This window comes from Raphanus sativus, chromosome 1 (genome assembly GCF_000801105.2).
Source record: "Raphanus sativus cultivar WK10039 chromosome 1, ASM80110v3, whole genome shotgun sequence".
Lineage (NCBI taxonomy): Eukaryota > Viridiplantae > Streptophyta > Magnoliopsida > Brassicales > Brassicaceae > Raphanus > Raphanus sativus.
In genome coordinates, this window is record NC_079511.1 from 22,661,252 (window position 1) to 22,774,688 (window position 113,437).

General features: G+C 34.4%; 11 protein-coding genes, 3 long non-coding RNA genes and 1 pseudogene across 39 annotated transcripts; 10 read left to right on the plus strand and 5 right to left on the minus strand.

Annotated features, from left to right (window-relative positions):
- Window positions 1-4,649: 4,649 nt before the first annotated feature.
- LOC108848708 (agamous-like MADS-box protein AGL97) lies at window positions 4,650-5,717 on the minus strand. The gene has a single exon (XM_018622141.2). The coding sequence runs from the start codon at window positions 5,628-5,630 to the stop codon at window positions 4,749-4,751; it is 882 nt and encodes a 293-aa protein (XP_018477643.2). The 5' UTR covers window positions 5,631-5,717; the 3' UTR covers window positions 4,650-4,748.
- A 187-nt stretch (window positions 5,718-5,904) lies between these two features.
- Window positions 5,905-7,638, plus strand: LOC108861752 (zinc finger protein ZOP1). Of its 4 annotated transcripts, none has more exons than XR_008945565.1 (6): window positions 5,905-6,065; window positions 6,256-6,456; window positions 6,538-6,622; window positions 6,793-6,867; window positions 6,957-7,052; window positions 7,138-7,180. XR_008945565.1 is itself a non-coding variant. In XM_018635703.2 (5 exons), exons 1-5 carry the CDS (start codon window positions 6,057-6,059, stop codon window positions 7,482-7,484), a joined length of 738 nt encoding a protein of 245 aa, XP_018491205.1. In that variant the 5' UTR covers window positions 5,905-6,056; the 3' UTR covers window positions 7,485-7,638. The 4 variants fall into 4 exon arrangements, 1 of the variants encoding a protein (XP_018491205.1); XR_008945582.1 differs by having other exon boundaries at window positions 6,799-6,867; XR_008945578.1 differs by having other exon boundaries at window positions 6,816-6,867.
- Window positions 7,639-11,060: 3,422 nt separating this feature from the next.
- Window positions 11,061-11,536, plus strand: LOC130496152 (uncharacterized). Its single transcript, XR_008935209.1, has 2 exons — window positions 11,061-11,203; window positions 11,281-11,536. It is a non-coding gene; the product is annotated as an uncharacterized LOC130496152 (long non-coding RNA).
- Window positions 11,537-12,919: 1,383 nt separating this feature from the next.
- Window positions 12,920-14,425, plus strand: LOC108850966 (probable carboxylesterase 4, mitochondrial). The gene is given in 7 exon segments (XM_018624409.2): window positions 12,920-13,597; window positions 13,599-13,806; window positions 13,809-13,933; window positions 13,935-14,085; window positions 14,088-14,153; window positions 14,156-14,194; window positions 14,197-14,425. Coding segments are annotated over 7 exon segments (1,116 nt in total). The 5' UTR covers window positions 12,920-13,180; the 3' UTR covers window positions 14,307-14,425.
- A 2,150-nt stretch (window positions 14,426-16,575) lies between these two features.
- On the plus strand, window positions 16,576-21,877 carry LOC130497659 (probable carboxylesterase 3; annotated as a pseudogene).
- Window positions 21,878-22,714: 837 nt separating this feature from the next.
- LOC108813837 (presequence protease 2, chloroplastic/mitochondrial) lies at window positions 22,715-28,883 on the plus strand. Its single transcript, XM_018586511.2, has 19 exons — window positions 22,715-23,039; window positions 23,191-23,359; window positions 23,467-23,641; window positions 23,716-23,848; window positions 23,919-23,989; window positions 24,319-24,402; window positions 24,481-24,571; window positions 24,671-25,191; window positions 25,258-25,422; window positions 25,502-25,720; window positions 25,803-25,930; window positions 26,487-26,676; window positions 27,061-27,144; window positions 27,224-27,321; window positions 27,415-27,679; window positions 27,757-27,919; window positions 28,012-28,192; window positions 28,282-28,353; window positions 28,428-28,883. The coding sequence occupies exons 1-19, from the start codon at window positions 22,784-22,786 to the stop codon at window positions 28,567-28,569; spliced, it is 3,207 nt and encodes a 1,068-aa protein (XP_018442013.2). The 5' UTR covers window positions 22,715-22,783; the 3' UTR covers window positions 28,570-28,883.
- A 6,190-nt stretch (window positions 28,884-35,073) lies between these two features.
- On the plus strand, window positions 35,074-36,159 carry LOC108851941 (cyclin-dependent kinase inhibitor 7). The gene is made up of 4 exons (XM_018625422.2): window positions 35,074-35,355; window positions 35,471-35,532; window positions 35,608-35,775; window positions 35,861-36,159. The coding sequence occupies exons 1-4, from the start codon at window positions 35,134-35,136 to the stop codon at window positions 35,928-35,930; spliced, it is 522 nt and encodes a 173-aa protein (XP_018480924.2). The 5' UTR covers window positions 35,074-35,133; the 3' UTR covers window positions 35,931-36,159.
- A 9,027-nt stretch (window positions 36,160-45,186) lies between these two features.
- On the minus strand, window positions 45,187-65,054 carry LOC108862380 (EMBRYO SURROUNDING FACTOR 1-like protein 8). 17 transcript variants are annotated; one of them, XR_008935216.1, is made up of 9 exons: window positions 64,913-65,050; window positions 64,685-64,812; window positions 64,104-64,591; window positions 63,668-63,818; window positions 63,496-63,594; window positions 61,652-61,768; window positions 61,349-61,544; window positions 60,810-61,131; window positions 59,947-60,741 (listed from the first exon to the last, which is right to left on the minus strand). XR_008935216.1 is itself a non-coding variant. In XM_056987999.1 (5 exons), exons 4-5 carry the CDS (start codon window positions 45,731-45,733, stop codon window positions 45,380-45,382), a joined length of 231 nt encoding a protein of 76 aa, XP_056843979.1. In that variant the 5' UTR covers window positions 45,734-48,436; window positions 48,496-48,841; window positions 48,957-49,033; window positions 49,103-57,572; the 3' UTR covers window positions 45,187-45,379. The 17 variants fall into 17 exon arrangements, 1 of the variants encoding a protein (XP_056843979.1); XR_008935215.1 differs by having other exon boundaries at window positions 59,947-61,131; window positions 64,929-65,054; XR_008935217.1 differs by having other exon boundaries at window positions 59,947-61,131; window positions 63,668-63,800.
- A 23-nt stretch (window positions 65,055-65,077) lies between these two features.
- On the plus strand, window positions 65,078-68,192 carry LOC108806620 (polyadenylate-binding protein RBP47A). The gene is made up of 6 exons (XM_018578782.2): window positions 65,078-65,627; window positions 66,187-66,670; window positions 66,742-66,809; window positions 66,885-67,015; window positions 67,093-67,186; window positions 67,773-68,192. Exons 1-6 carry the CDS (start codon window positions 65,220-65,222, stop codon window positions 67,899-67,901), a joined length of 1,314 nt encoding a protein of 437 aa, XP_018434284.2. The 5' UTR covers window positions 65,078-65,219; the 3' UTR covers window positions 67,902-68,192.
- Window positions 68,193-68,583: 391 nt separating this feature from the next.
- LOC108854109 (zinc finger protein ZOP1) lies at window positions 68,584-70,567 on the minus strand. 2 transcript variants are annotated; one of them, XR_008935211.1, is made up of 6 exons: window positions 70,411-70,567; window positions 70,042-70,242; window positions 69,882-69,966; window positions 69,449-69,501; window positions 69,264-69,359; window positions 69,144-69,186 (listed from the first exon to the last, which is right to left on the minus strand). XR_008935211.1 is itself a non-coding variant. In XM_018627619.2 (5 exons), the coding sequence occupies exons 1-5, from the start codon at window positions 70,417-70,419 to the stop codon at window positions 68,843-68,845; spliced, it is 735 nt and encodes a 244-aa protein (XP_018483121.1). In that variant the 5' UTR covers window positions 70,420-70,567; the 3' UTR covers window positions 68,584-68,842. The 2 variants fall into 2 exon arrangements, 1 of the variants encoding a protein (XP_018483121.1); XM_018627619.2 differs by lacking the exon at window positions 69,449-69,501 and having other exon boundaries at window positions 68,584-69,186.
- A 194-nt stretch (window positions 70,568-70,761) lies between these two features.
- On the plus strand, window positions 70,762-71,751 carry LOC108858590 (agamous-like MADS-box protein AGL97). The gene has a single exon (XM_018632499.2). The coding sequence runs from the start codon at window positions 70,834-70,836 to the stop codon at window positions 71,734-71,736; it is 903 nt and encodes a 300-aa protein (XP_018488001.1). The 5' UTR covers window positions 70,762-70,833; the 3' UTR covers window positions 71,737-71,751.
- Window positions 71,752-72,067: 316 nt separating this feature from the next.
- Window positions 72,068-73,769, minus strand: LOC108855125 (uncharacterized). Of its 3 annotated transcripts, none has more exons than XR_001949990.2 (2): window positions 73,347-73,769; window positions 72,068-72,699 (listed from the first exon to the last, which is right to left on the minus strand). It is a non-coding gene; the product is annotated as an uncharacterized LOC108855125 (long non-coding RNA). The 3 variants fall into 3 exon arrangements; XR_008935244.1 differs by having other exon boundaries at window positions 73,215-73,769; XR_008935240.1 differs by having other exon boundaries at window positions 72,936-73,769.
- Window positions 73,770-80,249: 6,480 nt separating this feature from the next.
- On the plus strand, window positions 80,250-81,790 carry LOC108852072 (E3 ubiquitin-protein ligase SINA-like 7). The gene is made up of 2 exons (XM_018625562.2): window positions 80,250-80,573; window positions 80,848-81,790. The coding sequence occupies exons 1-2, from the start codon at window positions 80,382-80,384 to the stop codon at window positions 81,529-81,531; spliced, it is 876 nt and encodes a 291-aa protein (XP_018481064.2). The 5' UTR covers window positions 80,250-80,381; the 3' UTR covers window positions 81,532-81,790.
- Window positions 81,791-83,175: 1,385 nt separating this feature from the next.
- LOC108854809 (uncharacterized) lies at window positions 83,176-90,823 on the plus strand. Of its 2 annotated transcripts, XR_008935246.1 has the most exons (21): window positions 83,176-83,391; window positions 83,480-83,557; window positions 83,638-83,784; window positions 83,861-83,911; window positions 83,993-84,118; window positions 84,198-84,320; window positions 84,499-84,576; window positions 84,650-84,742; window positions 85,163-85,285; window positions 85,464-85,547; window positions 85,640-85,741; window positions 85,818-85,997; window positions 86,082-86,157; window positions 86,305-86,408; window positions 86,491-86,750; window positions 86,846-86,932; window positions 87,026-87,256; window positions 87,373-87,451; window positions 87,555-87,618; window positions 87,704-87,989; window positions 90,803-90,823. XR_008935246.1 is itself a non-coding variant. In XM_056988030.1 (20 exons), exons 1-20 carry the CDS (start codon window positions 83,227-83,229, stop codon window positions 87,817-87,819), a joined length of 2,367 nt encoding a protein of 788 aa, XP_056844010.1. In that variant the 5' UTR covers window positions 83,176-83,226; the 3' UTR covers window positions 87,820-88,041. The 2 variants fall into 2 exon arrangements, 1 of the variants encoding a protein (XP_056844010.1); XM_056988030.1 differs by lacking the exon at window positions 90,803-90,823 and having other exon boundaries at window positions 87,704-88,041.
- An 8,576-nt stretch (window positions 90,824-99,399) lies between these two features.
- LOC130496186 (uncharacterized) lies at window positions 99,400-106,084 on the minus strand. Of its 3 annotated transcripts, XR_008935256.1 has the most exons (4): window positions 105,751-106,084; window positions 105,485-105,537; window positions 104,936-105,035; window positions 99,400-99,817 (listed from the first exon to the last, which is right to left on the minus strand). It is a non-coding gene; the product is annotated as an uncharacterized LOC130496186 (long non-coding RNA). The 3 variants fall into 3 exon arrangements; XR_008935254.1 differs by having other exon boundaries at window positions 104,936-105,537; XR_008935253.1 differs by lacking the exon at window positions 99,400-99,817 and having other exon boundaries at window positions 104,840-105,035.
- Between the last annotated feature and the right edge of the window lie 7,353 nt (window positions 106,085-113,437).

Below are 113,437 nucleotides of genomic sequence, written 5' to 3' on the forward strand. Positions count from 1 at the left end.
ACGAGAGACATTTATAGTTTAAATACATTTATATATATATATATATATATATATATTCTTATAATTAATATATTTTATATATTAGATAAATCTAGATTGTTTTCATTTTAAAATTCTGCAACTGAAATGTCCGGAAAAAAAAATATATATATATATAGTATTGTAATAATTAAATTAGAAGAGTCCATTTCTTATATATAACTGGATTAGATTTATTGATCTCAAAATTCAAACAGTTGATGATTAAATTTTTTTAAAAATTATTAATATGATAATTTTATTTTCAATAAACCAATAAATTAACCTAATAATTTAATCAATCTCCCAATTTTTCTTTTACTTGCAAAGATCAATTTTAGTTTTTAGATTCTTTTTTGTAAATAGAAGATTGCAGTCCTTTAAAACTACTGTGTTTTAGTTCAGTAGCATGCATATATAATTATCGAGGAAAACTTAGGGTTGATTTCTATTTGTACTCCCTTTTTAATATATTAGATTACAAAGAACTAAAATATGTTCACACAAGAAAAAACACAATGTATTATTGCCTTGTTAAAAATTAAAACAATTTTAAAAGTCATTAGCATTTTTAATACCCAAATATAACTAGCGCAGATTTAATCCCAAACTCTTTGTTGACTATGCAAAATTAGACTAAAAAAAGTTAAACGTTAATTTATAGTTAGTGGCGTTAACTCTAATTCAGAAAAAGACGTCTTTGGTCTTTGAAAACTTAGAAATCCCTAAAATCACTCTGAGAGTGATTTGAATGAACTGAAGGTGATTCTAGGCGAGTAAACGCTATTTCCGACGAATATAGTTACGAAATAACACATGTATATTTGGACAGAAACTAAGAATGAAGAACATGATTCTCTGCTTGTGCTTTGTGTCTTTGATCTGTTGGAATTGTTTAAGTATGTAAGGATAATCTGAAGGAGCAAACCAGAGACCCATTAGGACGTCAAGTGTAGATACAGCAAAAAAACTGATGAAACTGGTGTTAATGGATACACGTTCCAGCACATCCCAATACCCAAGAACAATATCAAGTTTTTTTCAGTCAAAAACAAGACATGAAGACAGGTTACTAGAGTTTTTTTTTTAACTGTGTTTTACAAGTTTCCGTTTCCAAAGAAGGTCTTCACCATCCTCCTTGCCAGAGATAACTTGATTGACACCAGAAATCACTTTCTCACGTAGGAGTCGTTCCAAAATTTACTCTAGGGTTTCTGTGTTTTCAAAGACCAGACATAATCCCTTTTTAATTAGAGTTAACGTTTTTAACAGAGAGTTAACGTTTGATATTTCTAAATCTAATTTTGCATAGAAAATTAATACTCCCTCCGTTTCAATTTATTTGTCGTTCTAGACTTCCGCACACAGATTAATAAAACATTTAATTTTGTATATTTACTAGATAAAAACATCATTACCAATACACCTAATTAGATTTCAACCAATAGAAAAATAGATTAGATTAAAAAGTCAATAAATTTTGCATTGAAATCATAAAACGACACTTATTTTGAAACGAAAATTTTGCTCCAAAACGACATATAATTTGAAACGGAGGGAGTAGTTCAGGATTAAATATGCTCAATTTGTACTTGGGTATTAAAAGTGCTAATTGCAAATACTTTGGGAATTAAAGATCTATTTTCCCGAGGTATCTGTGTATATAGATTGCATGCACATATAATATATTTCTATGTTAACTATAAATAATGTCATATTAAGATTAACCGATTTCTTTTCCAAGTAATACAAATTCTTCGTAAAACTTAGGGGTAAGTACTATTTGTATTTCAGTTTTAATAGATTAAATATGAAGTTCAGTATAAAACACGAGATATTAATTCTAGTTTCTTGTTTTACACGAAACTTTGTATTCAAATAAATAAGACTTGGACCATGCAGACACAGTAAAAAAAAAAAAAACTAATAAGCAAAGCAGAGTAATTGTGAAGAAACAGAGTAATGGTGAAACAAAACATGATAATTAGCTAATAATCATGCAAAGTAGATAGATGTTTGAAGGGGGAAAAACTCTGAAAAGTTCAAACTGAAAGGAAAGCAAGAGTTAATAATTAAAAGGAAAAACAAAGACATAAACTACTTCTTAGGATCGGGTTCAGTTCGATTTTTTGGATCCGAATTTTTTGCCCAGCTCTATGTGTGTATATGCAATGAGACGCAAAGAATGTTCCTTTCTTGGAAATTTGGAAGTAACGGCTATTTGTTTTTTTTCTTTAACTTACCTACTCGAGAGATGGCGTTGCTGAGGAATTGCGGCCATGGATTACATCAATGGAGGTTGGAACGATCAAACGCGACAGTGAGATGTTCGGAGTTTTGCGAAGAACAACATCAATGGAGGTTTCAAGAGACGTTTCAACAGAATCGGCACAGCCCGGAGCATTCGTAGAGATTCCTATCATCAGAGGAGAGGCTGGGTCTTGGTGCAACAATCGTGGCGTCCTTTTCAGAATTGGAAAGACCTCAAAGGATGCAATGTTCCTACGGTATGGGAAACCATGACGATCCAGAGAGAATTGTTTTTTTTTTTTTTTGCTTGGAGTTGGAAAGAAAGTGGCAGGAAACAGAGATGTTGAAGCCATCACCATGGTTCGTGGTGACAACGATCTGTAAAAAGGAGACGATTAATGAGTCACAATCGTTGGAGAAAGAAGTTGTTGTGGAGAATCAGTAAACCAAAACAGAGTCTCTGTTTCATTGGAACAGATTTGATCAAATTTCACAACCTAGATCATGACAAAATCAACTTGAGGTATCAGATTTTCAGAAATGTAATAGAATGCTCTTGAGAAGGAAAGCACTACATCACAGGAAGAAGAGAAGTTTGGCTCCAAAGTCTTTGGATGTTTAAAATCAAGGTCCAGCTAGAGAAGAAAAGGCGATTAGAACGTCAACGTGGGTTAGCATATTTGCATAGCACTGGTAGTACTAGACTAAGAAAGAGGCATTTGCAACAGTCTGGGATGTTTAAGAACAGAACTGTTAACAAGTGGGGTGGCGTATCTACAAAAGAATGAATCCTTATATAACAAGAGATTGGTGGCAAGCACACTCCAACAGTACCACAACGGGTTGATAGAGCAGAAGAGGATATTTTTAAGATTAGTTGACATATCTCTAACTGAAGCCAAGAGTGACTCTGATTGTCTGTTGTTGCAGCAATAGTAAAGTCTACAGAAACAATGGGATTACAACAAGATCGTTCAGGAACAATTTTGTTGTTGTTTACTGGAGAATAAAAGCAGAGATGATGCACAACTTGCAGTACAAGTTATGTCTGAGTTGGTTCACCAAAGGAACAATAACAGAGATGCACTTCTGAGGAAACAGTTTTTGATTCAGGCTGAAAAATTCCACGTGAAGCACACACAGGTGGATAAGTAATATACCTCTGAATTTTTGAAGAAGAAAATACAGCAGCATGATCTTTGTGAAAGTGTAACAGTAATTATGCTTCCTCATTCTATTCAAAGACAAGGAAAATTTACTGCTGGCTTGTTGTTTGAGCGAAGCAAGGTAAGGAGCAACATCATCATGAGAAGGGAGACTTTTATACAATGGGATTGTGGCTGTTCAAGTTTAAACAGAGGTTATTGGTACAAGTGAGACACAAAATCCTCTCTGGTTGTACTTGGACAGTGTGGCAACAAGTGTCTACTTTTCTGTGTGGCATTGTTGGAAGTACAAGACATTGCAGCATGTTTGTCACGGCTTATACAGTTGGTGGATCTGGTCACTGAAAAGTGATATGAGGCCATTACAAGTGCTAAATCAAGTGGAGAGAAGTCTGTCTATATAGTACTGACAGATCAAGACAATGACCAGATTAGAGAGTTGCTCATTGAAAGAGTTGTCATATAGCAGGAAAACATTGGATGCTTAACAGAGAGTATATATTCTGGTTGTTTTGAAACAGATATCTCAGAGCGTTTTTGGCTGCTGCAGTTTGGGAAATGGTCGTATTGGGAAAAAAAAATTACAATTGGTGCTACAACACATGAATCCACCAAATCTGGATCATTTTTTTTAATTTGCTTGGTAAAAAAAGACGTTATCGTCATTCTGGTCAAGAAAAATCTGCTTCGTGTTCCAGTAAAACGACAACAGAGGCTGCAATAATTTTACAAGTCTCGCATGAGAAATCAATTCCAGTCGCTTGACTATTCCATGTGTATCAGAATGTTTCTCAGTGAGCCAAGAGATGAAGATAAGATTTGCAGAGCTTGAGGACAAGCTCTATTTGAACCAGGGGGTAATGATAGATACTGAATGCTAGTGTTGCATGGTTGTGGGGTGCTTAGCTGGCAAGAAGAAAGGAGATGACAGTTAGAGATCAGAAGATGAGTGAAAGAATATAAATAGAAGCTTTACCTTTCTTGTAGTTGTTTATGGATTGTTTGAGATCAGATCATTAATTAGGCTGATAAAAGTGCGAAACGTTTGGAAAGGATATGATAAACTAGTCAATTAGTTCAAACTTCTCACTGATAAAAGTGCGAAACGTTTGGAAAGGATCTGTTCTGACAAATTACCAAAAACATAACAAGAAGAAGCAAACAAAACTCAAAGTTTTACCTGAACAAACATTTTTTATTACATTAGATTTAAGACATTGGGATACAAACGAAACTGTTTTCTCCTCAAATTACATGAAAATAGTCTGTAAACAAGATTTACTTGGGTTATTAATCAACTGATCGAGCTTCTTTCTATACATACATCTTATACTCATCACTAAGAAGCTCCTCATCGGATGCAAAAATAGTATCCCAATCAATATTCATTGCCTCTTCTTCCAAGATTCCAGCAACAGGTAATGATACAAAGTTGTTGTTGTTGTTGCAGGTTTCCTCAGATACATTATGATGCTCTGGTACATGATCACAATCTTCCAGAAGTTGATTAAGAACCATCTCGCTCCATTCATCTAATTCAGGTAATGATACAAAGTTGTTGTTGTTGTTGCAGGTTTGCTCAGATACATTGTGATCCTCTTCAGTGTTGCTAACAACATCATGTAGTGGTGGTACATCATCACAATCACAATCACAATCTTGGAGGAGTTTATGAAGATCCATCTCGCTCCATTCATCCGACTCAGGTGAAATCTCAACCATGTCCTCGTCGTCGATCCTTGTTGTTGTTGTTAGGGTTTGATCTTCCAATTCCTTGAGACGGTTGTATAGTACTTTCATAGATTCCATCGCTTCCATAAGCTCTTCCGGATCATTCGATTTGACGAGCTTGTCATCGTCCCACCAAAACCCTAACCCTAGGTCCTTGCGAGCCATACAGATACCTAGGTCTTCTCGCGTCGCTTTGGTATTATCACACGTTGAAACAGGAGCAAGTCTCTGTCCGGAGGAGACCATGGACTCAACGGAGGAGTGACCAAACGAGAAGAAAGGAACGTTGGAGTTTGAAGAAGATGGTGTCGCTAAGATTGCGATTTGAGCGTCGGTGATTACACAAAGCTGAGCCGCTTTGCTGTAGAGACCGTCTCTGCGTTTGGTGAAAGTAGTAGCACGCGAAGCTTTGTCAGTGATCTTCGTCATCACAGGCTTTCTCTTCGTACCTCCCTTCTTCACCATTCTGTATTTTCACCAAGTAAACGAAACCCTAGCTTTTTCAAATCGCCAACGAAAGTAAGTAAACAGAGAAAAAAAAAAGAAAGCAAAGTGAGGACGCTTACTTAGGTCAAGTGAGGTATATATAGGCTCCGTTGTGGCGTAATTAATTAAATCGTAAGTCCAATATTTCGCTTTTGTATAACAACACTAAACCGAGACCGGTTCGATTAAACCAAATTCATTTATTCGTATCAATGTTCGGTTCGAGGGAGAGGAATAAATGAAAAAACCCAAACTGTTTTTTCTTTTATTTCCCTCAAACTTATTGCCTTCTCTCTCTCTCTCTGTCTAGGTTTCGATTAGGGAATTAGGGTTTCTAATCTCTCTCTCTCTCAATTGGAATCTTGAACTCGGATTCGTTCTTCATCTCCGTCCCCATCGACAACCATGACTGAGGTAATTCAAAACCCTAAAAGATTTTGCATCTTTTCTTGATTGATTTCGTTTTACGAATCTATTCGAATTACGAAACCTTTTGATTACAAATCGATCGTGGATCTTTTTGGTTGTTGTCTCCTCGATGCTTGTCTTGTGTTTTCAAATCAAAATTTGATCTAAGTCTGTGTTTTTCCTTTTTATTTTGTAGTATTGGGTAAGCCAAGGGAAGAAGTGGTGCGAGTTCTGTAAGATATGGACTCAGAACAACGCGACAAGTATCAGAAACCATGAGCTTGGTAAACACCACCGTGAATGTGTCGAGAAGAAGCTCACTGATATGCGTGAGAAGAGCGCTGCCAAGGACAAAGAGCTCAAGAAGAACGAGAAACTCCTCCAACAGATCGAAGCTGTGAGTTATTTTAATCATCTTTTTGTGTTTCTTTGTCTATCAAATAGTTATTGATTTGATTCGATTGTATTTTGATTTCAGAAAGCAACTCGTAGCTATCAGAAAGACATAGCAACTGCTCATGAAGTTGCCAAAGCAAACGGTGCACCCGAGGATGGTACACACGGTAAGCATCATCCCTCTTATCATTGCTTAGCAAGTTTTGTTGTTAAGTTCACCGGTTGTGTCTTTGGCTTTTGGATCGCTGTTTGTTTATATTTACATAATGAAATTGAATCTGTGAATTGGTTTAACGTACCAAGGGCAACCTCTGATTCTTCCGTTGACTTATTTAAGTTTTAGTGCCTATATCTTTATAGAGAATCATCACCAGTGAGCGAAAATGGTTGCCTCTTTTGAGTCACTCTTCAGGTTCTTTCACCTTTTTGTTTGCTACTTTTCTTAGCTCATAAATATATATTTTTCGTCTCATGTGGTAATCATTTTTTTTTTAACGGCAGATTGGGTTCTTGACGCTGCTTCGGGCTATTATTACAACCAGATCAATGGTCTCCACTATGATTCAAAGTCTGGATTCTATTACAGTGACTCAATAGGTATGTTGTAATCGCAAGCTTTCTTTCACTTACGCTCAGGCGTACAGTTTGTTTGTGTAGAGACTTACACTGGTAATGATAACAGGACGTTGGGTGACACAAGAGGAGGCTTACGCTGCGTTTAAAACTTCATCAGATAAAGACACTAAAATGCCTCTCGTTAAAAAGCCCGTGCCTTCCTCAGAAGCTGGACCAAGTGTGGCGAAACTACCTGGGAGGGTTGTCTCGGCTACTTTAAACCCGAAAAGAAATGTGAAAGGAGCTGCCTCATCTGTTGAGATTGGCAATAACAACAAGAGAAAGAGAATAGATGAGAGACCCAAGAAAGTATCTGCAGAAGAGAAAGCTGCGTTGAGGGCGAGAGAAGCTGCTAGGAAACGAGTTGAAGACCGAGAAAAATCATTGCTTGGCCTTTACAACAGACCTTTTTGAAACCATTGATTGATCCTGAGGACAGCAATGTTTTAATTTCGATTATTCCTTCAAAACGTTCAATCCTAAACTTTGTGGTATTCTCGGAAGTTTCATGGTTTTGCGAATATTGTAGTTCCTTTTTTTAATAAAATGAACCAAACACAACTCTAAATAGGGAATATTTCATTAAGAAAAACTTCAAACTGTCATCTACTAAAATATGAAACCTTCAAAACATTTTAGTTAACATTTTTAATTTTTAAATTGGTATTCGTATATCATAAAAGAAAAACCTTCAATCCACATAACCTCTTCATAAAGTGAAAAATTGACATAATGTATATGTAAAAATAATAGTGTCAGTTTATTTATAAAAACAATTGTTTAAATAATAAAATAAACAAAATTAAATAAAAATATAGAAAAGTAAATAAAAATCAGAAAATAAACAAAAGTTCAGAAAATAAACAAAAGTTCAGAAAATAAATAATAAATTAAAAAAATTCATATACTAAATAAAAAGTCATAAAATTAAATAAAAATCAGAAAATAAACTAAATTAATATACATAAATTTAAACAAAATTTAGTTAAAATTCATAAAATTCACAAAATTAGAAAATTCAAAATAATTTTTTTAAAAATTACAAGATTGTTTTTTAAACTTACATATCACCGTTGATAATAAAAAAATCAACCATATTACTGTTGACGGTGATGGTTTCTCACATAACAATTAACAATGATGATTTTTAACATATCTTAATATCATTGTTGAAAATGACATTAGATGTCAAAAAAATTCATTGTCAATGGTTATGTGAAAAACCATCGTCGTCTGATATGTTTGAGACTTTTATGTTCAATGATGATATTTCAATTTTTTTAAAAATAATCTTGTAATTTTTTTGAAATATTTTTAGTTTTCTAGAAAAGATATTTGAATTTGTGAATTTTCTGAATTTTATTTAATTTTCTGATTTTATGTAATTTTAAGGTTTTTTAGTTTTCTGATTTTTATTTAATTTTCTAATTTTTATTTATTTTATTTATTTTATTAATTAAATAATTATTTTTGGAAAAAACTGACACCTCGCTATTTTATCTGTACAATAGATTAACTTTTTATTAGACGAACAAGTAAAATATGTTGAAATTTTTTTATGATACAAATGTTATTTTGAATGTTTAAAGTGTTAATAGGTGACGTGTTTGAATTTTTTAATGGGATTTTTCTACTCTAAGTATAATCAAAGAACTGCACAAAAAAAAAGTAATTGATCCAAACGATTTGGTAAATTTCTCATAGTGGACCATGCTCTTGATTTTGATAATGTCATATTAGACATAAAATAAAAGAAGAAATTTAATTGAATTATCTAAAACAGAGAAATAATTAGCTATGCATGGAGAACATTGTCATGTTTGGCCTAATAGAGAAATGTGAAATTACCATAATGTACATAATATGATATGTGGAACTGACAATGTAGTCAGAAACTACTAACTCTATATGTAGGCAAATCAGAATGCGAGAAATTGTATCAGAAGGAGATATCTTGTAGATTTAGGATAGTTTTCATCCCACTGGGTATATTTAAACTAAACTGAGTAACAAGTGTTACTAGTATGAGGTCCCTAGATATATTTTCATTATATTACATGATTTACATATAAGACATTCATAGTGTGAGGTTTCTCTTAAGAATATAAATAAGTCAGCAACATATTGATATATAAGGTATCAACAAATATATATCATTTAGTAAAAAAACAAAACAAATATATATCATGTTTATCCGGTTATTTGTGCTACCAGATATATTTTATGATAATGTGTAAAATCAAACTAAATCAGATAACAAATATTACAATCAAAGAGGAAAATAGTAAAATAGAACGTCTTCATTGTCCGTGAAGACTAAACTATCTTTGTTGAATCCGGAAGATTTCAGAAATTTGGAAAAGATAACATCAAAAAAATATATTTGAGATTTTAATGGAAATTCATTTTTATAATTAAAAACATGTTATAAATATAAGAGAAAATGTAATATATATATCAATATATTTCCTTTTTAAAAGTACATTCTTTTGATATATAAAATAATTAATTTTTCTTAAATTATATTTTAGATAAATTTGTATACTAAATATATTAAATATTTATACTATATTCCTTTCGATTTATATAAAAATTGTTTTGAACAAATTAAATGATTTATATAAAAAACTCATATTGATATATCTATATTATTAAACTAAAATACTTTTGGAATTTATTTGGAAACATGGATAATATAAGAAAGTATAATGTTATTTGGAAATATGGATAACAATATATTAAGAAAAAATAGGTTTAAGTTATTAAGAAAAATTGAAAGTCCATTATATTATGAGAAACTATTTATCTTTATCAGATTTAAAATATATATAAAAATGGTATAATCTAATTACCTTAAAATATTTTTTGTCTAAAATAATCATAAAAAATTAAAATTTATATACATATTTCAAATTTAAATAATAATTAAAATTATTTATATCAAAATTTATTCAAAATATACATATATTCAAAAACTGATTTTTACTAAAATATTTTTCAATAACCGTTATAAAAAATGTTTGCAATATATATATAACAAAAATACAACACAAAGGTCAATTTCAAACACCAACTTAAATTGTGGTTTTCACATTTCACATTAAGTTTTACAAATATAATATATGTAATTATTTATATGATTATACATATAAAATAATATTATGATGGTACATATAAAAGCATAAAATACTATAAATCCAAAATAACATGAAACAAAACCAAAATAAATAATGAAAACTATTTATATGGGTTATCTTTAAAATATACGAAAATGGTCCAGTCTAATTACCTAACAAATAATGAGCTTAAAAAGTATACTCTAGACCATTTTGTTGTGATCACATAAATAGTAAGCACAGACCCATATTTAGTACTAATATAAACTTTAATTCCAAATATGGTGAATTTTTTTAATCCAAAATTTAGTTAAAATCAAATATCAGACCTTACAAAATTAGGAAATTTACTTTATTCTGAAGATTTTAAGAAATTTAGTAATTTAATAAACTATCTAACATATTTAGGAACTGATAGGTGTAATTGTATCGATTGCGGTTGCGAGTAGTTACAGTTTTAATTGTTATTAAGAAACTTGTATGACTGATACAACGGTTATAAGTTAGTGCATTTGCGGAATACTTATAACTAGTTAACTACAAAATACATCAGTTGTTAAATGATAAATTAACAATATTTCTGTTTTATATAATTATAAAAACATTTAAAACTATATTATTATAATAAATATAAAATTTACTATAGGGCTGATACTATAAGTAGGATAAATGCCTTAAAAGCAAAACGAGAACGCTTGCTCGTGTCAGGTGATATATTTATAGGCTCAACTAAATTAAAATCGATTAAAAAGCCCATATTTCGCTTTTGTAAAATAATACCAAACCGAGACCGGTTCGATAAACCAAATTCATTTATTCGTGTCGAGACCGGTTCGATTGATTGAAATAAATAGTAATACCCAAACTGATTAATTTCTTTCCCCCAAATCTCCTCATTGTCTTCTCTCTCTAGGTTTCGATTAGGAATTAGGGTTTCTAATCTCTCTCTCTCAATTGGATTCTTGAACTCGGATTCGTTCTTCATCTCCCCACCCACCATCGGCAACCATGACTGAGGTAATTCAAAACCCTATATGCTTATCTAGTGTTTCCAAATCGAATTTGATCTGAGTTTGTGTTTTCTTTTTAAATAGTATTGGGTAAGCCAGGGGAAGAAGTGGTGCGAGTTCTGTAAGATATGGACTCAGAACAACGTGACAAGTATCAGAAACCATGAGCTTGGTAAACACCACCGTGAATGTGTCGAGAAACTTGTATGACTGATACAACGGTTATAAGTTAGTGCATTTGCGGAATACTTATAACTAGTTAACTACAAAATACATCAGTTGTTAAATGATAAATTAACAATATTTCTGTTTTATATAATTATAAAAACATTTAAAACTATATTATTATAATAAATATAAAATTTACTATAGGGCTGATACTATAAGTAGGATAAATGCCTTAAAAGCAAAACAATTTCAACCGATTTCTTGTCCACCGATCGTACATTTCCTTCACCTCTGTTTGAAACCGCACTTACTTGGTTTGCCTTCAGTTGTATTTAATAGAATCTGCCTTTAACCATATCTAAGAGATGCGAGTAGAGGAAGCTTCAAAAAGCGAAGGCCGAGCTGTAGGTCACGTGACCTGCACCGAGTTAGTGGCTGACTGGGCTTTTTCTTTGATCAAAGCAGATCAAATCACCTTCTTTCTTGTTATCCGAAATTAAAGTCGGTCGAATAGTTTTTTCCCTGCCCAGGAACGTCGAATGAAATGGGGGCCCAGGTTCTCTTTCTACAACGTTTTGATACGATAGTCCGGGCTACCTTTCTCCTATCCCTTATGATTAGGGGGCTTTTAAACCCAAGAACGACCAGTCTTGTGGTGGTACGGAAGGAACGGACTCCGCGAACGTCCTGCACCCCGAAAAGAAAGTCTCAACCAGAACTACATTCTTTTGCATGTGGATGTAGCTAAGTGTCTGACTCTATTGGAGGGGTGGGCAAAAAACCCAAACCGAACCGAACCGAACCAACCAAATCGAAGTTAAACCGAACCAAACTAAACCGTGCTCTTTATGTAACCCAATTGGTTCATGTTTTACTTAACCCGAACGGTTTGGTTTGGTTTGGATTTAAACCGAACCAAACCGAACCAAACCGATAATCCAAATATATATATATATATAGTAAATATATATATATATATATGATATATATATATATATATGATATATATATATATATATATATATATGTATTAACATATTGTAAATTTTAGTTAAAGTTTCCTTTTTCATTTTTCCATAACTTCTATATCTTTAAAAAAAATTATAAATACGATTCAAATAATACTATTATATATAAAATCATGTAGCATAAGTTTTTTTATTCTCACTCTATCGTTTATGAGTTGATTATTTTTTAATAAAATTATAAAACTGATGCCTTCATATTTTATAACCAACTCAAACTACGCCGAACCAAACTAGACCATAATAATGTAAACCGAACTAAATCTAAACCAAACCGAACTAAACCGAACCTAATTAAACCCAAACCGAACCCAAACCAAAGCTACTTTGGTTTTAATTGGTTTGAGTTTATAAAAACCCAAATTACCCAAACCAAACTGAACCCAAACCGAACCCGAAACTAAACCGAAATGCCGACCTTATTGGTCATAGTTTTCTGCTGTTGCGGCTATATTTATAATTTTATATTTTTATTTTTTTAAAAACAATTATAGTAAATATTTTTTAAGTTGAATATGATAAATTAAAATATAAATATATTTTGGTATTTCTATTATGTCAACTTAAATTTTAGTTGAGTATCTTTATTTTATATTATTTTTTTGAAATTTTTTTTTAAAATTTTTGCAACCGCAAACAACGATAAAACCAACATTTGAATTTTAGAAATTTAAAGTTGTTTGTAACAATTTATAGTGTTATTTTTTTTTTGGTACAAAACACCAGAAACCACTACAAACCACAGAAATCTACTTTTGTCGGTTGTAGTGGGAAACTAGTTTTGCCCTAACATGCTCCGAAGAATCACCTCGTCCTCCTCGCTCTGTTCGCCCCCTCTCTTCTTCCGCTTACTTCGCCAGTTCCCTCGCTCTAACTTCTCGCAGTCATCTTCACGGACCACCATCAGCATCTCCAACCACCACCACGTGTGCCGGCTAACACTTCGTAGTATTTGTTCACACTCTTCATCTGATCTCGTCTCCGAGCATCCTCCGTTCGTCAAGATTTACAAAGACGGTCGCGTCGAGCGTCTCTCCGGCACCCAAACCCTCCCAGCGTCTCTAACACCACAAAACGGTGTCGTTTCCAAGGACGTCGTGTACTCACCAAAGCATAACCTCTCCGCTCGCCTCTTTCTTCCTCATAAAGCCAAAGAACTCGCCGGCTGTAACAAACTCCCGATACTTATCTACATCCACGGCGGAGCCATGGATCGTCGAGTCCCCCTTCTCTCCCATCTACCACAATTTCTTGACAGAGGTTGTGAAAGCCGCGAATTGCTTGGCGGTGTCGGTTCAGTACCGCCGTGCGCCGGAGCATCCGATTCCGGCGGCGTACGAGGATTCGTGGTCTGCGATCCAGTGGGTGTTCTCACACTCAGATGGGTCTGGTCCTGTTGATTGGATCAACGAATACGCAGATTCGACAGAGTTTTTCTCGCCGGAGATAGCGCCGGAGCCAATATGTGTCACCACATGGCCATGAGAGCCGGCGAGGAGAAGCTTCACCCTAGAATCAAAGGGGTTGCGATTGTTCATCCAGCTTTTTTGGAGTAAGGATCCGGTCGACGAGCACGATGTGCAAGACGTGGAGACGAGAAGAGGAGTCGCGGAGGTTTGGGAGAAGATCGCGAGTCCGAACAGCGTGAACGGGACGGATGATCCGCTGTTTAACGTGGTTGGATCCGACTCGGATTTTCCGGGTTGGGATGTGAGAAAGTTTTGGTTGCTGTGGCTGGGAAAGATTTGTTTTTGCGGCAAGGTTTGGTTATGCGGAGAAGCTGAAGAAGAGTGGGTGGAAAGGAGATGGGAGGTGGTTGCGGAGGGAGATGAAGATCATTGCTTTCATCTCTTAAACCCTGATTCTGAAAATGCTCCTAAATTCATGAAAAAGTTCGTCGAGTTTATTACCAGTTGAAGGAATATCTTAAACTCTGTTCTTGACTTTAGAGTAATGATACGAATAAATTTGATGCTTTGGTGTTTTTAAGATCGATAATGTCAAATCCATTCCTTACGCAATGTATTCACTAACTCTATACATAAAGATTGGTTGATAGAGTCGCACATGTTTCAACCTTTCTTCTTGGGAACTTTGCAAAGCCAAATCTACAGCCTCTATTATTTGCAGAAAGTTAAGTCATTTACGTAATGAAAGAAGAAGAAAAATAAAGCTACTCACCTAATTAACGAAAAATGAATCAACTATGGTTAATTAGTAGTGCCTATCACATGAGTAGTCACAGAAATTGCACCTATCAAAGCAACTAAAAGAATTATTGAAATGAGTTCAAATAGTAATTTGCACTGTATCCTTTTAAACGTGGTTAAACGTTGTCGGATCCAGGTCGGATATGCTTTGGTGAGTACACGACAACGTAACCACGGATTCATTTTTTAAAATGTGCTTAGAAACATGTGCTCACAATACATTTGCACTGTATCCTTTTCCTTTTTGGTAACTTTCTTTAAGAAAAGAAATGGTCTTGATTTCTAAAAGGTATATAGATCAAGACCCTAATTTTCAAATTTACATTTATAAAACTACAATCTAAAACATTTTTTTAATCTCAGTTCAAGGCTCATAATACTTGACTCGGGTCTACCATGGATGGGAAGATGCAACATGATTATTTGCGGGTAGGTTTCTATACATTGTTTGCAGAAAAATGTGCAGCTATAATCCCGAGATGAGACAAAGCATAACACTACCCGCCCTCAAATCCAATGGGTTTTTGCTCAAGAAGAATATTTTAAGTTTGCATTTATTTTTTGAAACACGATCATGTTCTTGATCAATGCATAGTAGTCTCCACTGTTTTTATATGTTCATATGAGAAACTTAGAGGCATTGGGTCTTAGTACTACGAGCAGGAGGTTCGTGGCGAAGAATCAAGTTTGAACAGCCTCACGTGCCTACAAGAATAAGACTTTGCATCAATGAGGTTATATATTATTTTGCTTCCACATGGTAAATCTTAAAACTTGTTTAAGAGAAAATGTAATCTTAAAATATTATTTTCTTAAAAAAAAGATTTAGTAAGATACTTACCAACTTGTCAAACTTGTTTGAAGAGAAAATCTTGAAAGATTTTTTTTTTCTAAAAATACAAGATTTAAAAACAACTTTACTAATAAGGTAAGATATTATTTAGTACTTTAAACAAAAATATATTCAACACACTATTGCTTTTATGACTCCACTCGTGATCATTCAGAATAAAAATGAAAACACTTCATACTTTTTATATTCGTAACCACTACATATTTTAGGGCACACGAAACTTGCATTAAAAATCGTGTTATACTTCGTAACGAACTTGGTTCTGATAGACTTCTCAAGTTGCAATGTTATTCCAAAGACAATGACTTAGGGCTTGATTGGTACAGCATTAGCATTAGCATTATGCTCTTTATCATCCAATCAACATTGATAACAAAATCATTTAGAAAAGTATTTAGATGATGCTAATGCTCTCCAAATGCTCTTTGCTCAATGCTCTTATATGAAGCTTTTGGAAGAGCATTTGCATTTAGAATATATATAAATTCAAAAATAATTTTATATAATTAATTTATATATGTTTAATAATATAAAAGTTATGTTTATAAAAAAAAAATTATATTTTCAAAAAAACTAAAGTTGTGATTAATTATTTTTTTTTTTAAATAACAATATTTCACATTTAAAATATAATAAAATTTATATAATTACACATATCATTCATTATTTTAAATAAAAAAATAACATAATATATATTTATATATTATAAAATAAAAACGTTTATATTATTTTTAAATAAATAAATTATATGTCATAGATTATTTTTATGATAATATTATATATGGATCATTTATTGGTCAACCAATAAATAAATAATGATGATTTTTATAAATTATTTTTAATTTATTTATTTATTTAATTATATCAAATTATTTTATATCCAAAAATAAATTTTATTTTTAAATAAATTTTATTTTTTTTAATAATATTATTTCACATTTAAAAATTAATTTAATTTATAAAATTAAATAAGATTCATTATTTTTAATAACAAATATACTATTAATATATATTATAATTTAATATATATTATTTTCAAATAAATATATTATATAATAACCTTTATGATAATTTTAAAATTGTATAATGCTACTGTTCTACCAATCACTTTATTAAAATTTTAATGAGAACATACAGCTTATACAGCATACTGCTTTTACAGCATTCTGCTATTTCTTCTTCATCTGTTGTACCAATCGAGGCCTTAGGTGTTAAGAACTTGAACTTCAATGCTACTTATGTCATCAACTTCAATGACAAGATACCTAAATGGAATTGTTTGCTAAGGCAAGGAGCTATCATGGAGTATTATTTTGAGGTCGAAGTATACAAAGCATGAACAAGGCTTGTTCCTCGATGTGTTCAGATACGTGGATGGAAGGCCAAACTTGAAGGGATATACTTTACACGAAGCCTTGATACATCATCCGTTTTACCACTATGTTGGAATAAAAATAATGTGTTTTCTATTTTCTAAATTATAAGAAGAAAATTTAAAAAAAAAAAAGAGAAAAAAAGACAGAGAAATAGAAATAGTTTTAAGATACTCGAAAAATAGAAATAGCTTTGAGATACTCGAAAAGTAGAAAACACTTATATCCTATATGTCACTCCTAATTGGTTTAATTTACATTTATATTTGTAATTCAAATATTTAAATTATTCATGTAAAGTACAATAATTATATTTATTGTATACTCATTTTGAGATACTAATGAATGATCATGCATTTTTAAATGGCCATTGGACCTTTTCAATATCAAAAGCATAAAAGTATCAATCTAACAAATGTAGATTACATAAGATAAAATATAAACATAAAAGTTAATTGATAATAACAAAACTAAAAATGTAAAATAGATATTGCAAATCTTAAAACTAGTTTAAGAGAGATATTGAAATATTATAAAAAAGATAAATAACAACTTGTCAAACTTGTTTTACAGAAATCTTGAAATATACGGTAAACATTGATATTTATTAAAAGAATCTGTACTAATAAATTTTGGTCAAAAAAAACTTTACTAATTAGCACTCCCTCCGTTTACTTTTATAAGTCGTTTTAGAAGAATTTTTTTGTTCCAAATTATATGACGTTTTCGGTTTTCTATGTAAAATTTATTAACAGTTAATGTTGTATGACCAATGATAATATGTCTTCTATTTTTTCATTGGTTGATTTGTGGTTATGTAAACAATTAATGATGTTTTTTCTAGAAAATATAAGAAATTTATGTTTTTCTTAATCTATGTGCAAGATTCTAAAACGACTTATAAAAGAAAACGGAGGGAGTATGATAGTATTTATTACTTTAAACGAAAGATGTTCCACACGAAAACAATTTTTTAAAACTATGAAATTATGCCTTTGTTACACCATTCGTGAGCATTTAGATCAAAAGGAAGAAAAAAAATGAAACACCTCATAATTTTTATCTTGGTTACCATTAGATACTTTAGTGGACAAGAAGCTTGTGTTAAAAACCGTGTTGTAATACAAAACGAACTCGGTCCTGGTAGGCTTCTCGAGTACCATTGTTATTCCAACAGGGATGATTTAAGCATAAAAAACATGGCATTCAATGCTACTCCATATGTCATAGCATTCCATGACGAGATCATTTATTTAACAACATGGAATTGTTTGTTAAGGCAAGGAACTAACAATGACAATAAGTTTTTTTATGACGTTCAAGTGTACAAAGAAGGACAAAGACTTATCCCTCGATGTGGTCAGATATGTATATGGACGGTGAGATTGGGGGGATATACTTTTCAAGACACCTTGATGTACCATCCGTTTTCGCACTACAATGGATTGAAAATAATGTATTTTCTGTCTCTTTTTTTCTTTAACTATAAGTATATCAGAATATCATAACAATGACATATGTGAGCTTATCTAATGTATGTGACGGTTAAGCGATACTCTGTTCTTATCATCAACCCTCTTTCCCTTCCCAACATAGCTTCAGCTGCTATCACAAATCAATAGCTTAGACAAAATAAATATATATTCTATTAATACAGCAACATGACTTATTGATATATGTGTGGTCCAACTATGTTAATACAATTATTAAAAATCTCTTATTAATAAATTAAAAATATTATACAAAGAAAAACATGACTAAAAACACAAATACAAAAACAAAATTTCTAAAAAAAAATGTAAAACAAAAAATATAGCCGCATTTTTTTTAAGGACGGTCAGAATTGACTACAGTTTATTAAGGATACAGTATCAGAAATGATTTTACAATTCTCTAAAACCCCACATGAGCAAAACTCACAAAGCTAACTGTAAATGCCTCTGCCACATTGTCTAAGGCTCTAAATGTGAGTGTTTACAGCGATCAAGTCAACAGATAACAGATCGATTCCGATTGAATCATGATTGGTCTACCTAAAATTTTCTCTCTTTCGAATCAGAAGAGAGAGAGAGAGAGAGAGAGAGAGAGAGAGAGAGAGAGAGAGAGAGAGAGAGAGAGAGAGAGAGAGAGAGAGAGAGAGAGAGAGAGAGGAGAGAGAGAGAGAGAAGAGAGAGAGAGAGAGAGAGAGAGGAGAGAGAGAGAGAGAGAGAGAGAGAGAGAGAGAGAGAGAGAGAGAGAGAGAGAGAGAGAGAGAGAGAGACGGTGGAACCCATTTGTTTCAAGATTTGGGCTTTGTTTTTCATGGGCTCGACCCGAGTTTGCTTTCAGGTACGGGTTGGATTATGTACTATTGATTCAACTGATTTACTTTGTTATTGGTAAGTTTTGTTTGGATTGGTTTAGTTTGATGTGGTGTGTAAATTAACTAGACAGATTGGTAGGCCGACTAGTACAATGATATTTTTTTCCTCTTTTTATTAACAGGAGTATACACGAGCCGAAATCCAACTTATCTCTAAGAAAAAACAATACTGGCTATAAGTTCGCCTGCAAATTTTCTAATGAAGCATAAAACATGCTTCATTTTCGTTTAGCCAAGTAACAACAACTTATATCTATCATCATGAATCAAATCCAATCTATGACGACAAGTCAACCATTCCCACTATACTACTCCTTAGTAAAATGACCACTTACCTTTTTACCCGTCCTTCATATTTTGTTTGGATTGGTTTAGTTTGATGTTGTTTGCTTTCAGGTACGGGTTGGATTCTGTACCATTGGTTCAACTGATTTACTTTTTATTGGTTCGGTTTTGTTCGGATTAGTTTAGTTTGATGTGATGTGTAAATTAATTAGACAAATTGGTACATAGTCCGACTAGTACAATTAGGCCTGCGGGTTCGGTTTATTCGGGTTGCTCGGGTCGGTTAGTTTGGCATTCAGTTAGTTCAGGTCGAGCAAAATGTCACCGAAGTGACCGAGAAAAGTTTGGTTCGGTTTGGTAATAGGTTAGTTAGGTTTTCAAAAAAAATTACCAAAGTTTTTTTGTTTTTCGGTAAGTTCGGTTAAATTTTCGATTTGAACTGAAAAAATAAAGAAAAAATTGGTTAGTTCGTTTATTTCGGTTCAGATTTTGGTTAGTTCGATTTGCTCGATTCGGTTAGTTCGGTTATTTCGGTTAGTTTGGTTATTTCTGTTTGGATTTTAGTTAGTTCGGTACTGAATTTCGGTTAATATTGGAACTGTTTGAATTTTTTTTTTTTTGAGAAAACCGAACTAACCGATTACCGAACCGAACCGAAAACCGATTTTTTTTATTTTTCTACCGAACTTCCAAACCGAACTAACCAAAAACCGAACTTAAAATTGTCGGTTTGGAAGTTCGGTAGAAAAATAAAAAAAATCGGTTTTTGGTTCAGTTTGGTAATGGTTAGTTCGGTTTTCTCATTCTGATGTGTTTGGTGAAGAAGTTTGGATCAACCAACTCGCCGACTTTGACTGAGTTTTTGTCGCAGGAGATAGCGCCGGCGCTAACATATCTCATCACATGGCGATAAGAGCAGGCAGAGAGAAGCTTAACCCTAGAATCAAAGGAGTTGCTATGGTGCATCCAGGTTTTGGGGGGGGGGGGGGGAGGAACCTGTCGACGAGATAGAAGACGAAAGAATTAGAAGCCAAGTCGCAGAAGTCTGGGAGCTAGCGAGTCCGAATAGCGTAGATGGCGTGGATGATCCGTGGTTAAACGTTGTCGGATCCGGACTGGGTTGTGAGAGGGTTTTGGTTGCGGTGGCTGGAAAAGATGTCTTTGGACGGCAAGGGTTGACTTACGTGGCGAAGCTGGAGAAGAGTGGGTGGAGAGGAGAGTTGGAAGTGGTGGAGGAAGAAGAGGAAGGGCCTTGTTTCCATCTCCCTATACTAACTCTGAAAATGCTTTGAAGTTGATGACGATATTTGTGGAGTTTATATCATCCTCTGTTTAAGAGTAGCAATTTTTGTTTCTTGTTGCTCAATTATGGAATTAAAAGATCATATAAAAATATTTGAAGCCTAGCTACTTTTGATCTAAGTTTAGGTCCAAGCATGTCCTGTTCTTGAAGAAACTCATTCGGAGTGGAACAGTTTATTCGCGGCCTATTCCTTTTTCATATCTAGGAATAGGAGGCGAGCTCTAATAGTCTCACAAAACCAGTGCGTTTTGTGTAAAAAAAAGTGAAAAGCTGTTGGTCCAGTTGAAGCCAGCTTTTTGGGTCATTAGTGGGTTCAGAAGGCACCGGCTCGTCATCCTTCCACCATCGAAAGCAGGAGGTGGACGCTGCTTTGTGAAACCAGCCTCACGCAGTCTCCTCCGCTCTAAGAGAGGCCGAACCACAAGCCTTCGCTCGAGTCCGATCCCTCAGCTTCCGACTTGGAATGGGCAGGCCAATAGAAAGCCATCCAAGAACCCGGCACAAAGAGGTCGGCCCAAAGTCCCAACATCTTATTGTCTCCACTCGGATCACAAGCCCGTGTTACCAAGCTCGACGTTCATTTGTTGTACGTTAATCTTATATATACAGTAGTGAAAAGCTTGTTTGGTCCGATGTGGGATCTTTTAACAGCTAAAAACAACATCTCACTTTCAACGAAGCCGGTTTCTGTTCTTCAATTCGCAGTCTACAATGGTTCAGTTTCGGGTTCGTTTCTTAGCTAAATCAAGGTAAGGTTTCTGATAAACTCGGTACTCTCTGAGACGATTCCCTGATATGTTAGAAGGTCTTGACTCTACGCACGGGCTCCACAGATAACAGCGACATTTGGGAAGAACAGTTGATATAGTTTTGGTTCTAAAAAAATTGAGGAGAATGGTGAATGTGATGTTGTTGCTGATTGATATGAATTTATTTCTGCAACTGGTGTCCATCCATGGTTTTGGGTTTTGTGAAGTTGATATATGTTATTTGATTGCTTGCATAAGGCCACTGAGTTTGCTATTAAAATTCTTCAACTACGAGGAAGAGTAACGATATGGTACGGAACAGTGGAGACAATAAGTTCTATGGGACTATAAAGAGAAAGAGGAGGACACACACAAATTTTGATGAGAACAATAGTTATAGGTACTTGCTACTATTCAGTTTTGTATCTATATTCACTTCCACTTTCATAATTGTGAGCTACTCTTGTCTTTTTAGGGGTAGCAAAAAACAGTAGACCTTGCAGCTCGTTTCCTTCCAAAATTTACATCTCGACTGGAAAAAGGTTGGAAGCTATATTAACCTGATGGCTGATGTTCTGGAAACTTGGCGGATAATACTCACATCCTGAAATCTTTCCGACCAAACTCCTGTGGTATTGGAGATCTATCCGACCAAACTTGAATGGTATACTTGTACAACCTATGGGTACTTAAAGTAAAAGAAGTGATTTATTTGTTACTGGAATTTCACAAAAGGTGAATTCTGCATTGTTTGAATTGGCCACAAACACATCGGCTCTCAATTGCTCCGTCAACTAGGTGTCTCCACCACTCGGGATTACAAGCTCAAGGCCAAGGGTATACTCTTAGAATTAAAGTAAAAGATGTGATCTAATATAATAATTGGAATTTCAAAAAAGTCCAAAGGATCGGCCAAACACATTGGCTTGAATTGTTCCATCATCTGGATGTCTCCACTAGGATTACAAAGCTCACGTTACTAAAGCTCGACGTGCAGAACACGTGACTAAAACTAATATATACAGCAAGTCAAAACTTGTTTCTTCCGATGTAGGACTCGTGGTAACCTTTTTTTTTTTTTGTTTTTGTGAAACGGACTCGTGGTAACTATTTAGTTAATATAATACATCGCAGTAAGTAAATGTATCAATTTTCATTTTATTTATTTATTAAGTTGCCCTCTTCTTAGGAATCAAAAAACCTTGAAGAACAAAACCTCTTCGCCGTCAGTCTTCACCGGAGAAAAGAAAGTAGTAGCCATGCTCCGAGCGTTAACTCGCTACTCTTCTTACAATGCTTCAACCTCTCTCTTCTTCCGTCTTTTCCCTCGCTCCTACTTCTCTCGCTCATCCCCAGCGGCCGCCCGCAACATTCGCCGGCTATCAGCTGCTGGAACTACTGGAAGAGAGCTCTTTCTACGCCGTGACCTAAGGCTGCTCCCCGCCGCCGCGAGTGGCTGTCTCAGTGGGCAGTTCTCTCGCGCCCTCTCTACACAAACCTCACCTTCTTATTCTGGTAACTGTGGTTTTTTTAATTACATCTTTTTGTGTGTTTCCTTTCCTCTGGCTTTTGTTTGAATTCAGAACATATCTTTCTTAGCTTCACGTTACTAAGAACCTTTCTTTAATCGCATCAAGCTATATGGTTTTGATGAAAATGTATATAGGTCAAGATGAGGCTGAGAAGCTTGGGTTTGAGAAATCTCGGGAAGAGTTCATCTCAGAGTGTAAATCCAAGGCTGTTCTCTTCCGACACAAGAAGACCGGTTGCGAGGTCATGTCTGTTTCTAACGATGATGAGAACAAGGTCTTTGGTGTCGTTTTCAGGACTCCTCCGTAAGTGTTTTTACTAGTAGTACAAATACATGAATCTCTCTCCTGCCTGCTGCTGCTTGTTAATCTTTAGTCACTTTTGAAAAGTTCTCTTCTTTATATTGATGCAGGAAGGATTCCACTGGCATCCCTCACATACTCGAACATAGCGTTTTATGCGGGTCAAGAAAGTACCCTCTTAAAGAGCCTTTTGTCGAGTTATTGAAGGGGAGCCTGCATACTTTCCTCAATGCATTCACCTATCCTGATAGGACTTGCTACCCTGTTGCTTCCACAAATACAAAGGTATATATGTTTGCTAGGATTTGTTCTAAGTTCATAACTTTTCAAGTATTTTCTCATCGCATTATGTTTGCTAGGATTTCTACAATCTTGTCGATGTATACTTGGACGCTGTGTTCTTCCCCAAGTGTGTAGACGACGTGCACACTTTTCAGCAGGAGGGTTGGCACTATGAGCTTAACCATCCTTCTGAAGACATTTCTTACAAAGGTTCTTTCTCTTACGATTTTTAGCTTTCGTTTTTTTGGCAGCTATTTTGTTAACTTGCTCTCCATATCAGGCGTTGTTTTCAATGAGATGAAAGGTGTCTACTCACAGCCTGATAACATACTAGGGCGGATTACTCAACAGGCAAGTTTTGATTCTAACAGTTTCTTCTACCAATCACTTTCTAAGAGTGAAATATGAATACTTTACATGACTAAATGTGTGTGTGTGTGTGTGTGTGTGTGTGTATATATCTTTGCATGTGAACATCTGTATTTGATATTTTGTTTGTTTCTTACACTGGTCATCACGTTGATGTGCAGTCAGAGTAATGATAATTGAATTTTCTCACAGAACATCACTTCAGTATCTGCTACTGAACTCTTTGTTATGTCATGTGCTTTCATTATTCTTTTGTTCGGTGATTCTTATGGAATTGTATACTTATTTTATCTTTTGTTCTCTTTTAATAGGCCTTATGCCCTGAAAATACATACGGTGTGGACAGTGGAGGTGATCCAAAAGATATCCCGAAGCTTACATTCGATAAATTTAAGGTTTGTTAAGCTATTCATGTGCTTTAGTTAAACAAAGAGTGGTATAATATATTGTTCTTCTTATTGTCAAAATTCCAGGAGTTCCACCGTCAGTATTATCACCCGAGCAATGCCAGAATATGGTTTTACGGAGATGATGATCCAGTTCACCGCCTCAAAGTCCTGAGTGGTAAAGAGCCGTATCTTTATACTATATTTTCAGTACGAGATTGTCCTTTTCTTGATTTACATTACAGTAAAATGATCTTTATTTTACTAATTTGTGCAGAATACTTGGACATGTTTGATGCAAGCCCAGCTCCAGATAGTTCAAAGGTTGAACCACAGAAGCTGTTCTCTGGTCCTCGCAGAATCGTTGAGAAATACCCTGCTGGTGGAGATGGTGACCTTAAGAAGAAGCACATGGTGTGCCTCAACTGGCTACTCTCTGAAAAGCCACTGGACTTGCAAACTCAGCTCGCACTTGGGTTTTTAGATCATCTAATGCTTGGGACTCCTGCTTCTCCATTGAGAAAAATCTTATTGGAAAGCGGTTTGGGAGAAGCTCTTGTCAATAGTGGGGTGGAAGATGAACTTCTCCAGCCCCAGTTCAGTGTTGGTTTGAAAGGTGTTTCTGATGATAAGGTCCAAAAGGTTGAAGAGCTGATCATGGATACTCTGAGAAAATTGGCAGATGAGGGGTTTGACACTGATGCTGTTGAGGCATCCATGAATACCATTGAGTTTTCTATGAGAGAAAACAATACAGGATCGTCCCCTCGTGGTTTATCACTTATGCTCCAATCAATTGTGAGTTTATCTGCCTTTTTCTTAAGTTTGTCTGTATCGTTTCTTATTTAGTGTTGTGTTGTTTAGGGGAAATGGATATACGACATGGATCCTTTTGAGCCACTTAAGTATGAGGAACCATTGAAGACCCTGAAAGCTAGAATAGCTGAGGAAGGATCCAAGGCTGTCTTTTCCCCGCTGATAGAGAAGTTTATTTTGAACAACCCTCACTGTGTTACCATCGAGATGCAGGTATTTTCCTTCTCCGAGTGTCTCAGTGGTTTCTGATGTTTATATAATTATTTGCCAAAAACACGTTTTTGTTTTGCAGCCTGACCCAGAAAAGGCTTCTCTAGAAGAAGTGGAGGAGAAAAATGCTCTGCAAAAAGTTAAAGCAAGTATGACAGATGAGGATCTTGCAGAACTAGCGCGTGCCACAGAGGAGTTGAGATTGAAGCAAGAGACTCCTGACTCTCCCGAAGCACTGAAATGCGTTCCAAGTTTAAATCTGAGTGACATTCCAAAGGAACCTAAATTTGTTCCCACTGAGGTGATCATTATAATACTAGCTCTCTGATGTTGTTGGATACTTAACATCTTTTTCAGCTTGATTCTGATATGATGCTTTATAGGTTGGTGATATAAATGGCGTGAAGGTGTTGCGGCATGATCTTTTTACAAATGATATACTATACACTGAAGTAGTCTTTGATATGGGCTCACTGAGGCAGGAGTTTCTTCCTCTAGTACCCCTCTTCTGGTAACTTGTTCACCTCTACCTCTTATAATTAAACCTTTTATACTGCTTTTCTGATTTTCACTTTTCCAGAATGGCTAATATGAAAATGTTTGGTGAAGTACTGCTAAAATAATTTCCAAGCATTCCCTGTCCTCCAGAGTTTATAAACAAAAAAATGTCTTCGACGTCTAATGTAGTTTTAAGCATTTAATAGGACATATTTGTTATCTCGTCCAAGAAATTGCTCCATGTGAGCTTTACTACTCTTGAGTTTTCTTGGATGCTTTAGAAATGCTTAGTTGAAGAAATTGCTCCATCTGAGCTTTACTACTCCATGTCAATTTCTGATAACTTATTTTTCTACTAACAATGGCACGAAACATTCGTTTGACTTTTGTCTTGTTCCACCCAATACCCAGACATTCGCATGCTATTCTCTTAATTTTCTGTTAGTTTGACCGATTATTTAAGATGCAGTTTATAACTATCTATATGGTTTTACAATAGTTTTTCGCCAGTCTGAATGAATGAGCAAGAGCAACCAAATTTGAAATCCTATGTAATTTCTGTCTGACAGTCAATCTTTACTGGAGATGGGCACTCAAGATTTGAGTTTTGTACAACTTAATCAGTTGATTGGAAGGAAAACCGGAGGGATATATGTTTATCCTTTTACATCCTCTGTGTGGGGCAGTGATGTTCCATGTAGCAAAATTATTGTTCGTGGGAAATCCATGGTTGGACGGGCTGAAGACCTTTTTAACCTGGTAATTGTTTTTAACATCTTTAATTGATCACATGTAGCTTGAGATTTTCCTTTGTTGAGACAGGCAATGTTCTTTTATTTGTGTCTATACCTATAGAACATCTCTTCTGTCTCCTTGTGCTCGTCCCATTTGCAGAGCAATTTTTGATGTTATTTATAGGATTTTAGCGCTGAATAGAATGTAGACACTGTAGCTAATCTCAACTTTAGCGCTGAACTTAGAAAATAATTCTTACTTTCGAGATTTTAAACGGTGAAACACTGTAGACAATAGAATGTAACCTTTGTTTGATACAAGAGCCATGGCGATTCTTGAAATCTAGATTATTTGGAATAAAAGTTGTACTTTGTTACTTAAGCTTCATTTCCTTTTGTCTTGCTGCAGATGAACTGTGTGCTGCAAGAGGTTCGATTTACAGATAAACAGCGGTTTAAACAATTTGTCTCTCAGAGTAGAGCAGGGATGGAGGTATGTAGACCTTTCTTCTTTTTGTCTTATAGATAGAGCACGGTGGTAGTAACATAACACCAACTCGTGTTCATTTAAGAACCGATTGAGAGGAAGTGGTCAAGGAATCGCTGCTGCGAGGATGGATGCAATGTTGAATGCTGCTGGATGGATGTCTGAACAGATGAATGGTCTCAGGTTGAAACATGATAACTCTTTTCTTAAAATGCGAGTTTCAATTTGCTCCTGAAAGTAGTATAGCCTAACAGATTTTTACTCTTCCTTTTCAAGTTACCTTGAATTTCTACATACTCTGGAACAGAAGGTGGATCAAGACTGGGAAGGCATTTCTGCCTCACTTGAAGAAATCAGAACATCTCTCCTTTCTAAGAATGGTTGCATAGTTAATATGACTGCTGATGGGAAATCCCTCACAAGCACGGAGAAATTTGTTGGGGAGTTCCTTGATTCACTCCCTGAAAAGCCTTCTAGTGGACAAGTGACTTGGGATGCACGGCTTCCTTTGAGAAATGAAGCTATAGTAATACCAACTCAGGTAAGTATAATGAAAACCCTTCTGCATATTCATGTGTCCTTTGGTGTGTGTTTTCTTATATACATCTTCTTGAACAGGTGAACTATGTGGGGAAAGCAGGTAACATATACAGCAATGGCTACAAGCTTGATGGGAGTTCATATGTTATATCAAAGCATATTGGTAACACATGGTTATGGGACCGTGTTCGTGTAAGTGGTGGTGCATATGGAGGTTTCTGTGATTTTGATTCACATTCAGGTCAACTTCTTTCCTTTCTTCATTAATTGGAGATAGTTTACGTCGTGTTAAGTTCTTCTTCAGACCTGAACTTTGGATTTTCCCTCGTTCAGGAGTGTTTTCGTTCTTGTCTTACCGTGATCCCAACTTACTGAAGACACTAGACATATATGATGGAACTGGAGACTTCTTACGTGGCCTTGACGTCGATGAAGACACCCTTACTAAAGCCGTTATTGGAACAATTGGGGACGTTGATTCGTATCAGCTCCCTGATGCCAAAGGTTATAGCAGGTATGGTGTTTAACTCTTCAGGTTCTGTCTTTTTTTTTTTAAAAACTAAGTGATTGGTTATGAATATAATTTCCCTTCTCTGTCACCAGTTTGTTGAGGCATTTGCTTAATGTAACTGACGAAGAGAGGCAAATAAGGCGTGAAGAGATATTATCAACAAGGTTAATATCATTCTCTCGTTTTTGCACTTTCTTGAACATATTACAAAACTAACTTCTTGTTTTTATCTTCACAGTTTGAAGGACTTTAAGGAATTCGCAGAGGCGGTAGATTCTGTTAGAGATAAAGGTGTTGCAGTGGCCGTGGCGTCACAAGAAGACATTGATGCAGCTAACAAAGAACACTCAAACTTTTTCGAGGTGAAGAAAGCTCTATGAACTCTTTAAAAAGTAGGAAGGAGTTTTCTTAGGTTCATGGAACGAGGCATCATATCTCTAAGCTCACCTTTTTAGTTTTTGCTTCACTATGCTTACAAAAGCTATATGCCAAATCTATCATAGTGGAATGAAATTTACCAGTTTACTAAAACACAGGCTTAGCAACTGTTGCACTCCAGGAATTTTTAGTGCCTTTTAGGTTTGAGCCAAACTTGTTTAGTTCGCATGTGGTTTAAAATGATGAGCCCAACTGTTTGCTTGTTAAAACAAATGGTTCTTAGATAAAAAAAGAGAGATGCATCTATAACTCACCATGTATCCCGCTCTTGTTATGTCATGTTCCTCATGCATTTCATGCTTCCTAGTAGGACTGTTTCTTAATGAGTTTTTCTGAACTAAAATATTAATGTAAGTATACATATTAAAGAGAGAATTAGATAAATTTCTTACATTAAATTTTTTGATACTTTAATAAAAACCCTATGAAATTTGTCATCACATTATTAGCGTAAATTAGTGTATTCATAAGCGTAAAAATATTTGTAATATAAAGAAACTACAATAGTTATTTATTATTTTGCTTTCATTTTTATAACTAAAATTAGTTTAATATATATGTACGGGAAATAAGTACAAGAATATTCTCAATATTTTTATATGATTATCTTAATTAAACATATGACTATGGTATAAATTTTTTGATTAGTTTAGTTATTTTAGGTTATATTTTCATTTTGAACTAAACCACAACTTCTTGTATTATATATTTGATTAATTTTGTTATTGTATTCGGTTGAATTTTTGTTTAAATGTATTACTATATATTCTAAACTAGATAGTTTTATTAAACATTAAGAAAATTACTTAAACATATATATTATACATATTTTTATGGTATATATATATAAATTTTATGTATAATTTAATAGATGTAGTTTTATAAAACAAATAGGAAAATGAAGTATTCCTTGGTTTGAGGTTAAAATGAAGTATATTTTTATTTATAAATTTAAATTAATAATTAACTAATGTTATATTTTATTTATAAATTTTAAGTCAGTTTTACATGCATAAAAACTAAATATAAATGATTCTAAAGAATACTACGTTTTTATGTTTTTTACATTTTTACGAGAAATTTTTTTTTATCCAGTTAAACTTCTGATTTTAAGTATTAAAATTAATACCAGTTTGATGATTTTGATAATTTTATGATCATTTTATATACTAATTGTATTTATGTTTGATGTTTGATGATTTATTTAATTTTGTGCTTTAAACCTTATGAAATTTTGTATGTTTAGATCTATTGGACATAAATAAAAAAGATGATCAGTACGAATATTAGCTAATATTATTAGTAATTGTTTAAAATCTCATAAATTAGTATGAATATTTATAAAATGAATGAAGTATAATAACAATTAATTAATATTTTGTTTTCATTTTCTGTAAATTAGAAGACATTTTGCAATTTATTTGTGCCAAAATAAAATGTAAGATAGTTATGTAATTTGAAATACTTTTATCAAAGAAAACCTTATTCCTTATATAATATTTTTGATGAAATTGGCCCTTTTGAAATATGCTTCTTGAATTTGCATAGTATATTTATTTATTTATATATATATATATAGTATATTATTTATTTATATATATATATATATATGATTTAAACATGCTTCTAATTTATTAATAAAAATAAAATATAACAAAAACTCTTAATAATGATATATAAGTGATATTTTAAATTTACAAATATTAGTATATAATCAATAACTCTTACAATTAATTGAAACTTATGTACAAAAATTATGTTCTCAAATAATACTATAGAGATATATTTTTTATTAACAACTAATAGTAAAGATACTTTGGGGAAATTGGTCCATAAAGATTATATCATTAAACGCTTTTCTTTTCTTACATCTCTCCTTGTACCACCACCACTATGTTTGAAAAATGTCATGTATAGGATTCTGATTCTTCCGACCAGTACCACCGAAACAGCATCCTGGATATTTGAAAAAAACATTCCATTCTGCCAAACAAAATACTGTGCAATCGTATTTTGTCAAATAATCGCAAATTTTTTGGTGAAAGGAAATAATCGCAGTTTTGTATGATCTATATATAAATATGATGTGATCAAATAATAAAATAATTGTATTCTTGACTTGATTACGCAATTCTATGAGCTAACGTAATAAGTGAATACAAAACATACGAACAACTCAAACATTTGTTACAACTTAACCAACAAGTTAGGTCCAGTGGTGATTATTTGAGGGAGCTTCGGTTCTAATACGGAAAGCTATCTGGGTTCGATTCGTATTAGCCATCTGCTTTGTTAAGTTACCGTCCGTAAGTATCCATGTTGCAGGTTTTTAGGGAATTAGTCGGTTGGCAGTCAAAAAAACATGTGTGGATTACAGATCCTCGAACAAACGGAAACTATGTATTGGATTACGGGTCGCCGGATATCTCTGATTTAAAAAAAAACATTTGTTACAACTTCAGATCTATATTTTGGTAGATTCTAAAACGTTCGTATGTTCTGTATTTGTTTTGATTTAGAATATTGTTAGAGGTTGTACAAGCTAAAATATCTCAAGTAAATAACTATTATGTTCGTAAAACAAATATTTCTTTTTGTAAATTCTATCGGTTGATCTGATCGATATCCTGAGAAACGTACTAATATTACATAGTGGATTAGCCCGAAAAATAATATCAGTAAACGCTTTTCTTTTCTTACATCTCTGCTTGTACCATCAGCACTATGTTTAAAAAATTGTCATATATAGGATTCTGATTCCGATTCCTGACCAGTACCACTGAAACAGCATCCTGGTTACAAAAATTCTCTGATATTAACTTTTATTTGAAAAAGAACATTCCATTCTGCCAAACAAAATACTGTGCTACCGTATTTTTTTCAAATAATCGCAATTTTTGTCGAAGGAATATGATATGATCAAATAATAAAATAATCGAATTCTTGACTTGGTTACGCAATTCTATGAGCTAACGTTATAAGTAAATACAAAACATACGAACAACTCAAACATTTGTTACAACTTCAGATCTATATTTTGGTAGATTCTAAAACGTTCGTCTGTTCTGTATTTGTTTTGATTTAGAATATTGTTAGAGATAATACAAGCTAAAATATCCAACTAAATAATCATTATGTTTGTTAAATAAATATATTTTTTTTTGTAAATCCTATCGGCGATCAACATCTATAGAAACATATTTAATGTTATATAGTTGATTAATCCGAAAATATACCACATTATTTGAACTGAGTTTAGAATACTTTCCCACTAATAATAAGGAATGAGATGAACCGATGTCTGTTACTGTCAACCATATAAAGCATTTGAATGCTCAAGTCTATATTTTATTTTTAAATAAATATTTTTTAAAAGCTTGTTTTTCAGAACATTCTTTGTAGTTTTATGTACTTTTATTAATGTAATAATTTTATTTTAAAATTATTGAATTTACTGAAAATTGCTAGTCATAAATTAAAACCTGAAAAATGATTTTTTCTGAATTACTATCAGTTTTAAACTATTGAAAACTGTTAGTCGTGGACAATAATGTATTTATAGTCAAAATTGATTTTACTTTTTTAATACAGTATATGTGAAATCCTTATAAAATTTTGAAACATAGTGAATAAACAGCCTTTTTCAAAAAGAAAAAATAGTGAATAAATATATAATCGACATTTACACCTAAATAAATGCTCTGTTTTCACCCTAGGTAAATAGGCTCGTCAGCACAAACAATATTTGTAACGGTCAATAATTATCACACATTTATTATTTTTTTCACTACAAAATTTATCCAAAGTGGTCCCTGTTTGCCTTAAGGGGTAAAAAACAAAGCATGATATTTATGTGTGAAATTCTTCAAACCCATTTTGGACATATATGTGTAGATTCCGTGTAAGAGCTGTATCATTAGATGTGTTTTTTGTTGTTCTCATTTAATATCACTACTGTTTGGATAATTACATTAATTAGTTATGTCTCCAAGTGTTACTCGTAAACCACTGAATGCTTTAGGGTCCCCTCACGGCTTATGTTAATTAGGCTTCTAATTTGAAATTAGGATCTAATCTATGTTATAGCACTATCCAATTGTGTATGGATCATAACTATTGATTGCTACGTAACTAATCAGAGCTCATAATGTTCAAAAACTAATCAGAGCTCATTATAGAAAATGTGTATCAGTAAAACTCGAGAAAACAATGTTTTGAAACCCGATCCGGATCCGCGGTTGAACCGGTAAATCCGGTGACCCGAGATAAATTCAGTTTGGATTTTGTAGAAAAACCCAAAATTTGAAAAACCGCAAAAACCCACCAAAACCCGAAATCTGGTACTGGTTGAACCACTGGTTGAACCAATAGATAACTTTTATATTTACTAAAGTTTTTGATTATGTTTTTAGATTCTCTTTATATTCTAAATTTTTAATTAAAAATTTAGGTTTCTTTCAGTATTTTGTCGTCTTCTTTTTTCTCTCCTAACTTTACTGATTTTATATTTTTTTTTTCTTTTTTTTTTCTTTTTGATTATTTTGTATATTATAAATCTGTAGTATTAGGTTTTACGTGTTCTAAGTTCTGTATATACTGTTCTGTTGATAAGTTTTACAATTTAGATCAAATTTTCTGATTTTTAATTATACATAATACCAATCACACTCTTTTAGTACAATTATGTTTTATTTTTGGTTTATTTTGGATTCGAAGTTTAATTTTTATTCACATTAGGCGTGAATATTTATTAAATTTTATTCTTAATTTTTAGATGTCACGACTTTTAACGAGTTACAAATTTTTTAAATAGTCTAAATTATTTTTTGAAGTATATTAAATGAAAATAAAATATAAAAAGTAAAATTAAGCATTTTCTAAATGTTTAAAACATAAAATATATACATACAAAACTATTATTTTATGTTTTGAAAACATTTAGAAAATATTAATTTTAGTTTTTATATTTTTATTTTCATAGAAAATATATTATTATATAATAAAATTAATTTATTTATTAACCTCCGGTTCACCTGCGGTTGATCCGATAATCCAGTGATTCTGTAAATCGTCCGGTTCAGTTTTAAAAACATTGGAGGAAAGACAATATCAATGTTCTTTCTCAAAAAAAAAAAAGGAAAGACAAATACCACTAAAACAAAAATGAGCACCATATTAGATCCTTGAGGAAGTATTATAATCTTAGATTTTATGTCTTCTTTTCTTTTTGTTAAACTTAAGATTATAATACTTCCTTTTTTTCAAGTTCATTTTGTGTGTGTACGCAGATTAATAAAATTTGATTATAAATATATTATTTTATATGGTTTACTATTTTCAATAATTTATTAATGTTTAATAAATATAATTTAAAATTTTATAATTATCTAGTATTTTTAACTAATAAAATATATGAATATGTTAAAATCATCTTCTTCTTTTCTGACGTTGTTAAAATCATCTTCTAGAAACAGTTTTTTTTTTGTAAAATATATTCCAGAAAACCGAGGGGGGTAGTAAATAGTTATGTCTTTTGTGTAAAAGACTGATATCCTACAAAATAGCTGTTGCGAACGACCACGTTTTAGGTTAGAAGAAAAATAGAGAACAAATGTATTAAGGCAAATACCCGTTCAGGATTTCTTATTAATGATGTGATAATAAATTTACAAACCCTTAGATCCATATTTATACAGTCTCAAAAAATCCGATTTCTTTTTCCCTATAAAAATAGTAATTTTCCTACACCGAAAATTTAATACACACAGATGCAACAAATACTACATTGACGAAAAATCTCTACAAAACTCCAACATTGTTGGGATTGAGAAATCTCATGTTCAACTCTTTATTGTCCGATTGGTACGATATTGTCTATTTTGAACCCGAAAGTAATGTCTACATGGATTTGGTTTTGGACCCCTTCCCAAAATGTCTCGTACTAATCAGAGTTGGACATCTCTTTATATACTAAATATTATTTGTCTAAACTTCCAATATGAAACTTTGTTTACATTCTTACGTAAGTTTTTTTTGAGCAACTAGCTAAGCTAAAAGTATTAACACTCTAGTAATTTAAAAAAAAAAAGATTTACAATTTTTTGGGTCTAAATGTTAAATTGACACATTTTCCACAGGGAATTTTGTTCACTGCTCACAGGAAAGCGACGACGTTTGCCCGTTGCTTAGAAAGGAAGCTAAAAACGGCAAAAAGGACGCGCCGTTTTAGAATCCCGACGGCGTCTGGGTAGGAAAGCGAAAGTCCGTAACGGTGCCGTTACCTGCTTCCCCGTGAACGGAACTGTGAAAGTGACCCCACCCAAAACGGCAACACAACCGCTAGCCAAGGAAACGAAATAAATCTCAGCCGTAGAAAGAATCAACGGCTCCTGACCATTTCTTCGACTTCTTCCCCCACACATAAACCCTCTCCCCTGTTTTTAATTCAACCAGAAAAACCTCATTAAAAAACTTTTACAAGTGTCCATAGAGAGAGAGAGAGAGGAATGAACGAGATGAGCGAGAGAGAGACTAGTTTCGAAGGTTCAAACATCAAGAGGATGAGACTCGATGACGATGACTCAGATGTTTCACGCTCACCGGAGAGGACGGTTTCTTCTTCTTCTTCTTCTTCTCTGGCTTATTCTGCCTCGGATTCTGAAGAAGAGGCTCATCAGAGCTCAAGCTGTTCTAGCAGCGATACTCGTCTGCCATTTTTAGATCTCGAGGTTTTAGATTTTTAACTTCCTCTGTCCTTATTCATTCTTTTTTTAATTTTATTTTCTTACATTAAGATCTTTCGTTACGTTTTTGCTTTCAATTTAATTTGTTTCCGTTTAAAAGGGTCGTCATCACCAAATCTCCGAAACCGAAATATCGTCGTCATTAATCACCATCAATTTCAGGTAACGTTCCAAAAAAAAAAAGCTTCTCACTTTCTACTTCGTCTCGCCTATAAATTCATCTTCTCACCTGTGCAGAACCCAAGGAGAAACAGCTGAGATGGACTCTGCGACGACGACGACCATGGAGACGGAGAGGAGAGACGGACAAAAGACAGAGAAGAAGGAGAAAACGCCGACGCAGGCTGAGCTTGACGACTTCTTCTCGGCGGCGGAGAGACGCCAACAGAAACGATTCACGGACAAGTTAGTTCTTTTATTATCCCCATGCGCGCATTTTAGCAGTTATCCTTAAACGTGCGCACTTTTGATAAACTTGTTATGTTAACAGGTACAACTACGACATCGTGAATGATACGCCGCTTGAAGGTCGTTACGAGTGGGTTAGTCTGAAGCCGTAAAAGGCTAAGAAGCAGAAGACAACGACGTCGTAGGTACTCTGTGAGTTTTGTCACAGACAGAGAGAATCATAGCTTAGGACCGTTTTATTTCGTTATTGTACAGTCGGTCAGTCCTCTCTTGCTTAGCTTATTGTAGTTTCCTTATTTATCTTCTTCTTATGTTCTTCGTACCATGAGAAACAAAAAAGGACGCTGCTTTCTTTTCGAAGTTTATCATTTTTAATGTCTAGTTTAACTATCAAAACTATAACTGTTAGATTTATTTTTTCAAAAGTTGAATTTGAATGTCGAGTTTAATTCTCAATCCATCCATGTTTACTTTACTTGAAGAGCACACCAAAATAAAGTAGTAATTCTTTTAGTTTTTGAAAGAGGTGTAGTGAAATATTTATTGTGTCAGTAAAGCTGGACCTTTTTGTCAGTTATGTAGAGTTGAGTTGGTGTGCTGGGCATTTTATCCGTTAAATTTGATTCGATTCGTTATCCGTTGCTATTCGATTCGAAAATTCCGAATATCCGTAAGCTTTCGAAGCAAAGCAAATACTAAAATTCAATATCCGTCAAAATCGAAGCAAATCACAAATATTAAAATTTTGGGAAGCGAATATCCGATCCGATCCGTCAATATATAAATACATGTATATTTTGATTATATTTAAAGTTTTAAATGTATAAAATTATATAATTATTATTCTAATATATTATTTGATAGATTCTATTCATATTATTACTTATATAAAAGTATTACATAAAAGGAAGAGAAAATATTTACGATAATTATAATTTTTTTTTAAGTTTTGTGTTATTATAATTTTAACTAAGTTTAAAAATTTACAAAATATGAAGATTCATTGCTTTTTTTAATTTTTATCTGTTATATCATGCAAAAAATATATTTTACAAAACAAATTTGTATCAAATTTTTAAGATTATTTGTATTAATCAAAACAAATGAGAGATCCGTAAGTATCCGCGAATATCCGCAAATATCTATTTATTTTCCGGATATCCGTTTTTCCGAATATCCGTATTTTTCCGAAGCAAAGCAAATCGAAAAATCAGATATCCGTAACGTTCGAAGCAAATCACAAATACCTTCAAAAACCCGAATATCCGATCCGTGCCCAGGCCTAGTGCCTATGCACGTTATTAGCATTCATGATTTTTTGTAGCTTATTATTTGAATTTAGAAAGCTATTTATTGTTTTGTTTCTCATTTTGAATTGATGATTTACAGAAATTGTTTCCTTCCGGTTTGTGCGTTTTGTTTGCCCTACTGAAGGTAATAATGATTATAAGAAGAAAAGAAATTTGTAATTAAATAATTGTGAAAGTGTGTATATACAGTTGGTATGTACTTGTTCTCGTATAGTTTGTTTTTTTTTTTTTTTGCCGTCTTGAAAATTTTATTATACAAAGGCAAGTCCAAGAAGGACAAGCCCAACCGAACATACACCAACCGAACATACACAGAGCCCAAAGGTCCGAAAAGATTAACAAGCCCGAAGGGCAGAGTAAAAAAATGGACCTACAAACCCAATTAGAGTTGAAACGGCGCCACCCACCACCACGCGTCCGAAAGCGATGCAAAGCGCTCTACGTGTCCTTCATTCCCGACGAACGAACTATGCGTCATCAACATCACACCAAAACCGAGAAAACACCGGTGAAGATTTCCGGTCACTGGTTCCCGTCATCCACTGGATCCAATCGGAGAACCCCGCCTCTGTTAACACGCCGACGACAACCCACCACCAACAACAATATTGGAGATAAAGGGTCCTCTCGGCCAAATCATCCCGGCTAACGTTGACCAAACGGTGCTTCACCGGACCACCTCTTTGGCATGCAGTGAATCTGCATCCAACTTCATCGTCACCACCCCTTCCACCAGAGAGTCTCATCGAAAAGGATAGAGATCTCATCCTGGAAACGGGTTTTGTAGGATACCAGAGAACCAGCGAGAGCCGGCCGTCAACACCAAAAGGGAAGTGGCGACGCCAGAAGCAGAGCCGAACGACCACCATAGAAGAACGCGTCGCCGGAGACCAAAAATCGGATCACCACCGATCCGATAGAAGTACAACGCTATAAACTAGAAAATAAAACGAGAATCCAGACCGACGGTGGCTAAAGGAGCCCACCCCGTCGGTCGGTGTCGGAAAAACTAGTCGAAGCTTTTCTTGTTCGAAGAGAGAAGATGGAGAATTAATCTAGAGAGAGAATGGAGTTTAGGTATGAATGTATAGTTAAAGAGTTAATACCTGGTAGTAGTATTTTTGTAAAATGAATGAAATTGAATACGTGTAGTGGGATCCACAACGACGGTAAAAGAGTGAGAAGATCTCATCATTACCTGATTCCGTTGGGATTATATTCCTCTTCTCTTTTCTTGCAGCAGACAAAGGCGCGTGGCAGCACGTGCTTTCTGTTATTTTAGGTTTTCCATTTTTATTCTATTTTCCAGCAACCGCCCTCTACAACTCATCCAAATAATAGAAAAACGGTATTGCTCCAAAAAAACAAAACGGTAAGGAAAAAGAAGGTTTGAACCGTTCATTAGTGAAATGAAAGTTTGGTTACAAAATTCATTGAAACCCAATCTGTTAAACATTCTGTTCTAAGAGGCTGCGAAACGAGTTATTTTTCATACCCAAAAATGAATATATTTTACTCTATTTTCTTACCAAAATTATATTTTCTCATAACCTTTAATAAAAATTCAACTTTCATATTAATGAAGTATAGACCAAAGAATGGGTAGATGATGAGTCTTTTTTTTGTTGCTAAACTTGTAAATATCATAGATGATTAAAAGTTTTTACAAAAATAAGAACCTACATTCTGAACCATTTTGGCAAAAAAAATAAAAAACAAGATAGTTGACATTTTAAAACCTTTAGGAGATTTATTATCTCAGCCACATAACCATGAGTGAATCAAATCTTTTCCTGTGTTGCCTTGCTGAGATGATATTACTAACGTTGCGGAAGACAGTTGCAGGCGGTAAGGATACCTGATTGTATCAGATTGTTCCTCTGCTTCCACAAATGGTAGATCACTGATTGCGTCGGGAGCTTCCTTAGCAGTAGATCACTGATGAACGAGTCTTTGTATCGACTCATTTAAGTTATATAAGGTTTTTCTCCTCTATCGTCTTGCATTAAAAAGACAAACAGCAGCAATAAATTGGGTGAAAACTGAAAACTACTAACAGTTAATTGGAGAAGTGTACCAGAATTGTGTGGTCTTATATTACAAGAGTGCATGCACATAACTTGGATCTTATAAAACTTTTAAAATATATGGTTAAACTTTTTTTTTTACATCAGATCCGATGTTGAACCTTTCTATTCTCACGAAAGTTACTTCATACTCCTTCTGTTTATTTTACTTATCATTTTAAGTTCGTACGCACATATTAAAAATATATTTAATTTTATATATTTTCTAAATAAAAATATCAGTACCTATATACTTAACCATATTTCAACCAATAAAAAAATAAATAAAAGAATCTTATTAATAAATTTTGTATTAAAACCATAAAACAACATTTATTTTGAAACTAAAATTTTCCTCTACAACGATAAGTAATCTGAAATGGAGAAAGTATATTTTTCTACTTCTAACAATATGTAATACTAGATGATAATCCCCACCATGCGGAAAGTGATTTTTTTTAAATATATAATATTTAAATATTATAAATAATATACATTTTGTTATCAATAACCCTTTTAAATTTAAAATTTAGGTGAGCATTCGAGTACCATTTGGTTCGATTCGGTTCGGTTCAGATCCTTGAGGGTTTGGTTAGATTCAGATCTTTGTTGATTCGGTTCGGGTTTGGGTTTGGATAACCTATTTATTTAATTTTTCAAAAATTAAAGTTCATATATACTTTAAATTTTTCAAATATAAAAATAGAAATAATATATAACATATAAACTTGAATAATGTATGCCAAAATATTTATATAGTTACTTAATATATTTAAATAGTTGGATAAGAAATCAATAAATATTTTAAAAAGAAAAAAAAATCTTTAAACTTAAAAGTTACTTAGAATGTGCTTAAATCAAGTTATTAGATAGTGGTCAAATTAAAATAAATTTTTTTGATAAGATTTCAAAATCTTACCCAAAAATACAAATAATACTATAACACATGTTACCAAACCCTAAACTAAAGTTATATTGAAGAGAATATGAAACTAAACCTTTAATCTAAAAAGATATAAAGTTAGCAATAGTCATGACTCAATCTATATTCACTTATCTATGTTAAAAATAATTCAAATTTAGTAGAACTAAATTTACATCATTTATAAATGTTTATTATTATATGATTTCTATTTTTTTCCCATCAAAATATTTATTTATTAATTACTTTTAAGATCTAATCCATAAGAAAAATTCCTCTGCAAAATTTATGGAAGACTTTAATTTAGGAGGGAAACCTAACGTCTTCTAAAAATTTTAGATGGAACCCTAACTTTTACTAAAATTTAGGCGGAATGTGTGAGTAGACTTCTTTTTAAGTCTTCTGTGAGTCTTCTAGACCCTAAAATCAAATAACTATGCAAATACACTTTCTTAAACTTAAAATAAATTTAGAAATTGTTTAAATCAAGTTTTTGATAGTTACTAAACATATATAGGTCAATTTGAAAACAAAAAGTGAAGATAGGACTTCAGAATCTAACCCTAAAGATATCAACAATACTATAACATATGTTACCAAACCCTAAACCAATGACTCATGAATCAATTTACATTCACTCATCTATGTTAAAAATAATTCAATTTTAAATAAACTGAATTTACATCATTGGAAAATGTTTATTATTACATTATTTCAATTTTTACCCATCAAAATATGTTTTTATCTAAAAATTTTAAATTATTTTTAAGATATAGTGAACGAGAAGACTTATAAAGAATTATTTTAAATTATTTTTATGATATATCTTTGTAAGTCTTCTCTAACGGAAGGTTATAATTGTAAATCTGAATACATGTTTTTTGTTTGTTCATAAAAGAGCTGTTGTAGTTTCACTAGGCTTTTAAGTTACTTTTGCATTTGATTAAATTTGTGGTATATTTTTATTCAAAATCAAGTTTTGAGTCATTTTTAGCAAATCTCTCTTTAACTTATAGATATAATAATTTTTAAAATTAAGTAGAGAATATTATATTACATAACTTATTGTGAAAGTTAGATCAATTAGTAACCTCTAGCAATCTACTATATAAACAAGACATTCTCCGTAGAAACATAGCCATTTTCTTAGATGTGAAATGTTTTTTGATTTTGAGTTAATAGTGTTATATTGTTTTGAATGCTAAGCTTACTTATGTTTGTTTTTCTCCAGTTTGCTGATTTTGATTTTGTTACATATGCAGATGAACTCTTGATTTTGATGGTCCTATTCAATTTGGAAACGAGGCTCTCAAGTCTCAACAATGGCCGTCATGTACAGAAACTGAAATATCTCTCTAGGTAAAGTTATCAAAGCCTATTCTATCTTCTTTTCTTATAGAGCTTGATTTCTGTTTTGTCTAATACACCAAACTGTTTTTTTCATACAACTTTATCAAATTATAAACTATATTTTATAAATTTCACATTTATACACGATTTTAATATAATATATATGCTATATATTAAAATTATATGAAATATATAGTTTTATGTCAAATATTAGGTATTTTATTTTTTATACTTTAATATATGTATAACAAATATAAAAAATAGATAAAAATATATAATTTTATGTCAAACTATAAATATATGTCATATACTTAATATTTGTATATACGATGTATATATATTATATTTATATGTTATATTTTTCTATATTTTACAAGTATATTAATTGTAAATTTTGAATATGATATTTATAAGATATTTTGTATGATCATTTTAATTCAAAATCATTTAAATGCCTGTTATTTAACGTTGTTTGGATTTAAACTTTGTAGTTTTTGCTCTAAGGTGAACTTTGAACGCATATTGTTCTGTTTTTGTATTCATTTTCTTTTGATGAAATTCTGTTTTTTGTAGTCTTTGTTACTCATTTTCTCGCTCTGTTTCCTCAAAATCTTTATCCTTTCTCACACTGATTAATTATGATTGTATTGTATTACACGTATTAGCAGTGGCATCAAACTCATACACATGCACGAAAGGCTGTTGTTATTGTAGAAATTATCAATTTAACTATGTTGATAGTTGATCAAAATTCCATATGTTCAATCTAATTTACACAATCTTCTTAATGATCCATTTAAAATAAAAGAAAGTCTTACAAGCATCTGACATAACCAGATAGGCTAGACCAAAGTAATCAAGTAGATAGAATAATGTCGAGACCATCCTTCTCAGCGCTCAAGCTCTGTAGCCATCAATTAATTTGCAAACGTAACAGTACAATAATCAGCTTCAAAAAAAGTCAAATATCCTCTCTGACTCGGTTTTCGATGCAATATAAGTGGAACACCTCCGGCGGTGCTTCCGTCTCGCAGCTTACGTCTGGTGAACTTCCCCCGCCCGTCCCCCCCTCCCCCCCAATCTTCCGGACCCCTGGCCAACCTTCCAAAAACTAAGAAAGGTTCTTCACACTATCGAAGCTCCTTACCCATCCCCTCACAACTGCTGTAGCTCCAGAGCAACAAGCTAAAAACTCTGTCATAACTGAAATCTCTACTGATGTTGAGATGGTGCAAGCATAACCTCAAAACTCTGCAAAAATTGTTTCAAATACTGGATCCAAAAAAACTGCAGAAAACACTATTTCTTCTAGATTTGTAGATAACCAAACCATTGAAACAACTCTGCCAAACTTTACCATCATCCCGCCTAAAGCTTCATCCACTTCCATCACTAACAAAGCCTTATCTGTTTCAAACCGTAGTCCAGACTCCGCTCCTCTCTCTGTAGTTCCTACTACTGCTCAAAACCCTAGCCATCTCCCTCCTGAAAATGCTTCAACCTTCCAGTCCTCGAAAACCCCCTCACTATTGCAGAGAATTCAAATGTCTGAAGATAAGCCTCTCAAGCGATTGGCTCCTGTTAAAATCTTTTCAACAGGAAGACCTCGAATCACTATCCCTGACATAGTGTTTCAGAAAGGGAGCTCTACAAGGACTTCATAATCTGCTACTTTAGTGCAAAACCTCCACGTTTTAGTCAAATCCATAGTGTATTCCAACACATGTGGGGGAAAAGGAAAGAGGTTAGAAATCCACAACAACCCCATTAACCAATCAGCTATTGTTCGGATTTCAAGCGATTACATGAGACAGAAGATTTTGGACAAGTGCATCTGGTATGTTGGAGATTCGATGTTTCATACAGCCCAATGGTCTTCTGAGCACTCAATGACAACTCCCCCGTTGAAGGCTATCCAAATTTGGGCTCATTTAACTGGAGTTCCTTTAGATCTTCGCTATGATGAGGGTTTAAGTCTTGTTGCTGGTTTGGTAAGAGAACCAAAAGAAACATATGATTTTACCAAGAATCTCGTTAGCTTAACCTTTTCTCATGTAAAAATTGAAGTGGACCTTACTAAACCTCTTCCGCCAGTGGTTGAGTTTGAAAGAGAGAGTGGTGAAGTGGTGAAGTCCTTGTCCACTATCCTTGGGTGCCTCCTACTTACTTACACTGTCATGAGATTGGACACATAGTCCGTAACTGTCTTACCAACTCGCCACCTACTCAAGATACTGTTTCGTCTCAGAAGCAAACTCCTTTGTAGCAGACTGAAAAAACTCAGAAAAATACCAACCAAAGACTAAGGTACCCCCAAACTACTGATCCCCTTGTTTCTGTTCATCCTCTTAATCCTATCCCTGATCCTGCCTCCACCTCATTTTTTATCCCTCCCTCCCCCCCCCCCAAACCCTTTTGTTAATAACTCCAAAACTGTTGTTGATCCCCCTTCATTACCTTCCTCCGTTCAAAGTCTTTGTAAATTCCAAAAAACCCCATGAACCTTTTTCTGCTTCTGCTTGTACCCTAGACCTTCTCTAGAAAGATCTCTCTCTTCTCCTACCCTTTCCCCACCATCCCCTCTAAGCAAAACTCTTTTGTCTCTTTTAATCCTTTTGCTCCTTTATCTGACCTCACTAAAAATCATACTCATGTCTCTGACCCTCCTGAAACCTCCCTCCTTTCTGACCCAGTCACTAAAACTTTTTGTTCTACTGCTGTGTCTTTAGGATTTCCCAGTTCTATGCATGATTCTTCTCTACCTTCTCAATGAACGCAAAGTTCTTTTTTAGAATGTCCGAGACCTAAACGACCTGGACAAGTACACACATTTTGCTAGCTGGCTTCAAAGTTTTAACCCTATTTTTGGAGCCCTTCTTGAAACCCACATAAAATAACCTTGTTTGAACCCCCTGATGAACAAGATGTGTCCTTCCTGAAACTCTTCCTCTAACCATGCGTCTGATCCTGATGGTCGCATCATCCTTATTTGAAAAGCTCCCCTCTCTGTCACTATGATCCTGTCACTATGCATAAACAAATTGATAAAACATTATATATTCTTTCTATAATTCTACAATTAGTTACCATAAATCATTAATTTATATATTACTTGTATATTATTTGGTAATTTGTATTGGTGGATTCAAGAGTTAACTTTTAACTTTTTATCTGATTAAAATAAATAGTTAATAAAAATTATCGACCAAAATTATAGCAATTTTTTGAAACTTCACATATGAGCTACATATAATCAAAAATCATTTAATTGACTTCTTAATTAATAATATAGTAGGATACTGTTTTTGAAAGCTTTATGAAGTGTATTCTATATGGCGTAAATAATCATATTATTCACATAAGAATAATTATATTAGTGTTCTATGTTGGTGAACGAAGTTGCAAAAATGTCATATTTTGTGGTAAAGTTTCCATCGAAATATTGGAGAATAAAATGTGTCATAACGTTTTTGTCCTAAGTTTTCATAAAGGTGAGATCATAGTGATAAAGCACAAAAGAAAGAGTACAAGATTTACCATTTTTATCTATGTTTTTAGTTTGACATTTTCATTTTGACTGGACTATGATTTTTGACGTGATTGGCTAGAAAATAGAAGTACATAAATGAGACTGATGTAAGATTTTTATTGTTGTTATTAAGATGATAATAAAAATCTCTAAATTTACTTTCTGATCCAAGTTTTTTCTCTTACTCATACGTGGTAATGAACCAGTGTAGAAGAAAATAGAAAATATCACTTCTCATAACAAACTTTGAAGTTAAGATACTTAAACCATTGTGCATTACATAGAATATGAAAGTCTCTAACACTAAATACAATAGGCATAAACTGAATTTGTTGGACTAATGGAAAACGAAAGTAGATATAAGATATTAAATAAATTATTCATCCAGGTATTTATAATCTCTGATGTAGGTTCTCCGAATAGCTTATAACATTATTCCGCACATTTCTTTACAAAATTCCATCTTAGCGTAACACCTGTACTGATTCCCATCATTGGAGACACAACAATTACAATTAAGTTTATTGTCTTCGCCGCATTTGATTTGCTTACAAGCTTCTTTACCCACACCAAGAACTTGGCCATCAACAACTATATAAACAAAAAAGTAATATATCAATCGGTAGAAAAAAACAATTATCATGGATATTATGATGGGATTACAATGATGAAGATGGTATGTGGTAAAAAAGGAAAACTAGTATCAACGCATACATTCACGACGAGGAAATAAAGTAATCAAGATAATACAAAAGATAACGAACTGTGATGACGACATATTGTTCTTTGTAATATTCTTACGTTACAAACAAGTTTATTTTTTTTTTCTTTTGAATTTTACATTTATTGGTTCGATGGTTGAAATTTGTATTTGAAGTGCAGGTTAATTTATAGATAGGAGTATGTAAACTAGCAGTCATGTCTTGCATGGTGATCCATAAAAATTGTTTTTTTTTCTTGTTTGTCTCTTTTTTCTACGATTGTGTGGTAATTATATTGGTGTTATACCGTTTTCTTTTCCTTTTCAAGTTATTTTTAGAAACATTCAAACTATTGTGTGCTAATCATATTGGAGCAACTTTGGGTGGAAATAAGCATTTAGTTGCATCATTTGCATCTTTAGAATTGAACATAAACCATTTAGATTGAATTAATGGCAAAATCGACGGCTAAAATCTTCCGAGAAATATGTCTTAGATAAATACAAACTGGAAATTCCAAAACTACGCCGCATGAACCGAGCCTATTTGAATAAAGGATACAGACAAAAAAATAAAAACGTTTCTATCCAAACATGAAAATATCGGAAAAATTCTTTCGGAAGGTTTTTGCGATAAAGTGACAAATTTATGAAACAATCTTCTGTAGAAAAAAATTTGGAAAGTTTCCGCAGAAATGTAATCTTCCGCAAAACAGCTATTGGAAAATGTGTACGGAAACACTTGCGTAAAAGAAAAAAAATAATTCTGAAATCTACGAAGAAATCAACGGAGAAAATGAGAACAGAAGAAAGGCATCGAAACGGCCCCTCTCTCCCCCGCCTTAGGGCGGGCATGACCTCTCTCCCCGCCCTAGGGCGGGAATGGCCCCTCTCTTCCCGCCCTAGGGCGGGAACGGCCTATGAGCACGGCCCCTCTCTCCCCGTTCTAGGGTGGGAACGGCCACTCCCTTCCTCTCTCCTTAGTTTAGGGCGGCCACACTTCCTCCTGGCCACCATTAGGCGTCACCATTATGTTCTCCTTTCAATATTGATCGAAATGTCTTTTGTTTCGTCCCAATCAGAGTTTCTGTTGAAGTTTTACGAAGAAAACAAGTAACGCATATTTACTCGTAAACAGTTCAAGTCAAACATTAAGATAATATAGAAAATGGACATCATCGTATACTCGACTTAGTGAACTGATCTGATTTGGTTTGTAAGACCAACAGTATAGAAAATGGACATCAGTCAAATCGCCAACTTCTCCGATGAAAACATAAAAACGCATAAGACATAAAACGTCCCGAAAAAGCCTAAAACATGACGAAAGCCACATAAGATGGTCTATTCAGTTTCAACTAGGAATAAAAGGAAAAGAAGATAAATGTTAAATTTCCGAAGATAAACATTAAGATCGAGAAGATATGGAAAACTTCTGCGGAGAGATAAACTCAAGAGGGCAGAAGGGAAAAAATGTGCAGACCTTGGAGGCATATATAAGGAGAGCCAAGGCAAGAAGCACATGAAGATTTTCTAGAAACTTAGAACTCTCTGCACTTAGAAACCTTAGGCTTTACATTACAAGAAAACATGTCCGTTGCAAGGAAAAAAGGCATCGCAATTCCCTTGAAAAATGCGATTTGCAAGGGAATTGCGAAGAAAATCAAATACTCGAAAATCCTTAGTCACAAATTAAAATCGCTCGCAATTCTTTCGCAAATTTGCAAGGGAAATCATTTCCTCACAAATTTGTGAGAGAATATATTTCCTTGCAAATTTGCGAGACACTCAAATTCCCTTGCAAATTTGCAATAAATTTGCAACAAACAAAAATTCCCTCGCAAATCTTTTGAAAAATATTTTTAAAAATACCAAAAGTACAAAACAGAAACGACAACTATTGAAACTGGTACATAAACCTAACTAAACTTAATCAAAACCTAATAAAAAAACTATTAACCTAAAAGTTAACCACCTGCCTCTTTGCCTCTTCCGCCTCACCACCACTGTTGAGGAAAAATACTCCGGTATCATTTTCCTCCAGATTCCAGGCAGGACCCAGACCTCCGGCTCCCCGCTTACAAAGTACCCCGGGTCCTCACTGAAAGGAACTCGGGAACTCATTAACTACCTTTCGGAACTACTCCAGGAACTACCCTCGGGAACTACTCCTCCCTCGGGGAAATGGAAAACTTCCGACTAGGAGAATCTTTCATATTTCCGAATATGGAAGAATTCCTCTTGCTCAGACCGACAAAGGAGTAATTATATAAGGCGAAACAAAACCCTAAAGAAGGGGATTGACTCATTCATATTCCAACTCATAGAGATTAGACTTAGACGGCTAGAGCTAGGGTTCTTACTCTAAACCTTGTTTTTCCGGCTCTTGGATCTAATAAAACATCTCTTCAAGTCTTGTTATTCATTATTCTACACAAATTCTATACAAATCCATCCGAACTAATCACATCTTATAGCTTATCCTCCGTTCCGTAGTACCTTAAAAAGACTTACACAAAAATCCCCTAACAGTTTGGCGCTAGAAGGAGGGGGGTAATCCAAACTACGTGATGGTGACGGCGAATGAGCAGAACAATCAACCGAAAACCCAAAAGGAGGCCGAGCTTCAAAGAAAATTCGACAGCCTATGATGGTGATCTCTTTCCCCAGAGCTAGAGCCTTGTCTTTCTCCTCCCGAAGCCGAGCAGTCAGACTCTCCACCTCTCTCTTGGAAGGTTGCTCATTCACCATGTCCCCGAGATGGTGAATCTGGGACATTGCCTGCAAACAAACCACGGTGATCATTAACCAACATAGGAAAAAAGGGAGCGGTGTCGTACCTGAAGGAGATCGAATTGGATGGACTCGATGGATTTCGGGATGTCCCCCGCAGGAAAGAAGCATGTGCTGCCCGGGAAAGTTGTAGAGGAGAGATCAGTCAGCACCTTGGACAAGTCTACATGAGGCTGCAGAGAGACCTTTGGGTTGATCCGGAAGCCCGAGTTTTCTTCTTGGAAGCAGAAGGGGATGAGCTGGCAGACGTCTTGCGCTTGCCACTTCTGAGGAATTGAACCTCGTCATCGCCTAAAGCAGTGGCCTTGGGAGTAGGCTTCTTGGCTGAGAGCTTTTCTACGGCTTTGGTGAAGGCATCTAAGGCTTGTTCTCTTGTCGATCCTGACATGTTACCTGAGAAAGACAAGTTAAGAAGTCAAAAACCAAGCAACAAGGGGAAAAGTAACACGAAGAACTTCCCCCAAATGTTGCAACGCTCTAGAGCTTCTTTGCTAATAAGGAACGTGACCTGACTACGCTGCATAAGGAGCCCGAGAACCTGGTCAGCAACCTCCTTTCCTTCTGGTATGGGTGAGCGAGGCACGTCTGAAACAAAGAAAGAAAGCAAGTAAGCATAATGATCGGGAATTTTTAAAAATAGACACAGCAACCTACCCACAACGTGCCAAATATGGGAGAAGCCGGGAAGGTTACAAACGCAAATTTCTCCGCCCATCTACCACTAAAGACCGGATGACGCTTCCTCACACCCTTCTCAATCTACCTAACCAGAGCATTGCCGCTGCGAGGATGGAGATAATACTTGCCTTTCAATCCAGGCAGAGAGGCGACGTAATAGGAATAAAGAACCTCGTTCACGCCTAAGACTAAACCCTCCAAATCGCCTAGGTTTTGGTCGCTATCAGAGCCCTCCAAAATGCTCTGAGAGCTTAGTAGTCAGTGAAAGGATGCGATCTTGGAAGCCTGACTCGAAATACGCCTCATAGATCGGAACTTCGTCAACTCCGAAATCCTGTCGGAAGGACCCGGGATCCGGATGAAGAGTTCTTGATGAAGATGGTACTTCCTCCTCCACTCCTCGACGTCTCTTTTCCCGATCCTAGACACTGGACCCAACAACGGAGATTCTTCGGCTTCATCATCGGAGGAGATGTTCTCGATCTCGTTGAGCCGAGGGCTCTTTGCTTCGGCCGCACGATCAGGGGAGAGGGAAGAGGAGCTCATCGAGTCTAAAGTCCTAGATTTAATCCTACTACCTACGGGGGATGGATCTAGGGTTTTGTTAGAGGAATCACCGGACATGATTAGGAACGATTAAACAAAGGCAAAAGAAGAAAAGAGGAATAGAAACGACGGCTACCTGTTGAGAGTGAGAAGGAATCTCCAAAGAGGGAAGCCGCAGAGAGAATCTTGAGAAGAAATGGCGAAGAAATGAAAGGAAGAGGTTTGATTTTGATCAAATGAAAGAGAGAGAGAGGGAAGAAACCCTAAAGTGATGATCACGTGTCTCAGAGGGATCGCCACGCGATGAAATGAGCGCCAAAAGGGGAAAATCAACCGTCATTGGGCCTAATCACGAAGCCCATTTCGTTCAAATGATCTCATGCGCAAGGCCCGCACGCCTTAAGCTCTTAAAGGGGGTCATTCCTTTCCACTTTTTCCATTAAAGATGATCCGCGGTAAAATTCGAATATTCCGAGAGGTTTAGAAAATTCAAGCCTTAAGTAATCATCTGCTCTAGCCATCAACACGGCCTTGGTCTAAATCAGCATGAAAAATCAAGGCGTCTAAAGCAATCTCCAGCCTAGGAGAAAACTATCAAGGCAAGGTCCAGAAATACAAATTATCCCTTGATTTCAACGATAGAATCAAGGAATAAGGGACAAATTGTTGGGGAAAAATATCTAAGTATTAGTTTCCTCCAGCTTCCGGATAGGCCCTCGACTTCCAGACCGTTGCTTGAGAAGAGATCAGGGTCCAACCCCTGCTATTGGTCCGACCCTTTCAATCGGGCCGACCCATGAAGCAAAATAGAAGTTTTCTGCCTAAGGGGAAACTTTCATTTTCCGATTATGGAAGAGTTCACCCTACTTGAAGCCGACATCTTCAACTATAAAAGGGAAGCCCAAACCCTAGATCAAGGGATCGACTTTCAGAGGCTAAGAGATTAGATTTTAGGCGACTAGAACTAGGATTTATACACCAAACATTGTAGTTGCGAATCATATACTCAATAAACATCTCTTCTAGCCTCGATTTCTTGTCTTTGTTCAAAGTCTTCTAGTGTTCCGTAATACTAAAACGACCCTACACAAAAATACCATAACAGGGTGCACCCTTTTCTCTACCTGATCTGACTCTAGCTCCTATAGAGGAAGCGTATAGGGATGGATATGGTTTCATCTTCATCCTTGACAACAAAGCAGAACCAAAGAGAAATCAAATAAAGAGAGGAAGAGGTGAGAAAATTACCCATGAGAAATTAAGCTTGGAGAGAATCGCCGAAGATCTTGAGAGAAAAGGAAAGTGAAGCATCGATTAGGCGGCCAGCCTGAGAAATTGAAGACAAAACTCTAATTGGATTCCCACGCGCCAGAAAGGGATCCCATGCGAGGGACACACGTCGAAAAAGCTACGGACGCGAACCCCAAGAAAATCATTCATTTCCCTCTGAAACCAGTTGCGGAATCAGAGTTCCAGAAAACTAGTATCAGAGAACCATGAATCTGGATCTTCCCTAGCTGCATAGATCCTAAGGAATATTATTGGAACTCCAAACTACTTCAAGAAAACAAACTCCACATCAGACTCCGGTCCTAAAGAAGACTCGGCTAAAACATGAAGCTACTAAGGGTCCTGCCCAGGGGAAGCCTGCTGACAATGAGCAACTCCGGTTGACTTGAGTGCACAGGTTATTCCCCGAGTTTGACGACGAAATCAAGTAATAAGGGGCAAATTGTTGGGGAAAAATACTATTGTATCAGTTTTCTCTAGGTTCCAAGCTGGACCCAGACCTCAGGGTCCCCGCTTACGAAGTACCCCAGGTCCTCACTGAAAGGAACTCAGGAATTACGCTTCAGAACTACTCCAGGAACTACCCTCGGGAACTACTCCTCCCTCCGAAAATGGAAAACTTCCGACTAGGAGAATCCTCCATATTTCTGAATATGGAAGAATTCCTCTTGCTCAGACCTACAAAGGAGCAGCTATATAAGGCGAAACAAAACCCTAAAGCGGGGGATCAACTCATTCATACTCCAAGACATAGAGATTAGACTTAGACGGCTAGAGCTAGGGTTCTTACTCTAAACCTCGTAATTCCGGCTCTTGGATCTAAAAAAACATATCTTCAAGTCTTGTTATTCATTTTTCTACACAAATTCTACACAAATCCATTCGAACTACTCGCATCTTATAGCTTATACTCCGTTCCATAGTACCCTAAAAAGGACTTACACAAAAATCCCCTAACAACCACCACTGCAACCGCTGCACCACCACCACTGATACAATGGCTGGCCTTGTCTCCTCAACCATCAAGATTGTTCTCCATCCTTCACATTCCTTTACCAAAACAGACAAAATCAGATTCAGAGATAGAGAGGCAAAGAGATAGAAAATGAGAACACATTGATACAAAGAGAACACACCTTCTTCTCCATCCTTCAAGTGTAAACAATTTCCAATTGAGGTTTAAACCGAAAAACCCTTGAAGTGTCGCAGAGACGCCGAGTGCCTAAACCACCTTCCTCTTTGGTGCTGAAAAGATCTTTCCATGCAACTTTGGCCTTGTGCGCAATGGTTGGCGAGCCAGACCATAAGAAGGCACTGCACATACTCGCAATAGTGTTCAAGCAACCCTGCGGCAAGATGAAAGCTGAGCTCCAAAAGTTAATGGTGCTTGTGATTACCAATTTTATTAACTGAAGCCGGCAAGCGAAAGCTATAGCTCGATGGGTCTAAGAAAGGAGCATGCTGCGGATCTGGTCAATGAGAGGTTCATATTCAAGTTTGGTCCAAGCCTTTGTCGTGAGAGGCATGCCCAAATATCTTACAGGGAATGTCCCTGTTAAAAAACCCTGAGCCTGCGCCGCATGAGTCAATAAATTCTGGTTCCTTCCAGCAGCAAAACTGAATGACTTGGAGATATTAATCTGAAGGCCAGATAAACCTGCAAAGCGGTGCATAACTTCTAGAACCCCCTCAAGTGACTTTACACTGCCGTCTGTAAAGATAAGAATGTCATCAGCAAAGCTGAGATGATTGAGCTGAACCTGCTGGCACTGCAGGTAATAGCCGAAATGACCATCTACTGCAGCCTGATTAAACATACCTGAGAGGGCATTATTCACAATGACATAAAGATATGGGGAGAGTGAGCACCCTTGTCTGATTCCACGAGCACTAGTGAAGAAACCTTCAAGCTCTCCGTTGATCGCAAATGAAAAGGATGCTGTGGAGATGCAGAGATAAATCCACCAGATGAATTGACTAGGCAGCCCCATTTCCTGTAGTACCGAAGTGATAAAGCTCCATTTAACAGTGTCCAAAGCCTTTGAGATATCAAGCTTGAGGGTAGCACGATCAGAGATGTTAGACTGATGATAACCTTTGACAAGCTCTGTTTCCAGCAACACATTCTCAAGGAGTAATCTCCCTTCCACAAAGGCGATCTGATTCGGCTCAATGGCTACAGGAAGGAACACCTTAAGTCGATTTGCAAGTATCTTCCAGATTACCTTGTAGAGAAGGTTGCAGCAGGAGATTGGCCTATAGTCTTTCATCGTTTCAGCTGGTGTCTTCTTGGGGATCAGAGCAAGAATAGTGGAGTTAACTCCAGTAGGAAGAAAGCTGAACAGGAAAAAGGATTTGGATCTTCACAACAAACTCCTTTCCAACAACTGGCCAAGCCGCAATGAAGAACTCATTTGTATATCCATCTGGCCCTGGAACCTTTCCATTCGGGAGAGACTTAAGAGCTTGCGTAATTTCTGAGGGGTGATAGGAGAGACCAGTTGAGCATTGTCTTGCGGCGAGCAACGAAAGTGCAGGAGGAACTGAAGATTCTCAGTCGAGATAGGGGTACTTTGGGTAGATTCTGCTTGAAGGAATTTCTGGAAGTAATCTACTGCTTCATTCTCCGGTTTCAGTATATAGCACATTTATGTTGTTTCTAGCTGCATGGTCCTGAACAGCATGATGATACAATGTAGTGTTTTGATCTCCAAGAGCGAGTGATTGGATCCGCGATTTCTGCATGAGAAACGTCTCCTTAATAAGTTCTAATTGATTCCATAACTGGGAGGCTTCCTTCTCTGCTCGGAAGGTAATGGGAGTGGGATTTGAGAGAGCTTGTACCTGACAACTACAGAGATCCTCAAAAGCTTGCTTTGTCCTAGTATGAAGATCACCATAAAGATTCATGTTCAATTCCCGCAGATCAAACTTAAGGCACTTCAATTTCTGATGTAACTTGGTGAGAGCAACTCTAGAATGAAATATGGGACCCGCCTCATCCCATTTACTCTTGATAGTAGATAGAAACTCTCCATGTTCTGTCAAGTAGTTGAAGAACTTGAAAGGCTTGTGCTTTCCTTCGACTTGTTGCTTTAAACGCACCAGACATATAGCATGATCAGAGACTCCGCCGGTTTCAAACCAAGCAAAACACTGAGGATAAACCCAAAGCCAGTGCCCATTTATAAAAGCCCGATCCAATTTCTTGCCAATGGGGTCAGCACCCCTCTTATTCCACCAAGTGAATAAAGCCCTAGTATAGATAAGGTCTGTGAGTGCACAATTTTCTACCAGTTCCTAAAACTGCAACATTCCTTATTGATCACCAAGATAATCATGCATACGATAATGGTCAGTGGAGGATAGAGTGGTGTTATAATTCCCAAGTAGGATCCAAGGTATGCTTATAGGCCTGCTGGGTAGCTCTAATATCATCCCAAAGCTGCCTTCTAGCGGTCGTGAAGTTAGAGCCATAGATGGCAAAGCAGATTAACTGATCACCCACAGCCATTTGGATAGCACAAGAGATGATTTGAGCACTCTTGTGAAGCAGAGTAACAGTCACACTCGGTCCCAGCAGAACCAAATACGCCCTAGACGATGAAAGTCGTAATTTGTGATGACATTCCAACCAGGTAAAGCAGAATTCAAAACCTCCTTGCACTTACTTTAATCCTTGTTTCAGTAAACAGCCAAATAATGGCTTCTCAGAGAACACCCATCTCTTGACAACCGAGTGTTTGTGTGGCCTGTTGAACCTACGCATGTTCTATGCAATGATTAAGGGTTTCGTTTGGGATTTTGTTATATTTCTTGTGGACTAATATTTATTTTTGTCTTTTGAAAAAAAAATTAAAGTGAAAATTTGTTTCATTTTTTTAGAAATTTTATTGACGTGTATTTATTGTATAAATTTTAGAGTCTTGATGTTTAGTACTTCCTAATAATAGTTTAAGTATCGGGAAATATTAATCCCGTGAATATTAGTTGACTGATATTGTAATTTTCCATAAATATTTATCAATATACTTGTTAAATACTAAATATTTTAGTTTAATATTTTATTTATTAACTTTCTTTGATTTTGTGAGAGACATGTGATAAAGTTTATAAATATCACATATGTTCTTGCAAATCCCTCGCAAATTTTCGATAGGTTTGCAACGGAGTTGCAAAAGAAAATCCGTTGCAAAAGAAAATAAAACCCCTGCAAATTTGCGAGAAATTTGTGAGGATTTTATTTTCTCTTGCAATTCCCTTGCAAACCTGTTGCGGATTTGCATGGAAAATTTTCACTCGCAAATTTCCCTTGCAATAGACGTGTTTTCTTGTAGTGTTATTCTCGACAATTCGGTTTCTACGACTTGCACTCATACTAGACTAACTCGCACATGCAGTTCGATCTCTTGTTCCACTCTTTAATTGAAATGTGTTCAGCTTGATTCTCGAAAGGGGTAAGTAGGCAGCCTTTCATAAGGTTCAGTCCAAAATCAACAAAATATTTTCGTATCTTTTTCATATTTTGTTATCGAGCTGAGACTCAATTAGGTTAAAGGTTTTAGATGGATAGAACTAGGGAACTCGCCGACAGATCTTGCGGCCAATGCTTTTATAAAAGGCTGTAGTCTCGCTACGCTTTTACGCTGATTCGAAATAAAGATCAACCTTTTTACAAATTTGTTTTGTTGTCTTTTTATATTTTTGCATTTATTTGATCATTTGTCGTTGGCCTTCGCAGAGAATCCAGATCCTCAAGTAAAACCGAGAATCTTGGTTTTCCTCCATTTAGTAAAATCGATAGTGCGAAATTCAGTTCCCCCCCCCCCCTTGTAAAGAACTCAATATGATACCTTTCTCAATCATAATAAGTAGCTTGGGCATCTTCTTGATCAGTTGTAAACTTTGAGCCTTAAAACTCCTCTTGAAACTGGTTTGATTGATGAAACTTGCTTGTCCTTAAAACCAACTCCAATCATAATTGAGTTAATGAACCTAATCTATTTGCTTATGGGAACTTGTTGTGCTTGTTCATTGTTACTCGCACACACTTGAGTTGGTCTTACCCTTTTTCACCAATCTTTGGCAGTTCAAGTGGTCATCTCTCATTTGGAAGGTTTCCCCATGCCTTTAACCCTACCTTCCTTTCAAGCCATTATTAATTTGATGAGTGACGTCTTTTCTAAAAGCTTAAGATGTGTATAATGCTGAGAGTATTGAGAAGGAAAATGGTTGGTCCTTGTTACTTGCTAACTTTAGGATCTCATGATTGTCTAGCTGTGTTTGATTTTTGAGGGTTGAGAGAAATAGTAAGTGAAAAGAGTGAACTCAAAAATCTGAAAAATAATAGATTATAATTATTGTTTAATGAATTTGATGGTTGGTTGATTAGACTTATTTGTGTAATCTTGATGATAAGTTGAGATAGGCCTAGAGTATTTAGAGTTTGATGATATTTCTTGATCTTGCTATTTAATTTGATTTTTTAAGGATATAACATTGATGGCTTTGAAAAGTATCTTTTGGAAATGAGCTCCCACCTTCACACTTCTTCCTCACCTTGTTTTTGAAAATTTACTTGTGTACAAGTAAATGACAAGTTTTGGGGAGTTGAATCTTGTGTTTTCATTGAATTGAACACCCATTATTGTGCATTGGTAATTTAGATTAACATTTAGTTATCATTAGGATGCATTTCCATACATATGTCCGTACCAGGTGTTGGAGTATCCCTTTGGAGTTTTGGAGGTGTTTGGAGCTATCTTGGGTCAAAAAGTGAAGATTGAGCTTTGGGTGAGCCAAAGAAACGGCATACCGCAGACTAAAATTGTGGACGAAAACAGTCTGTGGAATGAGGGCAGTGTGGTCGGGTTTGAAATGGACGCAGACACCGACCGCGGACTAGACTTGTCTGCGGATTCCGGGCAGTGAGTTCGAGTTTAACAAGGGCCGTACTATGTACTACGACCATAGACGAGAGCTGTCCGAGGATTCCAGGCAGTGTAGTTGGATCAATTGTGCTCGACTGCGGACAATGGCCACAGACCAAACCCGCTCGCGGTTGATCTAAAGCAACCAACCAGTGTCGGCCTTATAATGTTAACTTTTGATTTATGGGAATCTGTATTAAATGTTTCATCATGTATGATTCAGAGCCGATGCTGTATCCTTTTGTTGCATTTAACACTTGAAAAAGTATTAATAAAAACATGTTCTTATTTCTCAAGAGTAAAAGTTTGTACTTTTTTCTTGGTTTGATTTTTATATTTTAGTAAACAGAGTTTTTGACACTAATCTTTCATTTTATTTTTAGACAACAACTTCCACTTATATTGATGCCGCAATATATTTCAACTTCCATTTTTATTATATTACATTATATTAGTACTAAGGAAATACATTTAATAAAAAAATTAATGATGGTACAAATAAAAATATCACACTTGAAATAAGTCTTGATTTATATTTTAATAAATAAAATAACGAATCAAATATTAGTTTGTTAAGAGTTCCGATTTTGTAGGAGTTGATGGTTAACTTAGCAATGACATATTATTAAGCATATTTTTAGTAATAAATGAATGATAAATTATTTTTAGTTCGAGTTCATTTTTTTTAAATCACACATGAATCAAAGTTGTGACTTCTATTTTAATATATATGATTTTATATTTTATGAAAATTAAATTTGTAATATTATCAATTTAATATAGTTTTATCAATTTATATAATTTTATCATATTTTATATAATAATTTTAATATGATTGATTATGATTATAAAATAGATAAAAGTAGGATATAATTTTTATTTTTTATTTTATAAATAATAAATGAATATATATTAATGCATAATAATAGTTATTAACGAAATTATTGAAAATATTTACATAAAGTTTTTGAAAATTAAGATATTTTTAAAATATTTAGATCAACATGATAATTTTCTTTTAATATGATTAATTGTGATTATATAATAGATAAAAAGGGGATATAATATTTATAAACAATAACTGAATATATTAATGTATAATACTATTTCAAAACTAATCACAAAATTAGTGAAAATATTTACATACAATTTTTGAAAATTAAGATTTTGTTAAGATCTTTTTAACTGATTTTTCGAAATTTCAATATATATATAAAATATTAGTCTAATTAAAATACAAGATATTAAAGTAGTTCAAAAATTATATATTAATAGTCTTATTAAAATACACTTAATAAAATTTCCTAAAGATGGTCCAACTTAAATATCACACATGAAATGAAGTTGTGACTTCTATTTTAATATAATAGACTAGATTCTGATCCGCCCTTCAAAGGGCGGATATATTTTTGTTTTTAGTTTAACTTTTTAGCAATTTAATTTTTATATTTGTATTTTTAATCATATTTGTGTCTTTTGTAATCATATTTGTGTATACTATTTTTTAAAAAAAAATATTAGTAAGAAGTTTTGATAATTGTATTAAATTTGTGATGTTGCATAACTATACACTTATACCCAATTTTTTGTTTAAATCGGATCTAGACCTGCAGTTAAACTGATAAACCCAACAATCTGGTTTGTAATTTGGTTGTGTTTTAGGAAAAAAATATTATTTAATAATCCGGAATAACTCAAAACCGGTTACCAGTTGAACTATTGGTTGCACCAATACGTAATTTTTAATTATTAGCGCATATGATTTTTAGTTGTATTATTAGATCTTTTGTATTCTAATTAGGAAGTTGGACTTTTTATTTTTGTTATGAAATAAGATTATACAATCTTGTGGATCATGAAACTATTAACAAAGTTAATTGTTGTGATTTGGCATTAGTTTATTTTGTTATCAGTTATCTATTATAATATTTATGTTTTATATTTAGATTATTTTAGATTTAAAATTTAATTTTCTTATTCACATTAGACATTAATAATACTTAAAGATTTTCAGTTTAAGATATAACTCGTAAACTGAAATTTTCTTCTGCTAGTTTAGGATATAACTCGTATAACACATAAGATGCTGCTAGATTTTGATCCGCGCTTTCAAAGCGTGGAATTATTTTCGAAACATTTCAAAATTTATTTGATATAAATATGTATTCTTATACATTTAGATTTATAAATGAAATGTTATAATGAGTATTTTAAAATCCGACCCGGCCTGCAGTTAAATTGACAAATTGTGTGGTCTCGTATGTAGTTCAGTTTAGTTTAAAAAATATTATTTAAAAATCCTGTAAAACCCGTAAAAACAACTAAAACCCGGGATCTGGCTACCGGTTGAACTGATAGATGATCCAATATGAAATTCGGTTTGCCTTAAATTATTATAGTCAAATTAAATTTTCATCTTGTTGTAAGGGTAATAGATCAATATTCGAGAGGATGCATACTAAAAATGAAATATATTTGAGCATGAATAATTTGTATATGTTTATCATAATTTAATGATTTATGTTTGTAAATATAATTTTCATTTATTTAATTAGTTTAATTTTGATAAATATATTTTGTGTGTTTGAATAACCCGTAAAAATATATTCATAAAAATATCAAGTAACATGTTTCATCGTGTTTTAAATATTAATAGTATCGAACTATTAATATTTTTTATCATATATATATATATATATATTTATGTATATGTATATCTAATTTAATAAAAATTATATTTTTATGTATTTAGTGAGGGTTTTGAAGAAATTTTTTTTTTTGCATTTGGATTAATATATAGTTGTATATATACGAATTAATAGACATGTATAATTATTTATTACATTAATAAATAAAATATAATGTATTTTTATTGAAATTTCGTATTTATATAAATTAAATTCATTAGTTTAAAAATAATAGATTAGTTAGTTAGTTCCTTAATTTTAGGCATGATGTATATCTAATTGCAATTAAATTAGATATATGAATATATGAATAGAAATAATAGGGAAGATAACTAAATTATATATATAAATATATGAAGAGAAATAATAGGACCAACCTAGACTTTTTTTGATAGTCCAAAAAGTATTCGATAAATATTGCTCCTGTTTTAATAGTATTGATTTCTTTACCAGCATCATTTAAGTATTTAAACGACCATCCTTTTGTTCTTCGTTCAACTTTCTCAATAATGTAGTGAAATATTTCCTTCTTATTCCGGCCAATATGTTCAGGAAGTTCCAAATATTTCCCATTGCCTCCATCATTATGGATCTGAAGAATTTCCCTGATATGTGTAACATGATCTTCTACTTTACTCCCAAAGGTAATTGCTGACTTATGATAGTTGAGAGCTTGCCCTGAAACTTCTTCGTAAGTAGACATTATGCTCTTTAAAGTTCTACACAATCGTGGATGAGCATGGCAAAAGAATAATGCATCATCTGCAAAGAGAAGGTGGTTATCGTTGGCCCTGTAACACTTATCTTCATACCTTTCAACTTATTTTGAGAAGTTGCAGATGATAAGAGATGGCTGAGAACTTCAGTGCAAAGGATAAACATATAAGGAGAAAGAGAGTCTCCTTGTCTGATACCTCTACTTCTACCACGTGGTACACCATTTACGGAAGTAGCAAAGGTGACTATTTCAACACATTGCATAATCCATTTTGTCTAAATATCTGCGAAGCCCATATGCCTCATAGTGTCCCAAAAAAAGAACCATTCCAGGCGATCATAAGCCTTTGAAATATCAGTTTTGACAGTCATATAAGACTTAGTCCATCGCTTCCTTGACTTGAAAGAGTGCAGCATTTCCTGACCAATAATGACCTTAATATTTCTGCACGGAATAAACACAACCTGAGTATCTGAAATGATAGAAGACAAGTGCGGTTGTAGACGTCCCACCAAAATCTTGGAAATGATTTTGTAACTGATATTGCACAAGGCAATATCGAGGAAATCACTCATAGTTCTTGGAACTTCTATCTTTTGGATCAAACAAATATTAGTTTGATTGTGCTTAGGATCCAATGCTTGAGTCCTGAAAAAGTTCTGAACTTCAGCTATAACAGATTCCTTTATTGTTGGCCAGAGTTGTTGATAGAATGCTTATGTAAAGCCATCAGGTCCAGGGGCTCTATACAGGCCAATATCAAAAGCCGTTGTTTTTATTTCTTCTTCACTGGCCTTTCTTGTTAAGTCAGCATTATTTTCAGCAGTCACCCTTCTGTGAAAATTTTGAAAAACAGAGGAACAATCAGTTGCATTGTTGTGTGTAGAAATGAAGATGCTATTGAACTAAACGTAGTTGCAAGTTTTAGACTTGAACACATATTCTCGAAGCAAGGCTTTCTTTAGGTTTAAAAGAAAACATGTTTTACGGTTACTTTTAACATTAATTTGAGAAAGTCAATTTATTTATGAAAAATATAAAAGAAATTTACTACTATTTTTTCTGTTTTATATGAGAAGTGTGGTCTTCGATCCACTTCCAGCTGATCGGCTTATTGGGCTTTAGCTCAAGAAAACAGAAGCTTTGGATGGGTCGGATGATTAAATGAAAGGCCTATACGCGAGGAGTACACGTGAACTGCGTTGTAGCGGATTAAAACTCGTGTAACAACCTTCTTCTTCTTCGATCTGATATAAGACGAGGAGAAGGAGAGTTAAGTGAGGTAGCTTGATTCCAAAACACTTCTGTAAACTCGTAGAGAGAGAGAGAGAGAGAGGGAGATCTAGTGGTTTACCAGGTACCATCCTGAAGGAGATGTACCTCGTCGTTTGACAGGAAACTCTAAAACGTTGTGCGTGTTGTTTCTTCCGCTTTTCTTGTTAGCTCATTGATCTTGTTACGAGTCGCGAACCTGCACGAGAACAATCGAGTGAGTCAATCGATAAGAGAGAGAGAGATATATAGATCGTTATCTTCTACAATCGGTATCAGACCACGGTTCAGATCAGCTGGTGAATCGCGTGAAGATTTGGAGCCAAGATCAACGGGAGGGAGAAGCAAACAGATCGTACGATCGATCCGATTCAACAACAAAGATCTACTCAGCCTAAGGAAGACTTTCTATCTTTGAAAGATCTAGAATCATTAGACCTTGTACGATAAGGAACGTGAGGAGTTGAGAAGTTGTTGTACTGTGAGTTTGCTCTTTGTTATCTGCAAGTCACATGAGAAGGAAGATTCAGAAGTACGCAATGGAACCAACTCGAGGAAAGTTCGAGATTGCGAAATTTGATGGAAAAGGAGACTTCGGACTATGGAAGTTTATGATGCTGGCACAATTGGAGATTCAAGGCCTGTTATCAGTTCTTGAGGAAGAGACTCCTACGACGTCAGATCTGGGGAAGCAAGTAGATGGAGACGATGTGATGTTCGACAAGAAAAGATCAGAGAAAGATCTACGAGTTAAGAGTCTTCTCAGTACATGTCTCCCAGACGTAATTCTGAGGAAGATCATGAACGAGTCGACGGCATTAGGAATGTGGAAGGCTCTTGAAAGAGACTATCAGACTAAGTCACTACCGAATCAAATCTACTTGAAGAAAAAGTTTTCTTGCTTCAATATGGAGGAGGACAAGTTGATGGAAGAAAACTTTGACTTGTTTCTGAAGCTGGTTGCAGATTTGGCAAGCATAAAGATTGATATCTCTGACGAGGATCAAGCGATTCAACTACTGTCATGGCTGCCCCCGCCATATGAGCAGTTGGTCCATACACTTCAGTATGGAACAGGCAAAGACACGTTAGCTGTGAGTGAGGTAATGGCTTCTGCTTACTCAAAGGAGGTGGAGTTAAAGCAGAAAGGAGTGGGGGCGAAAGGGCGACAGTCTGAGGGTCTCTACACGGAATCAAGAGGAAGGCTTAACAATAGAGGTGAATCGGGAAATGGCAAGAAATGAAACAACAAGTTCAAAGGAAGATCGAGGTCCAAGTCAAGAGGGAGATCGTCAGGAAATCAAGACAAGACTTGCTGGGTATGTGGTAGTGACTCACACTGGAAAAGAGACTGCACAGAGAAGAACAAGAATCATCAAAGAAACATGGGGTGCTTAAGGAAAGAGTTTATATGGAGCAGCCGGAAGGTTATATCAGGAAGGGGAAAGAGGACATGGTTTGTCTCTTGAGGAAATCCCTTTACGGATTGAAGCAGTCGCTAAGGGAGTGGAATTATAGGTTTCACACATATATGATCAAGGTGGGGTACAAGAGAAGCGAGTATGATCCATGCGTGTACTTAAAGGGATCAGAAGTCGAGGACATGGTCTACATATTGCTATACGTGGACGACATGTTAATCGTCTAAGGAAATGAGGAAGATTCAAGATTTGAAGGATCAATTAAGCGTGGAGTTCGAGATGAAGGATCTAGGAGCAGCGAGACGGATCCTAGGAATGGATATTATCAGGAACAGACGCGAGAATACATTGCTACTATCACAGAATGAGTATCTTGCCAAGGTCCTAAGGACGTTTGGTATGAGTGACTGCAAAGCAGTGAGTACACCACTTGGTTCGCATTTCAAGCTACAAGCTGTTCCTAAACCTAAGGAGCTAGAAGAAGCAAAGGCAATGGAGGTTGTACCTTACTCTAGTGCGGTAGGGAGCTTGATGTATGCGATGGTTGGTTCGCGTCCAGATCTTGCCTATGTAGTGGGTCTCGTGTGCAAATACATGAGCAAACCTAGAAGGGAACATTGGTCAGCAGCCAAATGGATAATGAGATACATTAAGGGAGCAATGAGATTAAACTTAACCTTCAAAAGAGGAAAGGACTTCAAGGTTAGAGGGTACTATGACGCGGATTATGCTACAGATAAAGATCGCAGCAGGTCCATTACTGGTTACGTCTTCACGGTGGGAGGCAACACTGTAAGCTGGAGGTCTTCACTGCAAAAGGTGGTTGCCCTGTCAACAACAGAAGCAGAATACATGGCATTATCGGAGGCAGTGAGAGAGGGAATTTGGTAAAAAGCATATGTGAAGAGCTAAAGCTAAATGAAGGAACAGTGGAGATAAACTGTGATTCTCAGAGTGCGATCTACCTAGCTAGAAACTTTGTCTACAGAGAGAAGACGAAGCACATTGCAACAAAGTACAATTTCATCAGAGACGTTATAGTAGAAGGAATAGTTGAAGTTCTAAAGATTCATACATCAGTTAATCCGGCTGATATGTTGATGAAGACATTACCTGGAGAGAAGTTTGAAGGATGCTTAGCGAAGCTGAGCGTCATTGAAGCGTAAGAAGCTCGGGAGCGTCGTCGATCTTTGGAACTGAGAAGGTTGGCCAGGAAGGAAGCATCTCGGAAGTCAGATGAGATGGAGAAGGGGATTAAGATCAGAGGTTGATCTTAATCAGAAGAGGTTCGAAGTGAGGACAAAAGAACCGGAGCCAGGAACGGTACCACTACGAGGATGGAGCAGATCGAGAGTGATCGACGATTAGGGTTTCCGACAGCGGAGAGAGAAGATGAATCGAGACCAATGTGGAGATTGTGAGAAGTGTGGTCTTCGATCCACTTCCAGCTGATCAGCTTATTGGGCTTTAGCTCAAGAGGAAACCCGAACATAAGCTTTAGATGGGCCGGGTGATTAAATGAAAGGCCCATACGCAAGGAGTATACGTGAACTGCGTTGTAGCGGATTAAAACTCGTGTAACAACCTTCTTCTTCTTCGATCTGATATAAGACGAGGAGAAGGAGAGTTGAGTGAGATAGCTTGATTCCAAAACATTTCTATAAATTCGTAGAGAGAGAGATCTAGTGGATTACCAGATACCGTTCTGAAGGAGATGTACCTCGTCGTTTGACAGGGAACTCTAAAACGTTGTGCGTGTTGTTGCTTCCGCTTTTCTTCGCTTATCTTGTTAGTTCATTGATCTTGTTATGGAGTCGCGAACCTGGACGAGAACAATCGAGTGACCGATAAGAGAGAGAGATAGATCGTTATCTTCTACATTTTATGGTAGAGATGTATTTTAGAAGTTTTTTTTTATTTACCCGATTTAGCACATACATCATCAACTGTCATCAGTTCATGTCAACCCTAAAACTACGGTCGAATCAGAACCGTTAGATCTAACTTCGAGGACGTAACAGGGCCCCACGTTCCCACCACTTCTCGTTCAGACCTAAGCCTTAAACCCTCCGAATCTACACAACACACTCTCCTCTCTCTCTCTCTCCCTCTCCGCCTCCATTATCTTCGAAAGACCAAATCCAATCCTCTCTCTCTCTGTTTCCACCAGTAATAGAGAAGAAAGCTTTCTTCTATTCAACAAAAGAGATAGAGAGAGAGATCTTGAAGATGCAGACAACAAACAACGGTCCAGATTCGTCATCAGCCGCAACGACGCCACCGTTGCAGCAATCCACTCCACCCCCGCAGCAGCAACACCAACAACAACAGTGGCAACAACAACAACAGCAACAATGGATGGCGGCGATGCAGTACCCGGCGGCGGCTATGGCGATGATGCAGCAGCAACAGATGATGATGTACCCTCACCAGTACGCTCCCTACGGTCAAGGTCACTACCAGCAGCATCCTCAGTTTCAATACGCTGCGTATCAGCAACAACAGCAGCAGCAGCAGCAGAATCACCAGCAGCGCGGTGGATCTGGCGGAGATGATGTGAAGACTCTCTGGGTTGGGGATCTTCTTCACTGGATGGACGAGAATTATCTCCATACCTGTTTCTCTCACACCAACGAGGTTTTTACCATTCTTCTTTAATCTTTCTTGTTCTCTGTGATGATATTGTTCAGATCGGTTTGGTTTAATTGTTGAATCTTTTTATTATCTGACATTGAAAGTGATAGATGTAACATCATCCATTACCAGATCTGAGTAACATACAAGCCAGCCATATGGTTGACTTTTAATGTCATGTAGAACTAGCGCTGGCCATTCGGTTTTCGGTTTGGTTTTCGGTTTGGTTAACGGTTAAAATGTTTGGGTTGGGTGTCTAGAACCGGTTTAGTAACAATTTTTGGTTTCGGATCAAGTTTTTTTTTAGGAATAGTTCAAGTTTGGTTGGAGTTGAAAGCCAAAAAAAAACAAAAACCCGAAAAACCGAAGACACTATTTGGATAATTCTGGTTTTTTTCGGTTTTCGATTCGGTTTCGGTTTTTTAGTAATATGCCCAGGACTATGTAGAACTACGTTGACCTTTAAAAGAACAACTTTAAAGTCAAGTTTTTTTTTCTTTCTTTTAGCTTTTCCGACATTGGTTTCATATTCTGTCTGGTTTCTTGTTTTGTAATGTTTCAGGTTTCTTCTGTGAAAGTCATAAGAAACAAGCAAACTTCTCAGTCAGAAGGGTATGGGTTTGTTGAATTCCTTTCACGTTCAGCAGCTGAGGAAGTTCTTCAGAGCTACAGCGGTGTAACAATGCCCAACGCAGAGCAGCCTTTCCGTTTGAACTGGGCGTCTTTCAGTACCGGTGAGAAGAGAGCATCAGAGAACGGCGGTCCAGACCTGTCGATATTCGTAGGAGACTTGGCTCCAGATGTCACTGATGCTACACTGCTCGAGACCTTTGCTGGATACCAATCTGTCAAAGGTGCAAAAGTTGTGATCGATTCCAACACTGGGCGTTCCAAGGGTTATGGGTTTGTCAGGTTTGGTGATGAGAACGAGAGGTCAAGGGCGTTGACTGAGATGAACGGTGCTTTCTGCTCGAGCAGGCAGATGCGTGTTGGTATTGCAACGCCTAAAAGAGCTGCTGCTTACGGCCAACAGAATGGTTCACAAGGTAAAACGTTTAGTTCATTGTCCACTAGAATAGCATTTGTAATGATTTGTTAATGTTTTAATTGAATTTAGCTCTGACACTTGCTGGTGGACATGGAGGAAATGGTTCAATGTCTGATGGGGACTCAAACAACTCAACAGTGAGTTCTCGTAGCTATTTTTATGCTAACAACAGTATTACCTCACTGCTCATTCTCTTTTTTATTACATTACAGATATTTGTTGGTGGACTTGATGCTGATGTCACTGAAGAGGACCTCATGCAACCTTTCTCCCAGTTTGGGGAGGTTGTTTCGGTGAAGATCCCTGTAGGAAAAGGATGCGGTTTTGTCCAATTTGGTAACAGGTATGAACATAGTTCTCTGCTTACTCATCAGTAGCGTGGGACTTCGCTAATGTGACGTGACATTGGTTTTTTGACAGGCAGAGTGCTGAAGAAGCCATTGGGAACTTGAACGGGACAGTCATTGGGAAAAACACTGTCCGGCTATCTTGGGGAAGAAGCCCAAACAGACAGGTACAAAGAAATCTTTAGTTGGATTAGTGTTGTTTTTGCCTTGATGGAACCTTATATGCAATTCGGTTCAGGTCAAACTTAGTTTTAAGGGTTCTTTTGGGTTGCTGCAACTCGGTTCAGGTCAAACTTAGTTTTAATGTTCTTTTGGGTCTTTTTTTCTTTCTGTCTCCATAGAGTGGATAGATTTTTCTTAAAGCCAAAGTCAGTAGTTGACAATGGATAGTAGGTGCACTGCGGGCCATAGAGACCTAGTGGAACCTTCCCGTGTTGACTATTTTGATTCGCATATCTAATGCTTGTCCCACTTGTTATCTCCCTGAACAGTATCCAATATCTGAAGCAATAGTGATTAGATTTGTTTCTTGAGATTTTATATTCTCTTATATCTTTTAAGGTTGACTTAGTTTCATTTTTGTCTTTAGTCTCCATTAGTTGCTGTAACCAATGGACAAGAATGTCCTGGCCAACACTAATCAAGAAATGATTTAGATCTTCATTAGACGCACCAACTATGTAGCTAATGCCCTTGATGTTTATCTATTCTATTTACTAATCTTTGTTAACTTGGGACTCTTTAAAATGACAGTGGAGAGGAGACTCGGGCCACCAATGGAACGGAGGGTACTCAAGAGGACAAGGTTACAACAACGGATATGCTAACCAGGACTCAAACATGTATGCTACTGAAGCGGCTGCTGTCCCTGGAGCTTCTTAAGAGTGTTGGTCATGTCACTATCATAAAAGAAAACCGTGAGTCCTGGACTTGCGGGAACTGTTCTCTAAAACAAGCCATCGGAATGTCAAAGCAATCCGATGGTTAGTTGTTGGTTCAGAGGTTAGCTCACAACAACAAAACTAAAAAAAACCTCTAGTGTCAAAAGAGGGTTTTGTATCCTGGATTTGAACTTTTTGCTTATTTTGCTGTCTCAGTCTCTGTCAAAACTTTGGGGTTGTCTTAAACTTGAATTTTTTTTCTCAGCTTTTTTAAGTTTATTTTTCATATTTACCAAGACTTCCTCAAAATCAAGAGCCTGGTTCACTAATTTACCAAATTGTTTGGATCGTTAGGTAAGTTCTTAACTTTATATTTTGAGTTATATTTTGTTCATTTTATATTAGAATAAAAACTTATTTTAGAAACTTTTGAAAACAATCAAAATAAGAACTTATCTCCCAACTGTAATTTATTCTAAAATAAAATCTGGAATAAGAAATGCTTTAATCTCATTTCATTTTCATTCCAATAAAATAAATAGTATTACTTCTTAAATATGGTTTTACTTAGTAAGTAGAGTAATATTTTTAAAATTTTTATTTTGTTTCTTTATTCCAAGTAGAATAGGATTGGAATAAATAAAACTCTACTAAACCGTTAGAGATTGAGCTTAAATTGGAAATGCTCTTGAAAACATTTGTTTGATTTTATTAAATTTGATACATTTTTTTCTTAAAGGCACAAGCCGTATTCAAAGTTGAAACTCTCTCTGACCCCACAAAATGAAATGCACAACAAAGATGAAATGATGAATTTGGAACAAGAAGACTAATCTTCCCCAAAAATACCGGAGTTTTGGATTAAACGTTTTGAAGGAATAACCGAATAAACTGGAGCATTGCTGTCCTCTGTTTACAGAGCATCGATCAATGGTTTCTAAATCAAAAGGGTCTGTTGTAAAGGCCAAGCAATGATTTTTCTCTGTCTTCAACTCGTTTCCTAGCAGCTTCTCTCGCCCTCAACGCAGCTTTCTCTTCTGCAGATACTTTCTTGGGTTTCTCATCTATTCTCTTTCTCTTGTTGTTGCCAATCTCAACAGATGAGGCAGCTCCTTTCACATTTCTTTTCGGGTTGAAAGTAGCCGAGACAACCCTCCCAGGTGGCTTCGCGGTACTTGGTCCAGCTTCCGAAGAAGGCACGGGCTTTTTAACGAGAGGCATTTTAGTGTCTTTATCTGATGAAGTTTTAACCGTAGCGTAAGCCTCGTCTTGTGTCACCCAACGTCCTGTTATCATTACCAGTGTAAGTCTCTACACAAACAAACTGTACGTCTGAAAGCAAAGAAAGTTTGCGATTACATACCTATCGAGTCATTGTAATAGAATACAGACTTTGAATCATAGTGGAGACCATTGATCTGGTTGTAATAATAGCCCGAAGCAGCGTCAAGAACCCAATCTGCCGTTAAAAAAGATATGATTACCACATGAGACGAAAAATACATATCTAAGAGCTAAGAAAAGTAGCAAACAAAAAGGTGAAAGAACCTGAAGAGTGACTCAAAAGAGGCAACCATTTTCGCTCACTGGTGATGATTCAACTATAGAGTAGTTAAAGGCAATTAAAACTTATACGTAGTCAAAAAGGTCTTTTTGCAAACTGTGCAAGACGACAATGGAAGAATCAGAGGTTGCATTGATTTATTGAAGGCAGTTCAGTTTCCATGGATCAGTAAACAAGCGTTTAAAAAGAATAAGCAGCAGCTTATTATGATAGCTAAAGCAAAAACCATACTACAAAATACTATGTTGCAATCATACTTGGTTGGTTGAAGGCAACTCACATATCCAATATCATGGATCTTTGAAAATATTGGCAGCTTATTGTAACCTCAGAATCATAGGTATATATAAGAAACAGATACAAAGCCAAAGAAACAACCAGTGAACTTAAGAGCGCGATAAGAGAGATGATACTTACCGTGTGTACCATCCTCGGGTGCACCGTTCGCTTTGGCAACTTCATGAGCAGTTGCTACGTCTTTCTGATAGCTACGAGTTGCTTTCTGAAACAAAAATACAATCGAATCAATAACTATTTGATAGACAAAGAAACACAGCAAGATAATTGAACTAGTTACAGCTTCGATCTGTTGAAGGAGTTTCTCGTTTTTCTTGAGCTCTTTGTCTTTAGCAGCGCTCTTCTCACGCATATCAGTGAGCTTCTTCTCGACACATTCACGGTGGTGTTTACCAAGCTCATGGTTTCTAATACTTGTCGCGTTGTTCTGAGTCCATATCTTACAGAACTCGCACCACTTCTTCCCTTGGCTTACCCAATACTACAAGAAAACACAAACTCAGATCAAATTCGATTTGGAAACACAAGACAAGCATAGAAGAGACAACGATTTGTAATCAAAACACGATTTGTAATCAAAATTCGAATAGATTCGTAAAACAGAAATCAATCAAGAAAAGATGCAAAATCTTTTAGGGTTTTGAATTACCTCAGTCATGGTTGTCGATGGGGAGGGAGATGAAGAACGACTCTGAGTTCAAGAATCCAATTGAGAGAGAGAGATTAGAAACCCTAATCCCCTAATCGAAACCTAGACAGAGAGAGAAGACAATAATGAGATTTGGGGGAAAGAAATTAATCAGTTTGGGTTTTACTATTTATTTCAATCAATTGAACCGGTCTTGGTACGAATAAATGAATTTGGTTTATCGAACCGGTCTCGGTTTGATGTTGTTTTACAGAAGCGAAATATTGGGCTTTTTAATCGATTTTAATTTTAGTTGAGCCTATAAATATATCACTTGACCGCAAGCGTCCTCCTCACTTTGCTTTCTTTTTTTTTTCTCTGTTTACTTACTTTCTTTGGCGATTTGAAAAAACTAGGGTTTCGTTTCTTTCGTGGAAATACAGAATGGTGAAGAAGGGAGGTACGAAGAGAAAGCCTGTGATGACGAAGATCACTAACAAAGCTTCGCGTGCTACTACTTTCACCAAACGCAGAGACGGTCTCTACAGCAAAGCCGCTCAGCTTTGTGTTGTCTCCGACGTTCAAATCGCTGTCCTTGCGACACCTTCTTCTTCAAACTCAAACACTCCCTTCTTCTCGTTTGGTCACTCTTCCGTTGAGTCCGTGGTCTCCGCTTATCTCTCCGGACAGAGACTTGCTCCTGTTTCAACGTGTGATAATACCAAAGCGACGAGAGAAGACCTAGGTATATGTATGGCTCGCAAGGACCTAGGGTTAGGGTTTTGGTGGGACGATGAGAAGCTCGTCAACTCGAATGATCCGGAAGAGCTTATGGAAGCGATGGAGTCTATGAAAGTACTATATAGCCGTCTCAAGGGATTGGAGGATCAAACCCTAACAACAACAACAACAAGGATCGACGACGAGGACATGGTTGAGATTTCACCTGAGTCGGATGAATGGAGCGAGATGGATCTTCTTAAACTCCTCCAAGATTGTGATTGTGATGATGTACCACCACTACATGATGTTGTTAGCAACACTGAAGAGGATCACAATGTATCTGAGGAAACCTGCAACAACAACAACAACAACTTTGTATCATTACCTGAATTGGATGAATGGAGCGAGATGGTTCTTAATCAACTACTGGAAGATTGTGATCATGTACCAGAGCCACCTGTCTTTACTGACAAAGAAGAAGAGAATCACAATGTATCTGACTTTGCTTCATTACCTGAAGCAGTTGCTGGAATCTTGGAAGAAGAGGCGATGAATATTGATTGGGATACTGTTTTTGCATCCGGTGAGGAGCTTCTTAGTGATGAGTATAAGATGTATGTATAGAAAGAAAGCTCGATCTAATGTAAATCTTGTTTAGAGACTATTTTCATGTAATTTGAGGAGAAAACAGTTTCGTTTGTATCCCAATGTCTTAAATCTAATGTAATAAAATGTTTGTTCAGGTAAAACTTTGAGTTTTGTTTGCTTCTTCTTGTTATGTTTTTGGTAATTTGTCAGAACAGATCCTTTGCAAACGTTTCCCACTTTTATAAACAAACATACATAGCCAACACCACCACCTCAACAGAGTACAAAATACGCTCTCTGCACTTGTCAATACACAAAGCATAAAAACTGCAAAACCGCCTTAGAGTCTTCCTCCACACTAAGATGGTAAAAGAAAAAGAATGATCCTCACCTCTCAACGGAGTAAAAGAAGACTGTTACACACTTGTTATACAAAGCATAAAGAGAAACAAAGACACTCTGTCTCTTTATATTACATCATGTTACAAGCACAATGTTTATATGAAGAAGGGTCCCTGCGTCAAACCATAACACCTAGAGATTTCATAATGAGAAAATGTCCCAGCAATCAAATAATTAATGATCCACACACCATCCATCAGGCTTTACCCTAAATCTTTACTCTTTGGCGTCTTTCCAGAGAACCAGTTTCCCTCTTCAAAACGCCAAACTCTGCAAAACGCAGTGTCCCTGACCACCCTACTACACGTTTTGTCTCAGCCAACAATACCGTTCACCAACTCCCCAAAACCTCTGTTTTGAATCATACACTTTTGACTAACCATAATGTATAAAACTAGTTCCACCCCTCAACAAAAACTATATGTTTCACTCTTTCAAACTAAGAGATTCACTGTCTGTTTATAATACGCAACAAATAAAACAAAGAATCCTTCAGAAGATTACCTTTAAATCAAAACATCCCACTAGTGTCTTTATGAGAGATAAATTAAGGAGATAGAAGCAAAATTATCCCAAATGTCCCAACTTTCATTATGCCTGAAACAGAAAGAAAAAGCTTTTGTTCAGGTTAAAAAAAAAAGTCTCATGGTAATAGTGTTGATAAAATTTGAAACAAGAAATCAGTAGAGTTTGTTATAACTAGTACATGGAAACTTGAATCAAACTAAGAAAACAATGTGATGACATAACTTATGATGATAGTCCTTATAAGTAGATAGATATCATTGAGTTTAAATCTAGCATAATAGATCCATCAACAAAAGTCTTTTTACCTCAGAAATAATAGCGCACTTAAACAATGAAAACTGTAAACCCACAAAAACGTATTATTTGTTGCAAGCAAAAAAAAAAAGACAGAGACTTAAAAATAAACAAAAGAACATTTTAAAAGCCCATTCAGACATTTGGTCGAACCGCTGGTGTGCAGTTTATTCAAACTAGTGTCGCATGGAGTAATTGCTAAAAGAACATAAAGATTCTTACGAACGGACAATTACTAAAACTAGACAACTTTCTTAAAGACAAAAGAGACAGTGACGAGAGATTAGAACCTCCTGCATCATTCACAATATTAAGATGATAAGAGAAGGCTAGAATTTGTTGACCAAGTCAATTTATCAAAGGCCTAAGAGAGCATCATTCCAAAAAACATGATACAAGTGAAGAAGAATGATGATGATTACTAATTGTGACTGTCCACTACCCATTTGTTCTTTGAATGTGGGTATTCTTCTCAGATATGGGAGTATATTGCTAAAGGGATCCTGGGAACTTCCTACACTAAGATGTGGGATGAGATCTTGTTGATTATTGCGGATGAGAAAAGGGAGAAGTTGAGCAGATTTTGCATAAGGTATGCTTTCCAGTCGGTACTCTATGCAGTTTGGAGAGAGCGTAACAAGGTTCTACATGGGGAATCTGTTGTCTTTGCCAGTAATAAAAAAGATGGTAGATAAAGGTATAAGAAACAAGATAACTCTAATGAGAAGAGATGGGATTAAGGGAATGGAGAAGCTTATGCAATTTTGGTTTTCTACTAGAATATAAATAGTGGTTGCAAGGTGAAAAGGGGCGGGTAGAAGTAAGTTTCAAATTTCTTTATGAACACAAAAGAATAACTTGTATACAGGCTTATTTTTAATTAATGTTAAATTGATTTAAAAAAGGAGAAATTAACACCATGGGTCACTTTTTAGAATTTAATATCATTCTAGGTTACTTACAACTACCGAGGTACTTTTTTGATGGTCAATTACACTCTTAACCTTTAAGCTATTTCTTTTTTTTTTCTTTTACAAATTCTTTGAATTTTCCTCCAGCTTGGCTCGCCGTCATCTCCGCAACCTTCACGCAAGGAAACTTATCCATGGCGCAAGTCTCCTCTCCCACGCTGTGCTCTATCGTCGCTGCTGCAAGCCTCGCAGTCGTGTCTTTGTCGAGTTCGCGCTCCTCTATCGCGATAGAACCACTACCGCACTCCTCCTCTTCATGGTTCAAATCCGAGATTGATTCGGAGCCATCCACCACGGGCTTTCTCGTCCAGGATATCTCAGCTCTCCGCCGTGCTCAACTCCTCGTCCTCGGAGTTGGCTCACCGTCGTCATCCAGATCGTGTGGGAAGAGAAAGCTCGATCTCCTCCAATGGAGATCTTTAGAGTATTTGCAGAACAAGTCCCTTGAGTTTTGATTCCTTTCACTTACGCCCCTAACCTTTCTAAATTGCAGAAATGAACTCTTAATTTCGACCAGAACTTTTGATTGTGCAATTTAGGCCAACAAATATTGTGGATTTGCAGCATTGATCCCTGACCTTTCAGTTGTATACTCCATATAATTGCGATTAAATGTACACATGTACAATGTGTACATAGTTATCCACATGTAGACACTATATAGACTCATTGACAAGTATTGAATTTGTTTTATTACTTGTGTACGTAAGTATCATGTATCCATGTGTACACCTTCCCTTCGTATCTACATGTACATGGTAGACTGCAAAAATGACCACTGTAAAAAGGATAGAATTGAGTTTTCACGTTTTTTTTTTTTTTGGTAACAAGGGAAAGTTTAGATAAAGTGTCTTAGTAGTAGTAAGTGGCCCATTATGATATTTGAAAGATAAAAAGTGACTTGAGATGTAATTGTTTCTTAAAAATATATATGAAAGTATTACACTGAGAGACAGTTTATGAGTTTTATTGACACAATAAGACAGTTATCGCTACTAGGACATTTTTTTCTAACATCTTCTCTTTTTCCTAAATAAATTAGTCAATTCAGAACTAAATTAATAACTAACCAAACCAGTATATTAAATAGAAATAATCTCAACCACACATCTCTATTCTCTTTCTATTTTATTTATTTCTTTTAGTGGTGTGATTTCATCACAACCCTTCATCTTATAAATAATCTAATGGCCTAGATAATCATAGATACAATATGCCTCACTATCTTTTTTCTTCGTCTTCTTCCTCCCAAACATTCTATTTTTTTCTAAACTGAAATCTGATTCTTCAGATAATTTTTTCTAAAGAAATCACATGTAATTATTTTCTTTGTTGCTCAATCTATCTTTTAAGATATGTCAAGGTATATCTCTGATGATGATGATGTAATAGTGACATATACGATAATGACATCAACGGCAGAGACGTTGTTGAGTTTGGTGTAGTGACGACGGAGATGACCACGATGGACCAGTTTCGACGGCGAAGACGTTGTAGAATGCTCATCATCCACCATGGACCAGACTATGAAAATCAAGAAATTCACCCACCATAACCACCACCACGCATTCACATGAGACAACACCAAGAAATTAGGGTTCCGCCACCACATTCATGTCTCAGATCCTCCTTATTCGTCGGGATTTATCTTCTTTGTGACCTTTGTTCATCTCCGACGCGACTCCAACTATCACGAAAGCTCGAGAGCAACCATAGATAAGACATTGTACATGTGGACAGTGAAATACATGTGTACACACTCGCATTAGTGTTCATGAACCACATAGTGTACACGGTACCTACTAGGTGTGTACATGTTTACAATGAATGCCTACGCCCATGTTGACCTTTGTGTCCATCTACCACCGCGTGTACAATGTATAATCATGTATGTGTCCATGTATACCATACTGGGTTTCCAAATGTACTTTGAGTCCTCTGCACAGGACGTACACACGTGTATACATTAGTTCGCATGTTCCAAAGCGTCCACAATGTACATCCATGCCTTTGCCCTTGTGTACACAACATAGAGATGACCATGTGTACAATAAATATGACGGTGTTCATTCATAAACTATTATCTTTGTACAACAAAATATTCAAAGAACATACATGTTGTGTACATGTGTACAATCAACAGTCCTTTGAGTCCAGACTGTAAACATGTGTATACATTAGTGGCCATGTTCCACAGCGTCCACAATGAACATTCCTGCCTGTGTTCGTGTGTACACTAAACGACGATTTCCATGCGTACAATAAAGTCATATGTCCATGCATAAACAAAATGTTCACCGAACATACATGTTTGATATCCACGTGTACATTAAATTCTGATGTCCATGTCAAAAACAAAAGTGAACTATAACAATAAAGTTTGATGTCCATGTGTACAATAAAGTCCGATGTCTAACTATGTACACCAAAATTTTCAATGAACATACATATTCACTGAACATACATTTTCGATGTTCATGTGTACAATGAAATCCGATGTCCATGTGTACAATAAATGTCCATGTATAAACAAAAGTTTCGATGTTCATGTGTACACATGTACACATGTATACATTAAGAGGCTATTTTGCAATTTGGAAAGTTAAAAATCGAATAGTAAATTTTTAGAAGTTCAAAAACATGTTCGTGTAATCATGGAAGGTATGATTTTTATAATTAAAAAGTGAGGAGTCAATTTAAAAGAGATATATTTGCAAATCAAAATAATGAGAGCATAAATTCATATATATTTTAAAATTGAGGGATCAAATATGAAATAAAGCTAAAAGTGGAAAAAATAATAAAAAAAATTAAAGAGAGAGAAGAGAGAAAGAGAAGACAGCGAGAAGGGAAAAGAAAATTAAAGTTGTGGAACCCGTTTAGTTACAAGAGTAAATGTAGTTAGCTTATAGTTTCAAAAAACTACCCTAAGAGCAATAACTGTCCTATGTTGTAATAAAAAACTTAATACTGCCCTAGGATGAAAATAACTCAATATATATATAGGCAAAAGAGAAAATAAAGATAATTTACAACATTTTAATCTCTCGAATAGATAAATAGCCGTTAAGTTGTGACTTGCAGGGAACGGGATATTCTTTCTGTCTCATTGCATATAACACATAGCATCTTCAATGTATTATTTCATTTTCTACTCCAAAATGGAATTGGATTTTGTTCCAGTATATTATTTCATTTTTTACTACAAAATTGAATATTTTAATATTTTATGTTTTATATTTATTTTAGAATTAGTAATATCATCTTTCATTTATATTATTTACAAAACAGTCTATTTTCACTTTGAAACATTTCTATTAAATAGAATATTAATCACAATTAACTTTTTATTATATAATTAAAATTACTCAACAAGATTCAAAAAGAAACATTTATTACACTAAAAATTACATTACATAGTTTAAACACAATAATACATCAACTTAAATGATTCATTAGAATTATAATTATTCACTACAAATCTTTTATGTTTTATACTAAATATTTTGTTGCATAAAATATTTCATTAGATGGTTGTTTATATAATCAATAAATATTAACAGTAAATTTTATAATATACTGTATATAGTAAAATAACAGTATTATACTTATTTATAATAATAATTTATTAAAACGAAAATATTTAAATGTGAAAGATCATTTTATTAATAATAAAAAATTTCAACTCCATTTTGGAGTAATGAGTTGGTTTACTCCATATTTGGAATAATCATGTGTATAACTCCATTTTAGAGTGGGATTAAAGATGATTTTACTGCAAAATGGAATTTGAAGTGGGATTGGAGATGCTCTAAAAGAGTTTACTTCAAAATGGAATTTGGAGTAGTATCAATAAATAAAATGTTATAATTTATGTAAGAGCGCATACAATAGTTTTCAACTTTAAACTTTGTTGAATACTTCATACGTATCATTTTAAGTGGTTTTTAAGGATTTTGTACATAGATTAAAAAAATACAAACTTTTATACAATTTATCTTGGTTACACAAAACTATCATTAAATGAAACTAATTCAACCAATAAAAAAGTTCAGTATTTGTAACTAGTCACATAATTCAAATGATATTAAATTCTACTTAGGATAGTGAGAACCTCAATTATTTTGAAACAAAAAAAATTTCATCAAACACCACTTAAAGTGATACAAATGGAATATTAAACTATTATTTATCGTCTATAAACATTGTATCATAGCTGTACAACTCAAATCTAAACAATTAAAACAAAAGTACCAATTTTATTTGACCGAGTTTTCCTAAATAATTACAATAGTATGCCACTGGAGTTATTAATTAACTTAACTTTAATTAATTTTTATATTTACTTGATTTATAAATGCATTTTTCTAATTCTAATTTTAACTAAAAAATTTCCTATATTTGTGCTAACCAATTTATTCTATACACAGAATATATAGTGAAATTAAATTCACGATATCTTATAGAATCAATACCTTACACATAAATCTATTTATATAACTATTGGATTAATACATGATATCTAGGTGGTACAATAAACGAAAAAGCACACAAAAAAGAAAATCACTCAAATGTAATCTAAATTATAACAATTATGTAATACGATTAATATTTAGTACAAACAAAAATTAAAAATGAATGCTCACACGGTTGTAATGTCACTGAAGTCATTAGAAAGTCTATTTTAAATTTTTTTTTTCATAATTAAAAAAAAAAATTTCTAAATTGATTCTAAACTAAAACAACTATTTAGTTACACTTTAATGCCAATGAAACATTACCTAATTTTAAATTTTAGCATTTATTTTTTTTTCAGTAAAAAACCATAAAAAAAACTTAAATTGATTTTCAAACTAATTAATGTTAAAATATAAACTTAAAATAACTAATTAATAAACATGAAAATAATGTTATATTGATTACATAGAAAACCTTGAAACCATGACAAAAAAATCGATTCAGATATATTAATGTTATATTATTCATAACTAATTAATAAATATGACAAAACAAACATACATTCACCACCTGAATCGATTTAGAAATCCATTTACTGAGTTTAAAATATTATTTTAAATTTATATAATTGTATTATTATTATTTATTAATAATAGCTAAAAATAAAAGCCACATACAAAGAATAATTTATATAATACATAAATAGAATATAAATTTATTATTTCATGTATATTTTCTTTAAATGACATCACAATATAAAACAGTATGATAAATGTTAAAGAGTATAAAATCTATGGCAACTGATTTTAAATAGTATATAAAACAATTTATTATACACTATCATGATATTTTGATCCACAAAAAAATAAAAATATATTTACGGATGATACAATTGACGGTTTACAGATAAAATAAAATTATTGATCAATATAAACTATAAAATCATTATGTTTTTATTGTATTACACGATTATTTATTACAAATAAACTTAAAATATATATATCCACGCGGGTGCACGGATCAAAGTCTAATACCCTTTGAAAATAAAAATAAAAATACAAACGACACATGTTTTGTTCGAAAATTTGCTACGTGCTACTCATGCAGTATATCCAGACCTCGTGATTTATTAAAAAAGTAGAAAAAATTGGAGAGTAATTCAAAAAAATCTTTAATACTTTTATATGTATAATATCATATTTATAAGTATAATATCATACTAGATTTTTACCCGCACGTCCGTTCGGGTGTATATTTAGATTTTTACCCACACTTGCGGATGTATATTTTAAAAATATATTACTATTTATTTTTCATGTCCATATTAAAGTTGGATAAAAATTCAAATCTGAAGAATCTAACCAATCACAATTCGAAAGAGTAATACCAAACCCGAACCAAAATTGATTAAATGTCCAAATTATTTAAAATTTTGATATTTAAACAACCGAAACCATAACCAATTTGTACCGAATATTTTGGATATCAAAATGTATCCGGAAATGATTTATATACTTATATATATTAATTATTTTTGGTTTTAGTGTATATAAAAATATCCAGAAAATATAAGATATTTTTAGGTTTGTTTAAATACTTGAAAATATATAAAAATAGTCAAAATATAAATATCTAATATAGTGGAAATATACTCAAAACACCAAAATATTTAAAATAGTTATTGATTTTTTATTCAAAATTTAAACCAAAATAATTTATATATTAAGTTTAGGTATTCTGACATATGTTATTCAGATTTATATACAATATATTATTTTATTTATGGATTTTAAGAAATTCAAAATATAAAATAAATTATCCGAACCCTATGTAGTCGGTATTTTATTTTCATTTTTGGACAACTAGTCAGTATATTTTATTTAAATAGTATTTTTGAGTGAGAAATAGAGTGAACTTGGAGATCCCTAGCTTGATTCAATAAAGAAAAAATTCAGAAACGGGAGCGAAAATTGATTTTGGGGGGAGAAGCGAAAAAGGGATTAGGGTTTAGGTAGTCATCTCTTCGACATGGCTGGAGTTTCAATTTCAGAAGCTTCAGGCCAAGTAAATGGGTCGAGTAGTGCTCTCTCGCAAAAGAGACAACGCTCTTTGGTATCTCCCGGTGGCGACGGAGCGAAGAAACGCTCGCTGATGCTGATGGACTCAGATCTTCTCGACTGTCCCATTTGCTATGAACCATTGACAGTTCCCATCTTCCAGGTTTTGTTTCAGAGAGTTTCTAACTATAAATTTGTCGGAAGTAGATAATGAATCTATAGTATTAAATGACCAATGCTTTATCTTTAAACCGCCAGTTTTGTGTTCTTTGTCGGAACGAGAAGCGACAAAGTTGTTTGGCAAGACCTTACTTATGTTATTACGAGTTAAAGAATTTACTGGAAGCTTTCATTTTGGATTTATTTACTGTTACTATGTTTGGTTTCTACGGTGGATGACTTTAAATCTCATCTCATTTGTGTTTTGTTTATTACAGTGTGATAATGGACACTTGGCTTGCTCTTCTTGCTGTCCCAAATTGAGTAATCACTGCCCTTCTTGTGCTTCCCCCATTGGTGACAAAAGATGTAGAGCAATGGAGAATGTTCTTGAATCGACCTTTGTCCCATGCCAAAACGCCGAGCTAGGTTGCACTAAGAACGTCTCTTACGGGAAAGAATCAACCCATAAGAGGGAATGCAACTTCTCTCCTTGCTCTTGTCCGGTTCAAGACTGCAATTTCATTGGCACATACAAGGATCTATACGTTCACTACAGAATTACCCACTCGAAAAATTACTTGTTAGATAGGTTCACTTGTGGAGTTTCCTTCAGCACGCAGTTGAACATCAAGAATGAGACAGTAATTTTGAGGGAAAATAGTAAGTATCTGTTGTTTACAATGCACTGTTTCAGGAAGCCGTATGGTGTTATTGTTACAATAAGCTGCATCGCACCATCTGCTCCAGAAGTTGGAGAATTCTCATACCATCTCTCCTACACTGTGGATGGGCACACTTTGACTTACGAATCCTCAAAGGTTAAGAGGGTTCTTGAAGTGAGCTGTCAAACCGGTCAAGAGAATTTCATGTTGATTCCTCACTGTTTGTTACGTGGGGATTTGTTGAAGATGGAGCTTTGCATCAGATCAAGAAGATCAATAACCGAGCAAGAAGGGTAGGTCATATAGAAGAAGGTCCTTTTTTGTTTCTTTTATATCCCTCCTGCGGAAACTCTATCTAGTGTAGGAATTAGTAAAATCGATATATGTACCCCAAATTGATGTTAATATGCACGTTTTGGCATGATATATATATAACTAAAATATGTTCTGAGGCATAAACATTTTTGGCTTTAGGCTTGGTTTATTTGGTTTTGAGAAATGGACCAAATTGGATTATACCCTTATCCGGTAACAAAATCTAGCTAGTTTCAGTGTTTTTTTCCATGCTGAGTAGGATCAGCTCTCTCTCTAGTGATATCATTTCAGTTCAGCTTCTTACATATGAAGACATAACCAACATAAATCTGATTAGTGTCTGGTGTTTTATAAATCAAGAAACCATTTGAGTCTAAAAGCAGAGCCAAGAGAAACACTCAGACGCAGGCAATAGGCTATTGCCAATAGCCGCTTATCTTTTAGTTCTGCCACTTTCTTACATAACCTGAAGAGAGTTGGGCTCCATAACTGTCTCAAGCTCCATTTCTATGTAAAGAACTGAAGTTTAGTCATGCAAGTGTGATAGGATTGAAATTATTGCTGTAGAACTCAAGCTCCATTTCTACGGGTCCGTTGGTAATGGCTATAGCTTCGAAATTATTGCTGTAGAAAAAAATTTGTAAAATTTTTGCTGTAGCTTTAGATTTTATTGCTGTAGAATTTTATTGAAAGCACTAAAAAATTGTTTTGGATATTTGGCTCTGTAGAACACTTCTACAGCTGTAGGTTATTTCAAGAGCTGTGGTTTTAAAAAATAAATTAAAACTTGATTGATCTGATTTTGGTGCTTTAGAAATAAATGGGGCTGTGGAGAGCACCCACAACCACTACCAATCACACCCGTAATGATAGGTATTGATTTCATTTTTACTTTAGTATATGAATCCGGCAATTATGAATCGGTTAAGGAAGGATCATTAAAAGACAAAAAATGGTGGCTAAATTTTCTTAATTAGTTGGAGACTTACTAATGTATGACTAGTACAAATATACAAAAAAGTTACCCCATTTATCACCCATCAGAATGTCATGTAAAATTAGTAAAAAGAATGTATTAAAATATATAACAAAGCAAAATAACTTGAAAGAAAAAAAGAAACTTGAATTTTGAATTTTGCATTTTGGATTTTGGGGGTAGGGTTTAAAGTTTCGAACAAAAGCTTAAATGGAAAATGCGGTGGAAGCTTTTGAAGCGGCATCTGTTTTGGGAGTGACAATGCATGATAAACCGAATAGCTCAAAGAAACAATATTGAATCAAAACATCAGGAACACATGGAATGAGGGTTTCCTACTCATAAACTTAAAAAAATATCAGTAATACCAAAAATATATAAACACCTAAATATACCTAATATAGAATTTCGGGTATCCGATTGAGTTTCGGATAGAATCCGTACCCGGATTGAAACCTACATGTTCAAATTATTTTATTTTATATGTACTTTAGCCTAAACCAGACCGAAATCTGTATTTTGGATTGGTTTGCGGTAAAGGGCTGTTTTCAAAGACAAATCCCCCCAATAAGCCCTGTGCTTATAATCAAAAACTAAATACGTGAAAAGCCGATCCAATAAGGCCCTTTACAAAATTTGAACATTAGGGTTTAAAAGGAACGAACACTTCGCCTTCCACGTTTCTTTCGTTGCAGTTCACCATGGGGCGCTCTCGAGATCAGGCCAATAAGGCTCACAAGACTCGTTTCTCCTCCAAATCTTCTCGAAATCTCCACAAAACAGAAGATGGAGGAGGCAGTATTGGTAAAGCGAAGGGTAACCATGTCAAAGGTACTAGATCTGCTCGTCTTCAGCGTGTCAAGATGGTGATGATTCTCCTTCCCTACACACTTCTCTTATTAATCTGCAAACAAGATACTTAATCTGTCTCCCTCTCTCGTTTCCTGAGTTTAGCTTAGAGAGCAGAAGAGAGCTGAAGTTTTGAAGGAGAAGAGAGCTTCCGAAGGATCAACCAGTGCTCCTCGTGTTATCGTGAGTCTAATTACTTATTTTTTAATAGTAACCTTTATGCTCATATAAGTTTACTGTCTCTGTTTTATGATGATATATAGGTCTTGTTTCCTCTATCTGCTTCTGTGGATTTGAACTCACTTGGTGATGACGTTTTAAAGCTATTATCTAATGATGATGGTGATGATGGTTCTGGAGTCATTTCTTCTTCCACAGTTGCATCTTCTGAGTATAAGCTAAGAGTAACTGTATGTGTATTCACTTAAAATGATTGGTTCTTTTGTGTATACATTGCTGGTTCAATCTAATTCAGTATATTCGCAGGTGTTGAAGGCCCCTCACGGGGATCTTCTGACATGCATGGAAATGGCCAAGGCAGGAGACTTTTCACTGCCTGCGTTTGTTTGTTTGCTAAGTACTAACTTGGTTATTATTTTTTACTGGTGATAAAAATAGGTTGCTGATTTGATTGCTTTTGTTGCATCTGCAAAGAATGTCTCTAACTTAATAGACTCATTCGGAAGTCAGTGCCTTTCTGTGTTCAGATCTATTGGTCTACCAAGCACCACTGTGTTGATCCGTGTAAGTTCTTTGCTGCCCCCTTGGTCTATACAAAGGGGTCTCTGATATCTTGAAGTTTTGGCTTCTCGATTGATTGCAGGATTTACCCAGTGAATTGAAAAAGAAAAATGACCTGAAAAAGATGTGTGCCTCGCAACTGGCTTCTGAATTTCCTAAGGATTGTAAGTTTGATCCAGCAGATACCAGAGATGAGTTGAATAACGTAAATTCTCCTGATTGTTATATTATTTTATTCAATGGTCTTCAATAGATTTAGTGTCTCCAAATAGTTTATAGCCGAGTGTAGATGTGTTCTCCTGATTGTTTTTATTCACTGGTCTTCAAATAGTCTATAGCCGAGTGTAGATGATTCAAATACACACTTATTGGTGTTCTTGCAGTTTATGAGGCTATTCAAGGAACAAAGGCTTACTGTACCTTATTGGAGAAGCCAACGGCCATATGTTGTGGCTGAGAAGGTGCTTGTTTTATGCTTCTATTGATATCATGTAGTTTCGTAAAAAGTAATGTATCTCCATATTCTCGAATTAGGTTGGAATGCTAGTGGGTGATGAAAGCTCAGGAAAGTGCACTCTGCTTCTGTCTGGTTACTTGCGTGCTCGCAAACTATCTGTAAATCAGCTGGTAATCATATCTCTCTCTCTCTCTCTCTCTCTCTCTCTCTCTCTCTCTCTCTCTCTCTCTCTCTCTCTCTCTCTCTCTCTCTCTCTCTCTCTCTCTCTCTCTCTCTCTCTCTCTCTCTCTCTCTCTCTCTCTCTCTCTCTCTCTCTCTCTCTCTCTCTCTCTCTCTCTCTCTCTCTCTCTCTCTCTCTCTCTCTCTCTCTCTCTCTCTCTCTCTCTCTCTCTCTCTCTCTCTCTCTCTCTCTCTCTCTCTCTCTCTCTCTCTCTCTCTCTCTCTCTCTCTCTCTCTCTCTCTCTCTCTCTCTCTCTCTCTCTCTCTCTCTCTCTCTCTCTCTCTCTCTCTCTCTCTCTCTCTCTCTCTCTCTCTCTCTCTCTATCATGCCTTATGCATCCATTTAATTTTCTTTTTGTTCTTTAAATTAGGTCCATGTTTCTGGCGTCGGGGACTTCCAGCTCTCAGAAGTTGAAGTCCTGAAGGACCAATTTCCATTGAATGAAAGGAAAAAACAGAATTACATGGAACTGGATGATTTACATGAGGAAGAGGTACATGATATTTTCATAAACTATCGATAGACTGTTAGTTCTTTACCTTTTAGGGCACCTTGTAATGAATGCTAGAACAGCATCCTTCAAATAAAGAGACAGGGGAACGGCCTTGGTTGTTAAAGCTCTTTAAGTTGTTACTTTGTCTGGATACTCACCTGTTTTCGGAATTAACCAGGTGTTGAGGTCTCTGCATCCTGATCCCATGAAACAAGAGCCTTTAGTAGCTGAAAACACTCCAGATCCTTTAGCAGGGGAACAGGTATGTCTGATTAGTTCTTTTAACAGATGAAGCGGCCATTTTTTTTATCTGTCCTGAAACTTCACATGTTGCGTGATGCTCCAATTGTGTAGACATGGCCAACTGAGGCAGAGATGGCTGAGGCTGACATAAATCAGAAGCAGAGAAAGCTAAAGAAGAGGAGGACTTTGCCACAAGGAACGTCAGAATATCAGGTTAGATGATTGTCTCCTTAATATGTCATAACTCTGTCACCTTCTTATTTTTTGATTGTTTATGATTGATTCGCAGGCTGCTTGGATTATTGATGAAATAGATGAAGATGATTCTGATAATGGTGATTCCAATGATGATCGTATGGTATTGGATAAAGAAGAGGATCAGTTCTCCAATCAGGACCAAGATTTTGAGGATGATAAAGAAACACTGCGGGATGTGGATAATGAAACTTATAATGACTCGGAGATGATGGTACGTTGTAGCTTCACTGCTTTTTTAAAAACATTATGATTGAGTATCTTGCTCAGGTCATAAGACAATCTACTCATGATTCAGGATGATGAAAGCTTGACAATGGAGCAGTATGAGGATCAAATGAAGAAAATAAAGGAGGCACATGCTGAAGATGAGGGTTGGTCAAAACGTTTTACTTTTGTAGAGTTATTTTTCTCTGTGGCTCATATATGTCTGTGTGTCTGTGGACATATTCATGCGAGTCCTTGAAGAGTATCTGAATCTCTGAAGTCTTCATTAATTTCTACGTTTGCTTGTTCTTCAGAATTTCCTGATGAAGTTGAGACACCCATTGATCAGCCTGCAAGAAAACGTTTTGCAAAGTACAGGGGTCTCAAATCCTTGCGAACGTCCTCGTGGGATCCAAATGTAGTAACACTGATCTTTTGATACAAAAGCTTTTTTTTTTTTTTTACTTTTGCTAAATTTTGTTATTTGTTGGGAAATTCAGGAGTCCCTACCTCAGGACTATGCCAGAATCTTTGCTTTTGATAATCTCGCAAGGACTCAAAAGCTTGTGCTCAAGCAAGCCCTGAAGATGGAAGAAGAAAGCAGAGATGATTGTGTACCAACTGGATCATATGTACGGCTGCATATCAAGGAAGTGCCTATCGTCGCTGCCTCTAAACTATCCTCCCTTGTGAACACGAAACCCATTATAGCATTTGGGCTTTTACAGCATGAATCCAAGATGTCTGTTTTGCACTTTAGGTAATCACCATCTTAGTGTTTATTTATATATACTTTTTTGTTTGTTGATAACATCTTGTTTCCTTGGCTAACTTTTTACCGTTTTTGCTCCACAGCGTAAAGAAGTATGATGGTTACGAAGTTCCTATTAAAACAAAAGAGGAGCTTGTGTTCCATGTTGGTTTCCGCCAATTCGTCGCAAGGTTGGCAGATTTGTTCCTGTTTCAACTAAGTGCAATACATTTTCTTGTTTGCAATCTTTAAATCATAATGGTGGGGGTTGTTAAATTTTCCAGGCCAGTATTTTCAACCGACAATTTCAACTCAGACAAGCACAAGATGGAGCGGTTCCTGCATCCAGGGCGTAATTCATTGGCTTCAGTATACGGCCCAATATCCTTCCCATCACTTCCTTTGGTAGTTTTGAAGACTTCTGAAGGGTCGGATACTCCTGCCGTTGCTGCTCTTGGTTCCTTGAAAAGCATTAAACCCAACAAAATAATTTTGAAGAAGATAATATTAACTGGGTAATCTTACTTATACCTTTTCTACTTTGCACACATACTAAAGCTCTCATGTGAACCGATAATAAAAATTATAGGTTTAAGTGATTCTAACCAGTTTTGAATCTGGCTTGGTTCAGGTATCCTCAGAGAGTGTCAAAGATGAAAGCATCAGTGAGATATATGTTCCATAACCCGGAAGACGTGAGATGGTTTAAGGTAAGAAAGAGAAGGAATAATATGATGGACTGAATGTTTTAGTCTAAAATAAGAGAGTAAAAGCTAAAAGCTTGGGGATGAAACAATGTTTTTTTATGTGCAGCCTGTAGAAGTGTGGTCTAAATGTGGGCCTCGTGGTCGCGTTAAGGAGCCGGTGGGTACACATGGTAAGACATTGTTTGTTATTTTAAGAAAGAGATTTTATGTTTGGTTTGTAGAATCTTTGTGCTTATACATGTGGACATTGCACAGGGGCAATGAAATGCATATTCAATGGAGTGGTGCAGCAACATGACGTTGTGTGCATGAAGTTGTACAAGCGTGCTTATCCCAAATGGCCCGAGTGTATGTACCCGCAGCTTCTCTGATTCTTATTTATAGAATAAACTAAGCTGATGATGATGTTCAAGTTTCTCTGAATTCATATTCGTACTTTGATAGCTTATAAGCCTGGTTCAGTTGAAGTCCTTCAGTTTTGTCGTGTATGTGATAATAAAAAGGGTTATCTGTGAACAGCCATATGTCAGCAACAAATTAGGTAAATGTAGTTTCTAACATTTGTGTCTCAAAACATCTGGTTTTATCTTGCTTATTACATCTACAAGGTAAATGTGGTTAACAAAATACAAGGTCAAGAACACTTAAAAACTATCTATATATATAAAGTAGACTTGTCTGGTTGCTCAGCTCTCCACATCATCATTCTAGCATGGGGCAAAACACTCCACGTGGCATCTCAAATTGTTTTGCTATTTATTGAAGTAGATTCGTCTGGGCCACTTGAAAGCCCACAAACAAAATATTACCAACGATTGAGTTTTTTTCTTTGATGAGTGAACCGTAACTTCCGTCGTATCATCTCCCCTCAATTCATATGATGGAGTAACTCAAAGTGATCATGATGGATAATCAATTCATCCCACTATCTCCCCTGCAATTAAGATTTCTCACTTTTCCCTTAAACCAAAACGACTATATATAGATGTCGAGAAGGTGCTCCAGACGAATCTCAAAGGTTCTTTGAACCGTAGTATAAACCCTAGAAACAGAGCTTCCACTGATGACTATTAACCAGCTTCATTTTACAATTTGAAGGCAAAACATTATAAGGAGACCGTTGTTGAAAGTCTTCTTCGTTTTTGGGAGATAAGGACGTGAAGAAAGCGGGTAAGCTTCTGGGCTTTAACCTGGTTTCTCCTGATGAGAAGGTAACGATCTTTTAACGTTCGTCCTTTAATTAGTTTATCATTTTCGTTTCATCGTTCTCCCTAAGGCAACTGCCTAAAACCTTAATCTTTTCGGTAGACGACGTTGATCCAAGGGTCTATAGGAGTTCATAGACTCAACACTTTCAAACATCTGCTGAAGGAAGGGTAAATCTATGGGCTAAGCATATTCGATGTTACGAGAAGAAACAGCCACTTCAAGCTCACCGACTCACGTGTTGCCATACACTTCAACAACCAGACCAAGATTGTGGAGCTGGCAGAGCCGATCCCAACATAAAATTCCAGAAACTATGTTCAGAACACCAAGAGGAGACCTGCCTATCATAAATTTCAAGAAACATTGTTTACTTACGGCTTTTATTTTAAGAGCAACAATGATAAGTAGAAGATGAAAGGAACATTGATTACGTCTAGAGCACTACGGATGCATGATTGATCTTCTAGGCCATTCGGGTCTATTCAAAGAAGCGGAAGAGATGATACACACGATGCCGATGGAGCCTGATGGAGTGATTTGGTGCTCTCTTCTCAAAGCTTGCAAGAAGCATGGGAATCTTGAACTGGCAGAGTCATTTGCACAGAAGCTAATTAAGATTGAACCAGAAAATTCAGGTTCTTATGTACTTCTATCAAATATCTACGCCACAGCAGGAAGATGGGAAGATGTAGCAAGAGTACGAGGGGTTCTCAATGGTAAAGGTATGAAGAAAGTTCCTGGCTGCAGCTCTATCGAAGTAGATTCTGTTGTCCATGAGTTCATCATTGGGGATAAACTCCATCCACGGAGAAGAGAAATCTACCATATGTTAGAAGAGATCGATGGATGTGCAACTTGAGGAAGCAGGGTTTGTTCCGGACACTTCTGAAGTGTTGCAGGAGATGGAAGAAGAATGGAAAGAAGGAGCGTTGAGGCATCACAGCGAGAAGCTAAGAGACAGAAACTGTGAAGAATCTAAGAGTGTGCAGAAACTGTCATGAGGCTACAAAGTTTATATCAAAGATATACAAAAGGGAGATTGTTGCTAGAGACAGAACTCGGTTCCACCATTTCAGAGATGGTGTGTGTTCTTGCTGTGGCTACTGGTAAAAGAACACATTAAGCAAATAGGTAAGATGGTAAAAAAATATAATCTTATTCAAATAATTGTCACGGTTGTACCAGAAGGTATTATTGGCTTATGTATTTTCATGGATTTAAAAATTCAAACCAAATCCATTGTTATTGGTTTTATGATTTTAAAATTCATATTCAAATCTACTATTAACAGTTTTTTATTTTAAAATAAATTTTAAAATCAAGTGTTATTCAATAATATAGTTGTATTTAAGGATTTGATTTAGAATTGAATTGAGTGGATTTATAAATATTTTTAGGGTAAAAATATAAAACGTAAGACAAATCTTTTTATAACAAATTAAATCAATGGAAAAAATGATAAAATAAAAAAAATTAAACGATTATGTAACGCAAAACTAAACTTTTTAAACTAAAATGAATGTTAAACAAAATATGTTGGAACAAATTCCCGCGCGAAGCGCGGACTTCCCCTAGTTTCAAATAAAAGAAGAGAATCTATCCACGTATAACTTTATTGATTGGAATACAAGGATGCTGATGTGGCTTTAACGGATAACTAGATTTTGACCCGCTTTTAAAAAGATGGGTACTTTTTTGTTTTAATTTTTTTTATATATCTTTTTCTTTTTGATTATATTTGTATTTTTTGTAATTATATTTGTGTATAAATTTTAATCAAAGTATATTTTATTAAATAATAGCAATTTAAAAATAATCCGGTGTGCGCACGGTTTAGGCTGGGTTGCGGGTCGAACTCACCCCGCTGATATGCTAACCTGCAGATTTTCAATTTTGTTTTGATTAAAAAATATGACCTGCACAACCCGCAAACAAATAATTTTATACTCACACCCGTTCTGCTTAATTTTGTGGTTATCCGCGGGTTATATATATTTTAAAAATTATTATTTAATTTAATTATTATAAAAATATATTTATATTAAAAACTTATACATGATTTAAATCTTAAATTATTATTTTTAAATTCTTGTATTATTTTAAAAATATTTACTTTTTTACTTTTATTTTTTAAATATTTTGCAGGTCGACGGGTAGCCGCGATCCAAAATCCATCAACCCATATTCACCGGCATAAAATATTCATAACCCGCATCCACAAATCTATCTTTCAAATAGTTAGACCAAACTTATGATCCGTCCTTAAAATGACAGATATATTTTTTTTTATAGTTTTAAGAGATATATTTGTTTTAATTTGAAAGTGCGGTATATTCTTTGTTTTACCTTTTTGAGAAATTTAATTTTTATATTTGTGTTATTTTTTGTAATCATATTTGTATTTAATATAATTTTTGATTACTATATTAAATATGTCAAGTTGTATAATTATATATTTGTACCATATACATATAAGAGATTATTTTAAAATTTTATTTCTAAAATTTTCAATATATTAGAAAAGGGTGTAAGACAAATAAAAGTAAAATAATATACTAATGTATAGTTAGTAAAACATGAAGAAAATATTTGAATGTGGTTATGTTTGATCACTTTTCAAAAAAGCAGTATATGGTACGTTAATTGTCAAAGGGCAGAAAATATTTGATGTGGTTACGTTTGATCACTTTTCAAAATAAAATAATATACTAATATGTCCGATTCTGATCACTTTCCTGACATTAAATATTTGACTAGAGGTGGTTACGTTTTCTTAAAAAAGCAAGGTGGTTACGCTTTTTAGATGCAGTTATAATGAGTTAATATTAATGTTATGTAGTTATATTTTAGATGCAGTTATAAAATTTAAAAAGTGGACAACTTTTATCAATAGGACACACTGCTGTTTTAATAAAATAGATAACATGATTTTTATATTTTAAATAACTAATAAAAAATAAAAATAAAAATATTTTTAATATGTCATTGGTAGGTCTCGAATCTGGGTTCGTAGATAATTGAACAACAAGCTAAACCATTGTTTTCATATTTTCTTTTTAATTTCAAAAATGCTTTTTTATTTTAAAAATTATATTTTTAATTTTTTAAAACACAATAAAAATAATTAAGGTAATTAAACACAGTTACTTAGAATTTGTATATATTTTATGAAACTAATTCTAGATAATTAGAAATATATAAATAAAATATAGGGGTTAAATATAAATAAGACACAATAGATAGCATAACCAATAATTTCTTTTGGCTCAATGGTTTAGGTTTCGGTTCAATTATCTACGAACCCAGGTCTGATACTCACCAATGACATATTAAAAATATTTTTCTTACTTTTTTATTAATTATTTATAATATAAAAACAAGTCATCACCGTTAAAAAGTCATATCAGCATCCGTTATCATTTGACTAACGGAAAAACAGTCAATATATGAATTGACTGATTTTCCTAGTATAGGACTATAACCCCACTTACAACCACTAAATACTAGACATACCTAACTCTAATCCCTACATATTAAACCTTATCATAGTTCCGCCCCAACCCCTAAATACTAAATTTTAATCAGTAAACCTTAAACTCAAATATAAACTATACAAACCCAAATAAAATGTAACAAAAAATAAATAACATAATGCATATTGGTGAAATTATGAAATATGTATGACTGAATGAAAGAAGTTAATGTTGACCCCAATCATATCCCCTCACTTTCTAAATATTAAACTCTAAAATATAATCACTAAACCCTTACTTAAACATAAACCCTTAGAACTGAAATATAAACCATAAACCGAAATATAAACCCTAAACCTAAAAAGAATGGAACAAAATAAATAACATAATTCATATTGGTGAAATTATGAAATGTATATGATTGCATGGAAGAAGTTAATGTTAACCCCAACCAAACACCTTCACCTTCTAAATACTAAACTCTAACTCTAATCACTAAACCCTAATCTAAATATGAACCCTAACCCAAATTTCAAAATCTAAAAAGTACATAATATTATGTAATATTAAATTATATTATGTAATATTAAACTATATAATATAGACCATAGTAAGATTTTTACAGGTTCAAAAAAATGTAACGATAGTTAGAATTTAAGAAAATTAGAAACTATATTTCTAAACAAAATAGAGTACAAAAAATAACCGTCAAATGTAATGGAATATGATGATAAAATAATAACAGATTTATCGCATAACAAAACATGAAAAATACATATTGTTTTACATTTCTATTCTATATATGCATTTAGTAGCATAGAACACAATACCAAAAACTGTTCATGTTCTCCCACATGCGACATAAATTTACTTCAAACCAGATATGTACTTGCATCATCGCGACCATCACTTTTGGAATCCGAGAAGCCTCTCATTTCCTTCACCGACAAAGCCTCAAATGAGCGATCTTTTCCTCCACAAAAATTCTACGGGAACGCAGTGGTAACGTCTTCTTCACCTTTTTGAAGACGGCGTGGCATGCTCTTTCCGCCACTGACGATTTCAGACGAGAAAAAGAGAACGCGCTTATATAGAATGAAGAAGAAGTAAAAAATTCAAGGCAAATCTGGCGGACATGACGATGTAGAGCCATGATTTATTTTTGGATAATAATTAAGAATTTTAATTTTTTATTGTTTCAGGTTTTCCCGGTTGCAATAAAGGACAATGCAATATTAATTTATAAAGTTAACAGCAGTGGTGGAAGCAAAGACTAATTTTGTTGGGGGCATCTATTAAACTAAATATTTACAGTGGGGACATATAGATTAGGCTTAATAATTTGCACTAATTTCTTAAATCTTGTTGGGTTCAATGCCCCCACCTTGTCCTATGTGGCTCCGCCACTGGTTAACGGTGTGTATAGAAACGTTAGAGAAAATGGCTATGCATTGAATTAGGTGTTTTTGCCTTGTCATACAGCACAATTTCCAATAATAAATTGCATTGTATAGCGTTCAAAAAATTATAATTCATTATATGACAAATTACCTTTGTGACGACTAATCGGTTTTCGTTTTTCCAGTTGGCGATTTTAACATGAATCGTACTGATTAAAGTCCGCAAATTGTTGTCAGCTTATATGACTTGTGTGGTAAAAATCGAGCTACTTCCAGAGACTGTCTGGAGGTGCTGACCAAAATTTCGGATTTGTTGTATAGTGTGCTATGTTATCATTGTCGGATGTAAGAGGAACTTATTTTTTACGCAGTTCTGACTACGAGTTCGTTTACAGAACTTTTTGATTCTTCCTCGGGGCCAATCGACGGGTGTTTTTTTGTTTATAGTTGCGGACGGACTGTTTGTTTGATGATTGACTAATATCTTCGAGATATTGCGACGTCTCTCTTTTTCCAAAAATATGGTTTTATTGGAACGACCGTTATTTTCTTTGTAAAGAAAATGTCTGATAGAGTTAAAATAGTGATTCGTCCATAAGTCGTGGCTATGGCCGGAGATCGATTTTATTGGTAGTTTGTGTGAAAAGTACTTTTCCTTTGTAAGAAAGTTCCTTTCGTATACCGCTTTGCGAGTTTTTATGTGAGTGCTTGTGAGAAAGGCTGGTCCTGACCAAGGAACGCTTGGTTTGGGATCTTCTTTAACGAATCAATTTTTTTTAATTGTTACTTAGACGTTTTTGAGCGAATCTCGGATTGCTATCGTTTCCGTAAGTAAGTTGCAAGATTAATAAGATTTTATGATAAGAGATTTGCGAGATTGTTGTGAAAAACTTTCGTCGTTTTTTTATTGAAAAAGTTTCAAATCCACTCCCCACTTTTGGGAGTATACGGGTATATGTATACGAACCCACTGCCCACTTTTTAGAGAGGAGGATAGCTGAACTCGTCTTTTGACAACTACCTACGTACCCCTTTCGAAGATCAAGCCATCTCGTAGTTCAGTTGGTTGCCGCGTATGTTTTACTCATTGGGTGAGGCAGCGTCGACCGTTTTAGTCGCGATGACAGTTACTGGATCGGTGGCCGTTTCCGGAGTTGATTTTTTTGCGGTGATATGATCGTTGATCTTGGCAAGTTGGTCGTTGTCCGTTGCTTGGGTTGACGATTTTGGGTCGCACCTAGAACTTTGCAGTTCATCATAGAATTGTCTCTTGTCTAGTAGAACTCGCAGAAAAAGTTATCCTTGTAGTGGTTCCTAGTCCAAGTATTCCCGGAGGTTTTACCCTACTCCAAGTTGATAGCGTAGTTGTGCTCGCCCTAGACATCTTCCCCTTTGTGGTGGACATACTTGTTGTTGAAGTTTTCGCGAACGATTTTTTTGGATTGTGCTTCTGGGAGAGGACTTTTATCTCTTCTTCCATGAAGATGAAGTATGTCACCTTGTGAATAGCATCCTAGATCGTACGCGTTTTTTCGAGGAATATCCATTTCCAAAATTTTGACCTGAACCAGAGGGTATACCTGAACGCGTTTGCTACCTTGTTGCTGATTCCAGTGACTCTAGCCATTACCAGCTTCAACCTGGTCATAGAATCGCGCAGCAGCTCGTCCTCCCTTTGAGTCAAGCTCCAAAGGTTGACATCAGAGGTTTCTCTGTTCATGAATATGGAGTGCTGCTTGAGAAACTCGGGTGCGAGTTGTCGAAAGCTTCCATTGCATTTCAAGCAGAGAAAACCATTCGAGTGCAGCTTCCTGTAGTTTTTCGACGAAGAGGAGGCAGTATCCAGCATCTCGTTCGCGCTCCCTAATTTTTCACCTCCCCATCGCAATCTGGAAATATTATAGATGCACTTTTGGGTCCATGATGCCATTGTACACGGGAATTTTGATCTTCCCATGATCTGAGACTGTTTTTCGCGCTTCCTCGAGAAGTCTGTCGATCTCGGGAGAGGTGCTTGTTGCGTGGTGAATTTGCTATTTTATCGCTTTCACCTCTACTGCAGTTTTGCGATGTACTCGTGGAGACTGTGGATCTCATTCTCCCCAGCATTTTTCTGAATTTGTCGGCGCTTTCTGCGGCTGATCTGTTCCTGATTCTTGCCAGTTCCTCTTGTTCGATCCAATAGAGGTTTTCCTCCTCTTCAGTCATGGGTTTTTCGAATGACGCGTCCTTCATGGATGTATGTCAGTGTCTTCCTCCGACGGATCTGACTGATCGCTGATTTCCAAGTTAATGCGTTCAACCTTGTTCTCTTCATTGTCCTGATCGGGAGATGGAAGATTTCCGCGGCTAGCTGCGTGGCAGTTGGAGTTACTTCGTTAGGGTTATGTCCTGACGAATTGTTCCGTGCGTTTGCAGCTCTTTCCAACGGAGTTTCAAGGTTGAGCCTTCTCCCGCTGTGGCCCTAAGTGGCCCCGCGCGGGAAGATACTCCTGCTTCTCGCCATTAGGGTTCCAATCTGTTTGGTGAGAGAGCCCATGAGTTTATCTTGTTTGTCTGACCTCTTCTGGGCAGTTGCAAACATCTCTTTAAACTGCTCGAATGCCGCGGTGTTTGCGTTTGCAGTGACCGTTGAGGCATTCCCAGTAGGATTTTTCTCAAAGAAGGCGTCGACGGTATTATCGTCGCACGTCTGTTGAGTGTCTGTAGTCATAGCTGATCGAGCGTGCTGTGGTTGTGAGTGAGATAGATCCATACCCCCCCCCCCCCCCACCACCTTCTTCTGGTGTTAAACTATGGTGATCGAAATTTATACCGGTGATTTTATTGATCGGAGAAAAGCCAAGTAAACCTAGTTTCTCCTGAAGGTCCTGGTTATCTGTAGGGCCACGTACAAAGCAATCAATATATGATAACAAACGAAATAGAAAGCGTAAAGAACCAAAGAGAGCAAATGAGATCTTATTCCAAATATGCGTAAGAACGTTTACAACAGGTGTAAGCCTCGGCTCTATTGGCAAGTATCCTAGTCTAGCAACCTAAGACTTTTACACCTATTTGAGTCACAGCTCGATAACAAAACGAAAATATGCCTAAGTTTCTCAAAGTGCTAAGTTTTATGTGAAAAGGTTCTCTCCCCGTGCCTCTCGCCTTAGCCTCTCTTATATACTCCTCCAAGGTCGGTTTGCATCTTCCCTTTCTGCCCTTGGGTTGAGTTTATCGCAAAATAGAAATATTCCATTTTCTTATCTTCATGATTATTGCTTAAAACTTGATATTTATTTTCAGAAACTTAACATTTATCTTCTCCTGCGAATAAAAGATAGACAGTCATAGTATTCTTGGCTCAAATCTCTTCTAAAACCGCAAGTGAGCTTTGGCCGCGTTTTAGACCTCTTTAGGCCGTTTTATTCTACTTAAGCGTGTTTGTGATTTATTTGAGAAATCACCTTCGCTACGACATCGATTTTATAAAAAAGCTCTACATCAATCGTATAGTAGAGGCGATTGGTGTTTTAAATTAACTGTCGCCGTTTTATTTGATTGATTCAACTTTTACGAGAAAACAAGTCTTTGTGGTTTTAATCGTAATGTTTCAACGATAAAATGAAACAAGAGACAGTGTGGTCATGGTTCAAAGGATGGAGCTACGAGGATTAAACGAGAGTGCATGGCATTGATACGACGGACGGGCATGGACGGACTATGCTCGCCATACGTCGAGTTGGTCAGGACAGACTGTGCTCGCCATATGTCGAGTTAGTCGGGACAGACCGCTCTCGCCATACGGCGAGCAGGTCGTGATGGACCATGCTCTTTATATGGCCTCCCTCGAGTGATGGTGGACGGTTGGAATGCTGGTAAGCCCTTTTGTTGTTTCATCGTTCGTTTCCCGAAGGTTGTTTATTAAAAAGATTGGATCTCTGAGCTCGAGAACTTATCTTATATAATAACTTTTAAAGTTTATACGAAACTTCTTGTTTCGAGAAATATTTTCTGGGAACTTTCAGGCGTTGATTCCATCGTAACTGATTTTGACCCCAACACATAGCAGAACAAAACCCTTGCGCAAGAAAGGGCTTCCTGATGTAGCTCAAATTACCGTAGAAAACTATCTCAAATAAGAGATAGATTATAGTATTTAGTGATCAAATATGCATGGAGCGTGGATTAAATAATAAACTATAAATATTAAGATTAATCTAGGCAAACTATATAAAAGTAGTAATAATAGGAATAAAGTAGGTTGTAAGATATGTGGGAAAAGCTACATTTAAGGTTTTAAACGGGTTATCAGAACTTAAATCTATAAATGCATAAGGTTTAATAAGAACCATCCTAGAATTCGAATTAAATTAATAACATATCCAGCTCTCTCTGCGAGTCTAATCATATGTCTAAAATTTGTTACAAATATTATTAGTATCAAAATTTAGTCACAATATCTCTATTTTCTTGTAGTGATGCGAATCAGGGAGAGTGTCAATCATGACCGATGCTACTATTAGGCAAGAATTATTGTTCACTTTGATTTGTTCACTCAGTTACCTAAACCAACTCTCTTATTTATTTCTTAACCTAGCTCATGAAGATTGGATTAGGTAATTAACCATGTTATCGTGTGTCCTAATTAATCATATGATCAGGATTCTAGTTAGCTATTATAGAAACAAACAATAAGAACAATCCAGTGAAGGATCCAATAGTATAACCGTATCGGTTATACTTGATTCTGTTGAAACTTGTTTTGTAAATATTTTTCATTTTATTTACGAAAGCTGTTTCTAAAATTTTATCAAAATCAGTTTTACAAAATTGTTTTGTCAAAAAATATTAGTTTCATTTTATAAAATTGTTTCCTAAAACGTCGTCGAAGTCTGTTTTATGAAAGTTGTATCATAACAACTTTTTTTATATTTACAAAAATAATTTCATAAATTGTCGACGAATTTAGTTTTACAGAATTTATTTTAATTTTTTTTTTATTTTACGAAATATGTTTCCTAAAGTGCAGTTTAATTTAGTTTTACAGATGTAGTTTCATATAAAACTGACTAGTTTTCTTTTATGAAAAACAAATCTTAAAATTACCAAAGTTACTTTTACGGAATTTGTTTTGTATAAAAATGTTTAATTAAATTTTACTAAAGCTATTCAGTAAAGAAATGTCAATGTTAGTTTTAAAGAAGTTGTTTTGCAAAACACTATATAATTTTGATTTTTATGAAATCCATTTCGTAAAATGTTGTTGAAGTTACTTGTCGGATGTTGTTTAGTATAAACAATTTAGTTATATTTTAAAAACTTTCTGTATAGCATTATCAAATTTATTTTAATAGAAGTAGTTTCATAGAACATTGTTTAGTTTTATAATATTAGTTTTCTCCGTAAATCTTAGTTTTTTCTAAAATATTTTGGTTAATTCCTTATGTTTTTGGGAAAATGTATCTGTAACTTCTGCTCGCACAAAAATATTTTCGCTTAGATTTCCTAGCTAGGAAAATTTATACCAAACTAATTTTGACGTACTGTCTCTAAGACGAAACTACGTATGCAGATTGATTCTTTCTACCTTTCCGATTCAGTCATCTTGTGGACATATTTCGTCATGCTAAAGCGATTTTAGCCGCTGTGGTCGTTATAATATATAATATTTCTATAATCTACATCCTTTTATACACACAGAAGAGATATTTATTTATCCGCATCACATATAAATGTAGTGATAAACATGACAATAAGAAGTAAATTATTTTCACTTTCTCATATGATAAACATCACATAGGAAAATGTTTTACATGAATATTTTGTAAAATACAAAATATTAACACCTGAAGGTTATTGGTCATTCTCATGATAGACCAAATAATTTATAAACTGATATTTATCATACATTTATTACCGAATAAATTATTAACTGTTATTTATAATACATTTATTTGTACGTTATTATTATTTCAAAATAATATGATGTTCTATCTCATGAAAAAATTAATCTTAGTGTCAAATGTAAATAGCTTCTAAGAAGACAAAACTCATTTGTTAGTAAAAATCCAAAAATATCTGTGCCCCTTTGGTTCACCATTTCTCTCGAAGTAAATTCCATCAGGTCTAGCAATCCATGAACGTTTTTCACCACATCGATATTCTGCGGCGCCTCTATAAGCACGCCATATAGTTTGAGAATATTCCATTTTAGGCCCATGTCGTAAGAGGCAACGCCATACAATTCTATCTCCCCATCCTCTCTCTCTAACTACAATCTGATATCTTACATTGAATTTTACCTGGTGGACAGGTTCAACATGTTTTCGGTTGGATGAACAATTAACTTTTAGAATACTACCTGGTTTGAGCTGATTTTGCAATTCTAAAATGTTTGTAAAACACCCGCCTTCATTCAAGCCAAAACACATAGCAATAACTAGCATAAATATGAGGTAATTCATCTTCTTTTATCTAAAAAAATTGTTGAAGAGAAATTATTTTATATACATTAATGTGGAATCTATTTATAGATTTTTGGTAAACATGATTTAATATATTATTAAATATTAAAAAATAAAAGCTAAAAATTAAACACATATATGAACCAATCAAATCTGTGGTCGAAAAAGCATTTGAAATCGAGAATTAAGGTGAATCAAATAAGGTTAGACCAAATGATTAAAATTTTCAATTAGTGTCGACCACATAAATCTAAAAAAATAACTAAAAATACATATATAATATTTAGTCAAGTTAGTTTTCAAAACAAATAGAATCTATTTTTACTCGTAGAAAAGAAAATTTGACTTCACTGCTCAGCACCCACAATATTGAATATTTTAAATTATTTAATTTTATAACTTGTAGACATCTACTATTTATATTAATATTTAATCTAAACTAGTAGTATCAATAAGTAAATGTAATAATCCATTTCTTATTAATCAAGAAGCAATTTAAAAAATAAACCTTTAGAGTGCAAATTATTTACAATGGTGTCATGCTGATTTGGCATCACCACAATCACTCTCAGCCTATTTAAATGACTTTGGCTCACTAGAGAAATTACACCAAATGCCATTGTATTCCCAAGTAGCCGTATCATAGTATAAGGTTACAAAATTTACAGTATATATTAGCGATGAGCCTAACTCACACCCAAAAGTTATCTCAAGAGTGAAGGATTGCCCACACACTTGCAATATTCATGGAACTTTGAAAAAGGATTAAGTGGGAAAATTCGACGAAGTCTGCAACAGGGTCAAACAAAAGTAATCATCGATCTTCTTAGTATACTGGTTTTTGTTTGATCTAATATTTTATTTTATATTATCTACAATAGAAACAACTCTATATGAAGAGTTGCAAACCATCATAACATTTCACTAGACCTTGACCCGCCCGACCGGACGGGTATTTTTTATGTTTTTAACTTTTTGTTTATATTAAATTATGTATTTGTAATATGTAAACTTAAAATATTCTGATATCATTTTTTTTAATTTGCTAACTAAAATAATATAGGGGTAGATCATAATTTTTTCCAATTCCAAAATTCTACCATCGTTTAAAACAAATAAAATAAATTTTATAAATACATAAAATATATAAACATATTTGGAATTATAATTTTACTAAAATAAATTTGTTAAAGAAAAATAATCTTGCGTTGTTGTTGTTCATTTCTATAGTTTGACCCGTAACCGTATAAATATTTTTTTTCACTTTAAACTTTTTCTTTGTACTAAAGGTATAATATATATATATATATATATATATATATATATATATATATATATATATATCAGATAAAATCATTTCTAGGCTTTCATCAACGTAAGGTGGGTTATCCATTAGTAATTAGTTTCACTTGAACACGTCCCTTATCCTTATATGATTTGAGATCGCTGATCAAATGGAAAACTTTGTTAGTAAACATGAATCTTTTGAGATGGCAAGGAAAATAACATGAAGAGTATGAGTACATGTTGAGTTGAATATATAGTGGAGACCTAAAACCCTAGAGTATAACAAATATCTTAAATTCAAAGAATATTCTATTCATTTTGTTTTATGTTTAAAAGCCTATAATATAGGAAATACAAATATTTGGTTGGTATTATTTTGAATTTTGTGTTGTTAATATATTCGGATTTATTTGAAAAACTAAATATATCGGATTACAAATAGGAAATCGCTGATTTTATGGTTGCTCTAGACATAAAAGTTATTGAGATTATTAAGAATGAGATTTTTGTGATTGTTTATGGTATGTTTTGATTTGACCATAGAAATAGGAAAGGGTAAAATTTACTTGGTTTTTATGGTTAAATTTGTGATCCAAATTAAAATTTGAATTTACTATTGTTTGAATTCGATAATAAAGTTTAAGATTTTTTACTGATACGAAAATTGTAGGTGCCATTATGTTTGATCTTAGCAATATTGACACAAAAAGTTGAAAGTAAAAATATCTACTCGTTTGTGTTTGATGTATGGCATTATACGGTAAAATCATATTGAAATAGACCCATGTTTTGAAAAATAATTAAAAACGTATTGAATTATTCATAATGTTTACGATACTTTTATGTTTGTTTAGGTCATATAAAGTAGAAGAAAGTGATGCATTTTTTTAAGCTAGAATTGATCACTTTTGGAAAATATTTAATAGCTGGAAAAGACAAGTTTTTTTAATTGTTTACTTAATTAAATTTTCAGTGACATTAGGTTGTAAATATTGTGCAATTTTTAGGGTTAGTTTATATTTGTACTTCTGTTTTAATAAAGTAGATGTGGTTTTGGCCCCGCGCGTCCGCGCGGATGTATGTTTGGAAAGATGAAATGGTAAATAAAAATTTAGTGGCTTTCATATTTGTTGAATTTTATATTGGTGTATTTTGTTCGGTTTGTTGAGTGTTTGATTAAAAAGTATGATTTTATATAAATATCCATTTTTTAGAATGAAAATATTATTGTGTGTTTTTAAAAAATTCTAATTTATTATTCTCATAATAGTTTGTGGTTCGATACTGACCACCAGCTGCATTGACATTGACATGTTCAATGACACCCCATGAGTCTAAAGCTAAGATACGCTGAATTCGGTGCATGAGAGATCGTTTGCAAGTAGCATGGATCTTGTTACCCTAACAAAAAAAAAAGTCATCTTAGATACATTTGAAACATTCATAATACAATAAAGGGTACAAAACGAACTTACCCATTGATCTGCCAAGACCATTTCGGAAGTATTACCTGCAAAAGTGGTGTTTTGCTTCCATGAATGTAAACATTTAACTTGAACACACCAGTCGTCTTTGAAAGGTCTGAGTTTGGTTAGAGGAACAAACGTCGTCATCTTCGACATGTTATAGGTTTTCGATTTTTTGGGATATGATTTGGAGAATAGATGATGAGATATATATACTGCTGGTGGTGAGAGATGGCGCACGTTAGATTAAATGTCAGTAAGTTCGATATTTTATTTTTGGTAGTTATAATTTAAAAACACAATCAAAGGCAAAAGATCTTAAAAGTAATTAAATATACATTTATTATTTAGTATCTATTAGGGAAAAAGAATATTCGTAGAGAAAAGGAGAACTTAGTGGTCAAGATATTTAAAAAGATTTTCATATTGTGTTAGTTTATTATCTATTAGGAAAAAGGAATATTCATAGATTTTAGGAGAATTTAGTGGTCAAGATTTTTAAATAGATTTTCGAATTGTTAGTTATTTGATTCGAGCTGTTGAACAATAAATAGTTTCTATTATGTTCCCGTAGGATTAGGAAAATCTGTGAGTGAAAATATTACGATCGCGTAGTATTAGGAAAATCTTTGAGTGAGTATCAATTCTTTAAATGTGATTAATGTACATTAATTAAAAATTTCGTAAATTTAAGACTGATTTAGGATGGTTTCATGGAATGGAAGGAAGCAGTTTAATTAGGTTAGATATTATTAACAAACCAAATTTTGATTCGTTTACGGTTTATATTGCAAACCAATTTTTTTGGTCAGGAACAAACCAAAATATAAATCATCTAACACAAAACCAAAAATTTATCATAAGCAAAACAATCAAAAATGTTTATTCACTGTGAAATTTATTTCCACCATAAGCAATAGAATATGTTTGTATACTTGTGTAGATATGTTTTAATATGAATAATAATTTGCACTAATTGGTTTTGGGTGTTTAATTTAGATATTTCTATCGGACGGGTTTAGTATTGTAGATATTACAATCAATTGGTTTAGAATTGTGGACCATGTAAATCAAAAAGAAAGCTCAAACAGAATAATAATAGGCCACGTTTTTTTTAATGGTGAAACTAAATAATTAAACTACTGTGTTTTGATTGCAGTGGCATGAAATGATAATATTTGTGGAAAATTAAGGGGATAGAGTTAAATGTACTTCAGTATTAATATTAATATGTGGTTTTGCCCATACAAAGTACCAAGCAGTCTATTTTTATAGTCTAATTTTAAAATTAGTTTATGAGTTAATATTTAATTTTTTTTACTAATGTTTTAGATCACTACGGACCTTTGGTTGGGCAGTGGACCTTCAACATATCAAGATGAAAGTTTGGCGGGAGTGCTGTGGGGATAAACCATAAAGTAAGTTTTTCATTGATCAATATGAGTAAATACTCTATATTATATAACAAATACTTTAGTAATAAACCAATATTTGACAACAAAAACTTTGATCAATACTTCAAACATGTGACAAACATTGAAGGATAAAAAAAATTGATGTAACCTGAAATTTTAGAAATTTAAGCATTCCGAATGAGTTACTAACAGCCTGCATTATTTTCCTATGTGTATATAATTTGATGACTTAATAAACATACCAGATATTTATATTTTGTATTCAGGATTCCATATTGAATTCAGTGCAAAATATTAGAAGAAAGCTTAGCTCTAATTATACAGAAATCCTTGATGTTTATTTTTAGATAAATCATATATGTTTTTGTTTTTCTTATATGGTTTTGGCAATGTGTTTTTTAATACTTTTTAAGAGACTGTTTACCTTTTCTATTGTTAGTAAAAGAAAAAACAACTGAAATAAATTTGCTTTATTTAGTACTCAAACAATTATACTACTCCCTCTGTTTTTTAAAGATAAATGTTTTAGGAATTTTTTTTGTTTCAAAAAGATGTATTTTTCATATTTTCAGTGTAATTTTTGTCAACTAATTATGAATAATTGTGAATCTCAAAAACATTAATTGCATTTCTTGAAATTTTATTGGTTTAGAAATATAGAAAATATAAAATAACAAAAAACTATGCACTAATAAGTAAATTTTAATATGTTTTATTAAAAAGTGTGAAATCTCAAAACATGTATTATTTAAAAACAGAGGGAGTACTATTTAGTAATTATGGATAACCTTTGCATCGGCAAGTATTGTTTGGTCTCTTCTATTGTCCAGTCCCTGTAGAATGCATCATCTGTGGGAATCTAAGAAGTCTGTTGAGTCTTGCTCATAACTATAATTAAACAGCAGAAAATTAGTTTCGTAAGATAGCCTTTATTAGATTATGTATAAGAGAAAATATAATCATCACTGGTTTAGTTTGGGAATTATAAAATTTCATGATATAATTTAGTTTAGTAACATAATAAGACTGTATGAGAGCCATGCCAACTGTATGAGACCCCTGCCAACTCTCTTTCTCACCATTAACACAAACCAGAGAGAAATGAAATAAGAATATCAACACAAGACGAAAATAAAAAAAATATCAACACAAGACTCATAATAACATTATTAAAAAAAAAAGACTCATAATAACATTTCTCTCTACCAAATTCATCTATACATTTTTCTCTGGATCACAAGATCCAAATGTCAATTTGAAAACGATAACGGTATAATCCAAAAGACCCAAAACGCATAATTTTTTTATTTTTAGTCTAAGAAGCTGAGCCCACATACCTGGAAATCATTGTCGGTGTTGACATACAGAGCCGGTCTTTGTAATTACCCGACTGGAAGCAAAGCCAAAAAAGTGGCCTATTTATATTCAGTTATTTAAAAAGGAAATTATTATTTAAAATTTAACCCTACATAAGGGTTGAACCCTCGACCTCTAACAGCTCAAGCTTCACCATTACCACTAGGCTAATGAATAAACTTTTACAATTGTGGCCGCTAAAGTTAATATTTTAATGGGGCTAGAAGCAGCCGCTTCTCCCGCTTACCTCAAGGGCCGCCTCTGTTGACATAATGAAAAGCGAATTCAAGCTCAGAGAGAGCGTGCATCAGCGTCTGAGAGAATACTTCCCGAACCAACCGAACGAATCAGTTCGTCCCCACAAGGTCGGGTCCGATCCGGCGATCAAGTGAACAGCCGGGTCCTTGGCGATGTTGATCGTTTTCCTTCGGCTCGCTCCACGCATATTTAATATATGGATTTTTTGTCTTCTTGGTCTCAATCTTTTAACTGAAATCTGATCTACTGCAACAAAACCTAAGGGAAATTCTCTCAAATAATTTATTTTAACTTTTTTCACAAAAATAGCCCTCACAAAATTAAATGACCAAAATAGTTTCTTTTATTTTGAAAATCTTAATATATATTTTTGTTTTTGTTTAATTAATCTAAAGAATGTAAATGCATATTTTACCCTTTAATTAAACATGCTTTGGTCATTTTTCCTTTTTAAATGCTATTTTTATGAAAATAAACTAAAAATGTTTTTCAAATATAATTTCTCAGGAATTTCTCAGAACCTTATGCCATGTTTATTTTGTTTTACATTACAAAACTTGAATTACAACATATATAAGCCCATCGTTAAATGATAAGCCCATTAAATTAGTGTTCTATCCATTTAATCGGTCCAATATATCCAAATTAACTTTTAGACGTTCTATTATTTGATCAAAGGTTTCAAGACTTTAAGTCCATAATGCATGGCTATTAAATTTTTTTTTATTTAGGTTTCAGCCTTTTACTATCTTATAAGGGCATTTGTCCAAAATAATACATTTAAAGTTTTTATCACAAAAATAACACCAAAAAATAAAAGTCACAAAATGAGATTCATTAAAGGGTAAAATATCCCCACTACCCTTGATTAATAATACATCAAACAAAAAAAAAGAATCGTCTTCATCCTTTCTCATCATTCTCCGTCGTCTCTCTCTCGAAGCTTCAAATCAACTTCTATGGCATCAGCGATGTCTTTTTCTTGCTGCGTTTCATCGCTTCTTTAATCCCCTTCAAACGGACCTTTTTCTCCTCAGTTCATCATCCACCCAAAAACCTATCTTTCCAGAATATTCCCTTGTTTCTCCGAACGATCGTCACGTTCCAGAAAATACCAACATGAACCATCACTCCGTTATCAGTCTCATCATCATCTCCCTCGAGCTCCATCGACCTCCAATCAATCTGAGTTAGGTTTCGATGAGGTCGCTGAGAAAGGCAGGGCTTTGTCCAGACCGGTAAAGTCTCCTCCATTTTTTTCCCTCTTAAAAATTGACGAATCATGAGTTTAGATGAATGTTGTGTGTTAATTTAATGTAAAGTTGGCTGCTTTGTAAATGTCTTTTCGATTCATTTGCGTTCTGGAACTGATGTTCCACTGAATATGACGTTTATAAGAGCTCCTCTCGGTACTCTGTTGAAGGTTGATATCCCACTTGTGTTCATAGGAGATGATGTGTCTCCTGGGTTGAAGAAATGTATAAGGGATTGACTGGTTTTAGAAAAATAGTTCTTTTGTTTTGATTTACCTAGAGAGACGATGTCTTGTTCTGGAATCACATGAATTAACTGAAGTACTTATACTATGAGTTTCTGTCTAGCAGTTCCTCTTTCTTGAATCGTAGTATCAGAGAGCAATCAACAAAAGAAATGTGACAATAGATTTTGAAGTTAAGTGAGCTTCTAAGTCTGTAAAGTGGTACTGCCCTGGTTTTAGTTATGCCGTTCTTGGATCAGAGTGAGCTAGGATTTGGTGATGACAAATAATCTTCAATTCAAATGACAATATGTTTGATGGTATAAATGACGTTTAGCTTTATTTAGTGCCTTGTATCTCACTCTGGCTACCCTTTTCTGCGATCTTTAAGCTTCATCTATTAGTTTCTTCCCAGTCGTATAGATTGCAGCATCTAGTTTTTTTTTATTCACTATCTTCTTGATTTTTCTGCAGGAGCATATCTGAATACGATCAAAATAACGGTGAAGTTCCTATGTCCGGCATAGATCATCCCTCCATATATAGAAGTAAATCTCAGCCTATTGGACGTTGGACAAAAGCTAGTAGCGGGAGACCTCAAGGTTCATCCGGCATTACAGCTGATAAGGCCCAAAGACGAACCAATTGTTAAGACTGCCAGGAGGACGTGTCAGTGACCAGCAAAAGAAGGACCAACCAAAGAAAGACCAACCAAAGAAATAAACCGGTGAGGAATCATATTAACCGGTGCAAACCAAATGTTGCTCATACTTTTCTTTGCCAAAGATTGATGAAAATTTAATTGATCAGACTTTCTTAGGACTCGAGATTCTTTAGGATGGAGGTTTTTGTGTGTTGTTGTTAGCGTTGCCGGAGAGCTTTAGATTCCGGTGGAATGTTCTGTCTTTTGATTCTACAATGCATTTTTTTATAAAATAAAATAAGTGTATTTTCTTGCATAAGTCTGTTTTCGAAAAGAATCAAAAGCATGTAAGGAATGTAAGACAGTTGTTCAGGATGGCTATCCTGAATTGGACTTTAATATTCCAAAACAGGAAAAAACATAATCAAAATCTATAAAAAAAATTATTGGCTATAGAAATCACCAAATATAATTCATTGTCTACAAAATAGAGAAAACATATCAAAAAGAGAATGTTAAAATATGATAGGTTGAAGCATTTTCAATAATTCTAGTAAAAAAATAGTTAAATGTGGTATCATTATAAAACACATATGTTATATAGGATATTTTTTAGCACATTCAGGATGGGTTTCCAGAAAAATAAAATGATTGTTTTCTTGCATAAGTCTGTTTTTGAAGAGAATCAAAAGCATGTAAGGAATGTAAGACAATTTTTGTTCTAGATGGCTATCCTGAATTGGACTTTAATCTTCCAAAACAAAAAAAAAACATAATCAAAATCTATAAACAAAATTCATTGGTTATAGAAATCACCAAAATATAGTTAATTGTCTATAAAATAGAGAAAACATATCAAACAGAGAATATTAAAATAGGATAGGTTGAAGCATTTTCAATAACTCTACCAAGAAAGAGGTAAATGTGGTATCATTATAAACACATATTGTTATATAAGATATTTTTTGGCACATTCAGGATAGGTTTCGAGATAAATAAAATGACTGTGTTTTCTTGCATAAGTTTGTTTTCGAAGAAAATCAAAAGCATATAAGGAATGTAAGACAATCTTTGTTCAGGATGGCTATCCTGAATTGGACTTTAATCTTCCAAAACAAAAAAAAAACATAATCAAAATCTATAAACAAAATTCATTGGCTATTGAAATCACCAATATAGTTAATTGTCTAGGAAATAGAGAAAACATATCAAACATAGAATATTAAAATAGGATAGGTTGAAGCAATTTCAATAATTCTACCAAGAAAGAGGTAAATGTGGTATCATTATAAAACACGTATGTTATATAGGATATCTTTTGGCACATTCAGGATGAGTTTCCAGAAAAAATAAATGACTGTATTTTCTTGCATAAGTCTGTTTTCTAAGAAAATCAAAAGCATGTAAAGAATGTAAGACAGTCATTGTTTAGAATGGCTATCCTGAATTGGACTTTAATCTTCTAAAACAGAAAAAAACATAATCAAAATCTATAAAAAAAAATTATTGGCTATAGAAATCACCAAATAAAATTCATTGTCTACAAAATAGAGAAAACATATCAAAAAGAGAATATTAAAATAGGATAGGTTGAAGCATTTTCAATAATTCTTCTAAAAATAGTTAAATGTAGTATCATTATAAAACATATATGTTACATAGGATATTTTTTGGCACATTTAGGATGAGTTTCCAGAAAAATAAAATGACTGTGTTTTCTTGCATAAGCCTGTTTTCGAAGAGAATCAAAAGCATGAAATGAATGTAAGACAAACTTTATTTAGGATGGCTATCCTCAATTGGATTTTAATCTTCCAAAACAAAAAAAAACATAATCAGAATCTATAAAGAAAATTCATTGGCTATAGAAATCACCAAATATAGTTCATTGTCTACAAAATAGAGAAAACATATCAAACAAAGAATATTAAAATAGGATAGGTTGAAGCATTTTCAATAATTCTACCAAGAAAGAGGTAATGTGGTATCATTATAAAACACATATATTATATAAGATATTTTTTGGCACATTCAAGATGGGTTTCGAGAAAAATAAAATGATTGTGTTTTCTTGCATAAGTCTGTTTTCTTAAAGAATCAAAAGCATGTAAGGAATGTAAGATAGTCCTTGTTCAAGATGGCTATCCTGAATTAGACTTTAATCTTCCAAAACTAAAAAAAAAACATAATCAAAATCTATAAACAAAATTCATTGGCTATAGAAATCACCAAATATAGTTCATTGTCTACAAAATAGAGAAAACATATCAAACAGAGAATATTAAAATAGGATATATTGAAGCAATTTCAATAATTCTACCAAGAAAGAGGTAAATGTGGTATCATTATAAAACACATATGTTATATAGGATATCTTTTGGCACATTTAGGATGAGTTTCCAGAAAAAATAAAATGACTGTGTTTTCTTGCATAAGTATGTTTTCTAAGAGAATCAAAAGCATGTAAGGAATGTTGTGTGTTAATTTAATGTAAAGTTGGCTGCTTTGTAAATGTCTTTTCGATTCATTTGCGTTCTGGAACTGATGTTCCACTGAATATGACGTTTATAAGAGCTCCTCTCGGTACTCTGTTGAAGGTTGATATCCCACTTGTGTTCATAGGAGATGATGTGTCTCCTGGGTTGAAGAAAGGTATAAGGGATTGACTGGTTTTAGAAAAATAGTTCCTTTGTTTTGATATACCTAGAGAGACGTTGTCTTGTTCTAGAATCACATGAATTAGCTGAAGTACTTATACTATGAGTTTCTGTCTAGCAGTTCCTCTTTCTTGAATCGTAGTATCAGAGAGCAATCAACAAAAGAAATGTGACAATAGATTTTGAAGTTAAGTGAGCTTCTAAGTCTGTAAAGTGGTACTGCCCTGGTTTTAGTTATGCCGTTCTTGGATCAGAGTGAGCTAGGATTTGGTGATGACAAGTAATCTTCAATTCAAATGACAATATGTTTGATGGTATAAATGACGTTTAGCTTTATTTAGTGCCTTGTATCTCACTCTGGCTACCCTTTTCTGTGATCTTTAAGCTTCATCTATTAGTTTCTTCCCAGTCGTATAGATTGCAGCATCTAGATTTTTTTGATTCACTATCTTCTTGATTTTTCTGCAGGAGCATATCTGAATACGATCAAAAGAACAGTGAAGTTCCTATGTCCGGCATAGATCATCCCTCCATATATAAAAGTAAATCTCAGCCTATTGGACGTTGGACAAAAGCTAGTAGCTGGAGACCTCAAGGTTCATCCGGCGTTACAGCTGATAAGGCCCAAAGACGAACCAATTGTTAAGACTGCCAGGAGGACGTGTCAGTGACCAGCAAAAGAAGGACAAGCCAAAGAAAGACCAGCCAAAGAAATAAACCGGTGAGGAGTCATATTAACCGGTGCAAACCAAATGTTGCTCATACTTTTCTTTGCCAAAGATTGATGAAAATTTAATTGATCAGACTTTCTTAGGACTCGAGATTCTTTAGGATGGAGGTTTTTGTGTGTTGTTGTTAGCGTTGCCGGAGAGCTTTAGATTCCGGTGGAATGTTCTGTCTTTTGATTCTACAATGCATTTTTTTCATAAAATAAAATAAGTGTATTTTCTTGCATAAGTCTGTTTTCGAAAAGAATCAAAAGCATATAAGGAATGTAAGACAGTTGTTCAGGATGGTTATCCTGAATTGGACTTTAATCTTCCAAAACAGAAAAAAACATAATCAAAATCTATAAAAAAAATTATTGGCTATAGAAATCACCAAATATAATTCATTGTCTACAAAATAGAGAAAACATATCAAAAAGAGAATGTTAAAATAGGATAGGTTGAAGCATTTTCAATAATTCTAGTAAAAAATAGTTAAATGTGGTATCATTATAAAACACATATGTTATATAGGATATTTTTTGGCATATTCAGGATGGATTTCCAGAAAAATAAAATGATTGTTTTCTTGCATAAGTCTGTTTTTGAAGAGAATCAAAAGCATGAAATGAATGTAAGACAAACTTTATTTAGGATGGCTATCCTCAATTGGATTTTAATCTTTCAAAACAAAACAAAAACATAATCAGAATCTATAAAAATTCATTGGCTATAGAAATCACCAAATATAGTTCATTGTCTACAAAATAGAGAAAACATATCAAACAGAGAATATTAAAATAGGATAGGTTGAAGCATTTTCAATAATTCTACCAAGAAAGAGGTAAATGTGGTATCATTATAAAACACATATTGTTATATAAGATATTTTTTGGCACATTCAGGATGGGTTTCGAGATAAATAAAATGACTGTGTTTTCTTGCATAAGTTTGTTTTCGAAGAAAATCAAAAGCATATAAGGAATGTAAGACAATCTTTGTTCAGGATGGCTATCCTGAATTGGACTTTAATCTTCCAAAACAAAAAAAAAAACATAATCAAAATCTATAAACAAAATTCATTGGCTATAGAAATCACCAATATAGTTAATTGTCTAGGAAATAGAGAAAACATATCAAACATAGAATATTAAAATAGGATAGGTTGAAGCAATTTCAATAATTCTACCAAGAAAGAGGTAAATGTGGTATCATTATAAAACACGTATGTTATATAAGATATCTTTTGGCACATTCAACATGAGTTTCCAGAAAAATAAAATGACTGTATTTTCTTGCATAAGTTTGTTTTCTAAGAAAATCAAAAGCATGTAAGGAATGTAAGACAGTCATTGTTTAGAATGGCTATCCTGAATTGGACTTTAATCTTCTAAAACAGAAAAAAACATAATCAAAATCTATAAAAAAAAATTATTGGCTATAGAAATCACCAAATAGAATTCATTGTCTACAAAATAGAGAAAACATATCAAAAAGAGAATATTAAAATAAGATAGGTTGAAGCATTTTCAATAATTCTACTAAAAATAGTTAAATGTAGTATCGTTATAAAACATATATGTTACATAGGATATTTTTTGGCACATTTAGGATGAGTTTCCAGAAAAATAAAAATGACTGTGTTTTCTTGCATAAGCCTGTTTTCGAAGAGAATCAAAAGCATGAAATGAATGTAAGACAAACTTTATTTAGGATGGCTATCCTCAATTGGATTTTAATCTTTCAAAACAAAAAAAAAACATAATCAGAATCTATAAAGAAAATTCATTGGCTATAGAAATCACCAAATATAGTTCATTGTCTACAAAATAGAGAAAACATATCAAACAAAGAATATTAAAATAGGATAGGTTGAAGCATTTTCAATAATTCTACCAAGAAAGAGGTAAATGTGGTATCATTATAAAACACATATATTATATAAGATATTTTTTGGCACATTCAAGATGGATTTCGAGAAAAATAAAATGATTGTGTTTTCTTGCATAAGTCTGTTTTCTAAGAGAATCAAAAGCATGTAAGGAATGTAAGATAGTCCTTGTTCAAGATGGCTATCCTGAATTAGACTTTAATCTTCCAAAACTAAAAAAAAACATAATCAAAATCTATAAACAAAATTCATTGGCTATAGAAATCACCAAATATAGTTCATTGTCTACAAAATAGAGAAA

What these genes read in the sequence shown, in the direction of transcription:
- LOC108848708 (XM_018622141.2), bottom strand. Translation starts at nt 5,630, where the DNA reads ATGGTGAAGAAGGGAGGTACGAAGAGAAAGCCTGTGATGACGAAGATC.
- LOC108861752 (XM_018635703.2), top strand. An exon ending in TCCTCCAACAGATCGAAGCT is followed by an intron (nt 6,457 to 6,537) that starts GTGAGTTATTTT and finishes TTTTGATTTCAG; the next exon opens with AAAGCAACTCGTAGCTATCA. An exon ending in CTATTACAGTGACTCAATAG is followed by an intron (nt 7,053 to 7,137) that starts GTATGTTGTAAT and finishes TAATGATAACAG; the next exon opens with GACGTTGGGTGACACAAGAG.
- LOC108813837 (XM_018586511.2), top strand. Translation starts at nt 22,784, where the DNA reads ATGCTCCGAGCGTTAACTCGCTACTCTTCTTACAATGCTTCAACCTCT. An exon ending in AGAGTAGAGCAGGGATGGAG is followed by an intron (nt 27,145 to 27,223) that starts GTATGTAGACCT and finishes TGTTCATTTAAG; the next exon opens with AACCGATTGAGAGGAAGTGG. An exon ending in GAAGAGATATTATCAACAAG is followed by an intron (nt 28,354 to 28,427) that starts GTTAATATCATT and finishes TTATCTTCACAG; the next exon opens with TTTGAAGGACTTTAAGGAAT.
- LOC108851941 (XM_018625422.2), top strand. Translation starts at nt 35,134, where the DNA reads ATGAACGAGATGAGCGAGAGAGAGACTAGTTTCGAAGGTTCAAACATC. An exon ending in TGCCATTTTTAGATCTCGAG is followed by an intron (nt 35,356 to 35,470) that starts GTTTTAGATTTT and finishes TCCGTTTAAAAG; the next exon opens with GGTCGTCATCACCAAATCTC. An exon ending in TTAATCACCATCAATTTCAG is followed by an intron (nt 35,533 to 35,607) that starts GTAACGTTCCAA and finishes TCACCTGTGCAG; the next exon opens with AACCCAAGGAGAAACAGCTG.
- LOC108862380 (XM_056987999.1), bottom strand. Translation starts at nt 45,733, where the DNA reads ATGTCGTCATCACAGTTCGTTATCTTTTGTATTATCTTGATTACTTTA. An exon ending in TTTATTTCCTCGTCGTGAAT is followed by an intron (nt 45,547 to 45,669) that starts GTATGCGTTGAT and finishes TTGTTTATATAG; the next exon opens with TTGTTGATGGCCAAGTTCTT.
- LOC108806620 (XM_018578782.2), top strand. Translation starts at nt 65,220, where the DNA reads ATGCAGACAACAAACAACGGTCCAGATTCGTCATCAGCCGCAACGACG. An exon ending in GTTTCTCTCACACCAACGAG is followed by an intron (nt 65,628 to 66,186) that starts GTTTTTACCATT and finishes GTAATGTTTCAG; the next exon opens with GTTTCTTCTGTGAAAGTCAT. An exon ending in GGGACTCAAACAACTCAACA is followed by an intron (nt 66,810 to 66,884) that starts GTGAGTTCTCGT and finishes ATTACATTACAG; the next exon opens with ATATTTGTTGGTGGACTTGA.
- LOC108854109 (XM_018627619.2), bottom strand. An exon ending in TCCTTCAACAGATCGAAGCT is followed by an intron (nt 69,967 to 70,041) that starts GTAACTAGTTCA and finishes TTTTTGTTTCAG; the next exon opens with AAAGCAACTCGTAGCTATCA. An exon ending in ACCCGAGGATGGTACACACG is followed by an intron (nt 69,360 to 69,881) that starts GTAAGTATCATC and finishes TTTTAACGGCAG; the next exon opens with ATTGGGTTCTTGACGCTGCT.
- LOC108858590 (XM_018632499.2), top strand. Translation starts at nt 70,834, where the DNA reads ATGGTGAAGAAGGGAGGTACGAAGAGAAAGCCTGTGATGACGAAGATC.
- LOC108852072 (XM_018625562.2), top strand. Translation starts at nt 80,382, where the DNA reads ATGGCTGGAGTTTCAATTTCAGAAGCTTCAGGCCAAGTAAATGGGTCG. An exon ending in TGACAGTTCCCATCTTCCAG is followed by an intron (nt 80,574 to 80,847) that starts GTTTTGTTTCAG and finishes TGTTTATTACAG; the next exon opens with TGTGATAATGGACACTTGGC.
- LOC108854809 (XM_056988030.1), top strand. Translation starts at nt 83,227, where the DNA reads ATGGGGCGCTCTCGAGATCAGGCCAATAAGGCTCACAAGACTCGTTTC. An exon ending in CCAGAGATGAGTTGAATAAC is followed by an intron (nt 84,321 to 84,498) that starts GTAAATTCTCCT and finishes GTGTTCTTGCAG; the next exon opens with TTTATGAGGCTATTCAAGGA. An exon ending in TTCCGCCAATTCGTCGCAAG is followed by an intron (nt 86,933 to 87,025) that starts GTTGGCAGATTT and finishes TAAATTTTCCAG; the next exon opens with GCCAGTATTTTCAACCGACA.